The following is a 122,062-nucleotide window of genomic DNA, read 5'->3' as shown; positions in this document are numbered from 1 at the left end:
GACACCCTGTCTCAAAATTAATAAGATAAAACCAAACAAAAACCTTTATTTAAGAAATTATTTTATATTTTGTGTGTGTATGAATGTTTTGCCCACATGTGTGCCTGTGCTATCCTGGTGCCCCCAGAGGCATAAGAAGCATCAGGTTCTCCTGAAACTGGAATTACGGACAGTGTGAGCCACCGTGTGGGTGCTGGAAATCAAATTCTGGTCCTTTGCAAGAGTGACAAGTGTGCTTAACCTTCAACTGTTTGAGTCCACTAGGAAAGACCAAGGACTTAGACCCAATTGGATGAATTTACTCCTCCCAGAAGTGGAGGTCCCGAAGTCTTAAGGGAGGACATCAGAAAGGTGTGGCTGACAAGTATCCACGGAGTCCACGACTGGGCAGGAACACGGTTTACGTCCCTCAGTTGTCTTTTCCTCCCCGCTATATAGTAATAAAAAGACCGTTTCCTCCTCTTTCCCATGGGGACAAGCAGGTTTACAGAAGCAGAGGTGGTGTTAAGACCTCACAGCCCATCATCCTATTGTTATTATTTTGTTCTGTTTTTTCGAGTCAGAGTTTCTCTATGTAGCTCTGGCTGTCCTGGAACTCACTCTGTAGACCAGGCTGACCTCTAACTCACAGAGATCCACCTGCCACTGCTTCCCGAGTGCTGAGATTAAAGGCGTGCACCACCACCGCCCAGCTCCATTGTCCTATTCTTATCTCACCTGCAGACCACTAGGACCTCCCAGGAATTCCTGAGAAAGTCAATGGCCCTTAAGGGATGCCTGGCTCCACATTAAGTTTCTTAGTTATCATGGGAAACCTGTGTAAGTTTTCCCTCAGGTCTGAGCACTCTAAGAACTGGGATAGTTTTCTGGGCAGGCAAAAACACAGACCCATTAGGTTAGGGCTGGCTGTCACATCCTTACAAAACCATCTCGCCAACGCTCCCTTTTTTTTTTTTTTGAGAGAACGAGAATGATAAAGGACAGAGAAAGAAGATTGATCGTTGTGACACTGCTGGGGAGAATAGAGAGTCTGATGGCCCCCGGGTCTGTCTTTGGGGTGCCGACAGGAGCGGTACATTTGAGTAGAAAAAGAAAATAAAACAAGGGACAAACATTGTAGACAACTGATGTCTTGGTCAAGTGTTGTCTGGTTGACCTCTGTTATGGTTCTTCAGGATGCTCCAAAGAATCCCTGTTGCTTGAGGGGAGGACGGACTGCCAGGAAGCACTGCCCTCATCTGAGAGTGGTCCTGGCTGGCTCTGCAGTTCTTGGAATCCAAGGTGGCTACAGAGTTAAGACCAGGATTAATTTTTGTGCCTCGACGTGCTTCTGGGAGGAGGCTAACAGGCAGCCCAAAAGGAAAGAAAGGGACCTGGAGAGATGGCTTGGTGCTTAAAAGCACAGATTGTCCTGAAGGATACCAGAGTAATATCCCCAGCACCTACCCGGGGAAGCTCACAACTTTTGTAATTCCAGCTCCAAGGGGATCCGAAGCGTCTGGCCTCTGTGGGGACTTGCAGTCATGTGCACATACAACCCATCCCCCCCCCAAAAAAAACCCCCACAATACACTGATGTGGGATTCCCCTCTGTATGCTGTGAATACCATTGGTTAATAAAGAAACTGTCTTGGGCCTGCGAAGGAAATAGAGGTAGGTGGGGAAAACTAAACTGAATGCTGGGAGAAAGAAGGGCAGAGTCAGAGAGAAGCCATGTAGCCCTGCTGGAGACAGATGCCAGAACTTTACCCGGTAAGCTACAGCCTTGGGCTATACACAGATTAATGGAGATGGGTTAAATTAATATGTAAGAGCTAGCAAATAAGAAGCTAGAACTAATGGGCCAAGCAGTGTGATTATTTCGGGTTTGAGCTTCCGGGAAGCCAGGAAACAAACAAGCAGCCCTCCTTCCAACAGTACACATAACTAAAAGTAATTTTTAAAATGTTTCAGAAAAAGAAAAAGGTACTCTGAAGACAGTAACACATACCAAAGCAAATGGAGCACATGTTCCCTAAGGTAGACTAGAAGAAAGGAAGGTGTACCTAATTTTGGCTGTATGTGCATTTGTCAGGGGATTCCCACATCCAGGATCTTGATGGTTTGTCCTGCTTGTACTTGTGTTGGATATGTACAAATCATCTGCATAGCAGAAGTCAAGCAGTCTCTATCGTCCCTTTGTCCGAATCCATATGCTCCCCTGACACTATAGTCCATTCTTTCTGCAGATCCCACTCTTGCATTGAAATCACCCATAGCAATTAGTGTGTCGTTCTTATGCGCCCTGCTGACCTCGTTCTGTAGATCTGTGTAGAAACTGTTGATGACATCCTCTTCTGCTTCCACTGTTGGCACGCATACCTGTGTGATAGTTACTGGATGTGTTATTGTCTGAAATCAGGCTGATAAAATTTGGTCATTTACAGGTCGGTACCCAAGCAGGCATTTTTGGGCCAAACGGGCTAGTACTAAAGCTACACCTGCTGTGTGTTTTCCCTCTCCGCCTGAGTTTATACTCCTTACTACAAGTTTCTGTGTTCCTGTCCAGTGCTCTTCTGCTAACCCAATGACATCCCACCTGAAGAGACTGAGCTCATGCATGAGCAAGCCGGTTCCCCTGATTGTGTGTAAGTGTTCTCACATTCCAGGTCCCTATGGTGGTGATTCTTTTCGGCATGCGTTTCCAGGTCAGCAGGACACTCTTTTCTAGAAACCATTTCCTAGTGCTGACTTAGGGTCAGATCACCAACTTGTTATGACCAACATTCCACTGAGAGGCACGCCAGCCAAGACAACCAGAAAGATCATTCGTAAACAACTGGTGATCCCAGCTGTATGGAGGGTACAGAAGATAAGATGAGGGAAATCGTTAAACAGCCCTTTACAGATAGAGAAAGTGAAGGGGAGAAAATCGGAGGAGCCATACAGAGGCTTCAAAGGAGACGCCTGGTTATGCTAAAAGGGCAACATTGGTAGACTGGCTTACTGCAGAGACGGTCAGTCTGACAAAGGAAAGAAGGAAGCTAAAGAGCAAAGAAGAGATAGTCTGCAGGCAGCAAAACACCACAACTATCAGTGCAGGGAGGTCAAAAGAAGGACGCAGAAAGATAGAGAGCCATATATACGAAGTAAATGCAAAGAGGTTGAAGAGGCCAGACTCCATATAATAAAACACATCTTGTCTACGAAGTCAGATGACTGCCAGATGTGCTCTTCAGATTCCAGTGATTAAAGATGGGCAGGTGATTTATTATCAGAACTAGGGAAAGTAAAGCAAAGATGGAGACAGTACTTTGACACCCTATACAATGACCCTAATGCTGCCAACATAGAGTACAAAGAGAAACACTCCAGCAGCCACTCGAACACCAGAGAGATGAGGAAATATTAAATATTGACAGGAGTGAGACAGAGGAAGCTATCAAGAGAGTGAAATGCAGGAAGGCCCCAGGAGTGGATGACATCACAGTGGAGGAGCTGGAGGTGGCTACAATAGGCTCAGGGGCCGAGGCGCTTGTCAGAATTTTCAGAGAGATATCGTAACATAAAATGATTCCCACAGAATGGAAGCACTCAGTCATAATTCCCATACACAAGAAGAAGGACAAGCTGGACTGCTCAGATTACAGGGGTGTTAGTCTGTTGTACCATAGCAGCAAGGTCTCCTCCATTAGGACTGAACAGAGGAAATCCTAGCAGAGGCCCAGTGCAGATTCACAGCTAACAGGAGCACCATTGATCAGATCTTCACTTTGAAGTAACTGGCAGGGAAAAAAAATATGAAGAATTTGGAAAAGACTTATATGTCTGTTACATTTACTTCCGAAAGGCATTTGATAGCATTTGGAAGAAAGGACTTTGGGAAACAATGAGGTTCTATAGGTACCCAGGGGAACCATAAGAATACTAAGAAAATGCCTATGAAGATTCCTTTGCATCAGTCAAAGTCTGTGGAGAACTAAGTGATCAGTTTAAGACAATTGTAGAAGTGTTGCAGGGATGCGTCCTCTCACCACTACTCTTTAATATATTCCCCAAATTAAAAATAGCAATAGCCCTGGAGGATGAGGAGATAGGCATGCAGATAGGTGGCGTGTGAATCCAAAGCTTGTGTTTCACTGATGATACCTCGCTGAAAGTCCACATGAGCTGCAGGCCGTGGTAAATAACATGGTGGAAGGAAGTGAAAACCTTGGTGTGAGAGTAAACATGGAGAAGACTGAGATACAACACACAGGAAGGGCGCACAATTCTGTAATAAAGAATCAGAACCTCAAGCAAACAGTCAACTTTGTCTACCTGGGAGGAAACCTCAGTTCAAAGGAGGGAACTATTTCAGATGTCAAAAGGTGGACAGGGATAGCGAGGGCTGCATTCCAGGCACTGGTAAAGGTCTGGTCAGCAAGAGACATAACAACAACAACAAAATTACAAGATTATGAGACACTTGTCTTGAGCTGTCTCCTTTACAACACTGAAACCTGGACAATGAAACACTCCTTAGAACAGCAGCTGAATGTGTTTGAGATAGCATATCTCAGGAGGATTCTAGGTGCCACACAGAGAGACAGGCTGTGCAACAATGACATTAAGAAACATCTCCATCGCCGGGCGGTGGTGGCGCACGCCTTTAATCCCAGCACTCGGGAGGCAGAGGCAGGCGGATCTCAGTGAGTTCGAGACCAGCCTGGTCTACAAGAGCTAGTTCCAGGACAGGCTCCAAAACCACAGAGAAACCCTGTCTCGAAAAACCAAAAAAAAAAAAAAAAAAAAAAAAAAGCGTGGGAGCTCCAGTTTCTCCCACGTTAAAAAAAAAAAAAAAAAAAAAAAGAAACATCTCCATCTACAGAAGGAAGTAAACTACAGGATACGGCAACAGCTCTTAAGATACTTTGGTCATGTCATGACAATGGATGATGGCAGATACCTGAACATAGCACTACTTGAAGGAGAGCACAGGATGAGGTAAAGACGAAGACCCAAAAAATGCTGGAGAGACAGCAGGAAGGAAGACTGTGGAACCTTGGGTATGACAATAACAGAAGCATCTAGGACTGCCCAGGGTAGGAGCAACTGGAGAACCACCATAAACCGGCTGCCCATGAACGCTTAAGTGTTGCCAGGGCATAAATGATGGTGACGACAGAGGCATACCCAAGTGGCTTCTCCAAGCCACTTATAACCCATCTCTTATAATCAATCCATCATTTATATCATTTTGATGTGATGTGGGATTCCCCTCTGTATGCTCTGAATATGCTTTATTACCCCATTGGTTAATAAAGAAGTTTTTTTGGTCTATGGCAGGGTAGAATTAAGCAACATGAGAAATCTAAGCAGAAATAGAGGAGGAAGAAGGTGGAATCAGACCAGACATCATGGAGCTCCGGGAGGAAAATGATGCCAGAACCTTACTGGTAAGCCACAGCCTCACGGTGATACACAGATTACTAGAAATGGGTTAATTTAAGATATGCGAGCTAGTTAGGAATATGTCTGAGCCATTGACCATACAGTGTTGTAATTGATATAGTTTCTATGTGATTATTTGGGTCTGGGTGGCCAGGAAACTAAAAAGCAGTTTCCAATTACGCTGGTGGCTGTCAAATTATACCTCAAAAGGTTTGTTGTCATAGTTTTTGCCAACTTGGTACAAACCTAGATATACATGGGAAGAGGGAATCTTAACTGAGGAACCACCTCCACCAGATTGGCATAGGGGGCATTTCCTTGGTCAATGATTGATGTGGGAAGATCTAGTCTACTGTGAGTGGTGCTGCCCCTGGACACAGATCACTTATGTAACCTCTGGGTTATGTAAGAAACCGAGCTAAGCAGCCATGAAAAGCAAGTTTTCCTTCATGGTTCCTACCTCTGCTCCCTCACCAGTTCCTGCCCTGACTTCTCTCTGTGATCCACTGTTAGCAGGAAGTGTAAAAGGAAATGATCCCTTTCATGTCATTAGAGGAAAACTCTAAGTTCTTTAGGTCAGTGTTTTATCACAGCAACAAGGAAGCAAAATAAGACACCTGGGAAGAGAACCTCAGTTGATGAATTGCATTAGATTGGCCTGTGGGCATATCTTTGATTACTGATCCATGTGGGAGGACCCAGTCCCCTGTGGGAAGTAGCGACCCCCTCCTTCAGCAGATGGGCCTGAGCTGTAACTATAAAAAACAAAACAAAACAAAGACAAACAGGGTCTGGAGAGATGACTCAGTGGTTAAGAGCATTGGCTGCTCTTCCAGAGGTCCTGAGTTCAAGTCCCAGTAACCACGTGGTAGCTCACAACCATCTGGAATGAGATCTGATGCCCTCTTCTGGCCTGCAGGCAGACATTCAGGCAGAATACTGTGTATATAATAAATAAAATAAAATAAAACAAATAAACCTACAGAGTAATAAGCATTGGATTCCCAGTTATTGATGCAATAAGCCAAATCAGACTGAATTAATAGGTCCAGATTTAATAACCAGAACAAAGCAATTCCTGGATGACTCTTGGAAAGGCAGGAGAGAAACCACGTGGCAGGCTGGCAGAAAGGTCTTAAATATCCTGTAGAGGTGCTGTGGTCTTAAGCAGCTCTGGGGGAGGAGCTGACCCTTGGCAGGCTTTCTGAGGGGTGGGGTCTGGAAAGGAAGGAGTGAGACTGGAGCAGAGATTCCCAAGGGTAGGTGAGGAGAAAATAAAGGAAGGGAGGCAGACGAGCAAGCAAGCAAGCAGGCAGGTACGCAGCACTACCCCCGTGAGCTTTGGCTTCAGATCCTGCCCTGGCTTCAGACAGCGAGGAATTGTAACCTGGAGTTACAGGATGACATAAATCCTTTATCCTCAAAGTTGCTTTTGGTCCTGGTGTCTAAGTCATTTGCTGGGAGACTGCTAATCCTGAGATTCGCCAGAGAAAATCCAGTTCCACCATTCTTAGCCAAATTTGAAGCACGCTTTATCTAAATATTAAATATTGACCAAGATGGACGTTGATCTAGACCACTTCTTGGAAATACTGGCTGGCAGACACATCAGCGGCTGACTACAGCCTGCTCCGAATGACTGCGAGCCCAGGACTTGCTGAAAGCTGATGTGGACCAGTCCAGCTGATGTGAATGCTCCCTGTCTCTTCAACAGAGTCTGTGAACCAGATGCTTCTGATGAGTGCCCCATTGTCTGAATTCCCTCCTACCTTTGGCTAGCCTTTCAGCCTTCTTGGGCCCTGAAAACAGGGCCCTAATGCCTGCTCAAAGTAGTTGCAGAAAGGAACACGTTGTCCCATGCTCCCTGCCCAGAATAGGTTGAAATTTTGGGACAAGGGTAAACTCCCTGGCATGGGGGACAAAATGACTACCTATAGTGCCCGTTGATATACCAGAAAAATAAGCCCAGAGTTGTCTATTAATGGATTTATTAATGAAAATGGTCCTACAGTAAAAACACACTTTGGTTCTTTATGAAGAACCACAGATCCAGAGAGAACATTCAGGATTATAATTACAATGAGCTATAGGGCCTGGTAGGCTGCCACTGCCCTGGAAAAATCTGTTAGCTAATGTTCTTATCCCATGGGCAAGCAGGACCTATGGCTGGGTCCTGTCATTGGTACTTGTGAAGGGGGAAATGTTGGACCAGCCACGACAAGCCCAATAGAAGCCTGAGTCTCAGTAATTTACCCTAAGGTAATACCTGGTTCCAAGAAAGACCCCAAACTGAGACCACCCAGGCACCACCCAGGAACAGACCATCCAAAGGAAATTCCTAACATTCAAATCATTGTAGATAGGATCACCTGCCAGCACACACCCATCACTTTTCAGCAGACAACGCTAGACAAATGTCAGCCAATCAGGGGTCCTGAACCTTAGAAATTCCTCACCCCCACTTTTGCTACTACAAAGACCCAACCCCGCTAAGCTCGGGGCTCTCTGATCACTCTAATACGTTGGACACATGGAAAGACTGAGTCTGCAAACTTGTGTAAGAATAAAGGCTCTTTGCTTTTCCACACAGGACTTGGTCCCCTGTTGGTTTTGGGGGGACTCTGTGATCTGGGTATAGCATTGCCAGTTGAGGGGCCAGAGACACGTGTTGCAGAGCGATTTATGAAGACACCCATATGGCTATACTTTCCCATGGGGGGATTATAATTTTCTAAGGACTACAACTCCCAGTATCCCAGGGAGTTCCTGGTCCTTGGGTGACTGTGGCTTACAGGTCAATGTAGGGTATTTTAGATCTCTCTTGTCTCTTTTGATGAGGGAGATATGTGATGCTCTGAAGACATCGTACAGCCTCTGGGGTTGCACGATGATCTTAGTACATCTCCTTATCCTGTAAGTGGGGCTTCTGTTAAAGACTGAGAAGGGGAAGGTCTTGTTATTACTTAGCTTTGCTCTTCCTGAGAGGCCTCAAGGGATGCCTGCGTAAAGGGCCTTTTTTCTCAGGTCTCCAAAAACTTCCCCGCCTTTCTACCTTGCTTGAAAACCACTATCAGAGAATGCCTAAAAACTAGCTTGTTGGGTGGTGGTGGCACACTCCTTAATCCCACCACTGGGGAGATAGAGGCAGGTGGGTCTCTGATTTGGGGCCAGCCGGGTCTACAGAGTGAGTTCCAGGACAGCCAGGGCTACGTGGAGAAACCTTGTCTCAAAAAACAAAACAAAACAAACAAACAAACAAACAAAAACCCAGCCTCCTTAGAAGTCTTCCAGAATGCCCGAAAGTAACCTCCCCACCATGGTTCCTTACAACCAGAAAATGTGCTCCTCTGACCAGGTTGAGATTTCAGATGCTAATGAGACCTGCGATGCATGAAGCTTCCTGTAACAGGCAGAAGAAGAACTGACAGTCCACCCTATGCACAGGAGCCCAAAGGGCTGCCCTAAGGTACCAAGAAGTCACATGGTTTATTATTATTTTTTTATTCTTTTTTTATTTTGAGACAGGGTTTCTCTGTAGCTTTGGTGCCTGTCCTGGAATTAGCTCTTGTAGACCAGGTTGGCCTCGAACTCACAAAGATCTGCCTCCCAAGTGCCTCACCGCCTGGCTGAAGTCACATGTTTTTTGTGTATTTGTTAAGTCAGAGGACAATCTGAGGAAGTCAGTTCTCTCTACCATGTATCAAACTCAGGGCATCAAGCTTGGCAGTTAGATCCTTCACTCACTGGAACCATTTCACAGACCCCAAATTTTCATTTGTTTTTGGAATGGTAAAAAAATAATACAAAATAACAACCCCGCATTTTCCCATCCTTAAAAACAAAGATTCTGGTTTCTGTCTCCACGATTGTTACTAAAACTGATATCAGATATTGGGGGTCAGAGGGCACCTTCAGAGGAGTTCCAGGAAACATTTAACCATGAAGAGGTGGTCTGCAGAAGGAATGGAAGAGAGTCCTTGCCAGCTATGTATCAGACAGAGGACTAACATGCAGAGCATGTAAAGGAATAAGCACTACACGAAAGGCTAGAGAGATGACTCGGTGGTTAAGAGTGCTTACTTCTCTTGCAGAGGACCAAGTTCCTTTCTTATCATCTGCATCAGACGGCTCACGGCTGTAATGAGAGATCCTGAAGAACTTTGCAACTGGCTGATTTGGGAGTGTGAGCACCAGCTTTGATTGGCATTTTGTGACTGCTACCTTCCTGTCCACTACCTTCTCTCTGAAGCATGCAATCTTATCCGAGTGCTCCCTAAAAGGTTCAAAGTCTACGCAAAACTTGGTTGCAGAAGAACTCAGAAAACTGATTTGTTTTGTGACTGAGAATTGCTTTGGTATTTGTCTCCTTGCGGGGCTGCAGATAAGAGATTTTTTTTTTTTTTTTTTTTTTTTGATTTTCGAGACAGGATTTCTCTTTAGCTTTTTGGTTCCTGTCCTGGAACTAGCTCTTGTAGACCAGGCTGGCCTTGAACTCACAGAGATCCACCTGCCTCTGACTCCCAGATGCTGGGCAGATAAGAGATTTTTGTGTAGGGGCCAGGTTATACAGGCCCACATTTCAACATTGTATGGCAGCCAAAATTGAGTGACCTGCCAAGGCACAATTTTTACCTTCAACACAGAAGGTGGTTGCTTAGCCTTTGATAGTGAGACAGCCTGATGTCACCCAAAGCAAGTCAGCATATGCTAATGTTGTTCTGTTCCTCGATTGTAATTTAGGAGATCACTTAGGGAAGAGGTGTTTTTCAGTGTACACAAAAAAATGGGCATAGATAGGAAGATGTGACAAAATGGGCATAGATAGTTGTGGACATGACCACAGTAATTCTCCCTGCTACCTAGGAAGCAAATGCTAATGAACTTCCTGCTCAGTTTACGTTTTGATATAAAAACTGTTTGGAGAATAAGTGTGGGTGATTTTCAGGATCTGAATTCAGGATTTCATGAAGGGTCCCTGAAAACTCTCTCCTGATAAAGTCAAGTTGAGTTGTGTTTTTCATTCCCACACCTCCACTCTGGTATACAAAATGATTATGTCGGGGCTGGACCTCAACATCTTTGGTATGTGGAAATTGACTTGCTAAGATGTAAATTGTATAACTATATAAAAAAAACTTTTGCGGGTCTGGAGAGATGGCTCAGAGGTTAAGAGCATTACCTGCTCTTCCAAAGATCCTGAGTTCAATTCCCAGCAACCACATGGTGGCTCACAACCATCTGTAATGGGGTCTGGTGCCCTCTTCTGGCCTTCAGGCATATACACAGACAGAATATTGTATATGTAATAAATAAATAAATATTAAAAAAAACTTTTGTAAAGCTATAGTCAGCCAGTTCACCAGAAGCTGACTCCCCTATGGCTGCAAAGGCTAAAAACTACCTTGTTTCTTCCCACAGACCATGTGAATGGAACACCCAACATACACACACCATCTGTAACTCTAGCCCCAGAGCTGGCCTCTTGGACACCTGTACATGCATGATTGTTGTAGCATTTTCTCCTAATAAAGCCTTCCACTGGGCAGTGGTGGTGTATGCATCTAATCCCAGAACTTGGAAGACAGAGGCAGGGGGATCTCTGAGTTCGAGGCCAGCCTAGTCTTCAGAGTGAGTTCCAGGCCAGCCAGGGCTATGCAGAGCTAGTCACTAGCTGGTCAGAATTTGGCCATAGAGGTTTTAGAGGACCTAGGACATGTAGATAGACACAGGAAGTAGTAGGGAAGGGCTTAGAAAGGTTCTTGCTTCTTTTGGATAATGGAAGAATAGAGAAAGGAGGTCACTGATTGCTGCTCTGATCGTTCAGGTTCTTACCCAACATCTGACTTCTGAGTTTTTATTGATAAAGAATAATTAGATAAATGCTTCATTTGGCATCCAACATAGGGCATGAGATCTTGAGGCAGTCAATTTGCAGCAGCCAAAGTGGCCTCCATGTCCTTCTCTCCTGCTAGGTCCTCCATGTGAGTCTGGGGTTTTTCCATTGCACCATCTCAACAGCAGGAACATTTCTGGGTCTTTTGGGAGGTCCTACTACAGAACACTTAAATGGAGTTTGTGAGCAGAGTGTTACAAGTTTCTTAATGGTGGTGACATAGACCCTCTGTGTCCTTGGATCTGGGATGGTGGACATAACTTTCAGGGTTGGCAGTGATCACACTTTCACCATGTTGAACAAGGTGGAGTCAAAAGGCAATGCCACAGCATTAGTCCTAGCCATCCCGCTTGGCAAAAGCACTCATGATCAGAAAAGGATCACAGATACACAATAAAGACAAATTCAGATAAAAAAAAGGCCTCTGAAGGGCCACAATATGTTTGATAAATGTGCATAGACTTGGGAAAGAGAAAAAAAAAACTAGAAATAGTCACAGATTAATATAATGATTTAAATTAAAAAATTAATATAATGATTTAAAAATATCAATCAAAAATATTGATATTTATTGAGCTCTACATTTTTCTCTGCTCCCCTCCCTGCCTCTCCCCCCCTTAATCCTCCCTCAAGGTCCCCATGATTCCAATTTACTCAGGAGATTTTTGTCTTTTTCTACTTTCTACTTCCCATGTAGATTATATATATGTAGGTCCCTCTTAGTGTCTGCATTGTTGTCTACGTTCTCTGGAATGGTGGTTTGTAGGCTGGTTTTCTTTGCTTTATGTTTAAAAACCACCTATGAGTGTGTACATGTGATAATTGTCTCTCTGTGTCTGGGTTACCTCACTCAAAATAATATTTTCTAGCTCCATTCATTTTCCTGCAAAATTCAAGCTGTCATTATTTTTTTCTGCTTAAAAAGAAATATAGTATTAAAATACATGCATATTAATCCATGTAAAGATGGAAAATACACAGAGAGTCTGAATTATGTATACTATTCTGTTTTCTTTGAATTTCTTGACTGCAGAGAGCCATTTGATTCTGGGGGTTGCTAAACTAAACCAACATATATATTTTAAAGGTATCTTGACTTCAAAATTTGAGTCTAAGGATATGCTTCTTTGAAAAAGACGTTCTGCTTTTGTTTCCAAAGAGTATGGGAACCTGTGGATTTCAGGCTAATATGAGTTGAGGAACAAGAACCCCCCAAAAGACCCATGAACCCTAAAAATACTTCTCCCAAACAACAGGAAACAGTTTGGAGAAATCTACCCCCAAGTTCCTAAAATGATTGTTTATAAATGCTTATTTTCATTTTAAAAGGGTTGGTTACAAATGATTAATGGTCACAATCAATTTCTAAAATATAAATAAATATGGAGGATATGATATAGAAATGAATACTTTGCATTAGTATTTTGGTCTATTGATACAAATTTAAGGTCAATTTTGTTTAAGGTATTATGTTATAAAGCTCATTTAAAAAAGTAATTTATAGTTAAGAAATACAGATTAACAGTCATATATAGTAGTCAAACTTATAGTCATGTTAGTTAGATTTCCTAGATATACCAAGATATATTTCAGTTAGATAGATATTCTTTAAATCTTTCAAAGATCAACAGAATATAGCATTTAAATGTTTTGAGAACTTAGACTTTTCTCAACAGGGAGCTGTATCTGCTTCTGGCAGCACAAAATATTTCAGAGAGGTTGATGGGCAATGAAGAAACTTGTTATGAAATTTGCCTTCAATGTGATGAGACTAGCCATTTGGGTAAGAAACTGTTCTTGCCTTAACTGCTTGGCAGTATGCTGTATAAACTGAACATGCAGGACCCACATAAAAATGACTGCTGAACTTGCCTAAAGAAGGTGAGACAGTTTCTCAAGGTTCCTATTTCATAAAAAAGTCTGTCAGGCATTCTTCAGGACACAGAAGAAAATGACCAACAAACTGCCAATATAGGCAAAACAGTATTTCAAACTTTTTGCTTCATGGAAAAGTCTGCCAGATACTATGGGCCTGTAGGCTAAAGATAGATGTCCTAACATTACAGAGGAACTTTGGGTGACTGTCCAGGCAGCAATATGTCTCTGTCAATTATAGAGTTTTCAAATTTGCTTACAATGTTCTTCCTGTTTATTTTGGTAATAGTATATCCTTCTGGGGTCTTTGATGGAGTTGAAGACAGATAGTTATAGTTTTCCTTAGTTATGATAAAAGACAAATTAGATACAAAACTTTAGACTCACAAAGAAATATTGTAACTGTAATTCTTGCTTAACACTTATTTTGTTATATATGTACTTTTACTATGTTAAAGTTAAAACCTTCCTTTTTTTTTAGACAGAAAAGGAGAGATGATGTGGGATTTACCACTGTATGCTGTGAATGTTTTATTACCATTGGTTAATAAAGAAACTGCTTTGGTCTATGGCAGGGCAGAATATAGGTAGGTGGGAAAACTAAACTGAATGTCGGAAGAAAGAAGGCAGAGTCAGACAGGTGACATGTAGATGCCAAAGGAGAAAGATAATCAGAACCTTACCAGTAATCCAAAGCCTCGTGGTAATACACAGATTAATAGAAATGGGTTAACTTAAGATATAAGAGCTAGCTAGAAATATATCTGAGTCACTAGCCAAATAATGTTGTAATTAACATAGTTTCTATGAGATTATTTGGGTCTGGGTGATCAGGAAACTAAAATGCAGTCTCCATTTACACAATTAAATAAAAAAATGGGTCAAGAAACTGAATGGAGTTCTCTAAAGAAGAAATACAAATGGTCAATTGCTGTGGGACAATGGTCTTCTATCTTGTAAAGATTTTTTTTTAAATATTTATTTATTTATTATGTATACAACATTCTGTCTGTGTGTATGTCTGCTGGCCAGAAGAAGGCACCAGACCTCATTATAGATGGTTGTGAGCCACCATGTGGTTGCTGGGAATTGAACTCAGGACCTTTGGAAGAGCAGGCAATGCTCTTAACCACTGAGCCATCTCTCCAGCTCCTATCTTGTAAAGATTTGTCACTTGTTTTGCTTTAATAAAATGCGAATTGGCCTTAATAAATAAATAAATTAAAAAAAGGGGAGGAGGCAGAAATCCTTAATAAATAAATAAATTAAAAAAATGTGGATTGGCCAGTAGGCAAGCAGGAAGTATAGGTGGGGCAACCAGAAGAGGAGAATTCCAGGAAGAGGAAAGGCTGCGTCTGCAATCATCACCCAGACAGAGAGGAAGTAAAATGAGAATGCCTCACTGATAAAATGTACCAAGTTATGTAGCTAACACAGACAAGAATTATGGGTTAATGTAGGATGTAAGAGTTAATAGGGGGAGGCAGAGGCAGGAGAATCTCTGAGAGTTCAAGACCAACCTGGTCTACAAGAGCTAGTTCCAGGACAAGCTCAAAGGCTACAAAGAAACCCTGTCTTGAAAAACCAGAAAAAAGAAAGAAAACACCAAAGAAACAATCTTTTGGGGGCTGGAAAGGTGGCTCAGTGGTTAAAAGCACTGGCTGCTCTTCCAGAGGTTCTGAGTTCAATTCCCAGCACCCACATGGTGCCTACAACCATCTATAATAGGATCTGATGCCCTCTCTGGAATGCAGAACGCACATACATAAAACATAAATAAATTAAGAAATTTAAAAAATGAGTTAATAAGAAGCCTGAGCTAATAGGCCAACCAGTTTTTATTTTTATTTTTTAGTTTTTCAAGACAGGGTTTCTCTGTAGCTTTGGAGCCTGTCCTGGCACTAGCTCTTGTAGACCAGGCTGGCCTCGAACTCACAGAGATCCGCCTGCCTCTGCCTCCCGAGTGCTGGGATTAAAGGCGTGTGCCACCACTGCCCGGCTGCCAACCAGTTTTTAATTAATATAGACCTCTGCATGTCTTTAGGAATAAATGGCTACAGGACCAGGTGGGGCAGAAAATCTCAGTCAACAAATGGTGCCAACATGGACAGCTAAATCCACTTAAAAAGAGCAGAGTTCAGCATGGCTTCTTGGTAGCAGCATTTTCTCAGGTGGGCTCTATTTGCTAGAGGCAAGCACATCTCATTTAGGAGAGGCTTCCTGACTCAGCTTTAGTTGCAAAAGCTCTGCAGCTGTTTTCAGAGGCCCTGCCAGCAAATACTTAAATGGTGTTCATGAATAGCCAATAGCATGCTTCTTGGTGATAGCAGGGACCTTGAAACTCCATAGAGTTGTGCCAATAAGCATGGCTCCTGCCAGTATCTCTGTTATGAAACTAGACTCTCAGAAAGCTAAGGAATGGGGTGGGTTCTGCCATCAAAACTACAGTTTTCATTTTAGCCATATTGTTTAGCAAATTAAAGACTCATATGGTCAGAAAAAGAGAGATACACAGTAAAGATAGATTCAGATGAAGAAAACTGCTAAATGGTTTACACTGTGTTTAAAAATTATATGTAGGCTTGGGAGAGAAAAGAAAAAAGACAAAGTTCTTAAAATAAAAAAAAAGAAAGAAGCAGAGAAGTTGAGTATTGTGGCATACACCTTCAATCCCTACACTTGGAAGATAGAGGCAGGTGGATCTCTGTGAGTTCAAAGACAACCTGGTCTACAGAGTGAGCGCCAGGACAGCCAAAGATACACAGAGAAAGCTAGTCTCCAAAAAACCAAAAATTAAAAGTAAAAATAAAAGAAATAGAGTTTAAAATAAAGTCACCTAAAGATGAAAAATCCACACAGAGTCTGGACACTGTATGTTATTGTATTGTCTTTAAATGGTTTGATGGCTGAAGAAGGAACACCAGGTGCTAAAAGACATTTGATTACAAATGCTGCTGGATTAATACAACATATATATTTTAAAAATGCTTTGAATTCAAAATTTAAGAAAAAAATGTTACTTTGGAGAAGAGGTTATGTTTTTGTTTTCACAGGAAATGAGAGGCTCTGGATTATTCTGGGTTAAGAAAAATCAGTTTTGATCAAGAAAGACCCCCCCTAAGAATCTCCAATAGGAGTGGATGGTCCAAATGATCAAACATTTCAGAGGACCTCTGTTGGAGTTTCCCCTGAGTTCTACATGTATCCAGACCAGACTCAAGATTGCTGGCTGAGATGATCAAGACTCACAGACTACTCCAGTCAGGACTTGATCATAATTCTAAAATTTCTTTAGGTCCCCATAAGATTATTAGTGCCCCCAATCAGCAGGAACTAGCCTGGAAAACTATGCTCACATTTCCTCTCCCCACAAAAAATGGATTATGGATGTTTGTCTTTGTTTAGAGTGTTTGTTACAAGTTGCTATGGTTATTGGTCAGGAAAAAAGCTAAACAAAGGAGATTAGATTCAGAGTTTTTGTTTAAAAAAATAAGGTGTGGGGAAAATGCTGTGGGACAATGGTCTTCTATCCTGTAAAGATCTGTTGCTTGTATTTCTCTTAAAAAATGCTGTTTGGCCAGTAGCCAGGTAGGAAGTATAAGTGGGGTGACCAGAACAGGAGAATTCAGGGAAGAGGAAAGGCTGAGTCTGCAGTCATCACAGAAGAAACCAGACACAGAGGAAGTAAGATGAGAACGCCTCACTGATAAAAGGTACCAAGCCACGTGGCTAACATAGACAAGAATTATTGGCCAATTTAAGATGTAAGAATTTAATAAGAATCCTGAGCTAATAGGCCTATCAGTTTATAATTAATGTAGGCCTTTGTGTGTTTCTTTGGGACTGGACAGCTGAGGGACCGGGCAGGACAGAAACCTCTGTCAACAGCCAATTAACATTTTGTTTTTAAGATTTTTAGCTATCAGGGAAATGTGAATTAGAGCCACTTAAATTTTTTGAGATTTTTATTTCTTTTTATATTAGGAGTGTTTACCTACATGTATATATGTCTGCACACCATGCGTATGCAGTGGTTGAGGAGGCCAGAGTGGGACGTGGATCGCTCGGGACTGGAGTGAACAGATTCCCTTGAACTGGAGTTATAGACAACTGTTAGCTGCCACGAGGTTGCTGGGAATTGAACCCAGGTCTTCTGGAAGAGCAGCCAGTGCTTTTAACCATGGAGCTGTCTCTCCAGATCCTAAATTTAAACCACTCTGACATTTCATCTTTCCCTAGGCAGCTGTTTTTCTACATGGATAAAAGTGGCCTTAACAACTAAGCTACAGCCACTCACTTCTATCCTGCATTAGTTAGTGTGGCTTTGGTCAAGGAAGGGTGTGTGTTAGGTGAAAGGGGGCATGCCGGAGTCCAATGAGGATGTTGAATTCCCTGGGACTATAGTTATGGATGTTTATGAACCACCATGCTGGTGCTGAGAATTGAATCAGGCTCCTCTGCAAATCCAAGTGATCTTAACTGCTGAGCCCTTTCTCCAGCTCTGATGAGCAAGTTTTGGGTACAAATTTTGATGCTATCTGAAGACTGTCCTATCACTCTCTGCACATCTGGGGAAATGGTACTGTGAGTTCTGCACATTTAGAGAAAATTTACTGATTAATATATCTAACAACTTTTATCTTTGCCGCTGTGAACAAGAGTTCCTGGAAAGAGTCTGTGCTGCTGAGACAGACTGATTATGAGTGCAGGGACTTGGGGAGGCTGAAATGTCACAGGGCTGTCACAGGGCTGGAGCCTAATTATATTTTGGGCTAGCTTTATTCCTAAACAGCCATTCCTTGTCCGTTTATAGGTAAAATAGATAAAACCCTTTGGAAACCTACTAACCTAGCAGACCACTATCTTCAACCAAACCCAAAGCTAGTATCTGAGGCCTATAAGAGAGATACCCCACCTTTTTGTAATCTCGCTTGTGATGTATCCATCAATGTACTTTAAACTTGTCTTGGTTGGCCTGTGTCAGCAGGTCATTCTTCAGTGTCAAGTCCTATGGGGACCATGGAGTGACCATGGCATGACGATGGAATGAGAAAATGAAGAGGACAGCAGAGATAGGATTAGAAGTCTTACACAGGCTGATGGCTCAAGCAAGCAAATTTAGTAAGAAGAGCATCTTAAATACAGTTCGCAGGGGAGAAATGGGCCAAGGTAAGCAGAAAGCTAAGCAGGCGATGTTGCACAAGGGGAACACGGAGTATCTCAGTGTCGGGGAACAGCACACAGTGGCCTTGGGACTGATAGGTTCAGTATCTTCAGGGAAAAGCCAAGTTCCCAGGAACTGACATCTTAATTTCTTCAAGGCCCTGACCCTAGACTCAACCTTGCCAAGACTGCCCCTGGACAAGGTCACAGAACTAGGTTCCATTTGTCCTTTCATCAGGGCGTCTGCAAAAGGCTTGGTTTGGTTGGTTCTCAAAACTTGGTTTATAACTTTGCTCTGTTATGTAAAATATCATGAGACTAATTTCAAAGGGAACGTGGAACCTGGGATTAGTTAGCTCCATGTTTTCTGGGCCAAGGTCACTGGAATTTGGTTCTAGAATAAACTATCTCCTATTCTCTTGGAGATGAGAGTCTAAGATCCTGAAGACGTCTTTTGCTGTTGATCTGGTGGAGAGAGTGGAAAGTAGTCACATGAACTTTATAGCCTGCTGACCTTAACTCTGTTAGAGATCACATCAGATCCTAGACCAGAGGTTCTCCACCTTCCTAAAGCTGTGATCCTTTAACACGGCTCCTCAGGTTGTGGTGACCCCCACCATAAAATTATTTTTGTTACTACTTCATAACTGCAATTTTAATGCTGTTATAGAATTGCAATGTAAATATTTTTGGAGACAGAGGCTTGTCAAAGGGGTGGCGACCCACAGGTTGAGAACCACTGTCCTAAGCCTTTATGCTATAGAACCCATCTTTACGGTAAAGGTCACATGTACTTTACAAAAAGAGTTTCCATATAGTCATGTCTTCAGCTTGTGCACATGGTACTGAGATAACCATTACTAGGAAACTTGTTTCCAAAATTATATTGCACTTAAATATGTCTAAAATAACCTGGTCTGGTGTCAGATTTCGAGAAGATGAACCGGGACTAAGTTGAGTTTTCCTTCTTACCTCATGCAGATCCTTTTGCTGATGACCATGATGCTTGCAGAGATCCCAGCAACAGTGGAAGCAGTCCTTACTGAGCCTGCTTGGTGTTCAGCATCAGAACTCAAAGGTTAGTCTTTGTTGTTCCCTTACAGCTATCTTGCTCTGATTCCACCTGGCTACTTTCCGTTGTACCTGAAACAAGTGTCCCCAGTTTCCCCGTTTGTTTCTCAGTTACCCTCCTCTCATAGCTAAGTCGAGTTTATGCATACACATCCTGAAAGATTTATTTTATGTGTATGCATGTATGTATGTGTACCATGTGTGTGCCAGTTCCCATGGAGGTCAGGAGAGGGCATGAGATACAACAGAACTAGACTTCTGGATAGAACTGAGCTTCAGCTGTGAGTATCCCTGTGGGTGCTCAGAATAGAACCCAGGTCCTCTGTAAGAACAGCAAGGGCTCTTAACCACTGAGCCTTCCCTCCACCTCCAAATACCCACCCTTCAATTCTAGCAGTCTAGAAACAAGAGGTGTCCTAGAGAGATTGTTCCGGCCAAATGATTCTTTCTTCCATGGAAATCTATGAGGGGCTCTTACCACCGGTTCTGAGAATTAGACAGGACCACAGAAATTTTATACAAATGAACACACACAGTCCACACAGTCAAATCTCTCTCTCTGTCTGTCTGTCTCTCTCCCTCCTGTATTCTATGTTGCATAGGTTGGCTTCAATTCTTGGGCCCACGCAATTGTTTTGATTCAACTTCCCAGGTAACCGTTCCAGTTGTCTTTCAGTTCTGGTTTTCATGGCAGTTGCATAATACGAAGTCAATTTGAACAGTGGATCAATGAATCACTGCTCCCGGAGGAAACGCAGGATTAACACAGGTCACAGTTATGTCAACTGAGCAACAAAAGGTATTCCCTGTTTTGCATATGAAATAATTATTATTTACTGATTTTTTAAAATATTCAAACAAGGCCAATAGCACTATAACTCAGGTCTGAAGTAAGTTTAGCTAACATGTATCTGTTCCTCATAAGGTTTGTCACCAGGCCTTTTTGCATCTGGGAACAGCAGAAAGAATGGCAGCACTGTGTGTGTGTGTGTGTGTGTGTGTGTGTGTGAGAGAGAGAGAGAGGGGGGGGGGGGAGAGGGGGAGGCAGTTGTCAAGCAGCAGAACCGCCAGCAAAAGCACAAGAATCAAAATGTCAAAAAGGGGGAGTGTGGTAAGGACCAAGTCAGACCGCGGCACACAGTTGTTTGCAGTATGAGACCTGGATTAAGAGGGTAGATTGTTCCCTAGTCTCGCCTCCCCTGAGGATATGGCATTGGAAAACTTAAATTGTTTATCACTTCAACTGCTGATTTTGGAGTTACAAACAGGTGTTAAGTAGGCTAGCTGACAATACAGATGTTTTAATACCAGCTGGCAGGCTGTGCTAAAAAGAACTTCAGACTGGTTAATTTGAACAGTATATTTGACTTTTTTTCCCCCCGAGGCAGGATCTCTTTACATAGCTCTGGCTGTTCTGGAACTCACTCTGTAGACCAGGCTGGCCTCAAACTCAGAGAGATCCACCTGCCTCTGTGTGGTGGCATATGTCTTTAATTTTCCAGCACTCAGAAGGCAGAGGCAGGAGGATCTCTGTGAGTTCAATGCCAGTCTGGTCTACAGAGTGAATTCCAGGAGAGCCAATACTACACAGAGAAATCCTGTCTCGAGAAACAAAAATAACAAACAACCCCCCAAATATATATATGCATATACATTCATACATGTGTGTATTATATATATTATATACATGTATAGAGAGAAAGAAAAAGAGAGAGAGAGAGAGCCATGTTAATTGTTCTTTTTTTTTAAAAGACAGGGTCTCACTTTGTAGCTTGGGACTTCCTAAATAGACCAGGCTGGACTTGAATTTGTTTCAAGGTACATCCATCAGAGAACAACACACGGACAATTTTTTCAATTTTTTCTTTCTTTTCTTTTCTCTTTTTTCTTTTCTTTTCCTTTCCCCTTCCTTCCTTCCTTCCTTCCTTCCTTCCTTCCTTCCTTTCTTTCTTTCTTTCTTTCTTTCTTTCTTTCTTTCTTTCTTTCTTTCTTTCTTTCTTTCTTTCTTTCTTCTTTTTTGATTTTTCGAGACAGGGTTTCTCTGTGTAGCTTTGGAGCCATGTCCTGGAACTCGCTCTGTAGACCAGGCTGGGCTCCAACTCAGAGAGATCCACCTGCCTCTGCCTCCCTCCCAAGTGCTGGGGTTAAAGGTGTGAGCCATTAAGCCCGGCTCTGACTTAACTTTTAAAAACAAGCTATCCACATGTAGAATTCTGACTTTATTAGTGTACACCGTGCTGTAGTTCACACACTGATTGTTGAAACTATCCTCTCTAACAGATACAGAACGTTTCTAACACTCCAAAGAATTCTCAGGCTTCCGAGTTTCCTCCATGGCTAGGAAGACCCATTTCAGGTCTTCCCTCTCTCAGGGTAAAGGGCGGAAGCACTGAAACAAACACGGAGTGGCGCAGATGCCAGACTATAGGATTTTTGCCCTCCAGCTTGAGAAACTTTGCTTGGATCTAGAACAGTCAATCAACGGCCCTTTGAAGGGCTCGCCGCTAGAACCGCCGCGCGTGCGCAGACGCTCTACACGCTCCCTCCGCCCGATCCCCGTCCCACATCACCCGGCCCCGCCCCCGACGCCGAGGCCCCGCCCCCGACGCCTAGGGCTGGGTACCGGGTCCTTAAAGCGCCCCGCTGAGCGCAGGCTTCGGTGTGCGGGAGACGGCTCCTGTCGCGCTTTCCTCTGCGTCCGCTTCTGGAACCATGCCTTCTGCCGCGTTGAAGTCCCCGCGCCTGCGCCGCGTGTTCGTGGTCGGCGTTGGCATGACCAAGGTAAACGGAGCTGTGAGGCCCCGAGGTGACAGGGAAGCGTGGCCGGTGAACGGCCACCGTCCGCACTGCTGTCCCATCCCTCCTAGAGTCGCGTGGGCTTCAGAGAGGCCACTTGGAAGTTTATGGTGTTGCTTCTAGGGTCGAAATGTCTCGGGTTTGTTCTCTCAGCTATTTTTTTCTTCTCCTTCCTGTTTCCCCCTTTCTCGCTGCCGAGTCTATGAAGGAGCCCCCAAGATAACCCAGACCTCACACTCCTTAGATTCTAAATCCCAGGTGGCTCACATCTGTGTGTACTGTGAGCTTTCGGAGGTGCAGCCGGAAAAGTTCGAGGTCATAGAGGACTATGTAGCAAGACCTTGTTTCACCAAACAAAGCAAATCAAAACGACAGAAAAACATTTGAAGCTTGGACAGAGGCCAGGGCTGAACGACAGAAGAAAGAGGAGATCGTGAATGCCACCAGCTCTGTAGTGGCCATAGGTGCCCTTCTCAGATAACAGCAGGTGCGGCTGCAGGCGGTCTTAAGGCAGGTGCAGGTTCCCTCCATCCTCTGACCATAGTGCTGTTTCTGATACCAAGGCCACCAGAAGCGCCCATAGCCTCCTCTCAATACCCTGACTCCCCTCCGTGCCTCAGTAATGCCAAGTTACCTGCAGCTTCTGTCTTAATCTTCTGCCACTTTGCATCCTAGTGGCACTACTTGCTCCTGCTGACACCCCCTGGTTAACTTCTTTGAGCTCTTAAAGGGACAGTTCAGGTCTTATCTTCTAGTAAACCCTTGATTATCTTGGCTTTCTCACAGAACCTTGAACTTAGCTCTGATTTACTTTGATACACTGAACTGTTTTGTTTAGATGTCTATATTCTCCTAATGCATCGCTACAGGGTGGGTACCACGATTATTAGCTTCTGTATCCCCCACAATGATAATCCCTGGTGCCTAAAGACAATGACTGTTAGTTGATCAATATTAGACTGCTATACTTTGTGAAAGAGTTCCTTGAGAGATTTTGTTTTTCTGTGAGAAAACAGCCTTAAATTTTATATTATCTTCCCTCCACCTCCAAGACAGGATTTCTCTGTGTAGCTTTGACTGCCCTGGAACTTGTTCTGTAGACCAGGCTGGCCTCAGACTCACAGAGATCTGTCTGTCTCTGCCTCCTGAGTGCTGGGATAAAGTCGTTCACCAGCATTCCTGGCAAGCTTTGTATTATCTTAGTAGCAGGCTGAGAGCATGCAGCTCACTGGAAGCATGCAAATAGAAAAGCTGATGGATAGTTTACAAAGCTTAGAGAGTATCCCACTGTTTCTTGGAGGGGGAGCTTCTGATACAGGTAGGTAGTAAAAACTTTCTAAAGTGTTTTCTAGCTTAAAAAAAAAATGAAAGACAGCATCTTACCATATAGACCTTGCTGGCTTCCAACTTCTGATCCAGCTGCTCAAACCTCCGCAGTGCTGGGACGCAGGTGTTCCCCCACCACACCCTGCTCTCATGTCCCATTTTAAAGTCTTCCAATGGTTGTTTAATGGCTGTGTATATGGACTGTATAGAAAAAAGCATATTTTCTGAAAAAATACGATACACTTATCCCCCCCCCCCCATTTGAGAGGTTGAGGTAAAGAGACATTAATATTCCTTGGGGAAGAGGAATGGAATAAAAGATGGTTTTATCATTTAAGCATATGTTCAGTACAGGTGCTGTGTGTTAGATGTGAGCAAAGATGAGGGGGGAAAAGCAAGTTTGGGCTGGGGCTCTAACTTTCTTGGTAGAGTATTTGCCCAACATGCAGGATGCTGGTTCCATCCCCAGCCTTGCATCAGCCACATGGTGGTGCACGCCAGAGTTCCAGCACTCTGGGGGTGGAGACAGGAGAATCAGAAGTTCAGGGTCATCTTCGACTTTCATAGCAGCAAGTTCAGTAACCTGGATTACATAAAACCTTATCTTAAAGACTGAGGCCTAGCAAGAGGGTCACTGGGTGAAAGTTCATTCCATCAAGCTTGACAGCAAGTTTGGTCCCTGGTCCTCATGTACTACAGGGAGAGTGCTGACTCCTTTTAAGTCCTCTGACCTCCCCATGTGTACTGGAGAGTGAATGGGCCCTACACACACACACACACACACACACACACACACTTGCACGCACACACACTCACACACTAACAAAATGAAGGTAGTTTAAAAAAACATAAACAAATAAAAAAGATGAAGAGAAAAAAAAGATAACTTGGAATTTTTAGCTAAGCATGGAAGATTGAAGGCATGAAGTTATCTCTTTTTCTTCCCCAAATCTCATTAAATCAACGAGTAACAATATGCATTGGAGCAGAAATTATAAGGAGAGATACCAGAAAATATTGGAAGATTAAAAGAGGACAGAAGCCAGTTTGGTGACACACCCCTATAGTCCTAGCGCTCTGTAGGTGGCAACAGAATTATCTCAAAACCAAACAAACCCAACTACCACAAAGATCCTCCATGTGGTGTGGTTTTCCTAGCTTTGTTCTTAGAAAACACATCCAAACATACAAACACATCCATACATACGTTTCTATACAAGCGTCCTGCCATGGGTCAGGGGCGGGGTGGGGGGTTATTTGAAATGACTTCAGGGAAAAGTCAGCTTGCTATGACGTTGTCTTCCGGTGAAACTCAGTAGATGATAAACTCTACTCATGCTCAGAAAGCTTTCTTTAAACTTAAAAAAGTGTGTGTGTGTGTGTGTGTGTGTATGTATGAGAGAGAGAGAGAGAGAGAGAGAGAGAGAGAGAGAGAGAGAGAGCGCACTCAGATGACAACTTTACAGAGTTGATTTTGCCCTTCCATCTTTTTGTGGGTTGTGGGGAGCCTAGGTCACCAGACTTGTGTGACCTACTGAGCCATCTTGCCAGCCCCGTTCATACTTCTTGTAAATTAGTTGTTGGTACCCAGAGCATGCCAGGAAAATGCATTTACACTGAGACAAGATCTTAGGTTTTGAAGATAGGAAGTTTGAAGATAGCCTGCACTACATAAAAAAATCTTGTCTCAAAAAAAAAAACCCAAACAAACCCAACAGCAAACAAACAAACCAACAGATAAAGCACACTGACATACTAAAGTTGAGTGGGAAGTATTAATGTGAGTATATGAGATTTTTCATCTTTTAAAAATACTTAGTTTTGTCTCTTCAAGACACCTAGAAACAGTAACCATATCAGTTATATTCTTGATGTGAAGACTGAGGTCTTGAAATATTTTTTATTTTTTCCAGAGAAAGTATCTTATTTATCCCATTCAGGCCTCAAACTCTGTAGCTGAGGATGATTTTGAACTTCTAACCTTCCTGCCTCTACCTCCTGAATATTCAGATTACAGGCGTGTGCTGTCGTGTCCTGTTTATGTGGTCCTGGAGATAGAACCCAGGGCTTCATGTGTGTTACTCTGCCAAGTGAATTATCCCTCCAGTACCCTAGCCCTTGAAATATCTTTTCTATTAAGAGGACTGGTTGACTGGAGGAATTGCAAAATCTAGGTGAGGTAAGAAATGATTGAGTTAGGTTTGGAGAATTTTGTCATAATTGTGAAGAAATCAGGGCCCACTTGGGTTATGTCAAGAGTCAGGTGCCAACTTGCAAAAGTTCTCAATGACCAAAGCTTGGACAGTTTGAAGTGTGTGTGTGTGTGTGTGTGTGTGTGTGTGTGTGTGTGTGTGTGTGAGTGAGAGAGAGAGAGAGAGAGAGAGAGAGAGAGAGAGAGAGAGAGAGAGAGACTGGAAGACCTCAGGGGGTATGCCTCTGATTCTGTCTGCCTTGTTCTTTCATGATGGAGCTTCTCCTTTGTCTCTGACTCCCTAGGTAGGTTGGTAGCTGCCCAGGGAGGCCCTGTGATCTGTCTCTGCTTACCCTAGGTATGGAATCGTAGGTAGGCGGACTACACCGGGGATTTTTAAGTGTGTTCTCACACACAAGGCAAGCATTTTACCAGCCACTTCCCCAGTCCAACCATTTGACCTTTAAACACAATAATGGTTTTGATTAAAGCCCATTACTTTTGTCTCCAAATAATTCATTTATATCTTAAAAGCAAATCTTTGTAGGACATTAGTGAACCTGTTTGTTCTCTTTTAAACTGGCAAATAAAAGGAACCAGTCATCTAGTTGTGGTTATTACAAATCATAAAATTCAAGTTCCTAGGAGAAAATTGGGAATACTGATAGGAAATTATATAATAACAAATTTGGAAGAAGTGTGTAACTTACAGAATTACTGTTTTGTTTGTTTTTTGAGACAAGGTCACTCTACCTGGCCCTGGCTGTCCTGTAACTGATTTTGTAGATCAGGCTGGCCTTGAACTCACAGAGATCTGCCTACTTCTTGCTCCTGAGTGCTGGGACTGAAGGCAAGAGCTACCACACCTAGCTAGAATTATTCATTGTTTTTAGTTTTATTATGCGTTGAGACAGGATCTTATGTAGTCTCAGGCTGCCCTCAAACGCCCTGTGTAACAGTAGATGACTCTCCAATTCTTGACCCTCTTCTCTCCACTTCCTGAGTGCTAGGATTGCACCTGGGAGCCCCTACACATGTTTTATACAGTGCTGGGGGCATCAAACCCAGAACTTTTTGCATGCTAAGCAAACACTCTGTCTGCTGAGATACAGTTTCAGCCTTGGAACCACTGTTTTCTAGATGACCAATGGATAATGTTTGTTCCGAAAGACAAATTTCTTAAATAATCAAGTCATTCGTTTATGGATCCACTGATTGGATCAATAAAGACTTGAGATTTGACTGTGTGTGTGTGTGTAAACTCTCTCCTGTTATCTTGTGGGACTTGGGGACTGAATTCACATCAGGTCTTTGAACTAGTGTTTTTAATACCAAGCCATCTCACAGACTCTTCCCTTCCCTTTCCCATTTGTTGACATATGGTCTCTCCACTTTGCCCAGGCTGGCCCCAAACTTCTTGGGCTCAAGTGATCCTGCTGCCTCAACCTTCCTTGTTGCTGAGATTATAGGCACTCATCACCATGCCTGGGTCAAAGCACAAGATTTTTTATAACACCTTATGAATTTCCACATTAAAATTATTTCTACCTGTTGAGTTTTACTTAGTATTGAAAAGAAATATCCATGGCAGGGGTTATAGCTCAATGGTAGAATGTTTACCTACCACATATCAAGACCCTGTTTGTTGTTGTTTTTTTGTATTTGTTTGGCTTTTGTTTTGTTTTGTTTTTCCAGACAGGGTTTCTCTGTGGACTTTGGAGCCTGTCCTAGAACTTGCTCTGTAGACCAGGCTGGCCTTGAACTCACAGAGATCTGCCTGTATCTGCCTCCTGAAGGCTTGGATTAAAGGTGTGGACCACCACCACCCCGTGACTTTTTTGTTTTTTGAGGCAGGGCCTCATTCTATAGCCTTCACTAGCCTGAAACTTGCTATGTAGACTTGACTGGCCTAGAACTCACAGAAATCTGCCTTCCTCTTCTCTGCACCTGAGTGCTGGGATCAAAAGTGTGTGCCACTATGGTTGGCCAGGCTTTGGGTTTAATCCCTAGCACTATTTGAAGAAAGGATTAGAAAGAAAGAATAGGGCTGGGGAGAAACCTCAATGGTCAAAGTGCTCACAAATCTGGATTGCTAGAATCCATGTAATTACCAGGTAGGTGGCCAAGCTGTAAGCCCAGCATTGGAGTGCAGAGACGGGATCCCCAGAGCAAGCTGCTGCAGAATTATTCAGGTTGAAAACTCTGGGTTTGAGTGAATGATTCTGCCTTGATGACTATGGTGGATAACCACAGCAGAATGAATCTCAATGCCAGCCTTGGGTCTTCATGTGTATGTGTGCGTATGCATGCCTGTTTGCCGTGCCTGCGCAATCTGGATAGCTGAGACTGGGGGGGGGGGGGTGCTGGGATTGAGACATGGAGGCTTCTTTTCAGGTGGAAGAACAGCAACGTTTATTTTGCCCCCGAGCTAAAGACTTTTATATCTCTACTGCTTCTCGTGGAAAACCACGGGCCAGAAAGAACACAAACATCCTTGTCAATTACAGACCACAAGGAAGTTCTGCTGTCAGTCAGGGGGAGTGAGGGCAGCTAGATCACAGCAACTCCCCCTGTCTTATCTTATAAAATAAATGGTGCCTGTCTTGTTACTTTGGGTAGAATACCTTGCCTGTCGTGGGGGTTAGCCCTCTAATATTCCTGTCTTAGGTGGCATCCTGCCCCCAATTATTGCCTGTCCGTGGCTACCCAGACACATAGCCCTAAACCAAATATCCCCAGGATCGACAGCGCCAACAAGCCAGACCAGCTCTGCAACCATCTAGCATGCACTAACTGGATGGTAGAATTAACAAAAGCATTATTCCAAAGCCCTGTCATATGATGGTTGAGTTCCATAACAGTAGCAGAAGCATGCAATACAGTGCCAGGAGTAATGCATATAACATGATAAAAGCTAGAACATGTTAGCTGTTGAAAAGTCCAAAGATAGTCCACTTCTCCTGAACCAGAGCCACTTGTTGGTTCAAGGTCCATATTTGTCTGGGAGAGAGCGATTCTGGCAGCAGTAGCTGCGGTGGCAGATATAGCAATAACAGCAATCACAGCTGCAGTGATTCCAAGGTCTCTCTTTTGCCAATCTTCTATGGTCCAGCACTTGTTGCCATATTTCCTGATACTCCTGACACTGCCGTGGTGTTCCCCAGGCTGGGCACTAACTGGGCCAGGGCAACATGCCTTTCACCACAGCCACCTATCAAAGCTGTGTTCCAGCTGCCTTCTGACATGGAGCGGAGCAGAACTCAGGGAAGCAGGCTCACTGCTCTGGAACCATTGACGGGACCTCACTTTAACAATGTTTTAGGGAATTTGTCTATTGTCAACCTGTCTGGCTACTTCCTGCTGAGTGGGGGGGGGGGTACTGCATTCTTGGGTGTTTTACACCAACATTTCAGGGGGGTCTCGGTGAATCAAACCACATAAATTTGCAATGAATCCACAGGTTCTCATCCTCTGTGGAGACAAAAGCAGAACCTTTTTTCCAAAGCATCAAATCCTTAGGCCCATATTTTAAAGTCAAAATACCTTTCTTAGCAGTTCCCAGAATCAAATGTCTTTCTCCAGTCCAGAACACAAAAGTCAACACAATCAACATAATAACATACATCTGTACATATTCTATCTTTTTGAGGCCCTCAATTCACCCTCCTGCCTCCTCTTTATTACTTCCCTACTGGCCAGTCTTCCACAGGGCATCCCTCAGAGCATCTCTGGGGATGAAGAAACACATACTTCTTTTAATCTGACTTGGCTTGTTCCCAGTCTGGAACATTTAAACCCCCTCTCGTAATAAATCAGGGGCTAACTTGAGCTATTGTTTGTACAAAATCTTCTGCTGTCTTCCTTGTTACTTCCGTGCCTTGTTGCTTTAAGAGTTTCAGTTACTTTTTGAGGCCTTCAGTTCACCCTCCCGCCTCTTCTTTAAACTTGCTAGTCTTTTGGAGGGTGTCCCTCAGAGTATCTCTGGGGTAGAAAAAAAACACATTACCTTCCCCAATACACTCCTTGATTTAGCCAGCAGACGGAGCTACCCTGTTCACGTATCCCCACTTTCCAGATCTTGGTGGGACTTCCACTTGCCCGTCTGGGGCAGCCTGGATGGCTGAGACTGGCGTGTGTGTGTGTGTGTGTGTGTGTGTGTGTGTGTGCGCCGGGAATGAGACATGGAGGCTTCTTTTCAGGTGGAAGAACAACAACCTTTATTTTGCCGAGAGCTAAAGCAGAAAGAACACAAACATCCTTGTCTATTTCAGACCACAAGGAAGTTCTGCTATCAGTCGGGGAATGAGGGCAGCCAGATCACAACACCTGTGCACATGCGTAGTGCACACGGACATGGAAAAAAGGAATATTTAAATTTATCTAATTGTCTATCTGTGTCAGGTCAGATTTATTTCATAGACTTCAACCAAAGCAATGTAAAACCGGAGATTAACCTTAAGATATGAGCAAGTATCAGATATGACTCTGTCTCTTGGCAAGCCAGATTTCAACAGGAAGAGCAGCATGTGAGGCCTGTGTGATGGCCCAGCGGGTGCTTGCCGCCGCGCCTGATGACCTGAGTGTATATGGTGGAGGAGAGAACCTCTTCTTCTAAGTTATCCTCTCTGCACACTAAATAAATGGAAAGTTTTCTTATTTTGTCTCCTACATTGGTCTTTGCCAAATTATTCAGTACTTAATGGTGCTAGTGTTATCGCCTATTTTGTATTATATTGGAAGCTCCCTAAGGACTGGATGTTTTAATGTTCAGGGTAAAGGAACATGGTGGATACTTGAGGGGGAGGGAACCCTATGTGTGAAGATCAGAGAATGATGTTTGGGACTCCATTCTTTCCTTCCATGCTGGGTTCTGAGGCTTAAACCTCAGATTCTCAGATTTGTACAGGAAATGTTTCACTTGCTGGCCCTGGTTTTTTTTTTTGGGGGGGGGGTTGGTGTAGCAAGCTTCCTGCTATGATTACAGGCCTTGGCTACCATTGTTACTCTACCCACTTAGCCCAGTACAGCTGGTTTTTTTTTTAATGAATAACTGAATGAATTTCTGTGGTACTGTTGTAAAACGAAACTTTATACCTGTTTTTATTTATCATTCTTTCTTTTGTATTCTAGTTCATAAAGCCTGGAAGTGAGAATTTAATAGATTATCCTGATATGGCAAAGGAAGCAGGTAACAGAAAAATATTTTCCAACATTGAATAGCTTCTTGTGTGGTCTGTGCTTATTCCATGTGTGGAGCAGCCTTGCAAGCACAGAAAGAAACACAGTCGTGGGGAAGAACTCCATGGAGCTTGTCTGTGGGTGTGGTGGACAGAGAAGGAAAAAGATACATGGACGTGTTTAGCCGCCGTGTAGCTAGAGCAGAAGGCATCATACACTTCCCTGGGTTATTAAGCTGTGGGTTGGGATGGTGTCAACTTTGCCAGCTTGGCACAGCTAGAATCATCTGAAAAGGGATTGTCCAGGTCAGATTGGCCCATGGGCGTGTCTGTAGGGGATTGACACTTACGGATGTAGGAAAGCCCAGCCCACCATGGGTGACACCATTCCTTGGGCAAGTGGTCCAGGGTTGTGTGCGTTACGCATGAGCTTGTGAGCAAGACAGAAGGGGAGCCAGTCAGCAGTGGTTTCCCTCAGTGGTAGACTGCGAAATGAGGAGCAAGCCAAATGAGCCCTGTCCTTCCCGAAGTTGCTTCTCGTGACAGCAACAGACGACAGCTAGGACAGATGGCAAAGGCAGCTGGGGAAAGGAAAGTCGGGCCATTGTTTTGGTGTCTGTTCTCTTACTATGCAGAGATACCTTGACTAAGGCAATTTAGAAAAACATTTAATTGGGGACTTGCTTGCTGTTTCGGAGGGTGAGTCCACCGCCATCGTAGTGGGGAGCATGGTGGCAGACAGGCTCTGGAGCAGCAGCTGAGGGCTTTCATCCTGATCCCCAGACAGCAGGCAGGAAGAGAGCTAGCTGGGCTTTTGAAGCCTTAGAGCCCACCCCTAGTGACACACCTCCTCAGGCATGGTCATATCTCCAAATCCTTCCTAAGCGGTTCACTAACCGGGAACCAAATATTCAAATTCATGAGCCTTTGGGGCCATTCTTGTTCAAACCACCACAACTGCTAAGCAGATAACGTAATTCTGATGTGTGTTCCCTGTAGTTATAACAAACCAGGGTTTTCCTTTCCTGGGGAAGGGATGCTTACATTTAAGATGTAGCTGGATGCCTGTATGATGGTTTTACCTCTCTCCGTTTTAATGAACCAACCTGGAGAATTCTTCTTCCATCACTAGACTGAGGCATACCTAAACGAAACGATATACTTTGTTATTGTTTATTCTAGTGAGAACTAGTACTGGAAAGACTTGGATAAACAACACTTAGGAACAGGAACTCAAAGACATGGCTTCATGTGCAGGGCCCCCTAGTCTAGAAACATTTGGTGTTCATCAGCTGCCCGTGTTCCCCCAGAGAGACCTACATTGTTTTCTTTCTTTTTCTCAGAAAGGGACAAATTGGGAACTCTTTGCACTGTTGAAATAACTAAATAAATGTCAACTCAAGAATGGTAGGAAAGGAAAGAGGTGGAATGGTTGGGGAGTCGTTGTGAGCTTAAGTTCCTGTTGATTCGGAGTTGATTATAGGCCATCTTGGGCTGCACGAGAATAGAGACTCTTAGAATTTGTGTTTATTTTGGGGTGCAGTTAGGACAGAAGACATCAAAAGGAAGATAGAGAAAAGCGGTGCAGTAGCGTGGAGGAGAAAGGGGGGCTCTAAGCTGATGTGGTGGTGACGTTGTCATTTGAACTGAACAGACAATAAAGAAATCAGTGGCATCTGAAGGAAATCTCACTGAATTTGCCTTACCTGAAGCCACTTTGTCAAGTGCTTTTTGATGAACTCCTCTTGTTTTTCCAGGCCTGAAGGCATTGGCAGATGCCCAGATTCCTTATTCCGCTGTGGAGCAGGCATGCGTTGGTTATGTGTACGGTATGTAATAAATAGAATGCTCTAAAATTATGCACATAAATTTGATAACAAATTCATAATGAATGTTAAACCTCAGAAGTGTGCTGGCTCCGAGTCATTGTTCCTGGCTTTGTGGTATTAAAACAGGAGACAGATTAAAATACCAATTTTTTTTAAAAAAAATATTTATTTATTTATTATGTATACAATATTCTGTCTGTGTGTGTTTGCAGACCAGAAGAGGGCACCAGACCCCATTACAGATGGTTGTGAGCCACCATGTGGTTGCTGGGAATTGAACTCATGACCTTTGGAAGAGCAGGCAATGCTCTTAACCACTGAGCCATCTCTCCAGCCCTAAAATACCAATTTTTGGAGTTGGCAATATGACTCAGTTGGTAAAAGCTTTTTCATAGAACTTAAAAAATATTTCTTAGCTGACCATGGTGGCGCACGCTTTTTATCCCAGCTCTCGGGAGGCAGAGGTAGGCGGATCTCTGTGATTTCAAGGCCAGCCTGCTTTACAGAGCTAATTCCAGGACTAGTTCCAAAGCTATACAGAGAAGCCCTGGAAAAAATGAAAACAATCAAACAAAAACAACAACCCCCCCAAAAACTAAGTAAACAAAACAAAAACAAAACCCCATAAAACAACAAGCAAGCAAGCAAACAAACAAAAATTTTAGTTGGGCATGGTGGTGCATACCCATAATCTCAATGCTTGAGAGGCTGAGGCAGGTGGATGCCTGTGAGTTCCCGGCAGCCTAGTCTACCTAGTGAGTTCCAGGACAGCCAGAACTACATATTGAGACCCTGTCTGTTCCAGCGTTCCTGCCTTTGTGGGCCATGTTATTTGTGAGGGAAAGTCATGTTTGTATTCAATGTGGGTCACTTTTTTTATGTAAGCCTGGGTACATACAGAACCTTAGTGATAAAAGATTTTTTTTTGAGACAGGGTCTCATGCAGCCCAGGCTGGCTTGAAATTCAAAGATGGTTTTGAACCTCTGATTCTATTGGCCGTATCTACTGAGTGATGGAATAATGGGAGTGCCCCATCCCCTACCTGATGTACGTAGTGCTGGGCATTGAACCCAGATTCTTTGCATTTTAGGCACACACTCTCGTATCTCAGCTACATTCTTAGCCACAAAGCTCCCTGAAGGTTTTTTTGGATGCAGTTTTCACGTTATTGGCGTGGTGGTTTCTAACCTGTAGACTTCAGCAGTTCTTCCACTTTCGCCTCCTAGGTAGCCAACACAGTCTGTGCTACCGTGCATGGTTTAAATTGTGGAATGTTTATATGAAATAAATGGTGACATTTAATCATATTGTGATGGCCTTTAACAATTTATGTGTGAGAATCAAGTGTCGATGAACCATCATTTCCTTTATCACACAACTCTGTGTGTGTTACTGGATGTGGTTGTTTGAAAGAAAATGGTCCCCAAAGGGAGTGGCACCATTAGGAGGTGTGGCTTTGTTGGAGTAGGTGTGGCCTTGTTAGAGAAGTGTGTCACTGTGGAGATGGGCTTTGAGGTCTCCTATGCTCAAGATACCTCCCAGTGAAACAGTGTACTTCCTGTTGCCTGCAAGATGTAGGACTCTCAACTACTTCTCCAGGACCACGTCTGCCTGCATGCTCCCATATCTGACCATGATGGTAATGAACTAAACCTCTGAAACTGTAAACCTCAATTAAATGTTTTCCTTTATAAGAGTTGTCATGGTCATAGTTTCTCTTCACAGCAATAGAAACCCTCACTAAGTCACCTGGCTGTTTATTTCCTTCTCCACTTCTGTAGCATATAAAGAAAGTGTAAGCTGCAAGGTTGTGATTAAGGACACAGTATAGCAAGTACCAGGGTGCAGGTTCCCATCCTGGCTGAAACAGAAGGAGACAGGAAGAAGAAGCCGTCAAAAGTGCATGCTTCTTTACTGCCCTGTGCGATGTTCAGGCCTGGAATCTGAGCTTTCAGGAGGCTGACAGGAGACCTGTTGTGAATACGGGGCTATCCTGAGCTACATGAAATCCTGTGTCAAAAAAAAAAAAGGAAAGAAAGTGCACATAAACATTTGTTGTGACCACTTTTTATGTTTGCACAATAGGAGGTAGTGCTGTGCTGTTTCTGACTCAGGTCATTGTGCATCACTGGCCTGCCTGTGTAGGACGCTAGGGTCAGCAATAGCAGTGAGAGAATTATCACATGGGCATTTCTGTGCTGTGGATGTTAAAGTTCTTACCTGTTTTTTGCAGGTGACTCCACCTGCGGGCAGAGGGCTATCTATCATGGTTTGGGACTGACTGGCATTCCTATAGTTAATGTCAACAATAACTGCGCTACTGGTTCTACGGCTTTGTTTATGGCCCGGCAACTAATTCAAGGAGGTAAGGCATGTTTGCTTATTATTATTATTTAAGGTTGTAGTTTGTTTTGTGTATGGGTGTTTTGCTTGCTCATATATCTGTGCACCACATGCTGTGACCGCAGAGCCAAAAGAGGGCTTCAGATCTTCTGGGGCTGGAGTTACAGATGGTTGTGAGGCCCTTAACCACTGAGATGTCTCTCCAGCCCCAAGTGTTTGCTTATTGCTCTAATGTTCTTTTTAATTTTTTTTCTAAAATATGTGTTTGTTTGTGTGTCTGTGTCTGAACTCACCAAGGCACATGTGTTGAGGCCAGAGGATAACTTATAGAAGTTGGTTTCTTCTTCCACCATGTGGTTTCTGGGGAATAAACTCAGGTTGTGAGGCTTGGTGGCAAGTCCCTTCATCTGCAGAGCCATCTTCCTGGTTCTTGTTTCTTGTCCTTAAATAAATACGGGGTTAGTGTCCCCTTTTAATCACTTTGCTGAGTTGCCACCAGAGAGAGATTGCTTTATAACATACTAACATATAAAACATACTGCTTTTAAAAAGAACCTTTTATTATTTGTTTTTGTGGTATTGACAATGAAACCAAGGGCCTTGAGGACGCCAGGCAGACACTGTACCGCTAAGCAGTATTCCCCAGTGCCTCCCAAAGGCTTTATTGAAATCAAGTTCCCAAATCATGAAGTTTACTCTGATGAGGTGGTAGTCATATGTGCAGCCTTCATCACTGTGTATTTTAGAGCATTTCATCACCTGTAATGAAAACCTTGTTTCAGGTAGTAAGATCCCAGCTCCAGAGCATCAGCAGCTGGCGGTCCTTGTGTCTTCCCCACTGTGGGCTCTCACTCCTACCACCTGCTGTCTGTCTCTGTAAACTCATCTGTTCCTATCGGTGGCATCGTGTAATACATGCCTTTTGTCTGCTTTCACTCAATTTGTTGTTTAAAAGTTCATTCTTAGAGCACGTGTCAGTATCTTATCACCGTTTCTGGCCAAATGATATTCTACTTCATGGCTAAGCTGTATCTTATCTGTGTGTTCATCTTTTGATGGACATTATTGTTTATTTTTTTTGGCTGTTATGAATAACGATCCCATAAGCAGCATTATTTGTGCACAGTTTTTTTTTGGTAGCCAAATATTTTCGTGTGCGCGTGTCTATGTTTATATCTATATAAAGTATATGTTCATATGTACCATAGTCTCTGTTTCCAAATATACTGGGCCTTTTTATTGGATGCTCTTCTAGTCCACCGATCTGGTAATTGTTCCACTGCTTAGGGCTCTGAATTTTGTAGCTTGTAATCTTACTGCGTAAGCTGGTGCCCTTCAACCTCTTCTGGGGCTATGCCATCATATTGTTTGATAAAGTTGATGCCTCTCTTTCTCCTTCCTTGTTCTCTTTCTCTCTCCGTCCTCCCTCCCTACCGCCTCCCTATCTTTTTGTCTTTCCCTCCTTTTCTCTCTCTCTCCCTCTCTCTCTGTTGGTCAAGTGCACTCTCCAGCAGTTATTTCTTGTCATCTCTTGTTCTTCACTTGAACTTTAATATAATTTTTCACATGTCCTTTCCCTCAAACAATTCTTTTGAGATTTTATTTGGAAACCCCTTTATTTTTTTTATTTTTTTATTTTTTTTGGTTTTTCGAGACAGGGTTTCTCTGTGGCTTTGGAGCCTGTCCTGGAACTAGCTCTGTAGACCAGGCTGGTCTTGAACTCACAGAGATCCACCTGCCTCTGCCTCCCGAGTGCTAAGATTAAAGGCGTGCGCCACCATCGCCCGGCCTTGGAAACCCCTTTAAATTTTAATTAAAATCATAATTAAATTTAACATATTTTAAAAAATTACAGTAGCTTAATTTTTTTTATCTTCTATTATGTGTATGGGTGTTTTGTCTGCCTGTATGTCTGTGTACCAGGTGCATGGCTGGTGCCCATGGAGGCCAGAAAAGGTGTTGTATCTCCTGGAACTGGAATTACAGATGGTTGTGAGCCACCATGTGGGTGCTGGGAATTTGAACCTGGGTCCTCAGTGTTCTTAACTGCTGAGCCACCTCCCCAGCTGCTATAAATAACTTTTTTTTTTAAAAAAGGTTTATTATATATACAGTTTCTGCCTGCATGCACATCTGCAGGCCAGAAGAGAGCACCAGGTCTCATTATAGGTGGTTGTGAGTCACCATGTGGTTGTGGGAATTGAACTCAGGACCTTTGGAAGAACAGCCAGTGCTCTTAACCACTGAGCCATCTCTCCAGCCCCTGCTTTTGTATTTGTTTTTTTCACTGAAACATTTCACACCAATGGAAAATTTTATTAGTATAATGAGATTCAGGGAAGGAATTAAGCACTGTCTTGATTTTCTCAATAGGTAAAGGTATGTGCCATCAAGCCCAACAACTTGAGTTTGGTTCCTGGAACGCACATATGCACTGCTCAAGCTAACACAATAAGTGTGAAAAATAATTGTCACTGTCGTTTTTAAGTTATTAAACCTGAGGGGCTGAGAGACGACTGGGTAAAATGTTAGCTCTCCGAGTGTAAGGGTCTGAGTACAGATCCCTGTCACCCATGTAGAAAATCCAGTCTTAAAGGTAGCCAAGCACTACATAGTGATACCCTGTCCACAGGTATGGTGGCCTATACCAGCAATCCCAGTGCTGGGAAGGTGGAGACAGCAGGGTCCCTGGAGCTTTCTCTCTACCTAGAATAGGCAAAGCAGTGAGCTGCAGGTTCAGAGGGAGATCTGTCTCAAAAGCAAGGTGGGGAGTGATGGAGGGAAACCCTTACTGTTGACTTTTGGCCTCATGTACACACTAGTATGCATATCTGCATGTGCACCATACACAAACATAAGTATATACATATGCACAAATAAACAATTCTCTAGGGTTATGGTATGCTGTTGACAGAGGTTTCTGTCCCATCCGGTCCTGCAGCCATTCAGTCCCAAAGAAACACACAAAGGTCTACATTAATTATAAACTGGTTGGCCTATTAGCTCAGGCTTCTTGCCCATAATTCTTGTCTGTGTCAGCCACATGGCTTGGTACCTTTATCAGCGAGGCATTCTCATTTTGCTTCCTCTTGGTCTGGGTAACGACTGCAGACTGAGTCTTTCCTCTTCCCAGAATTCTTTCTTGTTGCCCAACTTCAACTTCCTGCCTGGTTGTCCCTCCTATGCTTCCTACCTGGCTACTGCCAATCAGTGTTTTATTAAAACAATACAAGTGACAGGGTACAAGACCATTTCATTTTCCCATAGTAATACGCATTTTTATTTCATGTAAATTATCTATCTATATTTTTGGGGAACACAATCTGTCTGTGTAGTCTTGGCTGTCCCAAAACTCACTCTTTAGGCCAGGCTGGCCTGGAACTCCCAGAGATCCACCTGCCTCTGTCTCCCAAACGCTGGGATTAAAGGTGTGCGCCACCATACCCAGAGTAGATTACTGTTTAGATTAAGGTATTTAATTGAACATTTTGTTGAGTACCTGGAAATTTGAAATTTCAATATAATTGCTTTTCCTTTAAGGTGTGGCAGACTGTGTGTTGGCTCTTGGGTTTGAGAAGATGGAGAAGGGATCACTTGGAATGAAAGTGAGTCTCGTTTATTATTGTTTCGGTGTTTTAACACTGTGAGAAAACTGTCTATCTGACCATCATAGAGCATGTCAGTAAGTAGCAGAGAACATGATTTGATGTTTTAAAAATACATATATTTTAAGATTTATTTGCTTTTGTTTCTTTGCACAAGCATGTGTGTGTGTGTGTGTGTGTATGTGTGTGTGTGTGTGTGTATGTGTGTGTGTGTGTTTCCATGCCATGTTGTGTGTATCTGTACGCCTGCTCAGGATTTGGACTTATTGGTTCTCCGAGTGTGGATGCAGCTAATGGAGCCTGAGGTACTTGAGTTCTCTCAAGTGCTGAGCCTTCTCTCCAGACCATGATTTGAAAGTTTATTTGATTATTACAGACAAGCCTCAGCCTCACTTTGTAGTTGAGGGTGCTCTTGAACTTCTAACTCTTCTCTCTGGGCAAGTTCCTTGGTATTTTAAGAAAAAACAGTTTGTTGTTTCTGTGTGCCGCCCCTAGGTAGTTCTCTGTGGAGAAGCTCCTGTTTGGCCTCTGTTCCGTGTTTATCCCATGTTACCTCCTTCAGATAACTTGGTACAACTATCCAGTTTTTGTAGGTTGCCATGCAGAAGCAACACTTCCTTCTAAGAGAAGTTTAGAGTTACTGTTTTGAGCAGGAGGGGCTGCCAACCTGCTGACCTGAGGTTGACCCTGGGAAACTTGTAGTAGAAAAAGAGAACTAGTTCCTGCAAGTTCTGCTCTGACCTACACACACACACACACACACACACACACACACACACACACACACACACACACACACGATAATCTCATGTCCACACCCACCCACCCCACATACTGAATAAAGAAGCTTTTTAAAGAAGGGATGCTTTCTTACAGAGAGCATCCGTCACGGGAGTACACTTTGCTAGTAAGTAACTGAGGAATTGAATTTTAAATTTAATTTTAACTAATTTAAGCTTAAATGAATACTCTGTTCCATTACTGAAAAAGTTTTGAGTGTATTTGGGATAACTTGGGCCCATAAATCTGTTTTTACAACTGTCATTTCATGAAATCTAAATATAACGTGTATTGAATACTCCCAATGAAAATTTACTTCTAAGCCAGGCGGTGGTGGCGCACGCCTTTAATCTCAGCACTTAGGAGGCAGAAACAGGCGGATCTTTGTGAGTTCGAGGCCTGCCTGGTCTATAAGAGCTAGTTCCAGGACAGGCTCCAGAGCCAAGAGAAACCCTGTCTTGAAAAACCAAGTAACAAATAAATAAATAAATAAATAGATAAATAAATAAATGATTTACTTCTACATTGGGATATGTCATAGGTGTAAAATATACACAGTTTTGTTGGTTTTTTTTTTGTTTTTTTTTTTTGTTTTTTTTTTTTGAGACAGGATTTCTCTGTGTAGTCCTGGTTGTCCTGGAATTCGCCTTGTAGACCAGACTGGCCTGGAACTCAGAGAGATCCCCTTGCCTCTGCCAAGTGCTGGGGTTAAAGGCACGTGATACCGTGTCTGATTTATACACACTCTTCTGAAGACTTAATTTGATAAAAGAATATAACTCAGGACGCAAACGGCAGTTGGATCTCTGTGAGTGCGAAGCCGCCTGGTTTACATAGTGAATTTCAGGATAGCTAAGAGCTCACCCCGTCTCAAAAAGTAAAATATCTCCTGTTTTTACATTGATTACTTGTTGAAATGAATATGAATATATAAAGCAAATAAGCTATATTTGAATTTTTCAGAATTATATTTGTGTATGTGTGTGCATATTGAGGTGGAGTGGGGAATGGTTAGGTGTAGGTTTACCATGGCCTGCTTGGAAGTCAGAGGAAAGCTTACAGGAATCACTTCTCTCCTTCCACTGTGAGGGTCCCAGGGATCAAACCCAGGTCGTTAGGCTTGGTGGCAAGTATCCCCAGGATACCACTTAAACAGATGAGCGATGGTGGGAAGTGGAGAGATCTAGTCAGCAAGGCCACAACGGGAAGAGGAACAGATATGAAGGATGCAGTCACCTCAAGTCCGTCTTCAGGGTGCTGCCAGGATCATTAGGTTTAAACGAGGGCAGAGGCACACATAATTAAACAGTCTGATCAGCATGTAGTCCTGTCCGTTGTTATTGTAGCTTGCATCTGTCCTGTAGTGTCATCTCAAGGGGCTTCAAACACAGCCTTAACATTTTTTTGTTGCATTTACCCCTGTTCCCCCATGTATGTATATGTGTGTGGGTGTGGGTGTGAGGGTGGGTGTGTACATGCCACGGTGCAGGTTTGGAAGTCAGGACAACCTCAGGCATCAGGTCCACGGTGCGTTCCAGGGGTTGAACTCAGGCCGTCAGACCCCAACTCTCCTCATCCTGATCGGCTGTGTTTCTGAAATCCCCAGTTACGCTCCTGCTTTTCCCTTCATTCCCATTGTCCGTCTGCCCTGAGTGTTCTTTCCTCCAGCCCTTCAGAGCCCCACTTAAGCTCTGGACTGCTGTCCTGAGCTCCAGCTTCCCACTCAGTGTTTCTGGTTTTATAGCATTATTATTTGCGTGGTAATTGAGTCTTACCATTTTCCTCTTTTCTCCCCTAATCTAAATGTCTGATGAGAAGAACCTTAAGCGACACACTCGTGCCTTTATTTCCTATGTCTTGAATAGTTACTGTTGAACAGTGGATAGTGAATGTTTGGTAAACATTTTTTTTTTTTTTTTAATTTACTGGGTGGAGAGATGGTCGGCAGTTAGGAGCACTGCCTGCTCTTCCAGAGACCTGCATCCGATTCCCAGCATCTTTATGGTGACTCAGAACTATCTGGGGCACCAGGCACACATGGTTCACAAGACATCCATGCAGCCAAAACATATATACAATAACAGAATATTTTTAAAACCTAGGAAAAAACTTAAATTCATGCGTATTTGTGTGTGTGTGTGTCCTTTTTTTTTTTTTTTTTTTGGTTTTTTCGAGACAGGGTTTCTCTGTGGCTTTGGAGCCTGTCCTGGAACTCGCTCTGTAGACCAGAGCTTTTTTTGTGTCGTTTTGAATGTCTTCTTCATCTGTCATGGCATGAAAGAGGAAGGAGTCAGAGGACAACTCGCAGGGAGTTGGTTCTCTTGTTCTACCATGTAGGTGCTGGGGATCACACTCAAAAGAATTAATAAGCCAAGCATGGTGGTCCGAGCACTGGGGAGGCAGAGGCAGTAGATCCCTGTGAGTTCTAGGCCAGTCTGGTCTACAAAGCGAGGTCCAGAGCAGCCAGGGCTGTGTGGAGAGACCCTTTCTCAAAACTAAAACAAAACCTGAGAGAAAGAAAAAATAATAAGCAAGGAAATATGTATATATTCTTGAGACAGAGTTGCATGTGTTCCAGACTGGCCTCTGACTCCTATGTAACTAAGGCTGATTTTAAACTCTTGACCCTCTGCCTCTACCTCCTGATCGTTGGCTTCTCATGTTTTCCTGTGACAAAGCATTTCTCAATGATTTTATTCACATAGACAATTTTTTTGTTTACTGTGCTCTCAAGATAGGAAAATGTCATTACAACAGCGTAAGTTGCAAGAAACAGTTTTATATCAGCTGCTCATTAAATTTTATTTTTTCTCTTTAAGTTTGGAGATCGGTCTAATCCAATTGACAAACATCTTGATGTCTTGATCAATAAGTATGGATTGTCTGCCCACCCAATTGCTCCACAGATGTTTGGAAGAGCTGGGAAGGAGCATATGGAAAAATATGGTATGTTAAAACAATCCTGTGTGTGTGTGTGGGGGGGGGTCACATGACTCTTTCACACGGATCACCTAAGAGCATCCTGCCTATTAGGATGCTTTTTAATGATTCATAACAGTTGCAAAGTAGCAATGAAATAATTTTATGGTTGGGGGTCACCACAGCACGAGGAACTGTATTAAAGGGTTGCAGCATTAGGAAGGCTGAGAACCACTGCTTTAGAGGTTGGGTATGGTGATACACGCCTTTAATTCCTGCATAGAGGCAGTTGGATCTGCTTGAGTTCAAGCCAGCCTGGTCCACATAGTGAGTTCCAGGCCAGCCAAGGATACATAGTGAGAGCCTTCCTCAAAATAACGGCAACAGCACCACCCTTTGGGCTTATTACTGGTTATATTTGTACAGTAAGAAACAGCAGGTATTTGTTAAGGACGCGGGAGGGACTGGAAGATATAAGACACAAATAAAATAGTTTTTCTTTATTTTTAATGTGTGTGGGTGTTTTGCCTGTGTGTTAGTCTGTGCATCACGTGCATGCCTGGTGCCCTTGGAGAAGAGAAGAAGGCATCAGATCCCCTGGAATTGGAGTTATAGGTTGTTATCCTATACATGGTGCTGGGGTTTTAACCTGAATGTTAGGCAAGCATTCTACCAACAGAGCTACACCCCCAGCCCTGCCAGGAGCTCTTTTGTGAGACACTAATCCTGTTCATGAAGGCCCTTCCCCCTAATACAAGCACCTTGGGGATTAGATTTCAACATGTGACTTTTGTTGGGGACATCAGCAGGCCATTCACTACCTCCCTCCACAGGCCCCATCTGCCAGTCATTGAGGCCGGTTTCAACCTTAGAGTTTAGGAGGGAGGATGATGTTAGAAATACCTTTGAGGTCCTTTGGTAATGTTACAGATGAGGGCTTAACATCTCATTGGGAAGTAGAGAGAGACCCTGGTGTATCCAGTTACTCACTGTGGAGCCAGGAGGGTCGTCGGAAGTTGTTCATGTGTTTGTGTTTCCGGTGCTGACACTGCAGCACCCTGCTCACACGGCCTCCACTTTCCCTCCTTCACAGCACTGGGGATTGAGTCCACCCAGCTTGGCTTTCAGTTTTGTTTATGAAAACATACAAACACGCTTATCTTAACTAATAATAGCAGAAAAACATGAATGCCATCTTGATAATACCCTCTCTCCAGTTATGTTAAGCTTGGTAACACAGGCAGGCAGGGTAAAGGAACTCGGAACTGTTAGATGTTGCTAGTGGACATGAAATGGGACTCTCGGAATGCCTCTCCCATGAGTCATCTCCTGACTTTACATGCCGGTGTGTGGAAGATGTTTCTGTGTGTGTGATATCATAGCACGGTATTTAGTAGAGCACTGGGTTAAGTAATCAGCTTGGGTGGTTTTTAAATAATCTATTCTGCAAATAAAGTTGTAAGGAGTTTTGCAACAAATGTGACGATTAAAGAGACCTTAAATTTTCTTGCTTTCTAGATAATGAAAGTGACCAGATTACGGTTTTGTTTATTTATTATTCTTTGTATGCACATGTGAGCGTGAGTGTGGGCGGACCACTTTTGGGAGTCAGTTTTCACACTCAACCATGTCAAGGCAGGGTCTCTCTTCTTGCTTCTGCCCCTCACTGTGTACTGCAGCAGGCTAGCGGTCCTTGGGTTTGCAGGTTATTCTCCTGCCTCCGTTTCTGCCCTGTGCTATGTACTGCAGGCTGGCAGTCCTTGGCCTTGCAGGTGATTCTCCTGCCTCCATCTCCATCTCTGCTCTGAGCTGTGTACTGCAGGCTAGCGGTCCTTGGGTTTGCAAGTGATTCTCCTGCTTCTGTCTCCAGTCTCTCATAGGTCTGTTGTGATTACAGATATGCTTCTGCTTCTGGGTTTTTAACGAGGTTCTGCATATCAAACTCAGGTCATGAGACTTGCGTGGCAAGCTCTCAGATCCACAGAGTCATCTCCCTGGCCCATAATTGAAATTGTTCATGGTTGTCAGTTGAGAGACTATCAGTTTTGAAGGATACTGGGATTCACTTTGAGACTTAGGGGCTTATAGAGTTGTTGATCTAGTACTTTTCTTTCCTTTGCGTTTTTGTTTTTTGAGACAGGATTTCTCTGTATAGCCCTGGCTGTCCTGGAACTCACTCTGTAGACCAGGTTGGCCTCGAACTCAGAGATCCACCTGCCTCTGCCTCCTGAGTGCTGGGATTAAAGGTATGTGCCACTATTGCCTGGCAGTTTTCATACTTGTTTTGAAATAATTTCAGACTTCATGACAGTGTTTCACAAAATAGTACAAAAAATTCCTAATACATTTTCTAGATTATTTATGTTTTGCTATGCTTATTTTTTAGTATCTTTTATCTATATTATTGTGTTACTTAGATATTTGAGAGCAGGCCAGGAGTAGACACCCCAGGTTGGAGGGTGTCTGTGAGTTCAAGGCCAGCTTGATCTGCATAGTGAGTTTTAGACTAGCTAGGACTGCATAGTAAGACTCTGTTTTAAAAAAGAATAAATTACAGACTTTCACAGCTAACTTATAATAACCAAAATCAAGAAATGAATATAAAGATTCAGTCTCATATCAATAAAGCAAAATGTAAAAAAAAAAGAAATGAATATAAAGCCAAGCATATGTGTATGTCTGAGCTGTTGTAGGGGAATTGCTTGAGGCCAGGCCTCCTAAGCCAGCTTGGAGACCATAACAAGACCTCATCTTTCCCCACTTCAGGAAAAAATTAGTTATGCTAACATGGTACTGTTACCCAGACTGCACGGCGTACTTGTAATTCACCCATTTATCCCACAGATACCATTTTCCTGGCTCCAAAGCGCCTCATGATTTTGTTGTTTACTTTTCTTTAAAAATTTAAAAAATTTGCTGGGTGATGGTGATGAAGGCCTTTAATCTCAGCATTTGGGAGGTGGATCTATCTCTGAGGCCAGCCTGGTCTACAGAGCGAGTTCCAGGACAGGCTTTAAAGCTACACAGAGAAACCCTGTCTCAAAAAACAAAAGCAAAAGCAAAACCATAAACATAAACAAATAAATAATTTTACTTTGTATGTATGTTTGTGTGCATGTATGTCTGTGCGCCTCTTGCACAGAGACCAGAAGGGGGCGCTAGATCCCCTGAAACTGGAATTACAGATAGCCCAGAATTATAGAATTGAACCCAGGTCCTTGGAAGAATAGCTGGTGCTCTTAATGGCTGAGCCACCTCTCTAGCCCCCTGTTGTTTATTTTTCAATGTTTTATATGTTTTTATTTTTCTGAGAGAGGGTCTTATACAGCACAGGCTGGCCTAGAACTTCTGATCTTCCTGCCCCAGTGTCTTAAGCACCTACATTATAGGTGTGTCCTACCATGCCCTGCCATATCCCCTGCTCCCCGTTTTGGTTATGTTCATCAAGTTTGATGTTAATTTCTTCTGGTTTTAAACTTAGTCTGCACTAGTTAGACCTCATTTGCCACACTATAATCACATGAAAGGTTTTTTTTTTGGTTTTTCTTTTTTTTAATATTTATTTATTTATTATGTATACAATATTCTGTCTGTGTTTATGCCTGCAGGCTGGAAGAGGGCACCAGATCCCATTACAGATGGTTGTGAGCCACCATGTGGTTGCTGGGAATTGAACTCAGGACCTTTGGTAGAGCAGTGCTCTTAACCTCTGAGCCATCTCTCCAGCTCCCTTTCGGTTTTTTGAGACAGGGTTTCTCTGTAGCTTTTGGAGCCTGTCCTGGAACTAGCTCTTGTAGACCAGGCTGGCCTCAAACTCACAGAAATCCGCCTGCCTCTGCCTCCCAACTGCTGGGATTAAAGGCATGCACCACCACCACCAGGTGGAAGTTTTTTTTCTTTTCTTTTTTTTTTAATTTCTTGAGGTACTGGGGATTCTGGGCCTAGGCTAGTCAAGTGCCCATCACTGGGCCCTAACCCACTGGCCCAGGATGTTATACTTGCCTCATAATTGGCTCATAAAAAGATGATTAATTTTCACTTTTAATGCCCTGCCACCATTTGTGGGGCGTTGAGACTGCATGAAGAATTCTGTGTGACACTGTATGAATTCATTTTTTTTTGGTTGTCTGTGTGCTTGCTTGCTTGCTTGCTTGCTTGCTTGCTTGCTTCCTTCCTTCCTTCCTTCCTTCCTTTCTTTCTTCTTCTTCTTTTTGTGACTGGCTTTCAGGCGGGCCTCAAACTCAGAGATCTGCCTGCCTCTGCCTCCCGAGTGCTGGGATTAAAGGTGTGTGCCACCATTGCCTGGCCCATTCCTTCCTTGTCCTTTGTTCTTTACTCTTTCCTTTCTCCCCCCTCTCTTTTCCTTTTATTCCCTCCCCTTCTTCTCCCTCCCCTCCCCTCCCCTTTTCTTTTGAGACAAGGTTTAATGTAGCCCACCTAGTCTGGCCTCTAGTTCTTTTTTTGTTTTGTTTTGTATTTTTGTTTTTGTTTTTTTTTTTGAGACAGGGCTTCTCTATGTAGCTTTGGAACCTGTCCTGCTTCTCTCTGTAAACCAGGCTGGCCTCAAACTCACAGAGATCCTCCTGCCTCTGCCTCCCGAGTGCTGGGATTACCCAGCCTGGCCTCTACTCTTAAAGTAGCTGAGGATGACCTTGAACTCCTGATCATCCCACTGTCTCCTAAATGCTGGGATTAGAGGCTTGTGTCACCACATTGGTTTTTAAAGATTTATTTATTTATTATGTATACAGTGTTTTACCTGCATGTATGCCTGCAGGCCAGAAGATACCATTACAGATGGTTGCGAGTCACTATGTGGTTGCTGGGAATTGAACTCAGGACCTCTGGAAGAGCAGCCAGTGCTCTTAACCGCTGAGCTACCTCTCCAGCCCCATCACATCGTTTTTGTGGTGCTTGGGATTGAACTCAGGGTCTCCTGCATGCTAGATCCTTACCATCTGATCTACATCCTCAGCCTCATTTTCTGTATTTCTTTTAGGCTAAATATTCTATTTTCAATGGTTTCAATTTTAGTAAATCTCTATTTCTCCAAGAAATTACCATTTCACTTAGATTTTCAAGTCAGCTTGATTAGGACTCTAAAAAGTAATGTCTATTATTTATTGACTGATTTAAAGAATCATTTATAAAGTTTTTTTTTTCTAGAGGCCTAGGAGGATGGCTCAGATAAGAGCACTTGCTTGCAAGCTTAAGGACTTGAGTTCAAATCCCTAGGACCCCACGTGACACACAAATACAGCAGGCACACGTGACACACAAATACAGCATGCACACATCACACACAAATACAGCATACACACATGACACACAAATACAGCACACACATCAGACACAAATACAGCAGGCACACATGACACACAAATACAGCATACACACATCACACACAAATACAGCATGCACACATCACACACAAATACAGCATGCACACATCACACACAAATACAGCGTACACACATCACACACAAATACAACATGCACACATCACACACAAATACAGTGTATACACATCACACACAAATACAGCATGCACACATGACACACAAATACAGCGTACACACACCACACACAAATACAGTGTATACACATCACACACAAATACAGCATACACACATCACACACAAATACAACATGCACACATCACACACAAATACAACATGCACACATCAGACACAAATACAGCGTACACACATCACACACAAATACAGCGTACACACATCACACACAAATACAACATGCACACATCAGACACAAATACAGCATACACACATCACACACAAATACAGCGTACACACATCACACACAAATACAGCGTACACACATCACACACAAATACAGCATACACACATCACACACAAATACAGCATACACACATCACACACAAATACAGCATGCACACATCACACACAAATACAACGTGCACACATCACACACAAATACAGTGTATACACATCACACACAAATACAGCATACACACATCACACACAAATACAGCATGCACATCAGACACAAATACAGCATACACACATCACACACAAATACAGCGTACACACATCACACACAAATACAGCGTACACACATCACACACAAATACAGCGTGCACACATCACACACAAATACAACATGCACACATCAGACACAAATACAGCGTACACACATCACACACAAATACAGCATGCACACATCACACACAAATACAGCATGCACACATCACACACAAATACAGCATACACACATCACACACAAATACAGCATACACACATCACACACAAATACAGCGTACACACATCACACACAAATACAGCATACACACACCACACACAAATACAGCGTACACACATGCACATGCAAATAAATAAAAATTTAAAAATAAGTTCTTTATTTCTATTATAGAAACTTTTTTATCTGCATGTTCACACCTGGGGAGGGCGTTGTTCTTGTCCCATGATGGGTTTGAGCGACCATTAGCACCTCCTGTCTCTCCTCTGCACTGTTTTCCTTCAGGATGCTCTTGTTACCCAAAGGTCTGTGGTTGGGATTTGGCATTTGTGTGTATGAGGTTTGGGCATCGCTGCTCTTCTGGTTTTGCTAATTATATGGTACTGTTCACTCATGTTTTCCTTCTCGTTTGTGTTAGTTTTGGAGGCTATAGACTCCATTGGCCTTGGAAGTATCAGCTTCCATTGGCCTTGGAAATCCTTGTACTGGTGTGTTTTAAAACTCACATGTTTTTTTTTTAAAGTTTTATATTACTTGGGATAGCTTAATAATTTTCTAGTCTAAATTTTGAAATAGTTGAATTTGGTTTTGTGTTGACAGGGTCTACCCTGTAGCCTGGGCTGGCCTGGAGCTCACTGTGTAACCCAGGCTAGCCTGGACTTTATGTAGTTCTCCCTGCGTCACTCTCTCTGGAGTGCTGAGATTACAGGAATGAATTTTGCTCTCTCTCTCTCTCTCTCTCTCTCTCTCTCTCTCTCTCTCTCTCTCCCCCTCCCTCCCTCCCTCCCTCCCTCCCTCCCTCCCTCTGGAGTGCTGAGGTCACAGGCATGAACTTTGCTCTCTCTCTGGAGTGCTGAGGTCACAGGCAGAGCCTCTCTCTCTCTCTCTCTCTCTCTCTCTCTCTCTCTCTCTCTCTCTCTCTCTCTCCTCTCTCTCTCATGCTGAGATTACAGGCATGAGCCACACTTTTTAGAATTTTAGAATTTAACTTCACAGAGTCGGCGGCAGCCTTTTGTGGTTTTATAATTTGATTCTAGGGGATTGGAATCTTTTTATATTAAGTATATTCTTTGAACATCCAAAAAAATTTTTTTTTTTTTTGGTTTTTCGAGACATGGTTTCTCTGTGGCTTTGGAGCCTGTCCTGGAGCTAGCTCTGTAGACCAGACTGGTCTCGAACTCACAGAGCTCCGCCTGCCTCTGCCTCCAAAAAATTTTTAAGGGAACATTTTTTATGGGGTGGGGTTCATGAGTTAAAGATGACCTTGAATGCCTGACCTTAAGAAATACGTGGTAAGTGATCAGCAGAATCCTTTTCTAGGGGATGATCATTTATATGTGAAATTGGATTCTGTGGAAAGCCATAAAACCCTGTATTGAGAACAAAATAAAACAAAGAACAATCAACCAAAAAAAAACCCAAACCCAATCAGAAACAACAGCAACAAATCCTCAAGTCTGTCTCCCTGTAGTTTTTTTTCCCAATCATTTATTTTTATTTCATTTGCACTGGTGTTTTGCCTCCTTGTATGTCTGTGTGAGGGTGTCAGACCTTAGAGTTACAGACAGTTGTGAGCAGCCATGTGGGTGCTGGGAATTGAACCCAGGTCCTCTGGAAGAACAGCCAGTGCTTTTAACTGCTGAGCCATCCCTCCAACCCCCTTCCTAGAGTTTCTACCCACAGTCTTTATTTTATTTTATTTTATTTTATTTTGAGACAGGATCTCATTGCATAGCCTTGGGTGACTACCTCTACCTCTCTACCTCTACCTCTCTACAGGTGACTATGTAAGACCTGGCTTCAAACTCACAGTGCTTGCTGCTGTCTCCTGACTACTGAGATTAAAGGCATAGGCCACAGCATCTGCTGCTGTGTCCTGAGTACTGAGATTGAAGGCATAGGCCACAGCATCTGCTGCTGTGTCCAGAGTACTGAGATTGAAGGCATAGACCACAGCATCTGCTGCTGTGTCCAGAGTACTGAGATTGAAGGCATAGACCACAGCATCTGCTGCTGTGTCCAGAGTACTGAGATTGAAGGCATAGACCACAGCATCTGCTGCTGTGTCCAGAGTACTGAGATTGAAGGCATAGGCCACAGCATCTGCTGCTGTGTCCAGAGTACTGAGATTGAAGGCATAGACCATAGCATCTGCTGCTGTGTCCAGAGTACTGAGATTGAAGACATAGGCCACAGCATCTGGCCCTGCTTATTTTATATTTTGAGACAGGGTTCAGTGTAGTCCAGGCTGGCCTTACATCTTGATCCTCCTTGCTCCCTCTTCCTGTGTGTTGGGATTACAGGTGTTTGGCAACAGTCCTTGAAAACAGCGCAAGTCCTGTACTGTGCCCACAAACCTCTGATACACCACACCGCTACAGCTCACCCAGTCTGTAGTTAAATAGAATCTGTTCAGTTGTTTCCTTTGCCCTGCTTGTTTGAGGTTAAAAATAGAACTGGAAGCCATCACGGGTGGCACAACCTTTGATCCCAGCACTCTGGAGGCAAAGGCAGGTGGATCTCTGTGAGTTCCAAGCCAGCCAAAGGCTTAACAGTGAGACCCTGTCTCAAAATACAAAACAAAACAAAACGAAACAAAACAAAAAAACCCCAAAGATCTGGAAAACATCTATGATCCACTGGCTGTAACTTTTCTAAAGCCCCTTCTGCTGTATCATAAAGGTTTGGGGGTTGTTTGTCAGCCGTAGAGTCGTACACCCACTCACTCTGGGGCTTGGGAATGTCTGGCAGGCACTGGGTCATTGCTGGCAATACTCTCCAGCTAAGCACTATGGCTCCAGACTGTATTTCCTAGTTTTTGAAACTGAATCCTATTTATACTAAATAGAACAGACAGTTGGAAGTGTTTTTATCTCATATGTCTCTTGAGTCATTTTGTGAAATGCTCAGATTTAATTATAGCAAATCATATGAGTGATTGCTCTCTTTAACCCTGATACCAGGGCAAGAGAAACTATGGAAATATTTAGCAAAACACTGAGTTCCACTGTGACATTTGATAATGAGCTGAAGAAAACAACGCACTGATTGATGTCTGCTTTCTCTGCAGGAACAAAAGTTGAACAGTTTGCAAAAATTGGATGGAAAAATCACAAACACTCAGTTAATAACCCGTAAGTACTTCAGAGCTATGACATGAAAATCTGGTCTCTCCTACTGTGTAATATGCAGTTGTATACTTGGACAACAAATGCAAGATCTCAAAGATATTAGCTTGGATGTTTATTATTTTCTATAAAAGAAAGGCTTGTGCTCAAAGCATACATTGTCTGCTTTTTCCATTCTAGTTCTTGGCTTACTTATACTTAAAATACCATTAAAGCTTAATGGTTCTTTTTAAACTTATTTATGTTCTGAAGGTTGTTTGTTTGTTTGTTTTTGGAGAGGGAGGTCGAGTTTGAGAGAGTAGCCCTAGCTAGCCTCCAGTTTGTGGCAGTCCTTCTGCATCGAATGGTTTGTCCCACCTGGCTTTAATGATTCTTTTAAATAAGAATAACAGTGACAGATGCTAAAATATTTGCTTGGGGCGGATGGGCCAGGTTAGTGCTAGAGCTAGTGATTAGCTTGTATGAGGTTCTAGGTGCGTTTCTATGCACAACAAAAAAGATTGTAAAATGCGTATTAATTTTATAACTGAGATGAATTTCAGTCACTCTAGTGTTATTAACTTATTCTGGAAGAACAATATAATTATTTATATCCTAAAAGTAATCTGAAGAAAATGATATTGGATGTATTCAGATATATTGTCCCTCAGCAATCTCTGAATGCTTAGTGGTGGTGCAGTGCCTGGTTCACAGCATGAACTCACTGTTGTCCGCTGGGAACTGAACCGGTATCATATAACCAGAATCTCTGTGAAAACAATGCAAAACATGTTGAATCATTTCTTTGCCAGTAACACCATATCACAGATTGGATGAGTTAAAAAGAAAAGGAATTTATTTTGCCTTGTGGTTCTGAACATTGCAAGTCACAGAGTTCTCCATCTCTCAGTAGCCTTCTTTTCTTGGATAGGATTTTTCTGTGTATCCGTGGCTGTCCTGGAACTCATTCTGTAGACCAGATTGGCCTCTACCTCAGAGATCTGTCTGCCTCTGCCTCCCAAATGCTGGGATTAAAGATGTGCACCACCATGTCCATCTTGATAATGGCCTCTTACTGGCAGAAGTCTGAGGAGGTACAGGACATTGGATAGTGAGAGACTAGGGCCATGTGTGTAGATCTGTTTCTTCTAGTCTCTTGGACTTCTTGTAAAGCCCCCTGGACTCAATCATGAGGGCTCTCCCCTGATGACCTTGTCTAATCCAGGTCACCTCCCAAGGCCCCACGTCTGAACCCCCCCCATAGTCAGATTAGTTTTTCCCGCCTTTTCTTCTCTTCCTCCCCATGTCATCCTGAGAAGTGACAACCTTGTTCTTACTTATTTCTTCCTCCTCTATTACAAACTCCTTGAGGGCAAGAGTCTTTTCTCATCTTCATATCCTTAGAGCTTAGCACAGAGGGAATCAGAAAATTGTTTCTGAACTGTCTTTGCCACATTTACTAAATGTAAACCTTGACATGATAGGGGTGTTTTTGTCATTGCACGTTTGTCACAGTTCACGCTGCTGTCAGAGTTCTTCGGGCATGCCTCGTTCTGTCTTCTTCCTTTTGTGTAGCTGTAACAAAAGCGGTTTAAGGGAGATGTTACCTTGGCTCACACACAGTTCCAGGCCCATCGTTGCAGAGACTTTAGAGCTGATCCCTGTGCGTTCATTCATCCCTTTCTTCCTCCCAACCTGAGGTGGAATGTGATTGGCTGCTTTAAGCCTGCAGCCTTGACTTCTCTGCCGTGATGGATTACACCAGTGAGTTAGAGAAATCCTTTTCCCTCATTACTGCTGTCTGGTTATTTTATCATGGCTGCAGGAAAAGAAACTGAGACAGATTCCATCCCTAAGATCCAAGAGTCTTTTATAGAAAACCCAAGGCTATTGTGAAAGTCCTGGTGACTCCCATGGTTTATATGGTAAAGTCGGACTCCATTACCCTTTCCTCCTCTGTGGGGAGCATAAGGTTTTTGCACCCACAGAGCTCAGGGAAACCAGGAATTTTAAGCACCCAGGATTGCCGTGTCAAAGGAAAAGCTGTAGAACCTGTCTTTTCAGAAGGCCAGGAACTGGAGGTGAGAAAAACCCTGGAAATCTGTGATACCTGTTGGGCCGTGATATATCAAAGTCCTACCACCAGGACGTGAGGTGGCTAGTGATCTAAAGGATCTCTACACTACCTGTACAGCCAGGGGCTCCCCCAAGCACCCACAACAAGGACCAGAGGTGGCCAATAGCCCAGACGACCTCTGTATTATCTGTATGACCAAGACTGTGCCAGACCCTCCCTTAGACCCTTAAACTAATACAGGTCGTTTAGCTCTAGAACCCATCTTCTTGGAAGAAATGGCATCTGCCTTAAGTTGTTTCAACATAGTTATTGCCTCCTTGTGCCCCAGGAATACGGTTACACCTGAAACCTTTTCCTAATGATATTGTGTTTAAGTATGCTGGCAATAAACTGCCTGGCATCAGACTTCCTAGAAGTTGATCCAGTCTGACAGGTGAGTCAGGCTGAACTGATTTTTCATTCTCACCTCGTTTCCCTGCCTGCCCTGACTCCTGCCGGGACCTCCTCACTTCTCTTTCTTCTTCCTCCTCCTCTTCTTTCTTCTTCTCTTCCACTTCTCTTCTCCCATTCTGTTTCTTTTTTTCTTTCTTCTTCTTCTTCTTCTTCTTTTTTTTTTTTTAAGACAGGGTTTCTCTGTAGCTATGGAGCCTGTCCTGGAACTAGCTCTTGTAGACCAGGCTGACTTCGAACTCACAGAGATCCACCTGCCTCTGCCTCCCGAGTGCTGGGATTAAAGGCGTGCGCCACCACTGCCCAGCTTCCCATTCTGCCCATTATGTTTCCAGCAGTGTACTTGGGACAGAGTTAGCATCAGAGGAAATGCTGGCAGTGAGTAGCAGAGCTGAGGCCTGTAAAGCTGCGTACAATTGATCCCTTGCCCTTAGTCCCTGGAGAGCTGTAAGGGTCCTTCTGATTTCCTGGAATGTTGAGGAATTAACAACACTGCACTTTCCTGGCATTGGAACTTCAAAAGGCAGTTTTGGCTTCTTCTAGACTGAAGTAGGAGGATCAGGAGTACAAGGTCAGTCACACTCAGTTACGTGTCTAGTTTGAGGCAGCCTCCAAAAGAAAAAACCAAACCAAACTCAACCCCTATTTTTGAGCATATTCCCACACAGTATAAGACTAGTGAAAGGCCGCGAGGATCTGTGGTAAGTAGAAAGGACTGGGGCTAGCCTACGCCACCTGCACCTTTGCACTTAGGTCTGATGGTTCCCTTGGTTGGCTCCACTTCAATGTCCTACAGGTTCTTCAGAGTCTACTCTAAATTTGTCACCTCCCTCAACCCTGGCTTTCCTTCCTTGTTCTTTATCATGGTCACTGACATCAACAAGTACCTCATTATCTAAGGAAGCCAGAACATCCTCGCGTCTACCTCCCATGGCGTCTGTTCTGTGTGCAGCTGGGATGAACTCACAGGTTCTGCCTCCTTACTGACTGTCTTTGGAATTTATCCCTTTTCTCTGTCCTTCACTTCCAGTTTCCCACACCAGGCCCTTTCCTTTCTGGCCCTAACTAATTGCCCCATCTCTTTGCCAAATTGCTTTCTGTGATATCATTTTCTATCCCTTTTACATACCAAGTTTTCCTGATGAAATATGGATCTTACTGTGCCATAAGCCCAGTTTAGTATCCTGTTCCTCACTGTTTTTAGTGTGAGATATGACCATCAAAAAATGGGCTTTTCTGCTCTAATCCTGGGTCATTCTCCTGCCCACCTTTCCGTCCTGCCTCCTCACCCCTCCCAGACTCCAAGCCCTCCTGCCTGTCTTGATGGCCTTTTTCCCCGCCGCAGGCTGCTTTTCCACCGCAGGCTGCTTTGCATCTGCTGTCTCTCCTGCCAGGAATCCACCCCCCTTTTGTTAGTTTTGGGACGTCTGGGTTTAATGCACAGCTGTGTGCTCCTATACCACCCACATAGCATTTTTGTCATAGCATGTATTGTAAACATTAGAACAGAATGTATTTCTTTACTGTGGAATCATACAGGATTCCTTGAGGGTAGGAATGGCGTTCCTGTCTCTTTGTCCAGCGTGGGGTATGGCTCAAATAAGGTAGTTTCTGAAAGCTAGTCATGGCCAACGTTAACTTTATTTATTACAGAATGTGGGTATCACATATATTAGGCAAGTGATTTTTCTGTTTCTTCCCGAAACTGGGTCTCGTGTAGCTCTGGCTGTCCTCAAACTGGGTGTGTTGGAGGATGACCTTTGGCTTCTTCTCCTCCGGCCTCTACAAACACAGGGTTAGAATCACTGGCATGTTTGTGTGGAGCTGGGAACCCAGGGCCTCCTGTGTACTAGGAAAGTACTCTAGCTGGGTGTGGTGTCGCACGCCTTTAAGCCCAGAACTCAGAAGGCAGAGGTGGGCAGATCTCTGTGAGTTGGAGGTCAGTCAACCTGTTCTACAAGGCAAATTCCAGGACAGCCAGAGCTACATAAAGAGATCCTGTTTTAAACGGCAAACGAACTCTCCCTAACTTTTCCAGTTGAGCTACATCCCTAGCCAACAAGCCATTTGACTTAAACATTAATTAATCTATTATTATTGTGTGCTATGTGCATGATGCGTGTGGTTCAGTGAACAGCTCCATGGGGTCAGTTCTCTCCTTTCATCTTTGTGTGGGCTCTGGGTATCATACTCACGTTACCAGATCTGAGGGGGACGAACCCTCACCTGTGTCATCTCTCTGACCCCAAGTCCTTTCATTTTAGTGGCTAGTATTTTATAACTGACTAGGGGAAAAGTGAAGTGCTCTGTTGTAACATTTAACTGGTGTTAGCACCAGCTGGACACCTTGTTACTTGGGGCTGGCATGAGCCACCCAAAGATAACAGACTCCGCAAGGCTCAGCTTCTGCCCTTCAGGAGACTGACTTATTTCAGATGCCAGTTACTGGTAGTTGACCAGCCCACCCATACTGGCTCACTGGCTACAATCTAAGGGATTCCTATGCCCCCCACCCCACCCCGCTCAGGTTTTATGATTCTAGAGTAACACAGAACTCAGGAAAGTGCTCTTACATATATAGTGTTATTATAGAGAATGTTAGTCAGAAGAACGCCAGATGAAACAGGGCATGGTGTCATATGCCTGTTATCCCAGCAGAAGAACCAGAAGTTTAAAGTCATCCTCGGCTATGTAGCAGGGTGGAGTCCTAGTCTGGAATTCAGGAGCTCCTAACTGGCTGAGTCCCCCCATAGAAAGGTTTTATGCTCTACTGATGGGGAGGGGCAGTCACCCTCACTGTAGCTTCCTCAGGACATCCAGGCGTTCCCCACCTTCTGTGTCTAGAATTTCTATTAGCTTTGTTATATGGGCATGCTCCATAAATGACTAGTCACATGACTGAACTTAATTTCCCACCTTCCTCTCCCCAGCAAAGGATGAGCAGGCTGGTTGGTCTCCTTGGTGATCAGACGCCTGTCTTAAAGATTCCTGAGGCAGCAGAGTGTGGAACACACCTAATTCCAGCACAGAGGGAGGCAGGAAAATGAAGAGTCCAAGGCCAACCTGGGTTAGAATGAGAGAGACCCTCTTAGGATTGGGTCAGGGGGGAGAGAGATGAGGAGAGAGAAATGATGGGCCAGGGGCCCTGCTTCAGCCATCTTATTAGTATAACAAAGCCAGTCCTGTCACACGGGAAATGGTTTTAGAGCTCTGTAGCAGGCAGATTTTACTGTCGTTGTCGTTGAGACTGTTCAGGTAGTATAGACTGGCCCAGAGCTCTCTGTGTCGCAGATGATGACCTTGAACTTCTAAGCCTCCTGCCTCCTCCTCCTGAGTGTTAATGTCAAGTATAGTTAGTGCCAAATACAGTGTTAGCTCCGGGGCTGCAGGCATGTACCCTGCCCAGCTAGGACAGACAGCTTCCATACACAACATAGGATTGTAGAGTAGGTGGTTTTTTCTTTATTTTAAAAACTTCATTCAAATGACATTAAGGTTGAAACTTCTTAATGTAAGTTTGTAGGTTGTGAAAAGATTCGTCATCAGAAATTACAGTTGCTTCCCTACTTGTAACCATGTATCTTGTATTTAGGTATTCCCAGTTCCAGAGAGAATACAGCTTAGATGAAGTAATGAAATCTAGGACGATCTTCGATTTTCTGACTGTCTTGCAATGCTGGTAAGAAAAGCATGTTAGTATTTCCTAAGCATAGCTAACTGCTCATCCCCTGCCCGTCCCTCCCTGGGTAAATGTTAGGCTCTGTCTGTAACTTTTGTAGAATTGCCAGCGTCCCCTCACTCTGGGTGAATTCACCAGTGTCTCGTCACTCTGGGTGAATTCACCAGTGTCTCGTCACTCTGGGTGAATTCACCAGTGTCTCCTCACTCTGGGTGGATTCACCACTGTCCCCTCACTCTGGGTGGCTTCCTGAGCATGTACCCAACTTCTTGTTGCTGCTCTGAGGCAGATCCCCTCTGTCATGAAAAAATACATTTTACCTCTTCCTTCTCTAGTAACTTTTACTTGTTTGGGATATTCTGTGTTTATTTATTAAAAACACCTTGGGAGGCGAGTGCAGCCCTAAGGCTCTGGGAGCGTTTGTTTTCCCTGTAGACTTCTAACATGGAAAACTTTTCTCTGTGATAGATAAGAGCGAAATGAAGGATTCATAGCTCTAACGGTGCTCACAGTCACATCTTGCTCCTCGAACATTGACTGAGGATGGTGTAGTCCTGCGTACATTCCTGACTGAGCTCTGGGGATACTGTCTGGAATGCAGTTGACAAAATGAGTCAGCTGTCACCTGGCAGAGACTGAAGGACGGCCCACTTAGAAAATCCTTCCCAGCTCATCGAGGGGCTCTTGTGTGTGCCACCTAGCTTCCCAGCTGATTGTAGATCTGTGTTGAGATCTCAAGGGTCTTACCTCTGGATTTTTTAATGCCCCATTCTATTCTGCCCCAGCTTCCAAGAGAATTCCAGACTGAGCTCTCTGGGATACAGCAAGGCTGGAGTGGTGTGAGTCCCTAGTAGTATCTTCATAGAACTAATGCACTCTGCAGAGGTCTCCAGAAATTGCCTCATGTGTCAGTGGAGGCAGATGCAGGACTCTCTCAGTGAGAGCTTGAGGGAGAGACTGTGGACTAAGCAGAGAGGAGCTTTTGAGGGCTTGCTGGAGACTCAGCCTCAGTGGGATGCATATGCAGTTAAATAGTAAACATTTCAGAAAAGACTGGGATTGGCCAGGGGACAAACTTCATCCCCCCCCCCCCCCAGCTCCCAGTCTGAACCCCTAGGAGATGGACGATGTTGGAGTAATTGTTTCACTTCCTCCTAGTCCCACCTCTGATGGCGCTGCAGCAGCAATTTTGTCTAGTGAAGATTTCGTACTGAAGTATGGCCTGCAAGACAAAGCTGTGGAAATTGTGGCACAGGAGATGATGACTGATTTGCCAAGCACATTCGAAGAAAAAAGCATTATTAAAATGGTATATCCGAGGTTCATTTTTTTAAATTAAATTAAGGAAATATTATTTTAAATTGCAACCTGACACTTTATTGTTGTTAGCTCTGGAAGGCACTTATAAAAAACTTGATCTAGAAAGGTTCTTGTGTAGCCCATTTTCTTAGTTATGGTTTCTGTTGCTATGAAGAGACAACATGACCATGGCAACTTTTTTTAAAATATTTATTTTTATTTTTATGTGCATTGGTGTTTTACCTGTATGGATGTCTGTGTCAGGGTGTTGGACCCTGGAGTTACAGACAGTTGCAAGCTGCCATGTGGGTGCTGGGAATTGAACCCTGGACCTCTAGAAGAGCAGCCAGTTTTCTTAACTGCTGAGCCATCTCTCTTGCCTGACCATGGCAACTCTTATAAAAGAAAGCATTTAATTGAGGTGGTGGCTTACAGTTCAGAGGTTTAAGTCCATATGCGTGCAGACATGGAACTGGTTACATCTTGATCAGGAAGCAACAGGAAGTGGACTGAGACACTGGGTGATAGTTTGAGCATATGAGACCTCAAAGCCCACCTCCACAGTGACACACTTTCTCTAACAAGGGCACACCTACTCCAGCAAGGCCACTGGGAGGTGGAGGATAGAAAATTAGGAATTCAGGCCCAGCCTTAGCTACATTGCTAATCAGATGCTGCTTAGGATGGCATCATAAATGTGGTGTTTTAATTTATTAGACATGTTGGTTTTTTATTTTATTTATTTATTTATTTATTTACTTACTTACTTACTTTTGAGAAAGGGCTTCTTCATGTAGCTCTGGCTGTCCAGGAACTCTCTCTAGACCAGGCTGTCTTGAACTCAGAGATCTACCAACCTCTGCTTCCCAAGTGCTAGAATTAAAGGCATTTACCCTTATTAAAGAGAAAATAAAAGATTTCAGACCTAAAGTGAGTTGAACAATTGATGATTTGCCCCTCAACTACAGAAACAGTTGTGACAGTAAATTAGATAAAATAAATTTTTACAACATGCTTTAAATGTGAAATGCTTACACAACTTAATCAAATGCTTTAATTTGATTCCCCGTAAGCTCATGTGTTGTAGATTTAGTGCCTGATCCAGCATTGTTTTGAGGTGGAGTCTTTGGGAGGTGACCAGATCTTGGAAGCTCTAACCTAATCAAAGGATTAATTCATTGATGGGTTCACAGTTTAATGGGTTTCAGGGACGAGGCTTTGTGGAAAAAGTTAGCTCTGACTGCTCCCTGGCCTTCAGTGGGGGAGCAGCCTTGCTCTACCACGTGTTCTCTGCTAGGATTTTTTTTTTAAAAAAAAACCTTGCAATGGGTCTGGTGTGATAGCTCCAGGTGACCCTGGGTTGAAACCTGCAAAACTATGAACCAAAATGATTCTTTCCCGTAGGGCATGGCAACACGACGTGTGACCTCAGCTCTTGAGAAGAAAGGCAGGAGGAACAGGAGTACAGGGTCATCCTCTGCTGCACAGTAGATTTGAGGCTAGCCTGGGCTACATGAAATCCTGTCTGAAAAATAAAACAAGCGGGAAAGAACCTTTCCTGCTCTTCAGTTGTTTTCTTGGGTGTTTGGTCAGAGCAGTGGGGTGTTGACCAGCAAAGTCAAGATCATACTATTGGGTGATGGCACATAGCTTCTAGTCAGGTTCTCATGGCACATTTTGTATTACTTCTGTCTTTCTCCTTGAATAGAAGTTGACCATGGCCTGTGCAAAAGTGGTTTGAATCCTCTATGATCTTCTAAAAGAAGGTTGCATATTTTCCTATAGAATTGTTCCATATTTTTCACTGTGACTCATAATAATGTATTAAAAATTCTCTTCAGCCAGTACAACTATACATTATAACTTCACCAATACAGCTATATGTTATGATTCCATAGTTTTCATAACAGCCTAGATAGAACCTCAGAGATTCTAAGTCCTTTTTCGATGTCTTATTTAAACTTTTGTTCTTTATGGTAGGTATAAAGTTCTGTATGTACATTCTTCTTTTTGGACATTATTTTATTTAGACCTTTTATATAATGCAGGTTCAGCTGAGATTTCACTATGTGTGGTATTTTGAGCTTTTAATGTTATGCGTGCACTAGTCTCTTAAACGCCTTAGCTAAAAGACCACGGGCTGCTGCCCTTTCTCACTCCCGAATGGACTTTTGGTTCTAGGTTGGTTTCGATATGACTAAAGAAGCCGCCAGGAAGTGCTATGAGAAGTCTGGCCTGAGACCGACTGACGTCGATGTGATAGAGCTTCATGACTGCTTTTCTGCCAATGAGCTCCTGACTTACGAGGCCCTGGGGCTCTGTCCAGAAGGTAGTGTCTTTGAAGATGGCTCTCCGTGTGTGTGTGTGTGTGTGTGTGTGTGTGTGTGTGTGTGTGTGTGTGTGCGCGCGCGCGCGCGCGCGCGCGTGCGTGCGTGCGTGTGTGTGTGTGTGTGTGTGTGTCGGTCCCACTGAGAAGCCGTCACTTTCTCATTAAGCAATAGGAGTCACTAATTGCCTGTCCCTGCACACTGGCTCTGCCACACTGTGCAAACTGGTTTAGAGCATCCAGTCTTGGACGGCACCAACCCTGGCAGAACAGAGTGTATACCTTCCTTTACATTATGCAAGTCAGTGCTTAGAATGTCCTGTTCCATTTTAGAGAGGATTTATTAGGCCTACAAACCTCAAGTATTTTTAAATTGTGTTTAAATAAAGCCTTGCAGAAAGGAAAAACGGCAGAGCTGATAATTGACAGGTGTGACGGGTTCCTGTCCATTTCTAAAGCGCACCATTCTGAGCGCATGAACTCCTGTTGTTCACTTCCTCGTCGGCCCTTGACAGCGTTGTTCACATTTCAGGCTTGCTCAGAGGATAGGACTGCATCTTACTGTAGTCTTGATTTGCATTCCTCGTGACTAATGATACTGAAAACCTTTTTATGTGCCTATTGGTCATTCATTTATTGCCTTTAAAAAAAAAGATTTATGTTATCTTTAGTTATGTGTCTATGTTGGTACCCGTGTGTGGGTAAGTGAACGAGTAACTTCAGGGTTCCCTAGGGTTGGAGTTACAGCTGGTTGTGAGTCACCCTATGTGGGTGTTAGGAATCAAACTTGGGTCCTCTAGGGAAGAGTAGTGCATGCACACTTAACTGATGAGCCATCTCTCCAGCTCCTCATGTATCTTCTTTTTATGTATCCTGTGCCTGTCGTTATATCTATTTAAATCTCTGCCTTTTGGTTGTCTGCTCTTGTTATTGTATTTTAAGAATGTATGTATTTATATACATACACATATGTAACATCACAATTTTAATATATATACTCTATATATTCTAGATACATTTCAGAGATAAGCTTATTTTTTTGTGTGTGTGTGTTTTGTATTGTTTTGTTTTTTTGTTTTTTGAGACAGGGTTTCTCTGTGTAGCCTTGGCTGTCCTGAAACTCATTCTATAGACCAGGCTGACCTCGAACTCACAGAGATCCTCCTGCCTCTGCCTCCTCAGTGTTGGGATTAAAGGTGTACTCCACTACTGCCCAGCCAATGATAAATGTTTATGTTGTGAATATTTTCTCCTAGTCCAAGAACATAGTCTTCTGTGTCCATATGGTTTAGATGGACCATTTTATTATGTTTTCTTCTTGTGTTGTATACTTTTTATTCTCTGCTTTCCTTCTGACTTCTTTTGCATCATTTGAACATTTGTAGGATACTATATGTATCTGCTGGCTTTTTGACTGGATTTCTTTTTAAGGTTTATGTATATTAGTTAGTTTATAGTTATCGTGTGTATTGTGTTTATTAGTGTGCATGTGGCATGGTGCACATAAGGAGGGCAGAGGACAGCACCATGGAGCTGTTTTCTCTTTCCCCCTTTGTAGGGTTTCAGGGTCACACTCAGGTCACTAGGCCTGTGGAGCCATCTCCTAGGCCCTCCCTTTTCCCCAGGCTAGCTCTAACTTGCTGTATAGCTGACAATGACCTTGAACTTCTGGTCCTTTTGCTTCTATCTCCCAAGTTCTGTCACTCTACAGAGTTAGCTACCTCCTTAGCCCCTGCTTCTTTTTCTTCTCTAGAGGGTGCTGATAGGACATCCTCAGCACTGTTGGCCTTTGAGCCCTGTCATTCTGTAGTAGAGTGTGTGCTTTTTAGGGTGTTCAGCAGTGAGTGTGCTTGACCTTCTGCCCACAGAATGCCACAAATGTTTCCCACAGTCGTGACAACCAAAAATGTCTCCAGACATTACTACATCTCTCCCTGTGGGTAAAATCTCCCCCAGTTAAGAACCGCTGCTCCAAGGCCATGGTGTGTACTTAGCCTTCAGTCTCTAGTAGTTAGTATTGTGCCTCTTAACATGCAAGGAGGAACCCTGGCCACCATACAGGCCATTAACTGACTCCTCTTTGCCTTCTTTGTTGTAGTTGTCATGTATATCGCATCTGTTTATATTGAAAATATTAACGTGATCATATTTGAAGGCATTAAGAGGAAATAGTCTTTTATATTTACCTAGGTATTTATAATTTTTGTCATTTCATTCTTAAAGATCGTGTGTGTGTGAGTGTGTGTGTGTGTGTGTAGAATCTTCATGTTTGAGATAATGTCTTTCTCTTACTGCTCATGGCTGTGTGTCCTCCAAGCGTCCAGAGGCTCCTCTGTCTCCACTTCCCGTTTTGCTGTAGGAGTACTGGGGTTATAGATCTATGCTGGGCTCTTACGTGGATCTTAGGGTTTCAAATCCAGGCCCTCATGTCTGAGTGGCAATACTTTACCCACTGAGCCATCTCCCAGTCCAAGACTGACCTGGACTGGCAGGTTTTTCTTTAGTGACAGGTTCCTGAGAGGAGGACCAAAGGAAGATAAATTAAGAAGACATGAAAGTTTGGGATCAGGATGCAACGATATTTATTAAAATGCACAGCATCTTATATATAGTTTGCAGGGGGAAATGAACACAGTCATCGGAAAACTATCATATAATGGACACAGTCATCAGGGAGCTAATCAAGCCATGTTGCACAAAAGGAACATAGCAAATGTATCGCAGACCCAGTACACAGCATCTTTGAGACTCAACTCCAGTCTGTTCTGGGGGAAAAGGCCAGGTTCCCAGGAACCAAAACCTAACTCCCTTGAGGACTTGTTTCCAGTTCTAGACTACAGGAGGCAAGTCTGCCCTGGGCAAAGACACAGACTGGCATTCCCTTTGCCCTTTCATCGGGGTTGCTGAGAAAGCCTTGGATCAGCCTGGCTCCGAACACAAGAGCCCTGTTTCTTTGTTTTTATTCTCTGTATTTTGCCTGCATGTTTGTATGTGCACCAATGTATGCTCCTATTGCCTGAGCAGACTAGAAGGGGGCATTGGATCCCCTGGAACTGGAGTCAAAAGCTGTTGTGAGCAGCTGGAAAACAAGCCTTGGTCCTCTGCAAGACTTGTGAATATACTTTTCTAAAAATGTAACAAAATAAGATATAATAAGATAAAACAAAAACTATCACATTGGAGTTGGACAAGGCAAATAAACAGAAGGAAAAGAGCCTAAGAGAAGGCACAAGAATCAGAGACCCACCTGTTCACACACTTAGGAGTCCCATAAGAACACTGAGCTGGAAGCCATTATTTGTGTTCATAGAACCTGGTGCAGAGCTGTGCAGGCCCTGGGCAGGCTGCAGCAGTCTCTCTGAGTTCATATGCGCTTTGATCATGTTGAGTTAGAGGGCCTTGTTTTCTTGGCATCCTTCATCTCCTTTGGCTCTTACACTCTTTCTTCTTCCTCAAGGTGGGTGGGTTACCCTGTCCTGTTGGAAGGGATTTTGGTAGAGATCCCATTTAGGGCTGAATGTTCCAATATCCTATCTCTGTCTCTGCTCCCACTCCGCTTTGAGACAGGGTCTAAATACACAGCCCTTACTGACCTGGAATTCACTGTCTAGACCAGGCTGGTCTCGAACTCACAGAGATCTGCCTGCCTCTGCCTCCTGAGTGCTGGGATTGAGGGTGTGTGCCATTACAGTGATGTCTGTTTTAGAGCTTTTGATACTACCCCACAAGTCTGTGGAATACTTTCTTTTTTGTTTTATTTTCTTTTTGTAGAATTAGTGATCAAACCTGGGGCCATGCACATCTGTTCGTTTTTTAAATGCCCTTTCTGCTCTGAGTCTCTCGAGTAATTTCTTTTCCCTGGTTTTCCGAGACAGGTTTCTCTGTGTATCAGCCTTGACTGTCTGGAACTCACACTGGCCTCAAACTCACAGAGATCCACCTGCCTCTGCCTTCCGAACGCTGGGATTAAAGGCGTGCACCACTGTCACCCAGCTTCTTTCTTTTTCTCCTTTTCTTTCTTTCTTCCTTTTTGTTTTTTTAAATTGGAAGAACTTTTTTTTGGAGACAAGAGTCTTACTGACTTTGATCACATGACCGTCTTCTTGCTCCAGCTTCCAGAATGGTAGGATGTCCTTTCATGTTTCTCTTCCTTTCCTTTCTTTCCATTTGGAGACAGATCTCAGGCTGGGCTATAGCTCATGAGGCACAGTGCTTGCTTCACATGCAGGAACCCCTGAGTCCAGTCTCCAATACCGACAAGCTTACTGTTGCAGCCTCTGCCTCTGCATCCGGGGTCAGCATCCTGGCCATGAACCACCATATCTGGATTTAGTGTTTTATTTAAAAGATTTCTCTTTTCAAATTTCTTTGGGATTTATTTTCTAGTTTCTTGGCTGTGCTGAGAACTCCTGTCTTGGTGTTTATTTCTAGTGTGTCTCCTTCCCCTTGCAGCTCTAGGATCAGTTTGAAAGTCCTTGATACCTTTGTAATCTAGACGTTGTAATCTATTGATGCTTTGATGCTCTTTCTCCCTTGGGTTACCTCTCCCCATTTTATTTTTGAGACAAACTCTGTTGCTGGGATCTGGCAGCCTTTTTTTTTTTTTGGTTTTTCGAGACAGGGTTTCTCTGTGGCTTTGGAGCCTGTTCTGGAACTAGCTCTGTAGACCAGGCTGGCCTCGAACTCACAGAGATCCACCTGCCTCTGCCTCCCAAGTGCTGGGATTAAAGGTGTGCGCCACCATCGCCCGGCTCCTGGCAGCCTTTTATGTGGGTGCTGGGGATTAACTCAGTCTTCCTGCTTACTGCCTACATGCCTCATGGCTTACTGACCGAGTTATCTCCCCCACTCCACACTGTTTGTGACTTAGGGAGCGGTCAGCCCAGTTTGTTGTGACAAGTTCTGTCTTGCCTTTGGAGGTGGTGATTGATGCTCATGTTTAGCTCCTGAGCCTGTTACAGCTGTACTGGTTCGGGCCCTCCTGTGCATCCATAGCTCAGGAGAGTGAGTCTCAGACCTACATAAGTCTGCAGTCAGAATCAGGCTGGGGCTCTGCTCTGGCTCTCTCTGCTGTGGCCTTCTTTGCTCGCTACTCAGCCTGTGGATTTTCTTTTTCTGGTTCTGTTGGGTAGAAAGGGGGGTTTCAAATCTCAGTATTTGGGAAACAGAGACAGGAGGATCAGGAGGCAGAGACAGGAGGATCTCTGTGAGTTCAAGGCCAGCCTGGTCTATAAGAACTAGTTCCAGAACAGGCTCCAAAGCTACAGAGAAACCCTGACTCGAAAAAGAACAACAACAACAACAAACACACACACACACACACACACACACACACACACACAAAAACCCACAAAAAATAAAAACAAAATAAAATAAAAATCACTTTTCTTAAAGATTTATTTTTATTTATGTGTGTATGTTTGCATGCCTGTGCATGTGTACACGCATATGTAGGCCAGAAGAGGCTGTCAGATCCTTTGGTCATAGGAGGTTATCAGCTGCCTAAGATTGTTTCTGGGAAGCAAACTTGTTGCAAGAGCATCAGGTGCCCTTAACTGCCGAGCCATCCTTCCAGCCTCTGCAGAGTCAGTCTCGAGTCTTCTTTTTTTCTCAAGCCACCGTGACTGAATCCTTTGTTGAGTCCTGTTGGCACTGGACTCTGCCTTCAGATAAATCTGAGTAGGCCACTTCTTGCCAGGTTTTTTTGTCGCTGCCAGCATGGTTTCTTAGGCTGTGGTTGCCTCACAGCTGGCCCTGCATCTGCTTGGACTCCAGTCTCTTTGCTCAAGCCCACACAGAATGGTCAGGGCCGTCCCTCTCTTCCAAGCCTGCTCGTTTCTCACAGAGAGGCACTGGCTGACTGTTGTCTCTTTAGGGCGCACCTCGGTGTCCGCAGCCTCTTCTCTCTGTGACTACTCTCCTGCAGCCACGTTGCCTCTTATTTCAAGCACCTTTGGTTCATTTTGCCCTCAGATGCTGTGTCTAGAACCCCATCTGGTTTGTCCAGGGTTCTCTTCCTTGTTCTCCCCTTCGCAAACTCTTTTCCATCCTCCTCTTCATGGTGCCATGGCTACGTACAGCACCCAAACCATTATCGTCCCCTCTGGAGCTCCCAGATCTTATTATTTGATCAGAAAAGCATCTGGAAGAATATTTTATATGATCCATGTACTTTTGTTTTGTAACCACCAAACAGCAAACAGGTCATTAACGGGCAACGTGGAGGCCACCAAGCATGTGAAATAAATTTGTAGTTGTTTTTTTATTGTTGAGGGGAGGGGTTAGTTAGAGACAGAGTTTCACCGCATCGCCCTGGCTGGTCTTGAACTCAGCATGTAGACCAGGTTAGCCTTGAACACACAAAGATATGCCTGCCTCTGTGCTATGACAAAAGGTTGTGCACCATTCCTGTGACTGTGAAATAATTATTTTTAACCTTTATGGTTCAACAGTGTTTTCAGTCTTTTGTCTTAATTTCATGAGAATGAATTTTTGTTTGTTTGCCTGTTTTTGTGGTACTGGAATCAAATACCAGGACATCCACACGCTGGGTACGCACTCTGCCACGAGCCACACTTTCAGTCCTGCTCTTCTGTTGTTTGCTTTGTTTTGTTCTGACAGGGTTCTTCCACGTAGTCCTGGCTGTCCTAGAACTCGCTCTGTAGACCAGGCTGGCCTCGAACTCACAGAGATCCATCTTCCTCTGCCTCCTGAGTGCTGGGATTAAAGGTGTGTGCCGTGATGACCAACAAGCTTTTTTTTTTTAATTTAAACATCATATACCACATAGTAATACAGCTGAAACCAGGGAGAAAATAAATTCATTTTGGACACTTAAGAATTTTGAAACTGTAATTTCCAGTTAAAGTGCTGCAGAGTATTTGTGCTGTCCGTATCAGCAGAGTATTTGTGCTGTCCGTATCAGCAGAGTATTTGTGCTGTCCGTATCAGCAGAGTATTTGTGCTGTCCGTATCAGCAGAGTATTTGTGCTGTCCGTATCAGCAGAGTATTTGTGCTGTCGTATCAGCAGAGTATTTGTGCTGTCCGTATCAGCAGAGTATTTGTGCTGTCCGTATCAGCAGAGTATTTGTGCTGTCCGTATCAGCAGAGTATTTGTGATGTCGTGTCAGCAGAGTATTTGTGCTGTCGTATCAGCAGAGTATTTGTGCTGTCGTATCAGCAGAGTATTTGTGCTCTCCGTATCAGCAGAGTATTTGTGCTGTCCGTATCAGCAGAGTATTTGTGCTGTCGTATCAGCAGAGTATTTGTGCTCTCCGTATCAGCAGAGTATTTGTGCTCTCCGTATCAGCAGAGTATTTGTGCTGTCCGTATCAGCAGAGTATTTGTGCTGTCCGTATCAGCAGAGTGTTTGTGCTGTCCGTATCAGCAGAGTGTTTGTGATGTCGTATCAGCAGAGTATTTGTGCTCTCCGTATCAGCAGAGTATTTGTGCTCTCCGTATCAGCAGAGTATTTGTGCTGTCCGTATCAGCAGAGTATTTGTGCTGTCCGTATCAGCAGAGTATTTGTGCTGTCCGTATCAGCAGAGTATTTGTGCTGTCCGTATCAGCAGAGTATTTGTGATGTCCGTATCAGCAGAGTATTTGTGCTGTCCGTATCAGCAGAGTATTTGTGCTGTCCGTATCAGCAGAGTATTTGTGCTGTCCGTATCAGCAGAGTATTTGTGCTGTCGTATCAGCAGAGTATTTGTGATGTCCGTATCAGCAGAGTATTTGTGCTGTCGTATCAGCAGAGTATTTGTGCTGTCCGTATCAGCAGAGTATTTGTGCTCTCCGTATCAGCAGAGTATTTGTGATGTCGTATCAGCAGAGTATTTGTGCTGTCGTATCAGCAGAGTATTTGTGCTGTCCGTATCAGCAGAGTATTTGTGCTGTCCGTATCAGCAGAGTATTTGTGCTGTCCGTATCAGCAGAGTATTTGTGCTGTCCGTATCAGCAGAGTATTTGTGCTGTCCGTATCAGCAGAGTATTTGTGCTCTCCGTATCAGCAGACTATTTGTGCTCTCCGTATCAGCAGAGTATTTGTGCTCTCCGTATCAGCAGAGTATTTGTGCTCTCCGTATCAGCAGAGTATTTGTGCTGTCCGTATCAGCAGAGTATTTGTGATGTCCGTATCAGCAGAGTATTTGTGCTGTCCGTATCAGCAGAGTATTTGTGCTCTCCGTATCAGCAGAGTATTTGTGCTCTCCGTATCAGCAGAGTATTTGTGCTCTCCGTATCAGCAGAGTATTTGTGATGTCCGTATCAGCAGAGTATTTGTGCTCTCCGTATCAGCAGAGTATTTGTGCTCTCCGTATCAGCAGAGTATTTGTGCTCTCCGTATCAGCAGAGTATTTGTGCTGTCCGTATCAGCAGAGTATTTGTGCTGTCCGTATCAGCAGAGTATTTGTGCTGTCCGTATCAGCAGAGTATTTGTGCTCTCCGTATCAGCAGAGTATTTGTGCTGTCCGTATCAGCAGAGTATTTGTGCTCTCCGTATCAGCAGAGTATTTGTGCTGTCCGTATCAGCAGAGTATTTGTGCTGTCCGTATCAGCAGAGTATTTGTGCTCTCCGTATCAGCAGAGTATTTGTGCTGTCCGTATCAGCAGAGTATTTGTGCTCTCCGTATCAGCAGAGTATTTGTGCTCTCCGTATCAGCAGAGTATTTGTGATGTCCGTATCAGCAGAGTATTTGTGCTCTCCGTATCAGCAGAGTATTTGTGCTCTCCGTATCAGCAGAGTATTTGTGCTGTCCGTATCAGCAGAGTATTTGTGCTGTCCGTATCAGCAGAGTATTTGTGCTCTCCGTATCAGCAGAGTATTTGTGCTGTTCGTATCAGCAGAGTATTTGTGATGTCCGTATCAGCAGAGTATTTGTGATGTCTGTGTCAGCAGAGTATTTGTGATGTCCGTATCAGCAGAGTATTTGTGATGTCCGTATCAGCAGAGTATTTGTGATGTCTGTGTCAGCAGAGTATTTGTGATGTCTGTGTCAGCAGAGTATTTGTGCTGTCCGTATCAGCAGAGTATTTGTGATGTCTGTGTCAGCAGAGTATTTGTGCTGTCCGTATCAGCAGAGTATTTGTGCTGTCCGTATCAGCAGAGTATTTGTGATGTCTGTGTCAGCAGAGTATTTGTGATGTCTGTGTCAGCAGAGTATTTGTGCTGTCCGTATCAGCAGAGTATTTGTGATGTCTGTGTCAGCAGAGTATTTGTGATGTCTGTGTCAGCAGAGTATTTGTGCTGTCCGTATCAGCAGAGTATTTGTGATGTCTGTGTCAGCAGAGTATTTTTGCTGTCCGTATCAGCAGAGTATTTGTGCTGTCCGTATCAGCAGAGTATTTGTGATGTCTGTGTCAGCAGAGTATTTGTGATGTCTGTGTCAGCAGAGTATTTGTGCTGTCCGTATCAGCAGAGTATTTGTGCTGTCTGTGTCAGCAGAGTATTTGTGCTGTCCGTATCAGCAGAGTATTTGTGCTGTCGTATCAGCAGAGTATTTGTGCTGTCGTATCAGCAGAGTATTTGTGCTGTCGTATCAGCAGAGTATTTGTGATGTCCGTATCAGCAGAGTATTTGTGCTGTCCGTATCAGCAGAGTATTTGTGCTCTCCGTATCAGCAGAGTATTTGTGATGTCCGTATCAGCAGAGTATTTGTGCTCTCCGTATCAGCAGAGTATTTGTGCTCTCCGTATCAGCAGAGTATTTGTGCTGTCGTATCAGCAGAGTATTTGACTCTCCGTATCAGCAGAGTATTTGTGATGTCCGTATCAGCAGAGTATTTGTGCTGTCCGTATCAGCAGAGTATTTGTGCTCTCCGTATCAGCAGAGTATTTGTGCTGTCCGTATCAGCAGAGTATTTGTGCTGTCGTATCAGCAGAGTATTTGTGATGTCCGTATCAGCAGAGTATTTGTGCTGTCCGTATCAGCAGAGTATTTGTGCTCTCCGTATCAGCAGAGTATTTGTGCTCTCCGTATCAGCAGAGTATTTGTGATGTCCGTATCAGCAGAGTATTTGTGCTGTCGTATCAGCAGAGTATTTGTGCTCTCCGTGTTCTTTTCTGCCTGTCGTAGCTGGGGCAACTTTGGAAGCTACAGGGCTTTTAGGAACTAGTCAGTGCCCTGTTTCATGCAGAACAGTTTTGAAAGGTAAGCCTTTATTGCCCAGTATCATTACTCAACACTTAGAAGCATTTGTAACAAATTATTAAGCTCGTAGGAAGTGTTTGTATTAAATACTCAGCTGTATGGGAGAGTTAAACAGACATGCCTTCTGTCCAATGTTATTTTGTAACATTTGTGAATGTTAATGTTTTCCTCCCACAGGGCAAGGCGGAACACTGGTTGACAGAGGAGATAACACTTACGGAGGAAAGTGGGTCATAAACCCTAGTGGCGGACTCATTTCCAAGGGACACCCACTGGGAGCAACAGGTGACAATATATTCAGATTCAAGAAGTTTTTATTCTTTTTTTTTTGTCAAAATTATACTTTAGACCTTGATTTCCTTTTTAGTTCTTTTTTATATTATTTGTATATTGTGTATGTATGCATGCACATGCATGTTCTATAGCGCACACATGTGGAGATCATAGGACAGCTTGAGGGAATTAGCTCTCTCTTTCCAATTTTATATGGGTCCTGGGGAATCAAATCTCAGGTCATCAAGCTTGGCCCATGTCTATCTGCTGAGCCATTTTGCTGGCCCTTGTTTTTGATTTTTTTTTAAGACAGTCTAACTCTATAACTCAGGTTGGGCTGGAACTCACTGTATATATAGTTCAGGATGACCTTAAACTTTCAGCAATCCCCCTGCCTGCCCCTCCCAAATGCGGGGATTGTTGGTGTGAACTGCTGTGAGTGGCTGAAGTCTATGATTTCAGTATGTCTGTATTCTTTGAACTTGGAGTGATTGGAGCTTTCTTTTCTTTTCTTCTTTTCCTTTCTTTCTTTCTTTTGATTTATTTTTTTATGTACATTGGGATTTTGCCTGCATGAGAATACTAGATCCCCTCGAACTAGAGTTACAGATAGTTGTGAACTGCTATGTGGGTGCTGGTTCTTTGGAAGAGCGGCCAGCGTGCTTAACCACTGAGCCACCATTCCAGCTCAGTGACTGGGGCTTTAAATGCTTCTTAACTACAGTCGCTTGATTTCCCTTGACCTGCAGTTTGCTTAATTGGCCAGCTGTTTCCTAACCGAGCCGCTGGACTACCCAGATAAGATCCTCTCAGCTGAGCACTGTGTGGACCTTGCCTCCTCTTGAGAAATCCAGACTAGAAATGATGAAATAAGAGCTTTACTTGGCTCTGTTGCCCTCTGGCCACTGTGATTCCTCTGAGCAGTTAGAAATTAATCACTATGACTCTAAGGTCTTTAACTGAAAAAATGACAGCTTCTGTATTGCAGCTTCTAAAATAACGTAGTGGCAAATTTCTGTTGTTTGTTTCTGTAAAGGTAGATGGGCTGTGTTTTCTCTTTATTTTCTGGTATGTGTTGATTAGTGGAATATTAATTTAATTAATTAATTTTATATTAATATTAATTTAACTTCTTGAGATTTCTGCGATAAATTAAAGCAGTTAACCTTGTTTTATTTTTATTTATAACTCAAATTTCAGTTGAGTGTGGTGGTGCACACCTTTGTAGTCAGACCTTTTCATCAGGACCACTGGCTTCCCAGTAATGACATGGAGACTTATTATTAATTATAAAAGCTTAGCCAATAGCCTAGGCTTGTTATTCTTTCTTTCTTTCTTTCTTTCTTTCTTTCTTTCTTTCTTTCTTTCTTTCTTTCTTTTTTTCCGAGACAGACAGGGTTTCTCTGTAGCTATGGAGCCTGTCCTGGAACTAGCTCTTGTAGACCAGGCTGGCCTTGAACTCATAGAGATCCGCCTGCCTCTGCCTCCCGAGTGCTGGGATTAAAGGCGTGCGCCACCACCGCCTGGCTATTATAACTAACCCATTTTTATGGATCCACTTTTCGTCTCGAGCTTTATCATCTTTACTCAGCACTGCCCATGCTGCTTCTCTCTGCCTGGCTGGCGCCTTTTTCTTCTTAGCATCAGTTATCTGAAAATCCTGTGTAGCTACTGGCTGCTCAGCTTTTTATTAAACCAATCAGAATGTCACATCTTCACAGGGTACAAAAAGATTATTCCACCACACAGCTTTAATCCCAGTACTTGGGAGGCAGAGGCAAGAGAACTCTGAGTTTGAGGCCAGCCTGGTCTACAGAGTGAGTTCTAGGACAGCAAGGACTACACAGAGAGACTCTGTGTCAAAAAACTAACAAAAACAGCAAGAACCCCTCAGGTTTTGTAAGCGTATAACATAGTAGAAAACAGAAGAGCTAGATGGATTGGGGAGGAGAAAGGAAGAAGTGTGGCAGGGTGCAGGGCTGTTGTGTAGCTCAGTGGTGGGACACGTAGGCTACAGAAGGTCCCAGGTTCTGTACCAGGCTGTTCAGGAAGGAAGATGCAGGTAGGCTGCGTATTTACAGGTAGCTCAGTGTGGTGTGCTACTCTGCCATTCTGTTTTTTCTTCCCTTCTTTGGTTCTTTTATTATGCCATTTAAAAAACTGGCAGAGGTTTATTATTTTCTCTCGTCCGTGGAATTCCTTCTTTATAGAAGTTTGTCACGGGTGCTCCTGGAGGGTAGAACTTAGCGAGGTTGTGGAGGAACGCTGCTTACCGGCGTGCTCTCCCTGGCTCACTCACCTTCCCTTTTAAAGCAGGACTACTAGCCCAGGAATGGCACTGCCCACCCTTGCCTTAGGCTAATCTGATGGCGGCATTTTCTCAGTTTAGGTTCCCTCCTGAGTGCTGGGATTAAAGGCCTGCGCCACCACTGCCCAGCCTAGTAGGGTCTCTTAAGAGACGTGACCTCTCTCACCACTGGTGGTTGGCTGGGTTTATGGTATCAGGTGAGATTTCCTTTCTATTGAGTGGGCCTTAAGTCTAACTAGACAGCAGTGATCACCATCAGGACACAGTCACTATTGCACCTCTGGGGACATTTGGCTGTGCTGGTCATTGCTGTGGCTCATAGACACCACTGCTAGGTAAGACTATTGATTTCTCATCCCCCTTTTTATTTCCGGCTTGCCCAGGATAGTCCTCAGGAAGTAGGCTTTTGGGTTAGATCCAGCTCAACGCCTCTGAGTCCTGTGGCCAAGTGTGTGTGCTATCTTTAGCAATTGGCACTTTGACTTCTGGGTTGAAACCAAAGGCAACAACAATGCCTTCACTGTTTGGGGAGTCTCTTGAACTCGGAAGGAGCTTTCTTAGGCCAGGCACTAGGTGTTTTGTTAGTCTACGGCTCTTGGCAGAGGCATTATCATCCCAAGTGGCATAACTTCATTCAAACAATAAATGTGTGTGTGTGTAATACACCTATCTGTGCTATAAGTACTTTAAAGTTAGATGATGCCCTATGACTATTTCAGACATTCTCAGGGTTATAGATTCCTCCCTCTCCATCTGTATTGTCTCCTTCCCCTCCATTTTGAACCCCTACTCCTAACCAGTTCTTCCATTTCCCACTGAATATCGCCTGCATCCTTCTCGTCCCCTCTCAAGAGTTCAGTTTATCTTCCTCATTGCTTTTCAAAATGTTCCCATCTCAAAAGAATTAAGTGAGTCAACTTTTTTTTTCTTTTTTGAGACAAAAATCTCACTAAGTAGTCCTGGAACTCAACTTGCAGATCACGCTGGCCTTGAACTCACAGAGGTCCGCCTGCCTCTGCCTCTGCTGGGATTAGAGGAGTGTACCACCGCACACACATCAGCTGGTTGCAGTGTTTTCGATTTCAGCATGCCAGCAAACAATGGGTTGAAGAAAGTGTGCGAGCATTCCATGATTTTGTGAACTCGAGTCTTTTTTTAAATGCTAGATCGCTTAGCGTGGGAACTAGCTGCAATTCTTGGGCTCGAAGTTCCTGAGGCGAGGGTGGCTTTAGCGGGAAGTCCCGACTAGCCGCTGCGTGGGGCGAGTGGGCGGAGACTTCGCTCTAACGCGGCCCGGGATGCTCTGTGTTCGACTCGCCAGGTCTGGCTCAGTGCGCGGAGCTCTGTTGGCAGCTGAGAGGCGAAGCCGGAAAGAGGCAGGTTCCTGGGGCAAAGGTGGCTCTACAGCACAATTTAGGCATCGGAGGAGCTGTGGTGGTTACACTCTACAGGATGGGTTTTCCTGGAGCTGTCAGGTAAGCGGCATTCCAAGTTTTGTTACTTTTGTTCTTCTGATTATTCGCAATAAGTGGCGCTTGCATATTTTTTAAAAAATCACAGTTTGATTGAACATTTAAGGGAAAGTATGGCATTACTGTTTTAACCTGACTTTAAAAGTTAAGACTTATTTTTAAGCTCAGTCAGCCTTAGGAAAGTTTTGTTCAGGAGGAAGAGCGAAGCTAGGAATGCTGACCCACAAGTCAGCAGAACCCAGGCAAGCCGCCTTTTGGTTTCATTTCCTACGGTCGATGCTCTCCTTTCTCTTGGGTTCTGAAGTGGTTCGGAGAAAACAACTAAATACTTGTGCCATTGGACCCTTGCAGACACGTTTCTCAACCAAGCCCTCATGGCTGCTCAAATTCCTCCTGTCTCGAATTCTTCCTCTCTTGGAAGCGCCTGCTGCTTCAGATGCCTCAGTCCCAGCCCTCTCGGATCCCTCAGCTGCCTTGCAGCCTCTCCGGGTTGCTCCTTCTCTGAGGCCTAGCTTTGCCCTGTGTTTGAGTTCCACCCACCTTATGTACTAGTTCCAGATTATGTATATCCTCTTCGGAATCTTCTAGCTTTCCCTTCATTGGCTCCTTGCCTCCATTCCGAAACACTAGCGAATCTTCCCTAGTCCACAAACTGATTTTTCTTTTCTTCTTGCTTTAATTATTCCTTTTCATGAAGAGCCTCTTTTTTTTCTTTCTCGGTTTGTTTCATCGAGTCGGTTTCTCTCTCTTTTTTTTTTTTTTTTTTTTTTTGGTTTTTCGAGACAGGGTTTCTCTGTGTCTTTGGAACCTGTACCTGTCCTGGAACTAGCTCTGTAGACCAGGCTGGTCACGAACTCACAGAGATCCGCCTGCCTCTGCCTCCCGAGTGCTGGGATTAAAGGCGTGCGCCACCACCGCCCGGCTCGAGTCGGTTTCTCTGCGTAGTCCTGGCTGTCCAGGGAACCATGTTGCCAGGCTGGCCTCGAACTCAGAGATCTGCCTGCCTCTGCTGGCCACCACTGGCTGTGATGAGCCTCTTATAGTGAACCATCTTTGCTTTTGTGTGTGCTGGGATTCCTCAGGGTCTAGAATGATGTCAGATCAGATTGTGTTCTGAGCCGAATGAATGAACTGATTACCGTTGACCGTATTTTCCATTCTTAAAAGTCTTTAACCACGCTGTAACTTTTTAACACTGACGGGCTCTTTTTCTCTTGAAATTCTTGGTAATTACTTAATCATTTATTCACACATTTTGTTCTACAAAGGATGGGACACACTTACAGACTCCATTATGTCTTCACTTTTACAGACTTTGGGGCGTTTTCCTTTCCATGGTCTCACTCTTCTTTCTCCACTCAGAACTTTTTTTTTGTTCCAGACATTAAGACCTAGCTCAAAGACTAGCTCCTTTCTAATGTCCACAGCCTTTTGTGGTCCCTAGGTCCCATTCCAGTTTTGGTCTCTTGTTGAGGTTTAATTAAAATTGTGGCTTTTCCTGCCCCATAGGGTCTGTCTCATATGAGTATATGCTTTTGAATCAAATAAAGGGGATTAAATCTTGTTCTTTCTCAATCTGACTCATCCATTCTGTGCTGATAACCTTGGAGTGCCTCCCAGTTCACTCTTGTAGTTGAAATCCCTTAGTAAAAGTCAAGCTGTGAAAAACCAATACAAATGTCTAATTGCTGTAGACACTTTGTTTCCTTCAGACTAAAATTCCGAAGATATTTATTTATTTATTTATTTGGTGTTTCGAGACAAGGTTTTGCTGTAGCTATCAAGCTTGTCTTGGAACTAGCTCTTGTAGACCAGGCTGGCCTCGAACTCACAGAGATCCACCTGCCTCTGCTTCCTGAGTATTGGGAGTAAAGGTGTACACCACCCGTGTGCAACTCTTTAGTTATTTATGTGCCCTTGCTCAACCTTCCTTGTGACCTCTGCTCTGTTTTCTGCCTCTACGTAGTTTGCCCTTTATGAATGTCAGTAAGTCCATAGAAAAGGCACACAGCTCCTTTAATCTTAGTGCCCATTGATGATTTTCTGACTTCTCCTTCTGATTCACTGACTGATATTCTGCTTTAAGAAAGAACTTTCCCTCCTCTCCTATTTTTTTTTTTTGATTTTTCGAGACAGTGTTTCTCCGTAGTTTTTGGTTCCTGTCCTGGAACTAGCTCTGTAGACCAGGCTGGTCTCAAACTCACAGCGATCCGCCTGCCTCTGCCTCCCGAGTGCTGGGATTAAAGGCGTGTGCCACCACCGCCTGGCACCTCTCCTATTTTTATTTTTTTAAATATTTATTGATTTATTATGTATACAATATTCTGTCTGTCTGTATGTCTGAAGGCCAGAAGAGGGCACCAGACCTCATTACAGATGGTTGTGAGCCACCATGTGGTTGCTGGGAATTGAACTCAGGACCTTTGGAAGAGCAGGCAATGCTCTTAACCTCTGAGCCATCTCTCCAGCCCCCTCTCCTATTTTTAAATGCATTCATATACACTGTGTGAAGTCACAAGTCTGTATTTTATCCAAGGGGTCACACTCCTTCAGTATCAGTTATTTTGGTGCTCAGAATGCTCCTGGTCTGGCCAGTGGGAACCCTCTCAAGGTGACACTTATGTTCCATGATTCTCTGTACCACATTCTTTCCCCTTGTTCTGGCTCAAGATAGTCCAATCTCCTCTTGTATTTTCTTTTTAATTTTTTTTTTCCAAGGCAGGGTTTCTCTGTGTAGCCTTGGCTGTCCTGGACTTCATTCTGTTGACTAGTTGACTAGGCTGACCTTGAACTCGGAGATCCTCCCTCCTCTGCCTCCCAAATGCTAGGATTAAAGGCATGTGCCACCATCACCCTGCTCTTTTTAAAATTTTTAATGTTTATTTGTGTGTGTGTGTGTTTGGGCATGCGTGTGCAAGCGAGTAAAAGTACCAGATTCTCTGGAGCTAGAATTGTAGGTGATTGTGAGCTGCCTGATGCGGGTCCATCTCCCCAGACCCTTTGCATTGTCCATGCTGCAATAACACCAGGCATTTCTCCAAGGACTCTTGGTTTCCTTCGGTGGAGAGTGATGTCGAGACACCATATACAGCTGCTTTCTAAGCGCTCCTTCTTGCCGCTCGAGGCCCTCTCAGGAGACGTGGTGGACACATGCATACATTAGGCATCTAGTTTTTAAATAGAAATTTAGGGGCAATGTGAGTAATTTATGTGTCTTTATACTCATGTAACCACCAGTTTTTAGCAGTTAGAATAGGAATATAGGGTGTTAAAGAGATGGCTCAGTAGTTAAGAGCCCTGGCTGCTCTTCCAGAGGACCTGGGTTCAATTCCCAGCATCCACATGGCAGCTCACACCTGTCTGTAACTCCAGTTCCAGCGGATGTGACACCTTCACACAGATATACATGCAGGCAAAGCACCAGTGAACATAAAATAAAATTACAAAAAAGAATAAGAATTTAGACAACTAGTTAAATATCTTCTGTAGACGGCATCATTTTAGTTGCATGTGTGTGTGGTTTGTGTGTTGCTGTTTTCCAGACATAGAGGGAGAGGTGACCGGAAAGAGCGCCTTAGCCTTTTTGTTATACTACCTATGTTGGGCCTGTTAACCTTTCTGTCACTTAGAAAATATTGGCAGTATCTGCTTCAGAGTTGAGAAACCTTCCAGAGTGTGCGTGTCACACACTTAGGTGTGGGTGAACCGTGCGTCTATTCCTCGGCACACTTGTCTGTCTCCTTCCCTGTGCCTCTGGTTCACTCCCTGCTTCAGTGGTTGAAATGGTCTTATTTATTGAATTTGAGGGATCACTCAGGAGTTTGTAAAAAACACACTTGGCATTTAGTACAAAATGGGAACTCTCTCCTTGTCACAGCCCACAGCCTGGTCAGGGAGGATTGCCTTTGCCACCATCTCCTGGAGCGCATTCTTCTAACTCCCAGCTCTTGAGGCTGTATGTCTGTTATGTCATATGGGCTCCTCTGCCAGCTCTGAGGCCACAGGGACTTGATGATTGTTTGTGAACTTCTCTCCCTGGGCTGTCGTGCATTGCACAACTCTCTCTAATCAGAACAAACGATGACCCATTACCTGTTGTCTTTCAGAATGAATGACCAAATTGGAGGACTGCTGTGTTCATTCAAATACTAAGATAACCGGAACCCTTTCCAGACACGATGTTAAACTGCTTATCAGACACACTTTCCGTGCTGCACAGCTCACCCTTAAAGTCTGTTCAGTGATTTCCAGATTATCCTTCCCGTGATCAGTTCTAGAATGTTTCATCACCCCCTCGGGCGAACCACACCCCCGATGCTTTCACTTCCAGTCTGTCTCATCTGCGGTCAGCTCCTCACCCACTCCGCGTCTCTGGATTTGCCTGCTGTGCATACTCCATATAAAGGGGGTCATGTGGTGTTGCTCTTTCGTGACTGGCTTCTTTGATGTAGTGTTTTCAAGGCACTCTGTTGCTGTGGAAGGCAGACTGGTACCCCATTGGTATGAAAGCCCCTCCTGGCTCTTGGTCGTTACTGGTCTCTTTTTTAGCAGTCCTCGTGCATGTGATGGGAAAGCTCACTATTTTGGCTTGCATCTCCTCAGTACTAATCATTTTTCTGAGCCTCATTTCCTGGACTACTTATCCACCATCCATGTATCGTAGTTGGAGAACTGTCTGTTAGGGTTATTGCTGATTTGTATTAACTTTTTCTTTCTGGCTGTGCTGGGCTTTAAACCCAGGGTATTGTGTATGCTAGGAAAGGGCTTCATCACCGAGCGATGCTTCCGCAGCCGCATTTCTCTGTATAAAACCGCTCGTGGTAGGTAGTGCCAAACTCACCGCAGATAAATTGGAGAGCAGAGGTAAGGCAGTTTAGCTAAAGAACGCTTCAGATTAAGAAGTAAGGCCTTAGCCACCATCACAGAGTAAAGTTCCTGTTTCATTTACTTCTCACTTACAATCTTGTGACATTGTTGATACTGACCCTGTGAAGGCTCTTACAGTAAAACGTCCTGTGTATCTAATGGAAAACCAAACACACACTAGGATATTCTTTAAGTTAATCTTTCTTTTTTAAAAACTTATTTATTTATTATGAATACAGTGTTCTGCCTGTATCTCTGCCTGCATTCCAGAAGAGGGCACCAGATCTCATTATGGATGGTTTCTAGGAATTGAACTGAGATCCTCTGAAGAGCAGCAAGTGTTCTTACCCCTCCAGCCATCTCTCCAGCTCCCAATCTTTAAGCCCCTTCCAACATTATTTACTGCTAGACTAATTCTAGTAAACTTGTATTTACCAAATTAAAATAAAAACCAATCACAGTGCTGGGTGGTGGTGATGCACCTCTTTAATCCCAGCAGAGGCAGGCGGATCTCTGGGAGTTCAAGGCCAGCCTGGTCTACAAGAGCTAGTTCCAGGACAGGAACCAAAGCTACAGAGAAATCCTGTCTCGAAAATCCAAAACAAACAAACAAACAAAAAACCAATCACAGTTTAGTTTCTACTAAAATTTTGTGTTGAACGAAGTTAGTTAGGAGACTCTAGGCTCGATGGTGCGCACACACCTGTATTCCCAGGTCTCGGCAGGCTGAGGGGAAGTTCACTTAAGCTAGCCACACACCTGTATTCCCAGGTCTCGGCAGGCTGAGGGGAAGTTCATTTAAGCTAGCCACACACCTGTATTCCCAGGTCTCGGCAGGCTGAGGGGAAGTTCACTTAAGCTAGCCTGGGCAGCACAGCAAGAGTAAGCAAAGTAAACAAGAAAACATAAAGAAACCAGGAGAAACGTCTGTGTGGGAGATTTAAGTTATTACTCGATTTCTTTTAAACAGGGCAAGTATAAAAGTAACTTGCAAGGAAGGATGTTCAGAAAATATTGACAGTATTTTGTGTTAACTTTTTCTCTAATCTAATGGAAGGTTGGTTAATCAATGATGAGCTTTTTCAAACACGAGAGACCTTGACCTTTGTCTGTATCTGCCACATAGCCAAGATACTTTGTACACTTTTGAGCTGCCAGGATCAGTTGTTATACCAGATAGAATCAAGAAGTGTTTAGCTTGGAGAAGGGCACATTGGTGATTAAAGGTTAAAAAACAGACTTATTTATTTAAGGCAGGGTTTCACTATGTAGCTCTGGCTGGCATGGAGCTTGCTGTGGCCCAAGGTGGCCTTGACTTCACAGAGATTTATCTGCCTCTCTGAAGTGTTGGGGAATTAAAGGCGTGTGCCACCGTGTGAGGCAACTTTTTTCTTAAGACTCATTTACTGATTTTATGTGTATGTCTGTTTTGTCTGAATGTGTTTGTGAACCACATTCATGCATTCCCGGTAGAGTGCAGTGGATCCCGTGGAACTGGAGTTAAAGGCAGTTGTGAGCCACCATGTGGGTGCTGGGACGAGAACCTGGGGCCTCTGGAAGAGCAGCAAGTGCTCTTAAGTGATGAGTCATCTCTCCAGCCCCAGAATTTCAGTTTTATAAGATGAAAATTTAACATCCCTGTTCTACACAGTTAAAAGTAGTTTGGGTGATGAAGTTTACGTGGATGGGGTTTTTGTTGTTTTATGTTTTGAGGTAGGGTCTCATGAAGCCCAAGATGGACTAGGAACTCACTATGCACCTGAGGACAATCTTCAGCTCTCGATCCTCCTGTCTCTACCTCCCAAGTGCTGATACGGTGTACACCTCTATATCTGGCTGTACTCTGTATACCTTAACACACTGAAAATACTGGAGAAGATCTTAAAAATGTATAGGATTGTTTTGTGCTTACACCCAGAAGGTAAGAGATTACTCAAAGATTCTATTTTTATCCCACCCCAAACAAGCATTTAACCTTCTTAGCTATCACCATGGCAGAGATGAATTCAATTCGCTGTGCCATAAATGGTTCTCAGAAAGAACCAGGTTACTGTTGTCCCATCCCTTAGGAACTTGACCATTTGACAGTGTTTGCCATCGTTCACTCTTTATCTGCTGGACCTTCTCTGCTGTAGGCTGCTGTGACCCTTTGCCTGATTTCTGAGTGAATCCTCACTGGCTCCCAGACCTCTAAATAAAGTCTTTCAAGGGACAGACACTGCCCTGTCTTCTCTTCTCTATAGTCTACTCCAGGACTTCAACACTCCTTTTTTCTGTTGGTGGTTGTTACTCCACTGGATCGATCCCTGTGAGTTCTAGACCCTCCTATCCTCCTGCCTCTGACATCACAGACTCCCCCAACTGACTGCAGCTGAGGTAGACCACCTGGGACTGCAGCTGAGGTAGATCACTTGGGACTGCAGCTGAGGTAGACCACCTGGGACTGCAGCTGAGGTAGACCACCTGGGACTGCAGCTGAGGTAGACCACCTGGGACTGCAGCTGAGGTAGATCACCTGGGACTGCAGCTGAGGTAGATCACCTGGGACTGCAGCTGAGGTAGACCACCTGGGACTGCAGCTGAGGTAGACCACCTGGGACTGCAGCTGAGGTAGACCACCTGGGACTGCAGCTGAGGTAGACCACCTGGGACTGCAGCTGAGGTAGATCACCTGGGACTGCAGCTGAGGTAGACCACCTGGGACTGCAGCTGAGGTAGACCACCTGGGACTGCAGCTGAGGTAGACCACCTGGGACTGCAGCTGAGGTAGATCACCTGGGACTGCAGCTGAGGTAGATCACCTGGGACTGCAGCTGAGGTAGACCACCTGGGACTGCAGCTGAGGTAGACCACCTGGGACTGCAGCTGAGGTAGATCACCCATACTCCCTCTTCCCACTTTACTCTTCTTCACCTTAGTCATTTCCAGTTATCCCCAAAACTCCCAAGATAGCCTTTCTACCCTCTTTCCATGTCCCCCAACCCAGCAACCAAGTCTGTAGATTCTGCTTTTGTTTTGAATCTGTTCCCTTCTTTTCATTCCCATCAGCAGACTGCGTCCAGGCCGCTGTCACTTATGCCCGGACCACTGCAGCAGCCTCCTACCCGTTCTCTTCACTTGCTTTCATGTCCCCTCTCTGAATCATTCTGCACACTGTTGGCAGGACTGTCAGGACACACCCTTCTGCTTTATTCTGCTGTCTCTGTGGATTCCCAGATTCCTAGCTTTGTGTGCCTGTGTCTTCTGTCCAGCTCTCCACCTTCAGGCCATATCATTTTCTCCCCGCTTGCTGTGTTGGTCACTCTGATTTTCCTTTATTTCCTTTTATCCCCAGCTTTCTGCCCTTGAGATCATGGCAGCTTAGTGTTCAGACCTTACCTCTCAGATCATTCCTTGAACACTATTGCCTTGCATGTTGCAGGCAATTGCTAGATGTTGCTTATGTGTTTAATGGCTGGTGTTTTCTTTCCTTCCTTCCTTCCTTGCTTGCTTGCTTTCTTTTTCTTTCAACAGGATTTTACTGTGTATTCCTGGAATCCCCTATGTAGACCAGGCTGGCCAGAGATCTGCCTGCTCCTGTCTCCCAAATGCTGGGATTAGAGGCATGCACCACTATGCCTAGCTAGTTCTTTTTTCTGAGACAATGTCTTACTAGGTAGCCCAGGTTAGCTTGAAACTCACTATGTAGCCAAGGTTGGCCTTGAACTCAATCCTCCAGACTCTGTCTCCTAAGAACTGGGATTATAGGCTCTGCCACCGTACCAATTTAGATAGTTATGAAATGACTGAAAGAAGATGGGAGTGTAGCTCATTGGGAAAGTCGTGCTTAGCATGTACTAGATCCTGGGTTCAATTCCCACAGAGAGAGATAGAAGATAGATAGATAGATTGATGATAGATTGATAGATAGATGAAAGATAGAGGATAGATAGAAGATAGATGATAAGGGGAGAGAGAAAGGGAGGAAGGAGTGATGATGGAGCAGCTGTGTCTCCCTCCTGTGACTTCCTGGCTCCCCTGCCTTCACCAGTCTGTGCTGGTCTCTCAGGAATTTCCTAACAGCTGACAGCTGAACACTGACTGCTACCTCCGACCTAACAACATTCACGGCTGTTACTGTTTTCCACAGGCTGCACACTGCTAGGTGCTTCTCAGGCTCTTGTTTTAATTCTGCAAAGCCACTGGTACTCTTTTTCCTCCCTCCCGTTGTGCAGTGGGATGAAGTCCAAACTTGGTGGGGGTGGGGATGGTTTGTTTATTTGTCTGTTTTTTGTTTTGTGATGAGGGTCCTTAAGCATGCTAAGTGCATGTTCTACCACTGAGCTACACGCCAACCCTTAAAACTGAAATGTAATGGGTTGGGGGCTGTAGCCGTGGCCTCTCTCGCCCCTCTGCTATAGCCGTGGCCTGCCTCTCTCCTCTGCTGTAGCTGCGGCAGCCTTCTATCTCCTTTGGCTTTCTTGTATTTCCTTCTTCACCTTTATACCTAAGTTCCTTCGGGCTTACATTGGCTTCCCCGCTGAAACTCTTTGTAGGGCTGGTTCATTTAGCAGTTGAAGATGTAATGGAAACTATCGCCTCCCTAGAGGGACTCTCGGTGACCACTATCCACAGTAGCATGCCTGACTGAATGCCTCTCTCTAGCCATTCAGCTGCTCTGCTTTCAGCAGGTAGCTGTAGCTTTGTGTGCTTGTTTGTTTTGTCAAAGGTCTCTCTGGCATATAAGTTTCATGAGGGTAGCTTCTCTTCACCTAGTGAGAACTCAGTATTTGTTGTGGGATGGGAGTTGGGTAATTGTTTTATATACTTACTAAAGATTTTCTTTAGGTCAGATTTGCAACATCTCTTATTGGGCCTTTTGAGAGTTACTGTTACGTAGATGTTAAAACCCAGGTCCCTCTGTGAATCCCAGAGCTGACACTGATTCCTTCCGCAGCTCCCGAGCACACCAGATCGAGGCTGCGCCCACCAGCTCTGCAGTTGATGGGTTCAAGGCAAATGTTGTCTTTAAGGAGATCGAGAAGAAGCTCGAAGAGGTGAGAGACGAGTTGGGGCTGGGAGACGCACAGTTTCCTCTGATGCTGACAGTAGCAGAAGGTGACCTCTCATTTCACGTGCTGAAAGTCTGCGTTTCAGAATCCTGAGTGTCTCATACGCCTTCTTGGTATTTCTAGTAAGACTGCGTTTTGAAAATGTATGCATCTCCAGATCTGTTTTGTTTTGTGTTTTGAGACAGGGTTTCTCTTTGTAACCCTGGCTGTCCTGGAACTCACTTTGTAGACCAGGCTGGCCTCAAACTCACAGAGATCCACCTGCCTCTAATTCCCAAGTGCTGGGATTAAAGGTGTGTGCCACCACTGTCCAGCGCACATCTCTAAATTTGATTGTAAAGACTGTAAATAATGTTTAAAATCATTTCCATTTTCGTCTTCTTTGTCAGGAAGATATCCAGTTGTGGGTATAGTATAGTTCAGATGTAAGAAGCCTCATTTTGATATAACCTTTATTTTTATTTGTCTTTTTGAGGCATATTGCTTGCTGGCTACAAACACAGCAGTCCTTCTGCCTCAGCTCTGAAGTACTGGGTTTGACAGGGTAGATATCATATTCAGCTTTATAATTTCTTTCTGAATTAAAGAGATTTTATATAAAATCATTTTAAATGATATTGGAAATGAATATTTAAGTCTATATGACTTCTTTATTACTATTTATTTTTATTATCATGTACATATTAGGTTCCATAATGGCATTTTCAAACATTATTTGTTTGTGTTGTTTCTCTTGTCTTTATCCACCTTTTCTCAGAATTATTTTTAAAATGGAATTATTTATTGGCTTTTCCCCCCTTGAAATGTGCCTCATATAGTTCATGCTGGTTTCTAACTGGCTAAGGATGACCTCCCCTCCTGCCTCCATAGCATGTGCTAGGGTCACAGGTGTGCACCACCTCCATAGCCTGTGCTAGGGTCACAGGTGTGCACCATCTCCATAGCATGTGCTAGGGTCACAGGTGTGCACCACCTCCATAGCCTGTGCTAGGGTCACAGGTGTGCACCACCTCCATAGCCTGTGCTAGGGTCACAGGTGTGCACCACCTCCATAGCCTGTGCCAGGGTGACAGGTGTGCACCACCTCCATAGCCTGTGCTAGGGTCACAGGTGTGTACCACCTCCATAGCCTGTGCTAGGGTCACAGGTGTGTACCACCTCCGTAGCCTGTGCCAGGGTCACAGGTGTGCACCACCTCCATAGCCTGTGCCAGGGTGACAGGTGTGTACCACCTCCATAGCCTGTGCCAGGGTCACAGGTGTTCACCACCTCCATAGCCTGTGCCAGGGTCACAGGTGTGCACCACCTCCATAGCCTGTGCCAGGGTCACAGGTGTGCACCACCTCCATAGCCTGTGCTAGGGTCACAGGTGTGCACCACCTCCATAGCCTGTGCTAGGGTCACAGGTGTGCACCACCTCCATAGCCTGTGCTAGGGTCACAGGTGTGCACCACCTCCGTAGCCTGTGCTAGGGTCACAGGTGTGTACCATCTCCATAGCCTGTGCTAGGGTCACAGGTGTGCACCACCTCCATAGCCTGTGCTAGGGTCACAGGTGTGCACCACCTCCATAGCCTGTGCTAGGGTCACAGGTGTGTACCACCTCTGTAGCCTGTGCTAGGGTCACAGGTGTGCACCACCTCCATAGCCTGTGCTAGGGTCACAGGTGTGTACCACCTCCATAGCCTGTGCTAGGGTCACAGGTGTGCACCACCTCCATAGCCTGTGCTAGGGTCACAGGTGTGCACCACCTCCATAGCCTGTGCTAGGGTCACAGGTGTGTACCACCTCCGTAGCCTGTGCTAGGGTCACAGGTGTGCACCACCTCCATAGCCTGTGCTAGGGTCACAGGTGTGCACCACCTCCATAGCCTGTGCTAGGGTCACAGGTGTGCACCATCTCCATAGCCTGTGCTAGGGTCACAGGTGTGTACCACCTCCATAGCCTGTGCTAGGGTCACAGGTGTGCACCACCTCCATAGCCTGTGCTAGGGTCACAGGTGTGCACCACCTCCATAGCCTGTGCTAGGGTCACAGGTGTGTACCACCTCCATAGCATGTGCTAGGGTCACAGGTGTGCACCACCTCCATAGCCTGTGCTAGGGTCACAGGTGTGCACCATCTCCATAGCCTGTGCTAGGGTCACAGGTGTGTACCACCTCCATAGCATGTGCTAGGGTCACAGGTGTGCACCACCTCCATAGCCTGTGCTAGGGTCACAGGTGTGCACCATCTTACACAGCTTTAGTTTGCAGTTTTCAAAGTCTTTTTGTAGTTGCTACTCGCTTCTTGTAAGAAAGAATTCTAATTTAAAAAAAAATTCATATTATACAGGAACACATAAAAAAGAAAATTTTTTTTAGGTAGCTGCAAAGATGGCTACAGAGACAGTTAAGAGCACTGTCTGCTCTTGCAAAGGACCAAGGTTCCCAGCGCCCACATGGTGACTGGAAATTGGAGTGGGTAGCTCCAGTTCACCGGGATCTCGCACCCTCTTCTGGACTCTGCAGGAACCAGGCACATGTGCAGTGTACCTACATTAAATGCCGCCAGAACATTTACACATATTAGAATCTGACACCCTCACTCAGACATATATGCAGGCAAAACACCAGTGCATATCAAAGAAATAAATAACTTAAAAATCTATATCTAAATTAATTAACAATGTTATTAAAAATAATTTTTTTAATGAAAAGGAAAATGTCAAAATTTCCCAATTGAAAGCTGCCATGTGGTGCTTGGAATTGAACCCAAGTCTTCTATAAGAACAAGTTGGGTTTTTTTTAAAGATGTATTTATTTATGTATGTCTATGAGTGTTTGGTTTGCATGTATAGCTGTACTCCAGAAGAGGGCATCGAATCCCGTAGGATTACAGTTACAGATGGTTGTGAGCTACCATGTGGGTGCTGGAAATTGAACCCAAGACCTCTGGAAGAGCAGCTAATGCTCTTAACAGCTGAGCCATCTCTCCAGCCCCCCTTAATTAGTTCTCTATAGGTAAAAGTCATACGAAGGCAATCAAAAAGAGGCACTCTTAGACAAGATTAGATATTTATTTCATTGTTTGAAATGTAGAAGTCTTTTGGGATCTCATTATTGATTTTAGATTTTAGACCAAACCAGACACAGTCACCATTCAGGTCACACACCTGATTCAGGTCACACACCTGAGAAAGTGATTAAAATGACTGAGCTAAACAAAAGGAGCCAAGGCCTTTGGGCTGGCATTAAATCCTGGTAGAGCCACAGAGGGGAAGATGAGCACAGTTTATATGTCCCTTAGTGTAGGGCTGAGGACTTCTTATCACCCGGCTGCGCTATGGCTGGCGTGCCTTTCCCTAGAGCCTTTCAGGGCTGGAGCGCACGGTGGATGACAGGGCCCTGCGACAGGAGCTGCAGGACCATCAGGCTGTCGTCTAGGCGCATGACCTCATTCTGTTTTCACTGTAGTATGCTTTGTGGCCCTGCGTATAGGTCCTTAGCATGCTTTTCAGCGCGTTGTACATGTTTGCACATATGTGCCATGATTTATTTAATTGGCCTCTTATGACTATCAGATGATATTCAGTTCTACAAGTGCAGCATTGCTGTTATAAGTTTCCTCCTGTACTTCAAGTCCTAAGTAGTTTAAATAATTAAGGACAAAATTGGGTACTTAAATATGTGCATTTTATGTTTTCGTCTAGCTTGCCAGATTCCCACCAAAAAGAGAATAATAATTTGCAGATTTACTTACAATTCAGGAGAATAACTGCTTTTTTTCTCTCCACCTTCTCCAATACTATATTGGCTTATTATATAAAACTCCTGCCATCCAAGTCAGAAGATAGCTCCCTACTGTGTTTGGAATGCCTTTCACTGCTAAGTGTCCACTGTAAAGTGAGGAACTCCATGAGGACTTAGTTCAGAGGTCAAATAGGAGATTGGGTTAGCAATTACTGAGGCTGGCCATGGACCCATCATGGAGGACTTCCCTGCTGGAGTTAACAAAGAGGTGCTGTTTCAGTTTCACGCTATGCTTTTAGCGGTGCAAGCTTATGCCTCTTGCTCTCATTTTAATTCCGTACCCCTTCATAACCTTATCCCTAGTCTGCTTTTGCCTTCCCACGATTGTCAGTTTCCTCAGTTTGCAGCGCTGGAAAGTGAAAGTCTGGACTCTTTGTCAATTAATGCATTTTCTGCCTCGGTGGAGACAACCTCGCACGAGGTTTTATTTCCATCTTTGTCTTTCTTAGCAATGTTCCACTGGTGTTCTTTGAGTTCTGGCCTCATGTTTTTGTCCTGTTGTGTTTACAGCAGCACCTACTCCCTGACCTTCGTGCCGCCAGAAGCACTTTTCCTCCCATAAGAGGCTCTTAGGGTTTCTTGGAAATAATGATCTCCAGTTTTGCAACTGCATTTTTTTTTCTCTTTTAACTCTCTTACCCACTTTCACTCCCATTTCAAATGAAAGTGTCCTGTGGACTAAAGAGTATGGGGGTGTGTAAGAGGGCCAGTTGGTGAGTTAGCGCCCACCTGTTTTAAGTGGTGGGGTAAATGAGACTGCAGGGATTTCTCGGGCAGTTGGAGGGTAGAACTTCTAAACACTTGCTGGGCTTGCCCCGCTGTATGTAACTCGGTGGTGTCTGCTCCTGGCCGACTGGTGAGGCACTCAGTGAGCAGACAGACAGATTTCCCTGCTGTGTGTAATTCAGTGGTGTTCTGCTCCTGGCCAACTCATGAGTGAGCAGACACATCTGTAAACGGTCATTCACTGATCACTGGCCCCACAGGAAACCTGGCTTGAGTTTAATCTTTAGAACTGAGGAGGGATGCACCTGTGACTACTGAGAAACGTAGGTGCAGACTAAATACTTTAGAACAGCTTCTTTGCTGTAAGACCCATGGCTGCCTTCTGGTAGGCTAGAGGGTAATAATAGTGAAATAAGAAAGGATGATTTTCTCTATAAGAAACAGAACAACACACCCAATGGACTGACTAATAAAAGGTAACACTCAGGGTGAGGATGCAGAGAAATTTGAACCCCTGATCACCTTGCTAGGGTTGGAGTATCGGTGTAACTACTTTAGAAAAAATGGTTAGTTCTTTGAAGATTCAAGCAGCACCCAATGACCCAGCAATCTCCTTCTAGCTACCTAGCTAAGAGAAAGTAGAGCTTTTGTCCACATCAAAACGTGGGGAGAGTGCACATGGGTCCTGGGAATTTGCTGGCCAGCCAGTCTAGCTGAAATCTTGAACTCTAGGCCCAGTGAGAGACCTTGTCTCAAGAAGGTGGAAGCTGGGTGTAGTGGAGCACACCTTTAACCCCAGCACTTCGGAGGCAGAGGCAGGTGGATCTCTGTGAGTTCGAGGCCAGCCTGGTCTATAGAGTGAGATCCAGAACATTCAGGGCTACATAGAGAGACCAAAAAAAAAATAGAAAAATTAAAAAGAAGCAAAGTAGAAAAGTAGGTGAGAGTCACATCAGCCTCTAGCATCCACGTGTGCCTGCATGAGTGAACACCCCTTCCCCCCGTGTGTAAACAGCATATACCACAGACACACATGCACACAGCACAACACAAACATAAACAAACAAGATAAGCCACATTCTGTAGAATATTATCTGACTGTAGAAAGGAGAGCAGAGTGATCCTGGCTGATCCATCATGAACCTTGAGAATATGCTAAGTGAGACAGACCACTCACAAAAGAACACACCGTATGGTTCTATTTATAGGAAATGTTCAGAATGAGCCGGTTTATAGAAACAAAGTAGGCTTGTGGTTTTCAGAAGCTAGTCTCAGAAAATGGTGGCGGACTGCAAATGGGTGTCAGTTTCCGTGAGAAAATGAGTGTGTTCTGCAAGAGTGATGTGGGTGGCACATTGTATGTTCGTCACTCTCCCCATTTCTGTGGCCGCATTCTTGACACCGCAGTTGAAGGAGAGAAGGATTTGTTTTGGCTCATGGTTTAAGAAGGGCACAGTCTGAACATGATGAGAAGGCCTGATGGCAGGAGCGTGAGTCACATCACATCTGCAGCCAAGAGCAGATTCGAGCAGAATCTCTTTTTATTTGGTCTGGGATCCCAGCACATAGGACGATGCCACGCACATCCAGGGTGAGGCTTCTCTCCTCAGTTAAACCTCTGGAAATGCACTCACAGACTGTGAGACGATTCTAATTTCTGTCAGGTGGTAATGAAGATTAACTGTTGTGTGCCTCTTAGAGTGTACTAAAGAAAAGTTACCAAACTGTGGGCCCTAACAGAGTGAGTCTTGTAGGATCTAAATCATACCTCAGTTGCTGTTACACACATGCGAGAGAGAGAGAGAGAGAGAGAGAGAGAGAGAGAGAGAGAGAGAGAGAGAGAGAGAACACAAATGTGGGCTGTAGTTCCCGTGGTTCTGCACACATAGAAACAGAGGTTAGCATGTGGTACCAGCTGCTGTAAATCCCTCCAGGGAAATAAGCCTTTGAGTATTTCAGGTGCTAATTACAAGGTCTGAACACAGTGGCCACTTTAATCTCTGTTAAGGGAATGAACAGGGAGGAAGAACCCTTGATATACCAACTACTGCAGGGATGTTTTAATTCTGAAATGAAGAAGGAGAATCTACAGGAGAACTCTAAAACTAACTAGTCCCAGAATAAGCATAAAAAATTAGCATATTGTCTATGTATCTGTAATATTTTAGCCATAAAATATAATGAAAAGTGTATTATTAATAAGAGCATTATAAAATGCCTAGGAATAAATGCATCCAGAAATGTTGCTGGGTATGGTCACCCTTGTTTATAATCCTAGCACTGCTTAGGAGGCTGAGGCGGGAAGATTGCTTCAAATCTAAGATCAGCCTAAGTAACCCAGTAAAACCATGTGTTGGAAAACGAAACACACACACACAAAAATATAAAAAAAAATATTTTTTATAGAAAAATAAAAGGGAGGTGGGTGGTGGTGGTACTCGTCTTTAATCCCAGCACTTGGGAGGCAGAGGCAGGTGGATCTTTGTGAGTTCAAGGCCAGCCTGGTCTACAGAACAAGTTCCAGGACAGGCTCCAAAGCTACAGAGAAACCCTGTCTCGAAAAACCAAAAAAAAAAGAAGGGGGGCCAGGACATGGTGACACATTCCTTTAATCCCAGAATTCAGGAGGCAGAGGTTATTGTGGTTAGAATAGTACATGCTCCCCACCTCTTTTTGATTAGGTTCTCATTAAGTAGCCTAGGTTGTCCTAGAACTCACGTGCTCCTCCCCACCCCAGGCTGGCCTTGAACCTCCTGTCTCAGCAGGATTACGTCACACAGGCCATCACGCGCCCACTTTCCACCTCCACCCCCACTGGATTCAGAGTGACTCTGTATAGCCCTGACTGTTTTGGAACCTGCATATATAGACCAGGCTGGCCTAGAACTCACAGAGATCCATCTGCCTCTACCTTTTGAGGGACAGAATTAAAGGATTACACTACCACGCCAGCCATCACATCTGTTTCTAAAACTATGTGTGGGGAAAAAAAGATAGACTTCATACCAGCTGTGGTTTTTTTCTTTATATGGTAAAATTAGAAATGACTTGAATTTTCTTCTTTTTCCTTATCAATATTTGTTAATTTTTCTATAATGAATGTATTTCTTCTCTAAAGAAAAAGATTTCAAAAAAATTAATTCTGCTGCTTTGGGCTTCCTTTTTTAAAGTGAATTTATTTTTGCATTGGTTTATTTTATTTGGATGGGTGTTTTTGCCTATATGCATGTCTTTGTACTGTGTGCATGCCTGGAGCCCATGGAGGCCAGAAGAGAGTGTTGGCGTCCCTGGAGCTGGAGTTACAGATAATTGTGAGCCGCTATGTGGTTGCTAGGAATTGAACCTGGCTCATCTGGAAGAACAGCCACCTTTTAGCCACTGTCCACCTCTCCACACTCTGGTTTTCTTTTTTATTTTTTATTAGAAATTTTATTTACCGTTAGTGTCTGTGTGCATGATCTGGGAGAGGGGTGTGTGTGCCACGACACACCTGTGGAAGTCAGAGGACACCTGTGGAGCCTGTTCCTCCTCCTACCTTCATCTTGGGCTCTGGGGATTAGACTCTGGTCATCAGCAACACTGAGCCACCTCCCCAGCCCCTGCTTTTCTTTAGAGCTGGATGCACATGCCGCTGTCTCCTCTCATTGTCTGTGCTGCCAGCAGCACCTGTGTCTCTGTGCTCCCTTTATTGGATGGTTTAGTCAGGGTAGAAGACTGCCAGCCTGTGCTTTGATCCCTCGCTGCCTTCATCCTGGTGCCTACAGCAGCGTTGGGGGCCACAAACGTTGAGGAGTGGGGATGAAGTGAGAAACGCAGAGGACTGAGAAGAGAAACCTGCCCGCCAGAGATCGCTGTGACGCTTTCTGTGTTAGGCGATTGCATTCCCAAGATCCCAAATTAAGAGGCAAATAAAATATTATTTATATAATTCCTTATACTAAGACAGAAATTGAGCTTTCAAAGAAAATTTTGGTTTCAGAATCACTTTAAGTTTTGATTGTGGGGAACCAAAATTAGGAGTTAAGGAACTGACTTTGGATCAAAGGCTGGCGTGTGTACATTTAGACAGGCTAGAAGGAATCTCAAACCGCTGAGGCAAACCAATGCACTCTCACCAGAGGATGCTGCCATGCCTTTGACCCCTTCTTTTCTCAGAGTTGACAGATGGGAGAATTATTGCCCTACTTTCCTGAGTAAAGAGCCTACGGGAGTCTGGGGATTCTGCCGCCCTGGCTGCTCACATGTACCTGTTAAAATATTGATTTAAAGCCAGAGGAAGAGACGTAAGGTAACTCCCTTTGTTACTTCTGTTCCAGGAAGGGGAGCAGTTCGTGAAGAAAATCGGTGGTATTTTCGCCTTCAAAGTGAAGGATGGCCCAGGCGGCAAAGAAGCCACCTGGGTGGTGGACGTGAAGAACGGCAAAGGGTCGGTGCATCCCAACTCAGGTCAGTGCCATAGTGACTTCACTTAGAGCAGTGACAAGTTCACAGGGGCTTTCAGCAGGGGAAATTAGAGTCTGCTTTGGTGTCCCCACAAAGGCCTGCGGTAGAGGTTACAAATCTTGAAAAGATTGCTCTATCCTTGGGAAGAGATGTAGGTTCAGACCCTCTGCAGAGTTGGGGGAACTCCACATAAGAGATCCTAGTCTTTGACTGGACGTAGACACATCTGGCTTGATCACTTCAATTTTGACTTTGGTCTAGTTATTTAACCTCTCTGAGTGTCTAAGTAGGGCTTCTATTGCTGTGATGAAATGCAGGGACCAAAAGCAACTTGGGGAGGGAAGGGTCTATTTCACTAACAGTTCATATAAAGCAGTGAGAGCAGGAACTCAAGCAGGGCAGGAACCAAGAGGCTGGAGCTGATCCGGAGGCCATGGAGGAGGCCCACTTACTGGCTTTTTCCCCATAGTTGCTCAGCCTGCTTTCTTATAGAACTCAGGACCACCAGCCCAGGGATGGCCCCACCCACAGTGGGCTGTGCCCGCCTCCATCAATCACTGATTAAGAAAATTCCCCACAGGCTTGCATGCAGCCTCATCTCTTAGAGCCATTTTCTTTATCAACTTCCCTCTTTTGTCAGGTTGACTTAAATTAGCCAGCGTGCCAAGCTTCAGTTTTCTTACCTGTAAATGGCCATAAACATTGCCTGCTTCGGAGGGTATGTGGGACTGGAGAGCCTTCTCTCTTGATTAGCTTGAGATCACATTGTCCGTTGCGTGGTGGATGGTCTCAAGAGAGCCGGCCATGTTCACTAGCTCTCCTTCCTCTCATCCAGTTCTTTCTTGAACCCATTCCATCTAGCTTTTGTCCTGATCTCTCCCAGATTTGTTCTTGCTAAGGTCCCCAGTGATTGCCACCATGCTGGATACAGTTGTTAATTCCAGCCTTCATGTCACATGTTCAGGGTTTTTTGTTTTTTTTACTGGCTGTTCATTTTGACCTCTCTTGATAATTTCTCCATCTCCTAAGTTCTAGGCATCAGAGTGTTGCAAGGCTTATTCTGGTTCATTCACTCCCTGGGGATCTCATGTAGCCTCGTGTTCTGAAAACAAGTGCTGACGACTCCCAGGTTTATGTGTTGAGCATGGACCCACACTGAATCCAGAGGTGTCTGCGTAGCCTGGACACCTGTCTGAGGGCATTGTCTGCTGCTATAACAAAATACCACAGACTGGGTAAATTGTAAACAGTAAGTTTAGTTGGCTCCCTTTTTGGAGGCTGGAGCTCCACATGGAGCAGCTGCATCTGGGAGGCTTTCTTACTGTGGTCTGCTGCAGTGGAAGGTCACAGGAAGTGGGCTAAACAGGAGAAGGGTGGAAGCTGAACTCCGTCCTTGTCTAGGAGTCTACTCCTGAGGTAATCGACTCTATCTGTTGCCGAGGGCAGAGACTTCATGACCCTCAGCCCCTTTAAAAGGCTTTACCACTTAGTACTGTTATATTAGACACTAGATTTTAGTGTGTTTAGAGGGCACATTAAACCACGTCAGCACTTAACAGGTACCTTAAAGGTATTGTGTGTGTGATAGAACTCTGGACCCCTACTCCCCTTACAGCATGTACTCCTGTGGTCTGCCCTCTTCTCAATAAGCTGTGTTTTCTTAGTTCTTAGTCCAAAAGCTGTGAGGTCATCCTTGGCCCCTCTTCTTATACTCCATAATCCTGTTTTCTACCACATCCCGCTGGATCTGAGCTTTGTGTCTCTGTTCCTGTCCTTGCCCCTCACAGTTCTTCACGCAGCAGCCGAGTCGGATTTGTATCCTTCTCTGCTCAGAGCCAGCCTTCAACTCCACACAGAATCAGAGTTTCTGTGACGACACCAGACAATTTGGCCGGCTTATCTTGCTGTGTTCTCCCTCACTGGCTTTAGTAACCAGCCTCCTGTTATAACTTGAGCATGGGGTGTTCTGATTGGGTTTCTTTCTGTCTGTCCTGTCCGCCTGTGATCGTCTTCCCCAGAGAGCTTCATGGCCTCATCTTTGCCCGAAAGTTCCCTTCTCAGCGAGTGCTTTCCTGTCTACACTTATTTTCTCGAGAGTGCTCACCACTCTCATTCGCTGCTGCTCTCCCTCCCCAGAGTCGGCAAAGTAATCATTCAAGTAGACTTTTCTGTCTGAGGAAATAAAACTTAATGCCCTGGGGCCCGCGAAAGGGATACACACATACTTTAGGGTCTCTCTATCATCTCTTTATTTCTTTTCCTACCTCCATCCAAATGTATTCCTTCTGTGTGCTCTTAACTTCCCTTACAGCCTGTGTACCTCAGCAAAATCTTTCAAGCACTATAAAATTACAGTGTGGTTGCATTCTAATTTTCAAGTGAATGATTCCAATGAATTCAAGCAAAAATGTACAATGAACATCATGTTTCCCATATCCTTACTTGATTAAACATTTTACCTATTACAGTGAAAAACAAATTATTCTCAAGAACCCACATACATTCATGTCCAAACAACTTGTTATAGATTAACAGAGGGAGGGGGTGGTGGGCAGAGATCCTGGATTGGTGTGAAGCATTTGGAACAAGAGAAATGTGTTGTGCACTGTTGAATAGGACCAATGAATAGGAAGCCTGCCAGGTATGGCAGAGTGGCTTTGCCACAAAGGTTCCTGAATTATACATAGTTCCCCCCTCAATGAGTGGGCAGAGAAACTGTTTGCATTCCATGCCCTGATGAAGTGGTATAGCAAGAAAAGCTTTTAAGGGTGTCCTCTAAATGCAGCTCTTAAAAATAGAAGGTGCTTTGGAGAATATAGCAATGGCTTTTTGGTGGAGGGGGGGAATTTCACTATGTGTCCTTGGCTGGGTTTAAAGGTGTATATCACCATGCCAGGCACCTTTCTCTCTCTGTCTCTCTGTCTCTGTCTCTCTTTCTCTCTCTTTTCCTGTCTCTCTTTTCCCCTAAGACAGGATTTCTCTATGTTTAAAAAAAAAAAAACAACCAAAACCCAGGCTGGCCTCAAACTCACAGAGATCTGCCTGTGTCTGCCTTTTAAGTGCTAAGATTAAAGGTGTGTGCCACCATGCCTGGTAAATCATCTTTTTCTTTTTTAAGTTTTTCCTTCTTAATTATGTGTTTATGTCTGTATCTCTGTGTGGGGATGTGCATATGTCAGCAGGTGCCTGAGGAGTCCAGGGCCGTAAATCTCCAGCTCACCCGGATCTGGGTGCTGGGAGCCGAAAGTGGGTCCCCTGTAAGAGCAGCACACACTCTTAACCTCTGAGTCGTCTCTCAGGCTCTCCTGTCTTTCAGAGACAAGGCATCACCATGCATCCCAGGCTTGCCTTGGTTCTCATGGTGTCTCCCTGGCTACAGAGCAGTGATGAGAGCATCCGTCCAGTCTGGGCAAGTCTTCCTGACTCAGCCTGCTGAGTGCTGGAGTGACAGGCAGACCTTGCCACTCCTGGCCCCTCTCTCTTTTCTTGGGGTCCAGATTATCTTTGCAGTTTATTGTCTGCTCTTTGTTTGTGACATCCCCTCCTGGGACTTGGGGGCATAACAGTAAGCTAAACTGAGGTAGGGCCTGCCCCTTGAGATGTCACTCTTGAACAAATACGGATAGAAAACACACATAAGTTACATAGTGTAGTTTCAGATAAATGTAATAAGTAAAAATTAGAGGGTAGAAGGTGATTTGGTTTGGGGAAAAGGTCAACGTTTATTTGCGCTAATTGCTTGTAAGATGAGGAGCCAACTGTTGAAACCCTGTTACACTGTCTAAAACACTGACTGCTAAGAAATTCGATTTCTTCGAGTTTGTCCTTTTCTGCTGGCAACATCTCATTGCCCACGGTCATCATGGCTAACTTAAGAATGAGGTGTTAAATCTTTGCTGTCCAGTCTTTCTCTATCACCACACATTGATAATACCAAAATCAATACTTTTAAGGCACTATGTAAGTAATGTGCACTTAGTATAAAAGGTTAGAAAAAGAAAGAGAAATACAATGAGGGTAGGTGTTTCCGACCCCCAATTCTACCATCTGGTCTAGGAAGTGGCAAACCATGGACCAAATCTAGCCCACTGCCTGTTTTCTGCCTCTGTTTTACTTGGGTAACTTTTACTGAAGCCTAGGCTGTGGCAAAGGGCATGGATCTGAGGTACTGTCTTGATGAATGTTTGCAGACCGACACACCTCCTGGATGGGGATGCTTCGTAACGCTGCTGCATTTCAGCTTCCAGAGCCTCCCCAGAGCCTCCTAACACATCCACCCCAAAGGGAAGCCTTGTTCCAAATTCTGTCCCACAGATTGAGTTTTACTTACTAGCGAACCTGTTGATGGAGTCATCCCACATTTGCTTCTGTGTAGTGCTGGGCTCCTTGCTCAGCAGGACAGGATCCAGTAAAGTGGCTGCAGGCAGCGACGGTTCATCTTTCCCATGCCCGAACCCCAGCGTTTAGTCGCTGTCGGCTGAGCTTGTCTTGTTTCTGATTTAGGCCTTTCTAAGGAAAGCTGCTCTGGGCATTTTATCACGACTTCGGACTTTTCTCTGCGTGGGAGTTCAAAGTCAGGGTTTTACTGAGTGCCCTGGTTTATGTTCAGTTGCCTCACGTCTTTTTATGGTACTTGGAACATGATAAAGTCATGTCTATCAGGCTGTAATTTATATTCAATAAAAATCTACCATAAAACAAAACAAAAAGGCAGGGCCATGCTGGCACACACCTTCAATCCCAGCATTTAGGAGACAGAGACAGGCAGACCTCTGTAAATTCAAGGCCAGCCTAATCTGCCTAGTGAGTTTCAGGACCACCTTGCATGTTTGTATGAGTTTGTGCAAGTGCACACATGTGGGGTCCAGAGTAGGACATTGGTGTCCTGGTCTGTCACTTTGCTTTGCTTCTGTGAGACAGAGTCTCCCACTGAACCAAACCTGGAGTAAGGTTTGAGCCCCACAAGCCCCGATGACCTTCAGGTAGTCCCCTGTCCTCCACCAGAGTGCTGAGGGTTCCTCTGTATAGCTCTGACTGTGCTTGAACTTTCTCTGTAGCCCAGGCTGGCCTCAAACTCAGAGATCCGCCTGCCTCTGCCTCTCAAATGCTGGGATTAAAGACGTGCCCTGCTGCCCAGCTACATCCAGCTTTTATGTGGGTGCTGGGGATCTGAACTCAGGTCCTTCCACTTGCGCAGCACCTGCGCCATTCCCCAGCCCCTCACCTAACTTCTGGCAGCTGAGTGGTAGGGATTCTTTCAGTGTTCTAGATGCAAATTGTCTGTAGATTTGTGAGTTGCAGGTACCGTTCCCTCCATCTGACACTATTCTAAAATTGTCTGTAGATTTGTGAGTTGCAGGTACCGTTCCCTCCATCTGACACTGTTCTAAAATTGTCTGTAGATTTGTGAGTTACAGGTACTGTTCCCTCCATCTGACACTGCTCTAAAATTGTCTGTAGATTTGTGAGTTACAGGTACTGTTCCCTCCATCTGACACTGCTCTAAAATTGTCTGTAGATTTGTGAGTTGCAGGTACCGTTCCCTCCATCTGACACTGTTCTAAAATTGTCTGTAGATTTGTGAGTTACAGGTACTGTTCCCTCCATCTGACACTGCTCTAAAATGGTTTGTTGGGGAAGCTGGTGAGAGGCCAGTGGGTAGAGACTTGCCTCCAAGCCTGACAACTTGAGTTCAGAACTCACAGTAGAAGGAGAAAGTTCACTCTATCAAGTTGTCTTCTGATGTATGCATACTATGTCATACATGGGCATAAGTGTACACACATGCACATGAACACACAGTACCCTAAAATGAATAAATAGATGCAAAAACACAAAGAAAATGAAAGAACACTCTTTACTGGGCCTAGATACTCATTTGCATATTATCTATAATTACTTTTGCACTATATAGAATAGCAAACATAATTATGACAGATTCCTGGTGACCTCCAAAGCCTACAATATTTGGTGTCTGATCTTTTACAAAAAATGTTGGTTAACCCAATATTTATGTGATTATGTTAATTTTCCTTACTGTAAAGCAAATTATGACTTTAATGTCTTAAGAGGGTATATACATTAGCTAGGCTTGGTGGTGTGTACTAGTAATCTCAGTTCGTAGCCAGCCTGGGCTACATAGTCGGGGGGGGGAGCCACTTTTCTTTATCACCTCCATGTTTCCAGTGGTTAAGGAGCTGATGACATCCTAGCTCGATTCTCTGCACAGAGTTGCATAAAACTGCTTCAAATTATTGGCCAGAATTAGGCCCATCTGAAGGCTTGATTGCTTTCGGCATCCAGGCTAACCCAGGTTGTTGGCAGACTGTATTTCCTGTGGCTGCAAGAACAGCAGCTTTAGTAACTTCAGTCGCCCCAGCTCCTTGGAAAGTATGGCCCTCTCTGAGGGGAGCTCACATGTACCAGCTGCTCAGAGCCAAGAGGGGCGCGAGTATGAGCCTGCTAGAGAGGTGGTGCTTATCTAGCGTTAAATCCCTGGTTCCCTTCCAGCACTGTCGCCACACTCCCTAGGTAGGCTGCAGCAAGGCACAGGTCCCGCTCACACTGGCCCACGGTCGGCAGGGATCATAAGGAGGGCCACCTGAGTCTGCCAACCACAGTAACAGTGGTGTATCAGTGTCTGACAGGACAGTTGTTTTCCTTTTATTTATATCATTGAATACCATTTTTAAGCAAGAATGGTATCATTGTTGAGGCTTACTTTGTAACTGCCTCCCTATTGTCATTGTAACAAATACAACACCTTCACCTTCTGGACCAGGGCTGCATTGTGTTCCAGTACAAGAACACAGCATGCTTTCCTAACTCATTCCTGTTGTTGAGCATCGAGGTTACCCCATCTTACCAGACTGCAACAGAAATGTTCCCGAGGGCCCATGTCCTCTTGCCGCTCAACTGTGATTCTCATGCAAGGGGTGATCTCCAAGTGTCGTGTTCCTGAATGTTCTTTCTTCTCTCCTTTAGATAAGAAGGCTGACTGCACAATCACCATGGCCGACTCAGACTTGCTGGCTATGATGACTGGTAAAATGAATCCTCAGTCGGTAAGTACGATGGGCAGGCATTTGTGGAACATCACCGTCCTGTGTATTAGAAGTACCAGATGAACTGAAGTAGTCCCTGCACTCAGTTTGATAAGAAACAGATTTGTAAGAGTTCAGTGCGGAGGCCAGGGAGATAGTTTAATCTCTAACGTGCACGCTGCACAAACATGAGATCCTGAGTTTGGATCGCCAGCACCCACGTAAAGAAGCTGGACATGGCAGTACATGTCTGTAATCTCAGTGCTGGGGAGGCAGAGATGCACAAATCCCTGGAACTCACAGTGAGAGGGCCTGTCTCAGAAAGGAAGGTGGAGAGCAACAGTCTGTTGACCTCTGCCCTTGGTATACACACACATGCGCGCGCGCGCGCGCGCGCGCGCGCGCACACACACACACACACACACACACACACACACACACTGCATGCATGGTGTATATACACACACTCACACCAAGCACAGCTGGTAAAATCCATGGTAAGATCTAAGGTGCCATACCTGGCTTGTGGTGAACCCAAGAAACAGCCTCAGGAAAGGCTTAACATATAGAGTTAGCAGGGTGTGGTTAAAAGGAGCACCTTGAGAGAAGAAGAGGTGGTGGAGGGGCTTCCTGTGCCCCTCTTGGTGACCAAGTTCTCTTTTCCTACACCCTTTCCCTGATAATCTTGCCTTTTCAGATCAGCTCCTCCAGGACTGTCCCTCTTCTGGCTGAGCTTAGCCCTTGTCCTAGGTCTGTCTCGTCCGTTAGATCCCGAGCCACAGAAGACGAAGCACATGTTCTTGTCTCTCTCCAGCAGTACAATGCCTGGTTGCTATCAACAGTTGTTAGATTATAGAGTGTATTTATCTAAAACGTACACATGCCTCATGTGGTTCTTCTGGACCCAGAGTTGTTAAGGAACCCTTCCTTCTTTATTAACAGGGTCGAGAGGACTAGCTATACCAAGCCTTCCATTAGCAGAAAAGAAACCCGAGACCTTCCCTTCATTCTAACTTCATTTTGTTGTTGTTGTCTTAGCTGGTTTTGATCTTGTTTCTGGTATTCCCGGTAACTCATGATTGGACAAAACTAAATCTGGCTCCCATTCCTATTCCTTTTTAAGTGGGTTTTCTTAGCAACTCAGTAATGCCATGACCGAGCAGTGTGCATCTGTGCTGCTTCCCTGCCACACGCGCCCTGGCTCTGATGCCACCGCCCACAGTCCTCCAGAAACCTGGATGGGACAGGCCACCAGCACAGGAGCTGGCTGTCATCTTCTTCCCAGCTGCTGAGCCCATTCTGTGCACACCCCACAGCCCTGGCAGAGGTTCACCCTTGACACATCTGCTTCCCCTGTTCTGTAGTTTATTTACAGGGGTAGGAGGGCCTGGTGTCAGCCGCTTTTCCTTCAGCACCTGTAGCACCCAGAGGAACTGAAGATTAGAGCAGCAGACTTTTCTGTTGATGTGCTAATGGCCTTTCCTGATGCTTAGTAGAGGATTTGACTGGGAATCTTTAAATGCAGTGGAAATTCTACTTTCAATGTTTGGCTGTAGTTGAAACAAAGCGGTGATCTCGCCAGCAGAAAAGCACAGACAAAGAATACCTGTGGGCCAGATTAACCTGGCTTGGAGTCTCATGATTTCTCCATTGTTTTCTCCTGTAGCTTTAAAAGGCCAAGGTGGTGCGTTTCTGTTCTATAGCTGGTTTGTATTTTTAAATAACATACGTTAAATATATTGTGTTCCGAGACACCTGACCTTTAAGTCATCAGGCAGATGGCATTGTGCCGTATAGAAAGGAAATATTTAGTTTGTTCCTGCTCGGGGAATGGGAGTGTTAGTGATCCCTACCAGGGCATGGAAGAACCCAGCAAGGCTGCTTGCTTCTGAGACTCCCAGAAACCTTTCCCGGCCAGCTCTTCCTTATTCCAGAGACTGAGTTAAAACTCTAAAGTCGTAGCAGGAATCATGTATATCCCTCATTTTGCTACTTCTGAGTCTCCCTAGGGTTTTGTTACACAGTAAATTTAGCAAAATGTCATATGATCTAATCCGCAGTCCTGTTAAATGGAACAGTTTGTGGCTCTGCCCTTCAGAGTGGCTGAGGCTTCTCACTGAGCTGGAGAAACTGGAACACTTGTGAACAGGGGGCGGGGCCTGTCCTCTGCAGAGACCAGCCCTCTGGGGAGAGCTGAGCAGAGCAGTCAGTGGTGGAGTTTCAACCGTCCACTGAATCCCCGGACCTTCTAAATGGGTTCTCAGTGTGCTTTCTCTCCCAGCAACCTCCTGCAAATCTCATTTCATATTTTAAGCCCATATGTGATGTTTTAAAGAAAATTCATCTAATATTGATCTGTTCTGCCTTGCATTTGAAGTAGAGAGCCCCAACTTTGAGGATAAGGGAATTTGGGAATTCTGCTCCCTTCCATTTATATAAAGCATGGCTGTTGGGAATTCTTCTTTTCAAGGGATCTTGTTCTAAATCTGTTCCAGAAAGCTAAGGTTTGTGTTTTGCAGAAAATTAAGGCCTGTTCGAGTCACGGCACCAAAAAAAAAAAAAGAAAGAAAGAAAAGAAAAGAAAATTAAGGCCTGAACAGTCTAGAAACACTAGCAAATGCTGAACGAAACCCACCGACTAATTCATTTTGTTTTTTATTACTCACAGGCCTTCTTTCAAGGTAAATTGAAAATCGCTGGTAACATGGGCCTGGCGATGAAACTGCAGAACCTTCAGCTTCAGCCCGGCAAAGCTAAGCTGTGAGGAGCTCCTCCGGCAACCTCGGCTCATCAGAGGAGATGTAGATACGTAGACGTCCACGGCCATTGCCAGGACTTAGATGACACTTCTGAATAGCGGGAGATAGATTTGTTGCTGAGTGGGTGTTATCAATCATGTTTTTCTGGAGCTGGGGGGTGAATGGGGCCTCCCAGCTGCCACTGCTGCTCTGAGGACTTGCATATGGTCTGCATGACAAAGCTACTGTAGCAATGATGGTTTGGGGTAAATTTGAGTTTCAGAATAAAATTCAGAACAGTGAAATCTGAAGACTGTAAACAAAGCTCTTGTTTTGCTGAGAAGTGTGTATCTAAGGACCATTGTGCGGAACACTTGGTGCCAGAGTTCCCCTAGGGGACTGGAGAAGAAGCAGACTTCCGGAGTTGACCAGGAGTTCGTGTCTTGCACTTAATTACCTGCATCAAGTTGTCCCTAATAGTTCTTAAAATAAAATTCTAAACTGTTAAAAAAAATTTTTTTTTAAATGTGCATTTCATGCCATCAGAAACAGTTCTTTTCTTCCCAAATAAAATACAAGAGTTATGGTCAGAGCTTAGGATAGAATTTACAGCTGAACAGGGCTGTTTTTAAAATGGGTATTCTTTAAAAATTCAGGGTATTAGAGCCGTTGGATGCCATGGCTAAAAATAATTGAATAACATCTCTTCCAGAGGCACAAGTTTCAAATTTTAACTTCATAAACTGAGTCTCACAATTTTCCTTTTTCATACATTCAATTGTCTGCATTTATCTTTCTATTTTTCTGATTCTAATGCTCTTTGTTATAACTTAGGTTTGGATAAAAATAATGCTTTTGGAAGATTTAAAAAGAAAATTAAAATAGCTCTTCCTTATCTCCTTTGTTCTTATTGTATTTGTTCTTTTTGCCTGGTGTTCTCTAGTCTGTGGAGCAAAGGAAACACTAGGCTTTGGAACCCGGATGTTATCTGGACATGATCCAGCAGCTGCTCTCAGACAGTCGCTAGTTCTTAACTGGGGCTGTGGGACACTTGGGAAGGACACTTGACCAAGAAACTGCCTCCTTTAGACTAGTAAACAGCTGCTTGCCTGGGCCCTGGTTTCTGAGCCATTAAAGGGAGAGTTAAGTCAGGGTCTCTTGCTAGGCTAGTCTTCTCATGGGAGCTCAGCAGTCCCTGGCTTGATTGAATGCTTTTTAGAGAGGGGGTTTGAGACAAAGTCTTATTATGTTATTCTAACTGACCTGAACTCTCCACATAACCCAAGTTAGTCTTGAACTTGTGATAATCCTCCTGTGTCATCCTCCTAAGTTTTGGGATCACAGGTGTATGACATCATGCCCAGTAGGCCCAGCTTCTGTTGTACCTTTACCCAAAGGAGATCAGAGGTTAAAAGTTGGGTTGTTTGATTCATTTTAAGTGTTCGTGGTCCTTGGTAGTGTGGTCAGAACTCACAGAGGCCATTAGCATTCTGTGTTCTGTGACCAACAGGGTATTTGGTGATGGTTCCTGAGGATAAATTAAACCACAGCAGGTTGACCTCAAGTCCCATAGACAGATTCAAGGAGTGGATCCACTTCCTAATCAGAGTGGCTTCCTACTCTGAGAAGAAAGACCAAAAAGAAAGCAAAATGCCTGAATTCTCTGTAGTTTGCATTTGTTGTTCCCGTCTGTCCTCTCTGGTCCTAGATAACAAGAGATTCTAGCTATAGGCTTTAGAATGATCAAAAAGATAGAAGGCATTACATAGAAACAGCACAGTGCAAGTTCAGAGATGCCGGTGAGCTCTTTCCCATGTTGTTTTCAGTCCAGTCAGGGGGACAGAGAGGTGAACAGTTACTCCAGACTGCAGTGCTGCGTGCCAAGTGACGGGTGCCATGACAGAGGCCACGGGGACAGGCCTTAGCAGTGGGGTTAGAGACACCTATGGAAGCCAGTGACGGGTGCCATGACAGAGGCCACGGGGACAGGACTTTGCAGTGTGGTTAGAGACACCTATGGAAGCCAGTGACGGGTGCCATGACGGAGGCCACTGGGACAGGCCTTTGCAGTGTGGTTAGAGACACCTACGAAAGCCATTTTTAAGCTGAGAACAGAAGGCTAGGAAGGATAGAACTAAGTAAAGGAAGTTGAGTTAAAAGGTGACTCATAAAACCTGCAAGGGATCAACATGAGTCTAGAGATGATTAGCATGGCCCTGTGCAAGGATAACATACAAATCTGTGACGTGTTCCCGGTTTTTAAACCCTACAGATTTGTTTTATAGTTTTAAATTGTTGGGTGCTTGCAGTCAAAACTTTTATTAGGATATTGAATAAATTTAGTCTTATTAGAACAGAAAACAAGAAAGTCACGTGTCACACTTAACTTCAGAACCCTACATGTATCAGGAGAGGATGGAGGTGGGCTATCTATGACCAGATGATGATCCCCACATGTGAAGCGAGAACCCACAAAAGTCTGTTGAACAGTTTGTTAAGGGGTGCAGTGGAAAACACGCTCACGAATACAGAACAAAGCAGACACCACTGCTGATCCAGCTGCTGCTGCCTTGTCGCTCTCCCGTGGGCGATGAGGACCAACCGCAAAGCTTGCTCCAGCTCTGACCACCCAAGAGAGCACACGTGACCCTTCTAGGTCTTATCTGGTCACGTCCCCAGAGAGAACCACGCCCACGGCAAGTCACCCCGGAAGTCACTGGCTAAACCTTGAAAAGGTTTCAGCGTCCGCCCTCACGGCTGTGGGGTGACATCCTGAGCAAAGGGGTTGGTGCTCTCTACCAAGGCGTCTGTCAGTGGTGGAGACAGATGTCGACTAGAGCCCGAGGTGAGACCGCTGCCCGTGACTAGCTTCTACCAGGGCGGGCCCTAGCCGGACCACAGCTAAACCTGAAACAGCAGTGTTTGAACACTTATCTTTCGAACTTAACTCTGGGGTGTCCAAGAAATACTGCGGTAGAAATATTAAGGAATGTGTTGAATTGACAAGGTGAGCTCAGCTGAGCTACTCGGAGATGTACCTTTGGATCTTGTGTGCAAAGAGCAGTATGAGCTCTTAACCAGTGGACTGCCTCTCCAGCCCCAATAGCTATTTCATGAAGTGATGAAGATTAGACAGTAATACTTAAAGTTTGTGTTTGTTTGAGACAGTCTCCTGTAGCCCAGGCTGGCCCTAACTCACTGTGTAGCTGAGGATGGCCTCGAACTCCTGATTCTCCTGCCTCCACAGCCCAGCTGCTGGGATTACGGACAGGTGTATGCCTACCACAGCCAGCTCAAGAGTTCTTTTCAGGATGTGAACTACTTTGTAAAAGGTAGTTAGTTCCATCAGTATTCTGGTTTCCCCTGTGTGTGTCAGTCAAACAGGAACTCCAAGCCCATAGCTAACAGTGTTCTCGTCTGAGACTTGTAGACAAGGAGACATTTAGAGGAGCCTGGTGTTGTGGGACACTTAGGGGTCTGTCAGGTGTGTGGTCTGGTCCTCTCTGCGGTAAACTGCTTTGTGACCTTGACCTAATAGTAAGTGAAGATCCCGTTCGTTTCACCTTCTGTAAGAAGGGAGAAGTGGTTAGAAGCCCTCGCTGCCCTGACAGATGACCTAAGCTCAGGTCCCAGCACCTGTGTCTGGTGGCTCACAGCTGACTGTAACCCCGGCTCCAAAGGATCTGGCCCTCTCTTCTGGCCCCTTAGGGTGCCTGCACACACTTGGCATTCACTCATCTTGACACATAGCATGACTACAAGCAATAATACACCTTTTCGGGAAAAGTTGAGAGGCTGGAGAGATGGCTCAGCTGCTAACACTGGCTGATCTTGCAGAGGACCCGAATTCAGTTCCCAGCACCCACACAGCGGCTCAGAACCATCCTTAACTCCAGTTCTAGGGCATCCAAGGTCTTCTGACTGCTGCAGGCACACGTGGTTCACATACATACATGTAGGCAACACACAAGCTTTTTTTCTTCTTGAGTTGGAGCCTCAGTTAAGAGCACTTGCTGCTCTTCTGGAGGACTCACGTTTGGAACCCAGCACCCACGTTGGGTGGCTTCTAGTTCCTGGGGCTCCAGTGCTGCCTTCTGGCCTCCTTGGCTACCCATACACGTGACACATAAACACATATAAATAATAAATCTGGGTGTGATTGTGCCTAGTTGGATAAGGGTTAGTAATTGTGGTTGTAAAATGTCATGTGCGCCTTAGCGCTCAGTAGGCCGTGTTTAAGGTATTTGAGAACGGTTTCCATACATGAAGAAATTACTGGTCTGGGATATTCTGAGAATTTTCTGAGTCCAGATAATTAGTTGGGTTTAAGATTGAGGGCAGTTTGCTTTATTGACTGTATGCATTCTTACATTTTTATTAACCATCAATTTTTTTTTTAAGATAGGGTCTCTCTATGTAGTTCTGGCTGTCCTGGAACCCTATATGTAGACCAGGCTGGCTTTAAACTTGTAGCGGCGTAAACGAATGCAGACAGATTGTAAAAATATATATAGTTTTAATGTAGAAATAGACTTACAGAACCACCGTTCCCGTGGAGACCAGGAAAGCAGAAGCGACAGCTCGGAGCACGCTCGCCAAATTTATAGGCAGACATTAGCCTAAGGCGAACATGCCCCCTAAGGGGCGGGACTTATCCCTACATCTCCCCTTTTTGTCTAAATAAGACAGAACTAAACCAAATACAACTACATACAATAACAACAAATAATAAATATAACAATATTGAGAACAAAAGCTTTGCTAAACATTCTATCTCAAGGAGTCCAAATAATGTAAAGAGTAACTACAATTATATAATCTTCAACTCAGTCAAAGATCTGAGAAGGGAATAAACACTACTCAACAAACGAGATATATACAAAATGTGCAACAATTGACAGAGACAACTGATTACATGGGCAATCACCCAAAGTCTCGTTTGCAATGTTGAGTCAACCAATTTTGGCTAAGGCCTAACATAACTGACATACCATTATTAAAGGCAAGGAACTTTTCAAAACTATCTTACCCTGTCTTGGCAGGATATGACAGTCCTGTTTTATCCACTGATGCACGCTCTGTATCTGTGTGAGTGGTTGAGGTATGGGCATTTCTTTGCCCAAAGGCCAGTTCTGCCAAATAGAAAGGCTCCAGGTGGAGTGTCTTTGGTGCTCAACATTCTCTCGGGAATAGAGCGGTGTTGCCAGGAACAATTGTGTCTCACTATCACGAAACTCTGAGTTAGATTAAAGGCCATTTTTTACAGCTCTTTGAAGAGGTTGAAGATTATCTATCTATACTGAGTATAATCTCTATATATCTAAAGAACCTGATTAGTCTGATTATAAATGACAAACTTAGATGACTATTTAGCTATATAATTCTCAATATCTATCTAACTTAAAGACTAAGACAATAGACAACTGTGTAACAAATGAGGATAATGGCCTCCAAATATAAACACTGTACAAATATACATTGCAATATGGCAAATATATATCAATACACAAACATTATATAAGTATCTTAATCAGAGGTAGAAATGTACATCAATACAATATATGTCAATACATAAAAATGTTTTAAACAGACATAGAAACATGCATGCATACAATAGTCAATATAATTTAACTTTGTTTCAATATACAAGAATCGATACCAATATATTTGTCTAAAAGCAGTAACTCACAATTATAAATCTATTATCCCATCATTCCCTCTTTTATTTTTCCAAAATGATCCCTGAGCTTATAAAATTCCTCCCCCAACCTCCCAACCCCTAAATGATGTCCCTAAACCCAGGGGTAAATTTTACTGGGAGAAGGGAATTCGTCCTCTAGAATTACTTCCAGCTGTCATGGGGCAACGTTCTTTCTGGGGGATCCTGTGAAAGTAAAATGATGGTTAAATTTCAAGATCAATGTCTCTTAAAATTGCAAATAGTCTCTGAGTATTTTGTGGAGGTCTGGCCAGAATGTTGTACAAGATGTGCACCATTTCAGCTAACCAAGTTGGGATCGTCTTGTGCAGCTGGTATCCAAAACAGGTCTTGTAGTAGCGCTATCAGTATCATGACGTCATATCAACCAGGTAGAGTTGTTGTTGTGAGGCCCCATCTTCTTCCTGGAAACTTCAAATGTCACTTCAGGAAAAACTCATTGTTCATTGTGAAAAACTTAAACATTAATCATATATACATATATATATATACATACATATATATATATTCAATAAAAGGTATGATAGATATATTCGATGAAAGGTATGATAGATATGAAGAAAAGCAAAGATGTTTTCTAAACTCATATTTCTTTCTGTCCCATATCATGGCTCTTGACATGAGATAGAAACTCCAGAAACTCTGGGTTTTTCTCTTACTAACAGGCTTGGAATTGGAGAGGGACTGAGCCAGAGTCCAACTTCAAAACCAGCTCTATATATTTATAAAGAAATGTTTAATAAGACATATAAATAAAAATTAATACTTACAAAATGTGTCCATCCATCAGTAATTAAATATTCAGGGTCCCTCAATTTCTTTGAAGATGAGTATTTTCCTGTGGAGATAAGAAAAGAACCCTACCTCCAACCTATCTGTATTTCTTACCATCAGTATGTTCGCCATCCTTATGAAAGAATTGTTATTTATCTTTTCCAAGTGGCTTCTCTTCTTCAAACCGAACCTTTATTAATTTTGATGGTATCCACAATTTTTCCTCACCTGTGGAGAGAAGAGCAAAACCCCTTCCCCAACGTAGCACATATCCTGGCTTCCATTGTGAGGTCAGCACATCCTTGAAATAAACTGGTTGATTTAGTTCAGTAGACTTTTCCATTATCCAATGTCTTTCTGCAGCCGTTGTTCCCTTCTCATTAGCGTTGAGAAAATTCAAGGTTAACAAAGCATTATGTAGCCTATTTCTGGGGGTGTTTTCCACCTCTTTCTGTTTGTTCAACATATCTTTTATAGTTCGATTTGATCTTTCTATGACTGCTTGACCTGTAGGATTGTATGGTATACCTGTAACATGTTTGATATTGTAATAATCAAAAAACCGTTTCATTTTCCTAGAAACATAAGCAGGACCATTGTCTGTTTTTATTTGTGTAGGTATACCCATGATAGCCATGACTTCTAATAAATGAGTGATTACTGAATCAGCTTTTTCTGAACTTAAAGCAGTTGCCCACTGAAAGCCTGAATAAGTGTCAATGGTGTGATGAACATATTTTAATTTGCCAAATTCTGCAAAGTGGAACACATCCATCTGCCAGGTTTCATTCCTTTGGGTGCCCTTTGGATTAGCCCCTGCAGGAAGTGGCGTTTGGTTATAGAAAGAGCAAGTAGGGCGTTTCTTTACAATCTCCTTAGCTTGTTGCCATGTAATTGAAAACTCTTTCTTCAAACCTTTGCTATTAACATGATGTTTTTTATGAAATTCAGAGGCTTGTAACACACTACCAATCAGTAATTGATCAATTTCTGCATTACCTTGTGCTAGAGGACCTGGCAGACCCGTATGGGATCGGATGTGTGTTATGTACATAGGGCAAAGCCTGTTCCTGATCAAATCTTGAACCTGGAGAAACAATGAGGTTAGTTCAGTATCATCAGGTATAAATTCAGCAGTTTCAATATGTAAAATAACTCTGCGTATTGTGAATCTGTAACTATATTAATAGGTTCTTTAAAATCCCTTAGCACCATAAGAATGGCATATAATTCCGCCTTCTGGACAGAATTATACGGACTTTGTTCCACCTTATCCAAATCTTCTGATTTGTAACCTGCCTTCCCTGATTTATTGGCATCAGTATAGAATGTACGGGCTCCAGTTATTGGAGCATCACGGACGATTCGAGGAAGAATCCAAGAAGTTCTCTTTATGAAGTTTAGCCGCTTGCTTTTTGGATAGTTGTTATTAATGTCTCCCAAAAAATTAGCACAAGCTCTTTGCCATGGTTCATTATCTTCCCATAATTTCTTTAGTTCATCAGCAGTGAAAGGCACTATAATTTCTGCTGGGTCTGTGCCTGCTAGTTGACGAAGTCTCAGCTTGCCTTTTATAATTAACTCAGAGACTTTTTCCACATAAGTTTTCAGTTTCTTACTTGGTTTATGTGGTAAAAAGATCCATTCCAAAATAATATCATCTCTCTGCATTAAAATTCCGGTAGGAGAAATTTTTGATGGTAGTATGACAAGAATACAATCGAGCTCTGGATTCACCCTGTCCACATGTGCCTGTTGTAATTTTTCCTCAATCATTGTCAGTTCCTTTTCTGCTTCAGCTGTTAATTCTCTGGGACTGTTTAAATCTTTATCACCATCCAAGGTTTTGTTCAAATGAATTATTAGATCAGGTGTTATTCCAATAGCTGGTCGTAGACTGGAAATGTCTCCTAACAGTCTTTGAAAGTCATTAAGAGTCCGTAGGCGATCTCTCCTAATTTGTGCTTTTTGTGTCTTAATTTTTTGCAAACCTATTTTATAACCTAAATAGTTAACAGAATCTCCCTTCTGAATCTTTTCAGGAGCGATTTGCAATCCCCATTTAGGTAAAAGTATCTTTATTTCTTCAAACAGTCTGTTCAAGGTATCCATGTTTGAATCGGATAACAAGATGTCGTCCATGTAATGGTATACTATAGATTTGGGGAATTTCTTGCGTATTATTTGCAATGGTTGGTTCACAAAATATTGGCACAGGGAGGGGCTATTTAACATACCCTGGGGGAGAACGGTCCAGTGGTACCTCCTCGAAGGTTGAGAATTGTTATAAGTAGGCACTGTGAAGGCAAATTTTTCTCTATCTTCTTTTTGCAAAGGTATAGTGAAAAAACAATCCTTTAAATCAATAACTATGAGAGGCCATCCTTTTGGTAATAAAGAGGGCAAAGGAATTCCAGATTGCAGAGGGCCCAGAGGTTGAATAACCTTGTTGATGGCCCTGAGATCTGTCACCATTCTCCATTTACCTGATTTTTTCTTAACCACAAATACAGGAGAATTCCAAGGGCTGGTAGATTCTTCTATATGTCCAGCATCTAATTGTTCTTGTACCAGCTGTTCTAAAGCCTGTAACTTTTCCTCAGCTAAAGGCCATTGCTTTGTCCATATTGGTTTCTCAGTCAACCATTTTAGAGGCAAGGCTGTTGGTATCTCTGAAGGGACATCAATTGCTTGTTCTTGTACAGCCCGAATGGCCGGTTTTCTCCGTTTGTAATATCTTTTAATATTATTCTCAGAAATATAGGCTCTAGAAGTAGCAGGAATGTTAATTTCGGTATTCCATTGTTGTAATAGGTCACGACCCCATAAATTCATTGCGATATTGGCTACATATGGCTTTAATTTTCCTATTTGTCCCTCTGGCCCTATACATTCAACCCATCTCGTGCTCTGCCTTACTCGAGATAGGGTTCCAATTCCCAGGAGCTGAACATTTGCATTCTGAAGAGGCCAATACGGATGCCAAGATTCTGGGGTAATGATACTTACATCAGTACCTGTGTCCAGCAGGCCAGTAATAAAAATGCCATTTACACACACTCTCAGTTTAGGTCTTTGATCATTTATAGAAGTTTGCCAAAACACACGTAACTTATCTTTCTGATCATTATTGCTTGTAACAGTAGGCATGGGGCTTCCTAATTGTCCTGATGAGGCACGTTCTCTGCAGAAACTGGATATGACTGAACCATGTTTGCAATGGGGGTCTGTGAGGCCCCCCCCCTCTCATGTTTCCTGACTGTATCAGGTTGCCTTGTCTATCTCTTGTAGACCTGCATTCATTCATCCATGAATGTAGATGCCTTTTCTACATCTTCTACATAAACCTGAAGGCTGAGTCCTCCTATTTCTGTTATTTCTAGAAGATGCATTATTATTATTATTATTTTTGAAAGGTGCATTATTATTATTATTATTTCTGAAAATCCGTTGTCTACAATTCCTTTTCATATGACCCATTTTGCCACAATTAAAACATTTGGTATTCCGGTGTCTCCTTTTACCATTGGAAATTGCTTCTTCTACCCATGCTTCAGTGCCATAATCAAATGTATCAACATTGAGTGTATGCAAGACCCATTCTTCCAAAGGCGCTGATCTGAGCTTTAAAGGCCCCAAAATCCTTTTGCATTCCACATTTGCATTTTCATAAGCCAAAGACTCAATCATTATACATCTTGCTTCTGGGTCAGATATCCCTATTTGTACAGCCTTAGTTAATCTTTGTAAAAAGTCACTAAAGGGTTCTCTCTGACCCTGTTTAACTCTGACAAATGATTCCATTCTCTGTCCTGGGTCTTGTACCCTGTCCCAAGCCTTTAAGGCTGCTGTAGTACACATGGAGAGTGTGTTTTCATCCAAATTAGCTTTTTCCTGAGGGTCGGAAAAGAGCCCTTCACCTAGAATTTTATCTAGGGAAATGTCAATTCCCTTTGCTTTTTCCTGCTGTTCTAAGAGTCTAGCCTCTTGCCTGAATAAGCATTGCCATTTCAATTGCGGTCCACTCTCAAGTACCGCAGAGCTCAGCTGGAGCCAGTCCGAGGGGGTTGCTCTGCTTCTCGTGGCCCAAGATCTTAGCATCTCTTTAACAAAAGAGGCTTGCATCCCAAAAGTTATGACAGCCTGTTTAATTTCCTTGAGGTCATTCATACCGACAGGCTCCCATGTATCCTCATTGATGACCCTAGGGTTTCTGGAACCAATCACCTTCTCTGTTGTTATTACTGGAAAGGCAGGTAGAGCTGTAGGTAGAGCTTTGTGGAAATTGTCCCGGAGAGATTTACCCACAGATGTAGTTAAAATTTGCCTTTCTACCCTTTGCTCTTCTTCATCAGAATTTAGAAATTCCTCAATCTTTTCAATTCTATTCACCATTGCCTTCTGCGATGTCTGAATCTCCTGTCCAGAATTATGTTCCAAAGCCTTCATTGAGGATTCTAAAGTATGAAGTTTGTCCGTTAGATATAACATCTCATCTTTGGACATAATTTTTATGGCAGAAACCATGCCTTCTTGTATTGACAATCTTTCCGTCAATCTGTCATAAGCTTTAGACAAAATCCTATTGTCACATTCAGCAGTTTTGATTCTCTCAGTTAATGTTTCATTTCCTACAGAAAGGGACTGAATCTTATTGTCCAAATCAGCTGTTCCCTCTTCCATAGTAATGTATTTCTCCTTAATATCAGCCACTAATGTTTCAGTTCCTACAGAAAGGGACTGAACCTTACGATCCAGATCAGCTGTTCCCTCTTCCATAGTAATGAATTTCTCCTTAACATCAGCCTGGAGAACTTCAAACTGATTCTTGAGAAGGTTGTTATCAGCCTGGAGAACTTCAAACTGATTCTTGAGAAGATTGTTGTCATTCTCAATTGTTTTTAAGCGTTCAATCTCTGCCTTAAGAATCCTGGATTCGTCTCGTAAAGACTTTATCATATTTCTATTATCAAACCATTTGGTGCCAATGAAAACTACGAATCCCAGAAGGATCCATAGATGTGGGGTGATAGACACCTCTTGTAAAATCTCCCACATGGTACAATTAAAAAAACTGTTAAATTCTTGAACAGTAATGTGTTCAGACATTTTATTTATAAAAGAAATTTTTTTTACCTGCAATGATCGGTTCCTGTCAGTGGTGGTCTCTGTGTTTTTGGAGCCTGTCCTAGAACTAGCTCTTGTAGACCAGGCTGGCCTCAAACTCACAGAGATCTGCCTTTCTCTGCCTCCCAAGTGCTGGGATTAAAGCCGTGCACTACCACGGCCTGGCAGGCCTCAAACTCACAGAGATCTGCCTGCCCTTGCCTCCCAAGTGCTGGTATCAAAAGCGTGTGCCACCACTGCCCGGCCAAGTCACTTTGTATCAGACCAAATCTGCCACTGTGGCAGCTTTTGTTGGAAAACCGCAGGTACTTGAGCTTCTGCTAATTCAGGCAGTGGGGTTCCGCTGCAAAACTTAGCCAAGGCAGGCAGAATGGGCCTGTGTGGCCGAGTATGTCTCGGACTCAGCACTGGGGCCGGAGTCACGAACTGAAAAACAGCACCCAGGAGGGTGCTGTGTTAGCTAGCGGGCTACCCGCTTGAGTTGGGGGCAAAATAGCCCGACGTTGGACGCCAAAATGTAGCAGCGTAAACGAATGCAGACAGATTGTAAAAATATATATAGTTTTAATGTAGAAATAGACTTACAGAACCACCGTTCCCGCGGAGACCAGGAAAGCAGAAGGGACAGCTTGGAGCACGCTCGCCAAATTTATAAGCAGACATTAGCCCGAGGCGAACACGCCCCCTAAGGGGCGGGACTTATCCCTACATAAACTCACAGAGATCCACCTGCCTCTGCCTCCTAAGGACTGGGATTAAAGCCGTGCCTTACCAAGCCTAAGAACCATTAAAATTTAATTGCCTCTGTAACTAAACAGTAGCTGAATGAACAGATATAGAATAATTCAGTATGACATTCAGAGGCTGAGATTTTGCCAAATGTCGTGGTTCTAGCTGACTTGTGCGGCCGCTGCTTTCTGAAGACAACAAGGCCCACAGATGTTATTCACCAGAGAAGCCACCGGCCAGGCTGTGCCTCCCTGTGCTGTACTCCATGGGTTGGACCCAGACGGGGAAGAATTAGGGATTTGTGCTAAACAGCCGAAGAGGGGCCTGAAAGATTTACGGGGCTATCGGGAACCACAGCCAAGTCTGGCCCAATTTAGTTTTTCTCAATAGAGAGTTACAAAATCTTCTGGAACAGTCCAGTCTTCTGTGTGTCTGGAGACTGCTGCAGCACACGGCTCTTTAATTCTTGGTAAGAACAGAGAATATTGGGCTAGATTGTTGGCTCTTGGGAAGTGTGGAGTCTGATTCCATCTGGCTGGATGTTTTATCTGGTATGTTTTAGGAAGACTTTTTGAAGAACAACGTTTAAAAAGAAAGGAAGGAAAAAAATAAAAAAGAGAGAGAGAACAAAACTTACTGCACAAAGCGGAGGTCTTAAGTCAGTTCTCTTAAGTCTTTGCTGCCAGTGCTCACGTTACTCTTTTCAGCGGTATGTAGACATGGCAAACATTTGACCTATAGTTGCTGCATTTATGGCCATAACAATTAAGGACAAATAAGTGAGGACAGTTGATTATACTGTGCTGTTTATTTAAATTGCAGACAAAAGGGCTGGGGATGTAGCCGGGTGGTAGAGTGCTTTCCTAGCATGTGCAAGGCCCTGGGAGTGACCACATCACTGAGAAAAAAAATTAAATTGGGCTGAAGAGATGGCTCAGTGGTGAAGATTGTGTGCTGCGCTTACAGAGGAACTGAGTTCTGTTCCCAGCACCAACATCAGGCAGATCTCAATTGTCTGTAATTCCAGCCCCAGGGAGATCCAGTGTCTCCAACTTTCTTCGGCACCTGCACTTAACGTGCATATACCACCCCGCACATACGTATATACAAATACATATACACAAATAATTAAAATTTAATCTTTAAAGCAAACAAGGGTGCAGAAGTTACAGGAAGAGAAGTAAGTATCAATCAACTACCCAATGCTAACCTTTTCTCCTGCAAGTTATTCCATAATTCACTGGTTAGGATGGGGGCACCTCTTGCAGTATGAAGTACACAGGTCTGGTCAAGGGTAGGGGCTTCGCTGGGAGGGAAACAAATGGGCACAAAGATACAGTAAGTGAGTGGTTGGCCCAGGCAGCTCAAAGAAGCCTTGGGTTTGCTGAGATGATTCCCAAGGGCAGGGTGTGATGCCAGCTCACAGATGTGGGCCAAGGAAAGACCAATGAGGGTGGACGTTTGCTTAGCTACTACAGGTAAAGGGAAGAATATAGGATGAGAAATCTGGTTGAAGATCAGTTGCCGGACGGTGGTGGTGCACACCTTTAATCCAGCACTCGGGAGGCAGAGGAAGGATCTTTGTGAGTTCGAGGCCAGCCTGGTTTACAGAGCTAGTTCCAGGACAGCCTGGGCTGTTACACAGAGAAACCCTGTCTCGAAAAACCAAGAAATAAAAGAAAGGAAGGAAGGAGGGAGGGAGGAAAGGAAGAGAGGAAGAGGGGAAGAAAGAAAGAAAGAAAGAAAGAAAGAAAGAAAGAAAGAAAGAAAGAAAGAAAGAAAGAGAGAAAAATCAGTTGAGGGCTGGAGAGTTGGTTCAACAGTTAAGAGCACTTGTTGCTCTTCCAGAGATCCCCGGTTCAGTTTCCAGCACCCACATCGTGGCTCACAACCGTCTGTAACTTCAGTGGTAGGGAGAGCAGACACACTGGGCATAAAGTACAGACATGGTACGCACACATACAGCAGGTCAAAAACTCGTAGGTTCATTAAAATTAATAAATATTTTTTAAAAAAGAAAAGAAAACCAGTTGACCTTCTTGTCAATAAAACTGACAGTGAGTGGATTAGGGGCCCCAGCCACAGAGGCATCTTCACCCTGAGGACGGCCATTGTGAGGCAGACCTTAGTGGTGGCTGAAGGGCCGTCGGAATGGACAACATACCCTTTCACTAATGGCCAGTTTTGAGGATGTTTTCTAAACTACTTCTGTGTGCCAGAAAGACTTGTTCATCTCCTTTGCTTTTTATACTTGTTCACGATTCTGGAAGACATTGAATCTTCAGAAGTTTTCAGTGTGAAAGCAGCCGGAGGGAGGTGTGTTGCCTGACCCTTCCTGTTTAAGAGTCTCCCTGGGCTGGAACCTGAAGACCAGAGATTGAATTCTGCCCCCAGCACTCATTAGCAGGGTGCCCTGTCACAGTTTCCTGAAATAAGGGGTAGATAACACCACCATGGTTCAGGATGCCTGGTTGGTTGCCCTGGCTGCTTTGCCCGGAGTCTTAGAAGCTGCGTTACTGCTGTCCTGGCCTGTTATGTGGAGATCACCAGAGTCTGCTGGTGGATGGGTCAGGATTTTGGCAGAATTCAGCTCCCAGCTGCTCCAGGCTTGCTGCTCTGGTGGCTGTGGGTGTTTGATCTTCTAGAACTACCTCCTTCCCTCCCTCCCAGTTCCTTCATTTTTAAAGCCAGTGGAAGCTGCCCTTGTCACATCCTTTGAAGGCCCCTTTTGTTTCCTTTCTCCTGTCTCCAGCCTGCAGAATGTCTCAACATGGATAGATAAATTTCCATGACGAAATTCAGAAAATCCATGACCCTGGGCTGGAGATGTGGCTAATGTTTGAGGCCCTGCGTTCAGTCTCCAGCGGAAGCTCTCTCCCCAGAGAAAACATTTGTGCTCCTTCCTATGTCTGCAATGCCCTCTCTGTCACATAGCATGTTTTCAGGTTGTGGAGGTTAAGGGGTGGGTGTTCTGGTGTGTATATGTTGGGGGTGGTATGTGGCATTCTACCTGGGACCTCACACAACATGACTTAAGGTTCTTGCCCTGGAGGGCTCAACCCAGTGGAGGACATTAAAAATACACAAATCCAAAATTTATATTTGTGAGATGTCATAGGAGTCTAGACCTCTTTGTATGTGACTTGGCCTGTGGGTTTCCCATCATTCTCTACTTCTTTGATGAGTTGTGTGTGTGCGCACATGTCCGTACTCTAGGTGTCTTCATCAATTGCTCTTCAGCATGGTCTTGGATACAGGGTCCCTCAGGCTTACTGATTTGGTTAGACTGACTGGCCTGTGAGCTCCTGGATTTGGCCTGCCTTTATCTCCACAATACTGGGCTGCCTTACAGACATGTGCTGTCTTACCTGGCTTTCATATGGGTGCCGGGGACCCAAACTTCAGGTCCTCAAGCTTATATGGCAAACACTTTACCAACTGATCTGTGTCTCTAGCCTATCTTATTTATTTATTTATTTATTGTTTGAGACAATGTCTCTCTGGGAGCCTTGAATTCACCAATTCAACTAGACTAGCTGCCAGCAAGCCCCAGGGACCCTGTCTCTACCCCACCCCCGTTCCAGTTTCTGAGACTGTAGATGCATGCCTCTATGCTCAACTTTTTGGGGTGTGTTCTGGAGATTGAACTTAGGTCTTCATGTGAGCACTTTACCAACTGAGCCATTTCCTCAGCCCCAAGTCTCGGCCTCTGTCAGGAGCCTTCAGTCAGGGTGATGGTTGCAGGCCTATCAGCTTACTTAAGAAGCCATAGGCAAACATCAAAAGTTCAAGATGGGCAACTTAATGAGACCCTGTATAATATATATATATATACATATATATATGTGTGTGTGTGTGTGTGTGTGTGTATTTTAAATTAAAAAGAGGGCTTAGCAGTAGATCATTTGCCTAGTGCACACAATGCCCCAAGTTTAATCCCCAGTATAAATGAAAACAACAATAAAAAACTTCCAGACAGACTCCATAGACCCACACAGCACTCTGATTTGATCCAGCCCCTGTTGTAGCTCAGTGTTCAGGATGCTGCTCCTGGATAAGGAAAGGACTTGAGTCCTAAGCTCAGGGTAGAAGGGATTCTTTTCTTCTCTGGTTGATGAAGTATGATAAATAGCTCATTGCTCTTTTTCTCTCCTTTTCACCATCAAACCTCCGCTAGACTCCCCGTCCTTCAGCCCCAGCTCTGTGTCTCATGGCTGTGTCCCCCTCTCCCCTTACGTCGCTTCCTTCTGTTTCTGATTAGAAGGCGCTTGGGCTGGCAGTTCAGGAGTTTGTTTCTCGACACCTGTCGTCTTTAAAATCTTTGCGTGTATGTTTGTTATTAGTGTGTTAATACAGGCATGGGGGCGGCTAAAATGTGAATGTAGGGGGGTCAGGACAACCTCCAGGGTCAGTCCTCACCGTGTACCTTGTTGAGACCGCTTTTGGGGATTCTCCTGTCTCCACTTTCCGTCTCCTGGTTGGAGCGCACTGGCATTACAGACCCACGTGCTACAGTGTCTTGCTTCTCCTCGGCTTCTGGGGGTCTGAACCCAGGTCCTCACGCTCGTGTGGCAAGGTACTTTACCCACTGAGTCGTATCTCCAACCCTCATCCCACCACGTTTTCAGATAGAATTTCACCATGTAGCCCAGCTGTTCCAAGCTTGCTCTCCTCCTGCCCCAGCCACCCAAGTCCTGGGATTACAGACATGCTCCATGACACTGGTCTTTGCATTTCTGTTGGCCATCTCTTGGAGTTTAGTCAGGACAGGGTACCAGATCTGTAAAAAACAGGTATTGTTTATTGGCTACTTACCGCAAGTCCAGTGCTGTGCAGGGTCCTGGATTTCTCTGTTTAACATAGACAGTTTTTGGTGTACAGCGATTACTTTTCCTTTGGGCCCAGGTCTTTATCCAAAACCTGTTCTTGACATCATGCACTGCAGTGACCTCAGGCCAAACAGCGGCTGACACTGGGAAGCGCAGCAGAGCTGGAGCAGCACCGGTGGGTGCAGAGGTGCCTCATCCCTCCTGAAAGCCGGAGGATTTGCAGCAGGATCGTCTCCGTTTTCTACCTGAGACATGATGCTCCCAGACCTGGCCTCTGTAATGGAGCCTGTACCTTCAGCACCACACAGACATAAAGTGTGTGTGGGCACTGGCTTGGCAGAGCTAGTTGTGGTGGTAGGGAAGGGAGCGCATAGTGTTCCAAACACCTGGCCCCTAAAACAGCCTGGCCCTTCCCTGGATAGTCTACTGTGGCTCCATCCCCACAGGGCTGGGAGGACGGGATATTCAAGGACA

The 122,062-nt window shown here is 44.1% G+C and overlaps 1 protein-coding gene and 1 long non-coding RNA gene across 2 annotated transcripts; both read left to right on the top strand.

Annotated features, from left to right (window-relative positions):
* The first annotated feature begins 22,004 nt into the window (after positions 1 to 22,004).
* On the top strand, positions 22,005 to 105,305 carry Scp2 (sterol carrier protein 2). The gene is made up of 16 exons (XM_075944906.1): positions 22,005 to 22,195; positions 30,858 to 30,915; positions 32,662 to 32,733; positions 34,968 to 35,099; positions 38,618 to 38,682; positions 42,282 to 42,408; positions 51,689 to 51,752; positions 57,845 to 57,931; positions 59,090 to 59,240; positions 61,412 to 61,559; positions 71,879 to 71,986; positions 75,604 to 75,757; positions 85,557 to 85,656; positions 94,503 to 94,632; positions 101,614 to 101,693; positions 104,341 to 105,305. Exons 1-16 carry the CDS (start codon positions 22,127 to 22,129, stop codon positions 104,434 to 104,436), a joined length of 1,641 nt encoding a protein of 546 aa, XP_075801021.1. The 5' UTR covers positions 22,005 to 22,126; the 3' UTR covers positions 104,437 to 105,305.
* Positions 105,306 to 111,921: 6,616 nt separating this feature from the next.
* On the top strand, positions 111,922 to 115,999 carry LOC142834289 (uncharacterized). The gene is made up of 2 exons (XR_012907534.1): positions 111,922 to 112,006; positions 115,709 to 115,999. It is a non-coding gene; the product is annotated as an uncharacterized LOC142834289 (long non-coding RNA).
* Positions 116,000 to 122,062: the final 6,063 nt, after the last annotated feature.

The sequence above is a fragment of the Microtus pennsylvanicus genome, chromosome 13, assembly GCF_037038515.1.
Source record: "Microtus pennsylvanicus isolate mMicPen1 chromosome 13, mMicPen1.hap1, whole genome shotgun sequence".
Taxonomy (NCBI): Eukaryota; Metazoa; Chordata; class Mammalia; order Rodentia; family Cricetidae; genus Microtus; species Microtus pennsylvanicus.
Note: the sequence above shows the minus strand (reverse complement) of the source record. Positions and strands in the feature narration are given on the sequence as shown.

Bases quoted from the DNA above. Each gene is read 5' to 3' on its own strand.
- Scp2 (XM_075944906.1), top strand. From the start codon at position 22,127: ATGCCTTCTGCCGCGTTGAAGTCCCCGCGCCTGCGCCGCGTGTTCGTG. The intron at 38,683-42,281 runs GTGAGTCTCGTT...TTTCTCTTTAAG, and splicing joins AGGGATCACTTGGAATGAAA to TTTGGAGATCGGTCTAATCC. The intron at 71,987-75,603 runs GTGACAATATAT...TCGACTCGCCAG, and splicing joins ACACCCACTGGGAGCAACAG to GTCTGGCTCAGTGCGCGGAG.